At 43.4% G+C, this 120,847-nt stretch overlaps 2 protein-coding genes across 9 annotated transcripts; one reads left to right on the forward strand and one right to left on the reverse strand.

Annotated features, from left to right (window-relative positions):
• The first annotated feature begins 18,359 nt into the window (after positions 1–18,359).
• Positions 18,360–62,410, forward strand: FBLN7 (fibulin 7). Of its 2 annotated transcripts, XM_014852724.3 has the most exons (9): positions 18,360–19,178; positions 32,659–32,739; positions 38,425–38,584; positions 42,906–43,076; positions 52,114–52,239; positions 54,402–54,542; positions 55,563–55,700; positions 56,414–56,552; positions 57,971–62,410. In XM_014852724.3, exons 1-9 carry the CDS (start codon positions 19,104–19,106, stop codon positions 58,341–58,343), a joined length of 1,404 nt encoding a protein of 467 aa, XP_014708210.1. In that variant the 5' UTR covers positions 18,360–19,103; the 3' UTR covers positions 58,344–62,410. The 2 variants fall into 2 exon arrangements, with proteins under 2 accessions (XP_014708210.1, XP_014708211.1); XM_014852725.3 differs by lacking the exon at positions 32,659–32,739 and having other exon boundaries at positions 18,754–19,178.
• Positions 62,411–67,802: 5,392 nt separating this feature from the next.
• Positions 67,803–109,543, reverse strand: ZC3H8 (zinc finger CCCH-type containing 8). 7 transcript variants are annotated; one of them, XR_011503883.1, is made up of 11 exons: positions 109,352–109,540; positions 105,353–105,449; positions 95,388–95,622; positions 94,296–94,429; positions 92,535–92,657; positions 92,024–92,137; positions 90,905–91,012; positions 89,968–90,017; positions 69,848–69,961; positions 68,225–68,347; positions 67,803–68,142 (listed from the first exon to the last, which is right to left on the reverse strand). XR_011503883.1 is itself a non-coding variant. In XM_044772857.2 (9 exons), exons 1-8 carry the CDS (start codon positions 109,429–109,431, stop codon positions 89,988–89,990), a joined length of 921 nt encoding a protein of 306 aa, XP_044628792.1. In that variant the 5' UTR covers positions 109,432–109,542; the 3' UTR covers positions 72,561–77,083; positions 89,968–89,987. The 7 variants fall into 7 exon arrangements, 3 of the variants coding, with proteins under 3 accessions (XP_044628792.1, XP_044628794.1, XP_070367866.1); XR_011503884.1 differs by lacking the exon at positions 69,848–69,961 and having other exon boundaries at positions 68,008–68,142; XR_011503882.1 differs by lacking the exons at positions 67,803–68,142; positions 68,225–68,347; positions 69,848–69,961 and adding exons at positions 76,496–77,083; positions 77,600–77,638 and having other exon boundaries at positions 90,905–91,014; positions 92,026–92,137; positions 109,352–109,541.
• Between the last annotated feature and the right edge of the window lie 11,304 nt (positions 109,544–120,847).

Here is a 120,847-nt window from a genome sequence, read left to right on the forward strand (position 1 = left end):
CCAGTAGGAGCTGCAGATCTAGTGCAGTGGGAGTGGGGAGTTGATGTAAGCGTGATAATAAGCGAAATGGCCTCTCACATGACCTCCCGAGTGTTTCTAGAAACACTTTTTTCTGCTGATGGAAGGATACATGATGCTCCCTATAGAGCATCAGGTACAGGCTGAAATGCACACTTTTCTCTCCATCCAGAAAAAGCAAGATTCCCTCCTGATAGCCTTGTCAGAAATGTTGTTTTTTAAAGGGCATGTATTGTATCTGTCACTTGCAGTGAAAATTGTGTCATCTGTTGATGCCTTATGACCTGGATTGAATAATCCTGTGGAGGGCCTTCTCAGCCCCGGCTGTGAGCAGGAGGAGGTGCCCTGGGACCGTAGCTGTAGCTCGTGTGAAGGACAGTGGGGGGAAGTTAACGCCCAGGACCACTAGGACTCATCATCCTTGCTGCTGCCCCTTTCCAGAACCTGGTCAGCAGGCCCCTGAGGCCATCAGATCCATTATTCTTAGGAAGCCATCAAGATGGGTCTTCCTGTTAATGAAGGGATCTGAAGATAGGAATCCAGTTGTATGTGTTTCTAGGTAAAATGCTGAAGTGTCCCTATGCAAATCATGTTAGATTTATATGATGTGTGAAATTTGCATAAAAGGGAATTTTCATGATTTGAGTTAGATTAATGTTTAAATATTTTTTAAATGATAGTTGATTTAGTTTATTTCAAAAATAAGGAAAAATAGGTGAATATATGAATTTTTTAAGCCTAAGAGATGATGTTCCCATACTTTCCCCAGCTCTCCCCCACCGTACGCGCATGGTGTTTGCACTACTAGAACGTCAAGACTGAAAGTATAAGAATGGGCATCTAGGAATGGCTTTTATATCCCTTTTTTTTAAAAAGGGGTTTGAGTCTATTGCACTAGGCTATACAGGACTAGATCAACGCTGAGAGATGTTAGGCTAGATTTATAAGTCACTGGTTTTGGTACTTGTTTCTTTGTATGATCGACAGCAGGCAATGAGCAATACAAAACTCCAAGCCTATCGCTTACAGGAAAGACGTTCAACGTGTTGGTGAAAGTTCTGAATATATTGGGTGTCTGTAAGTGACAAAGCTAGATTTTTAAGGAAATCTACATTCTAATACAGGAGCTCAATAGTGCATTAAGAAACGTCTTTAGAACTAGGAAAACATTCATTTATTTGGGGAGAAGGTTTAGGGTTTTAAGAAGTTATATTTTTCTATTTAAAAGATTAAATTATTGTATAATTTGGAAGAAATTGCTTTGAATGTAGGACAAAACTATTTCAGAGATTTTTCTTTGAAAAAATTGATGTATTTTTGTGCTTTAATATTTGTTCTGACTTTTAATAAAATGGTTTCTGAAATTCTGGATGGTTGATTCTTGGTGATATCTGTTAGTACTAGATTATGTAAAACCTCAGGAAATGTAGGCTCTGGTAGATGGCAGGCATCAGCAGATCCTTAAAAGAGGAGGTACGACGAACATGGAAAAGTGTTCAAGCTCAGTAATGACCAAAAAATGCAAAATAAGGGAAACTTTAAAATCAAATTAACATAAGTTTATACTACTATGTATTTATAAAGTTTCTTTGCTTTCAAAGTCTGATGAATGAACACACTCGATGGTAATGTAATTGAATCAAGTTTTGTGAAAAGAAGTTCAACAATGTGTTTATAATCTTTGAAAAATGCCAATTCTGGTGATGTTTTAAAAAAGTGATTTAAAATACGCAATAAGGCTTCTGCACAAAAATGCTTATTACAGCATTATTTAAAGTAGAGACAAAATTAGAAACAAACTAAATGTCAACAATAGAATGGTTAAGTGAATTATGGTCTAACCAGCTACTTGATGGAAAACTGTGCAACCATTAAATTATTATGAAGCATTTATAACAACAAATACTTTTAAGAAATGTGATACAGGGTCACATATGTGAACTCACATCTGTGTAAGCACAAAGTAGAGAAAGGATTGAGTGGAAACGCACCCCAGCGGCGCTCATCGTTAGTGTTGTAATGGGTTCAGCTAGCCTGTGGTCAAAACTGGATTCCAGCGTTTCAGCGGGTTAAGATGCAAGGTTTATTTCTTGGTCATGGAACAGTTCTGGGGTGGCTGTAGAGGTGGGCAGGGCAACCCCACACACACAGCCCCTCAGGGACTGGAGGTTTATTTCCATCTGTGGGCCCGCCACCTCCCAGGGCCTGCCATCTGCATCTAGACAGCAGAAGGGGAAGGGACTGCCTGGGGAGTTTTGTGGGGCTAGACCTGGCAGGGGTGTCTGTCTTCTGAGCATATTCCATTGGGCAAAACTTAGTCACAAGGCCACACCAAACTGCCAGCTAGAAGGGAAATGTCAAGAGTCGTATGCCTGCCATCTATTCTATGAAAGGAGAGGATGGATTTGGGTGGACGGCTAACAGCTTCTGCTGCTGATTATTTTGGGGCAGTGGACTAGGGGAGAAAGCTTTTCTTCCTTTCTGTGTTTTCCTAATTGTCTAAGGTAAACATTGAGAAAGAAATATGTGAAAAATGATAGTGCCATAACTAGGCTTTATGATATCAGAAAGTCTAGAAAAGAATGTGGTCTCAGATCACAGCTTAGTCCATTAATAAATAGAATGCATCCTGCCCCGAGTAGGTGGAACAGGAGAATTTTCTTCATGGGAATTCTCCCAGCCTTGGGGGCAGCCAAGATGGGTAGTCCCAGGGGAAAAGTGGGGGCTATTGTAATAACAGAGATGACGATTTAGGGAGTACTTAGCGCCAGGCCTTGTTAACCATTGTAGTCTCATAGTAGCCAATGAGGTAGGTATAGCCAAGGTATTTATAGATAAGAAAAGCTGAGGGGGCCCACCGGTGGCACAGCAGTTAAGTGCACACATTCCGCTTTGGCAGCCCAGGGTTCGCTGGTTCGGATCCTGGGTGCAGACATGACACCACTTGACAAGCCTTGCTGTGGTAGGCGTCCCACATATAAAGCAGAGGAAGATGGGCATGGATGTTAGCTCAGGGCCAGTCTTCCTCGGCAAAAAAAGGAGGATTGGCAGCAGATGTTAGCTCAGGGCTAATCTTCCTCAAAAAAAAAAAAAAAAAAGAGAGAAAAAAAAAAAGAAAAGCTGAGGCTCGGAGTGGCTAAGTAACTTGCCAAAAGTCACCCTCCTGACAAGTGACAAAGCTGGTATAAAACTCCTGGGAAACATCCTTAAAGGATTGTCCTCAAGTCCCAGAAAGAGAGGAAGTTTCAGTTAATATGCGTTTGCTTGTTAGAGGATCAGTCAGATCATGTAGGTACAGTGCCTGGTGCACGGGCCTTCCAGGGACAGCGGGGGCTGTGATGAATGCAGGAGAGATCGTCCTCGGTGCTCCTGAGACTCAGCTGAAACACTCCTCCACGTAAATTCAAATCCAGTAAATCTACGATTTGCTTACATGTGTTAAAATGAAGGACCCAGGGCAAGTTCCGTGCCCCGTAAGAGATGGTGGATTTATAGCCAAATTCCTCCTTACAAAAGCTGGTATGGAACTGAATTCAAATGGGACTAATTTTGGCAGTATTCCTTTAAGTCACTTTGGGAATATAGTAAGAAACTGCAGTGAAAGACTATGTACGGGAAAACTTTAAAAGCCATCCAGCAGATGGCGCCAAAGTAATGTCTCTGAAGAGGTCTAAGCAACATTTTCGGTCTCATTCTTTCCTTTAAAAATAATATAAATTTACTTTTACTTACCAAATGCCATTAAACAAATTTAGAGATGAAATGAAAACTTAAAAAAAAATGTACACAGAGAGTACCAGCATCCTGGCAAAACAGGTACCATTTTGGTATGTTTCCAGTCTCCCTCAGCATTAGAACCTGAAAGCCGGAAGGGGCCTCTGAGATCATTTTACAGATGAGAAAATGGGGCGGTCGGAAGGCTCCGTTGGCCCCAGATCGCTCAGGCCAGAGTTGGAGCCCATCTCCTACTTTACTTTTCCTTCCTCTGGATCCTGGGGGTCAGAGGGAGAGGGGTACCCCAGGAGGGTTGAACTGTGCAGCAGAACCTGAAATACACTCTACAGTCGTCCCTCCTTTTCTACAGGAGAGACGTCCCAAGACCCCATGCCTGACGCTGCAGCTATTACGGAACCCTGAATATACTACGTTTTTTCCTATACGTACATACCTATGATTAAGCTTAATTCATAAATTAGGCACAGTAAGAGGTTAACAATAATTCGTTATAGAACAATTATAACAATATACTGTAATAAAAGTTATGTGAAGGTTGTCTCTTTCTCAAAATATCTTATGGGACTGTACTCCCCCTTCTTGTGATGATGTGAGACGATAAAACGCCCACATGATGAGATGAAGTGAGGGGAATGACATAGGCGTTATGACGCAGTGTTAGGCTACTATTGGTCTTCTGACGATAGGTCAGAAGGAGGATCCTCTGTTTCCGGCCTGCACTTGACTGCAGGTAACTAAACACGGAAAGCAAAGCCCGCAGGTAAGGGGGCTGCAGTATGTGCCTTGGTTATCCCTTGCTATGTCATTTTATATGACTTTGTTGTCTTTCATTCTAGCCTCCAAATTCTGTCTCTACATAAATAGTCATAATTCTGATTCTCTGCTTCTTAGTTTGATAAGTAGAGATTTTCCTGGGGCACAGTAGAGTCTAGAGAGTTAGAGACAGTGTCTATTTTATTTTTAGCACTACTGAAAATATTCTATTCCATAAATTTTATCTTCCTTTTTTTTTTTTTTTTTTTTGCTGAGGAAGATTAGCCCTGAGCTAACATCTGTGCCAGTCTTACTGTACTTTGTGGGTTGCCACCACAGCATGGCTGATGAGTGGTGTAGGTGCACGTCCAGCATCCAAACCTGCGAACCCAGGTCGCTGAAGTGGAGGGTGCTGAACTTAATCACTATGCCGCGGGGCTGACCCCTATCTTCCTTTTGTTAAAAAAGAAAGTTTGGGTATTAATGTATCTGCTTCCAAAGAATTATTATTAGACATTTCTAATAATAAAAGAGGAGATGAGCAAGCTGGCATTTTCACTAGGAAATTGCTTTTTAAATAATGAATTTATTATTATAAACTGCATTTGTGGATTTCAAGTTCTGATAATGGAGAAATACTTCTGTTGGACCAATCTTCCCCACAATAACTATTCTAGACAAAATTAAAACAACTACAAAGACACTGGAGAGAAACACAGCTGGGAGACCCTGGAAGAGACTCAACGTCTGGAGGAAGGGAGCTGCGCTGGGTGAATTTCCTATTTTTATGGCTTTTACAGTGATAGCAGGCCACAGTTGGTGCCAACTGGGGAGGTTAAACCCAGAAACAAAACCTGCCATTTCACTTATTGAACTGGAAGACGGAGATTAGAAGAGTTACAGAAGCTAGAAAGTAAAAGGAGCATTACTGAGAGAACCAGAGGAAGGAAGCACCACGTTCTGTGTAAACTCGCCAGATGACTGGCTCACGCTGAACTGTGCACGTATGGAGCAGACTCCATGCACCCCATCTAAGGCTGGAGATGTGGAACTGAGATTTCTGTTGGAGAGTATAACAACTTAAATGAAAAATGTGCTAGAGAGGCTCACCAGCAGTTTTAAGCAGGCAGAATAAAGAATCAGTGAACTCAAATATAGGTCAATTGAGATTATTCAGTCTCGGGAATAGAAAGTAAATAGAATGAAGAAAAACGAACAGAACCTCAGAGATCTGTGGAACATCACCAAACGTAATTATGTAGGTAAATATAAAAAACAGTATAAATGTATTGTTTGTTTGTAACCCCTTTTTTTGTCTTAGAAAATTTAAAAGAAAGCTTCATTAAAGAAATAATTATAAATCTAAGTTGATTGGCACAAAATGTACAAGGATGTAATTTGTAACAATAACATCATGAAGGATAGGTGGAGAGGAGATATATAGGAGCAAAGGTTTTGCATATTATCAAAATTGAGTTGGTATTAATCAGAACTAAAGCATAAATTAAGCTGTTAATGGTAAACCCCAGGGCAACCATAAGAAAATAACTCAAAAATATGTGGTACAACAATGGTAAGGAAATTAAAAGGGTAAACTACTGAATTTTATTGAACACAAGAGAAGGCAGTAATGGAGGAATTAAGGGACAAAACAGACGAGACATATAGAAAAAAATACAAAGGAGCAGGGAATATGATGAACAACATTATGTCAATAAATTAGACAAGAGATGAAATGAAAAATTTTTAGAAAGACACAAACTACCAAAATTGACTCAAGAATAGACCATCTGAATAAATGCATAATAAATAAAGAGATTGAATTAGTAATTTAAAGAAAAAACTACCCACACACACAAAAATCCAGGCCCAGATGGCTTCACCATTGATTTCTGTCAAACATTTAAAGAAGAATTAGTAACAATTCTTCACAAACTCTTCAAAAAATATTTATGAGATCAGCATTACTCTGACACCAAAATCAGCCAAAGACAACCCAAGAAAAAAAATTACAGACCAATATTTCTCATGAATATGGAAGCAAAGCCCTCAACAAAATACTAGCAAACCAAATCCAGCAGCATATAAAAAGAATTCTACACCACAAGCAAGAGGGATGTATCCCAGGAATGCATGGATCATTTCATAACTGAAAATCAATATAATACATCATGTCGATAGGACAAACTAACAAAAATACCATGATCATCTCAATAGATGGCAGAAAAAGCATTTGCCAAAAAATCTTTTCATGATAAAAAAACACTCAACAAACTAGGAATAGAAGGGAAGTGTCTCACGACAATAAAGGGCATCTACAAAGACCCCACAACTAACATCATACTCAAAGGCAAAAAACTGGATGCTTCCCCTATAAGATCAGGAACAAAACGAACATGTCTGCTCTCACCACTTCTATTCAACGTTGTGCTGGAGCTTCTAGTCAGGGCAATCAGAGAAGAAATTGGAAAGGAAGAGTAAAAGTATCTCTATTCACACATTACATGATCTTGTATACAGAAAATTCTAAGGAATACACTAAAAAACTATTAGAACTAATAATGAGTTTATCAAGGTTGCAGAACACAAGATCAATATACAAAAATCAATCATATCTCTGTACACTTACAATGAACAATCCAAAAATGAAATTAAGAAAAAAATTTCATTTACAGTAGCATCAAAAAGAATAAAATAGAGGCTGGCCCTGTGGCCGAGTGGTTAAGTTCATGCACTCTGCTTCAGCGGCCCAGGGTTTCGCCACCTTGAATTCTGGGCACAGACATGGCACCACTCATCAAGCCATGCTGAGGTGGCATGCTACATGCCACAACTAGAAGGACCCACAACTAAAACTACACAACTGTGTACTGGGTGGCTTTGGGAGAAAAAGGAGAAATAAAATCTTTAAAAAAAAAAAAGAATAAAATATTTAGGAATAAGTCTGACAAAAGAAATACAAAACTTGTACACTGAAAACTGAAAAATATTGCTGAAAGAAATTAGATATAAATTGAAAAAAAATCCCATGTTCATGGATCAGAAGACAACATTGTTAAAATGGCAGCATTTCCAAAATTAACTACAGATTCCAATGCAATCTCATTCAGAATCCCAGATGACTCCTTTGTAGAAATTGAAAATTTGATCCTAAAATTAATATAAAACTTCAGGAGACCCAGAATAGCCAAAATAATCTTGAAAAAGAAGAAAAGAAGTAGGAGGACTCACACTTCTCAATATCAAAATTTAATGTAAAGCAACTTAATCAAGACAGTGTGGTACTGGCACAAAGACAGACGTAGATCAGTGGGATAAAATTGACAATCCGGAAATAAACCCATATAGCTGTGGTTAATTCATTTTCAACAAGCGTGCCAAGAACATTCAAAGGGGAAAGAATAGTCTCTTCAACAAATGGTGCTGGGACAACTGGAGCACCATATGCAAAAGAATGAAGCTGGACTCCTACCTCACAACGTATACAAAAATTAAAATGGATCAGAGACCTAAATGTAAGAGCAAAAGCTATAAAACTATTGGAAGAAAACATACAGGTAAATCTTCACAAACTTGGGTTGGGCAAAGGATTCTTAGATATGACAACAAAAGTGTGAAGAATAAAAAATAAAATAAATTGGGCTTCATCAAAATTGAAAACTTTCACCATCAAGAAAGTGAAAATTTAAACCACAGAATGGGAGAAAATATTTGCAAATCATATATCTGATAAGAGGCTTGTATCTCAACTATATAAAGAACTCAACTATATAAAGAGGCTTTGCCAAACCATAGCTGAAGTAACTAAGTCTAAAAATATCAAATAGATTTTATGTTAAAAAAAATAATAAAGAATTCCTTCAACTCAATAATGAAAAGACAACCCAACCTAAATGTGGCAAAAGATCTGAATAGATATTTCTCCAAGGAAGATCTACAACAGGCCAATAAGGATACGGAAAGTGCTCTCCCTCATTAGTCATCAGGGAAACGCAAACCACAATTACAATGAAATACTACTTCAGACCCATTAAAATGGTTATAATGATAATATTCCTGGGCCAGCCCCGTGGCTGAGTGGTTAAGTTCGTGTGCTCCACCTTGGCAGCCCAGGGTTTCGCTGGTTCAGGTTCTGGGCATGAACATGGCACCACTCATCAGGCCATGTTGAGGCAGCATCCCACATGCCACAACTAGAAGGTCCCACAACTAAAAATATACAACTGTATGCTGGGGGAATTGGGGGAGGAAAAAAAAAAGCAGAAAAAAAAAGATTGGCAACAGTTGTTAGCTCAGGTGCCAATCTTTAAAAAAAAAAAAATAATAATAATAATATTCCTTTCTATTCACTATGAAAAAGGAAAATAACTAATATTGGTTAGGATGTGGATAAATTGGAACCCTCATAAACTGCTGGCAGGAATGTAAAATGGTACAGTAACTTTGCAAAACAGTCTAGCAGTTCATCAAATGATTAAACAGTTACCATATGACTCAACAATTCCACTCCCAGGTATATACTCAAGAGATAAGAAAATATGTGTTCACACAAAAACTTGTACACAAGTACTTACAGTGGAACAATTCATAATAGCCACAAATTGGAAACAACCTATCCTTCAACTGATGAACGGATAAATGTAATATGGTATATACACACAATGGAATATTATTCAACTGTAAAAAGTAATGAAGCAGTGATACAAGCTACAACATGGACAAGCCTTGGAAACATTATGCTAAGTGAAGGAAGCCAGTCACAAGAAGCCAAAAATTGTATGATTTTATTTTTAGAAATGTGCAGAATAGACAAATCCATAAAGGCAGAAAGTAGGTTAGCTCTTGCCAGGTATTGAGGTGATGAAGGGATGGGGAATGACTGCTAATGGGTATAGGGTTTCTTTCTGGGGTGATGAAAATGTTCTGGAATTAGATAGTGGTGATGTTTGCACAATTTTGTGACTATACTAAAAAACTCACTGTATTGTACCCTTTAATATGGTAAATTTTATGGTATGTGAATTATATCTCAATTTTATCTCAATTTTAAAATGATATTCAGCGTAACAGAATAAGGAGTAGCTACAAGATATCATTCACAATCTTTGGATACCAGGTACAATCCAAATATAACTAGGCATACCAGTAAACCAGAAAAAAATGATCCATACTGAGAAGACAATGGTTACTGACCAGAGGACACCAGATGGTGAATTAACAGACAAGGATTTTAGAGCAGTAATTATAACTATAGTCAAGAACCCTAAAGAAAAACATCTATAATAAATGAGCAAATAAGAAATCTCAACAGAAAAAAAAATTTAAACAGAAACTACAACAAAGAAATAAAAGGAAATTATAGAAGATAAACATAAACTAGGTGATTTTAAAAAATCACTGAAGGGTTTTAATAGCATATTGAGGTAACAGAAGAGTCAGTGAACTTGAAGCTAGATAAATAGAAAATATCCAATCTTAACTACACAAAGAAGAAATAAAAAGCAAAGAACAGTGCCTCAGGGACCTATCAGACAACAGTGAAAGCCCTGAAATGAAATTGGAGTCCCAAAGGGAGAGAAGAGAGAGAATGGAGAAGAAAAATGTTTTGATTAAATAATGGCCCAAACTCTCCAAATTTGATGAAAGAGACAAATTTATAGCTTCAAGAGCCTATTTGAACACCAATCAGAATAGAATCAGAGAAAACCACACCTAGGCATGTTTTACCTGCAGAAATACAAAGATAAAAATAAAATATTGAAACCATCCAAAGAGAAAAAACCCACTACATACAGATATAATGATAGATACAATGATAGAAATGAATCTGGTCAGTCATCAGAAAGAATGGATGCCAGAGAACAGGCCAATGACATCTTCAAAGTGCTGAATGTAGGAAAAAAAAATGTCAATCCAGAATTTTATACCTAGCAAAAATATCCTTCAAGAAAAAAGTCAAAATAAAGACATTTTTAGATGAATGATATTTAAGAGAATTTGTTGCCATAAACCTACAATACAAAACATGCTACTGGAAGTTCTTCATTCTGAGAGAACTTGAATCTTCAAGAAGGAACGAAGGGCACCAGAAGTTGTAAATACATCTATAAATATAAAAGTATTTTTCTACAAATTTCTTTAAAACACATATGACTAAAGCAAAAATTATAATATCACATTATGCTATTTATAACCTATGTAGTTGTAATACATATGACAACTATAGCATAAGGACAACTATAGGAGTTGATAATTGGCTCATTTGATTGCAAACTTCTTACATTTTATATGATGTGTACAATATTAACTCTAAGGACACTGTGATAAATTGAGGATGCATACTATGGTCCAAGACAAGCACTAAAAAATTATTATAATAATTGAAAGAGGTATAGCTAAAAAGCCAATAGATAAATCAAAATGGAATTTTTGCTATTTAATCAATTAATCTAAAAGAAAGCAGGAGAAGAAGAACAGAGGAATAAAAAACAGAGGGGGATAAATATAAAACAAACAATAAAATGGTAGGCCTAAATTCAGCAATATCAATAATTATATTAAATCTAAATGGACTAGACGCTTGAATTAAAAGGTAGGGATTTTTCACAACGGATCAAACGGCAAGATTCAACTATATGCTGTCTAAAAAAGGCACACTTTAAATACAAAGACAGGTTGAAGGCTTATAGTTTGAAAAAGACATGCTATGCAAACAGTTAAGTAAGAAGACTGAAGTTATTATATTAACATCAGATACAGTAGACTTCAAAGCAAAGAGGTAAAGAGGGAAGTTTCATGATACAAAGGTGAATTCATCAGGAAATTATAACCATCATAAATGCGTATGCATCTGAGTTTCAAAATACAGTCATATGGCACATAATGATGTTTCAGTCAACAATTGACTGCACATACGATGGTGGTCCCATATAGCCTAGGTGTTTAGCAGGCTGTACCATCTAGGTGTGTAAGTGCACTCTATGATGTTTGCACAATGACAAAATCACCTAACGATACATTTCTCAGAACATGATCCCCTTGTTAAGTGACACATAATTGTACATGAAACAAAAATTGAACAAATTAAAGGGAGAAATGAATCCACAATTTTAGTTGGAGATATTAACATTATTCTCTCAGCAACTGATAGAACTAGGCAAAAGAATCAGTAAAGGGGCCGGCTCCGTGGCCGAGTGGTTAAGTTTGTGGGCTGTGCTGTGGCGGCCCAGGGTTTGGATCCTGGGCACGGACATGACACCGCTCGTCAGGCCACATTGAGGCGGCGTCCCACAACCCCCAACTAGAAGGACATGCAACTAAGATATACAGCTGTGTACATGGGGGGTTTGGGGAGATAAAGCAGAAAAAAAAAAAAAGATTGGCAACAGTTGTTAGCCCAGGTGCCAATCTTTAAAAAAAAAAAAAAAAAGAATCAGTAAAGATATAGAATACATGAATGATTCTGTCAATCACCTTGACCTAACTGGCATTTATAGAATACTGCATCCAACAGAATGTACATTCTTTTCCAGTACACATTGCATGTTCACCTGAGTAGATCATATGTTGAACCATAAAATAAGTCTAAATAAATTTAAAAGGATGGAGAATATACTGAGTGTCTTCTCTGACCACTGTTGAATCAAATTATAAATAGATAATAAGCTATCTAGGAAAAAACCAAATAGGTGGAAATTAACCCAGTTAAGTAACCCATGGTTCAAAGAAAAAAATATGAGGGAAATTAGAAAGCATCTTGAACTGGATGAAAGTGAAAACACTACATATTAAAGCTTGTGGGATGAAGCAGAAGCAGTGCTTAGAGGGAATTTTATAACTTTACTTATATTAAGAAAGAAGAAAGGCATAAAATCAATGATCCACACTTCCACCTTAAGAAGCTAGAAAAAGAAGAGCAGAGTAAATCTAAAGAAATTGAAAGCAAGAAAATAATAATGTATTAACTCTATTTTCTGTATTCTGGTTTTTTTTCAATTATTTTACTGAGGTCATATTGGTTTATAACATTGTGTAATTTCAAGTGTACATTATTATGTATCAGTTTCTGTATAGACTGCATCATGCTCACCACCAAGTCTAAGTTTTATCCATCACCACATATATGTGCTCCTTTACCCCTTTCACTCACCACCCCCCAACTCCCTTCCTCTCTGGTAACTGCTAATCTGTTTTCTTTATCCATGTGTTTGTTTATCTTCCACTTATGAGCAAAATCATGAAATCTTTGTCTTTCTCTGTCTGGCTTATTTTGCTTAGCATAATACCCTCAAGCCCCATTCATGTTCTTGCAAACAGGATGATTTTGTCTTTTTTATGGCTGAGTAGTATTCCATTGTGTATATGTACCATAGCTTCTTTATCCATTCATCAATTGATGGGTTGCTTCCACATCTTGGCTGTTGTGAATAGTGCTGCAATGAACATAGGGGTGCATAAATCTCTTTGAATTATTGATTTCATGTTCTCTGGATAAATACCCAATAGTTGGATAGGTGGGTTGTATGGTATTCCTATTTTTAATTTTTTTTTATTAAGGTTATGAAAGTTAACATCCTTGTGAAATTACAGTTGTACATCATTATTAGTCATGTTGTAGGTACACCACTTCACCCCTAGTGCCCTCCCCCAACCCCCCTTTCCCCTGGCAACCACCAATCAGTTCTCTTTGTCCATATGTTAACTACGACCTATTTTTCATTTTTTGAGAAATCTCCATACTGTTTTCCATAGTGGCTGCACCAGTTTGCATTCCCACCAGCAGTGTATGAGGGTTCCCTTTTCTCCACATCTTGTCCAACATTTGTTATTTTTTGTCTTGGTAATTATAGCCATTCTGATGGGTGGAAGGTGGTATCTCACTTGGTTTCGATTTGCATTTCCCTAATGATTAGTGATGTTGAACATCTTTTCATGCGCCTGTTGGTCATCTGTATAATATCTGCTTTGGAAAAATATATTCTTGATGATCTGACATCAGGGGCCTTGTTGATTAGGGAGGGACTACCCCACCCAGGGTTTCCAATTCATAGAGATAGTAAACGACTTGCCTTTGATAGGCATACCAACCAATTTGAAGTCCATGTGACCCGCCTCTTTTTATCCTGCAGTCTGGGACACTATCCCCCTGACAGTCTCTCCAGGGCTAAGTACCAACTGGCTAGGGACCATCCCTCTAGGCCAGAGCCTATTATTACTATAGTGTTCTAATGGTGATTTTTCTATTTTTTACATTTTTCTACATTTATTGATTGTAATTTTTCTGTAAGGAAGAGTTGTTGATTTCCCCCCTTTTATTTACTTGTTCAGTTATTTATTCATATCAGCATGAGCTCAGAGATTTGGATTCCACTGCATGAAACAGAAATCCAACCAGCAACTTAGCAAACAGGACATCTGGAGGTAAAATGGCACAGGGCTGGCAAAGCTCAAGGAAATCATCAAGGCAGTGAGCTCCCTCTACCTTTTCTCTTCTAAAACCTCCATCCTAAGCACTTGACTCTGGTCCTCGTGGTCATAGAATGGCTGCCACACCTCCAGGCATTGGGTCCAATGCTCCAGGCAGAGGGAAGGAGGACAGACACCAGTTGAATCTGTTTCTTTTAATCAAGAAAACAGTGGCTTTCCTGGAAATATCACCCAGTGGACTTCACTTACATCTCATTAGCCAGAACTAGGTCATACAGCCAAGGGAGTCTGAACTAAGGGAGTCTAATTGCAATGGAGTCTGAAGAGGTGGTAGTCAGGGGTATTTTTCTTTTTAAAGATTGGCACCTGAGCTAACAACTGTTGCCAATCTCCTTTTTTTCCCCCTGCTTTTTTCCCAAAATCCCCCAAGTAGATAGTTGTATATTTTAGTTTTAGTTGTGGGTCCTTCTAGTTGTGACATGTGGGACACCGCCTGAATGCGGCCTAATGAGCGATGCCATGTCCGCGCCCAGGATCTGAACCAGCGAAACCCTGGGCTGCCAAAGCGGAGTGAGCAAACTTAACCACTCAGCCACGGGGCCGGCCCCATCAGGGATGTTTTCAACTGGGTACATTAGAGCTCTGAACAAAAATCAGATTGTGTTGGTCAGGGAGAAGACTGGATATTGGGTATTCAATATCCTCTCAGTGCCTTCCACCAGAGATTGTGTGCACAGGCTCAATCATGTGTATTTCACCTCATGTCCTGTTAGAGCCACAATTCTAGAGGCAAAAATATTTTTAACTTATTGCCAATGGTCACTCTATCAGTCAAAAGCTAAGAGATGGTTTGCTAAAGTTAGGATAACTTGAAGAGGATTTATTTACAAAGATGTGGACGGGATGCAGAAGTACCAACCAGGAGAGAGCCCTATCTCAGGACTACTAATGCGGGGCTGTTACTATCTCTAGGCGAGGTGGATGAGAGGGAGAGAGGCTGCTGGAATTTCCAAGGAGAGAGCTGAGGAGAACAGGTCATCTTGAAAAGAGCAGTGATCTTCTATTAAGGGCCACAGCCAGCTTGACTCAATCTCATGACTTCACTCTTCTCCATTTCGTCTCCCACTGGGCATCCCCACTGGCCAAACCCAACCAGAGGACAGAGAGCAGGCAAGCCTGTCGATGCAGCCCCTGTGGTTGGCCTCTGAGACAGAGTGCAGGGAGGGAAAGGGGGCAGGGGGCATCTGGAAGGGCAGGTAGAGTCACCTGGCAAAGTCATCCTATTGTGAACAGTACTGAGCATGAAATTCTAGACCCAGGAACTAACTTTGACAATTCCTTGGAGGTTATTACAATTCAGCCTAACTTGTATAGTTATGATCTCAGTTTGTAGTCAAAATATATCCTTGAAAAATTACTCCTGAAGCTAATTTTGATATATCTGCCTTAGAAAATATCAGACGTTGTTCTAGGGGGAGAACGAGCCACTTCTCGTGTTTGGTTTCTCCTGCAGCGCAATGCAGCAGAAGTATGCTCTTCGGGATCAGACATACCCAAGCGTAAATCCTGTTCCTCCCAATTACTAACCTGATGTTTGATCTTGGGCAATTTACTGAAACATTCTAAGCCTCCATTTCCCAATCTGCAAAATGGGGATAATAATGGGACCTATTGCCCTGGGCTGTTGAAGGAGAATAAATGAGAACACTCATGAAGTGCTTAACAGAGGGCCTGGCCCGTGGTAGGTGCTCAAGAAGCATTGGTTCCCTTCATATGTTGTCCCAGGATGAGGGACCATCCGAGGCAATTTAAGCAACTTCCCTGTAACTAAGCACCTACTATGTGCCAGCCACTGTTAGGCACTTTATTTTCATTATTTTGAAACTTCATAATAAGTCTTCAGATAAATACCATTTCCACTACATAGGGAAGAAACTGAGGCTTGCAAAGCTTAGAAGAGTTCAAGGCCACACTGGCAGCAGAAAGGGGGTAAGATTGGACCCAGGCATGTCTGATGTCAAGGGCAGTGTGTCCTTGGCTGCATCCGCCACTCTGCACCTTCCAGAGGCATTTGGAAGTCACCGTGAATGGCAGTCACGGATTTGCAACGTTTTCTTCCTCTGGCAGATGTTAACTGGTGTTGGTCTTTAATCATGGCACAATTAAATGTTTTCCTACAGGTTTTCATTTTATGAAATTGGAAACAGTTTCCTAGGGGGAAACGTGTCTTCTAGTGGTCATGACATCATACTCAAGCAGACAATCTCTTCAGAGTTCCGCACAGGGCTGCACAGTGTGGCTGGCTAGGGCTCTCAAGGGAGTGGGAAAGGATGACGTAGCGCCTTACACGGGCCGTGCCTGCAGCTGGCACTGGATAAATATTTGCATGATGAATGAATTGGACTGTCACGCACTCGTGCTAGAACACCTCCCCTCCCCGTTCCTACCCTGTTATCCTTTGTTCCTGAGACCCTTTGTAGGTGCTTAGTGGCGGCTGATGACATTAGGAATCACAGATGATGTGGGGTGAAGGAGAGAAAGGCAGAGAAGCACTCCGAATGAGCGGTCAGCAAGATTCAGCCCTAGAGAAGCCCATGAAACCTCGAAGGGTGAGCAATGTGGTGTGGGCACCAGGAGGGACTCTGAGGCCCCTAGAGGACAGCTCTGGTGTGACTGCTTCAGACTGGGTGCTGCTTCGGGTCGAGTCTTAAACAGATTTCTACAGCGGATCTTCCAGTCTCACTTTGCATTCCGACATCACACAGGCAACACGAGTGTATCAGAGCACTCATGCCAGGAGACGGCGATCGATTCTGCCGGAAAACTTTAAAAATATTTTCTTTACATGTATGACCCTCCCCAATCCCCCAACACTCCAGAATATTCTCTTGAAAGCTAAATATTAGAAGAAACAGTATAACCAATAGGCCTATCTTATTAAGCAAAGGTTAAATTTTGGAGCCCTGAATATAGGGCGCTTGGCTTATTTTCACGGTCTGTCCTCTTTTACACAGCCGTGACGCGTCCTGGGCTGCGCAGGGCCTGCCTTGATGACTGCAGGTCAGGGCAGCTGAGGACAGAGAGAAGGGACAGTACTGCTGGGGCGGTGGGACCTTAGAAGGTTAATTCAGACCAGACACCAGAACACTCAACGGAAGGCAGCCGCAGGACAAGAGTAACAAATGGAAATTAGTAAATAAGGAAAAATAAAAAACCTTGTTGAAACTTAGAAACGCTTGAAAAGTAAAAAAAAAAAAAAAAAAAAAAAAAAGTCTATCTTGTAAATAAAATTCCTGAAAGCCCATGATCGTGTACTTGAGAGAAAGGTGGGAGAAGGTCAAAGGCAGGTTGTCCTGGAAACAGCCCAGCTGCACTCCAGACACCCCAAGACCTGAGTTTGCTTCCCTTGGGCAAGAGGCCACCCCCACCCCCACACCCACCCCTTCTGTTTCAGCTCCGTCCTCCGTGAAATCAGGAGTGCCCTCCAGCTTTGTGAACCCATGCAGAGGGCATGAGGAGACAGCAGAAGGCTCGCCTCCATCTGCCGATGTCTGGCTCCCAGCGCACAGCCAGGACAGGCCTGAGAAGGCCTCCAGGGAGGTGGCCATGTAGACACGGGGCGGGGGGGGGAATACAAAATAAACAAGGCCACGTTGACCAGAACGAATCCTTTCGTGGGACAGGGAGTACAAAGAGAGAGGGGGACACTGGGCTTCAGCATAGACGGCAAACACATGAGAGACCTGAGGCAGAAAACCACAGCTCCCACAGGCTGCCCGGACTGGGCCACTGCTGCCCGCTCCCTCCCCCTGGCCAGGGAAAAGCAGCGTTCTGCCCAGGTGTCTCCTCAAGGTGCTGAAGCAGGAATGCAACGCGAGATCCCATAGGCCTGCTCTCCCTCCGCCGGCAGGCAGGGGGCGGGAGAGCACGGGAGGATTTCCCGGGTAATGATGCTCAGGTGGCCAGCTAGCACCATGCCCCATGCTTTTCAGGGGACTCCAACTTTCCTTCCCGCTTTCCGATGGAAGACAGCGCCTGCTCAGAGGCTGCGGTCTTCTGAGCTTCCTTCCTTGAGCTCTGAGTGGGCTCTGCTAAGTGAAATGCGGAAAAGGAAAAACAGATTTGAGGCTTGGCCAGACTTGGTGTGCACCATGACATCTGCTGTGTTGCCTTCTGAAAACATTCTTCCAGTAAGAACTTAACGCTTTCCAGGAGCTTGAGGTTGAGACCGTCTGGTTCCTCCCACGGCCCCTGGATGCAGGGGACTTCAGTCTGCTGCTGTCTGCCCCTCCCAGGGGCATTTCCCACATGACTTCAGCAAAGCATCCAACGTTCCGATAAGCCGGCCTCCATTTTAAGCTGAGTTTCTCCTTCTGTCTGGGGAGTGGGGGACTGTAGATTCTCAGTCACCGTGCACGTGTGTCCTTGGACCCCAAGAGCATTATTTAAAAGGTCCCCAGTCTACTCGGATGGAGAACTTAGTCTAACTCGTGTGAAGTTTGCGAAGCCCATCTCCTGGCCAGCTGGTCGTGTTTTCTGAATGCCGCGGAGGAAGGTGTCCGTGCGCCGGCTTTGAAGTAGGACACACCCGGATTCGAATCGCCACTCTGCCACTCGTTGCCGGGTGATGTCAGCCTCAGTCTCCCCAGTTGGGAAAGGGGACGGTCAGCAGCGGCCCCGCCCAGGGGGGGCCCCAGTCTCCCGCACGCGTGCGGGGCACCGGCCGCGCTGCCTCGGCCGCCCTTCCCGGCCGGGGCCCTAAGGATGCCCGCGCTCGTCCTCGGCGTCGCGCCCGGCCTCCTCCGGGAGCCGCGCGGGTTGGGCGCGCTCCCAGGCGCATTCCTGGCCGGGCAGCCCCTCCTCCTCGGCCTTGGCCAAGGGGCTGGCGCCTCCCCGCCTCGCCGGGACTGTCTCGTGCGGGCGGCTGCGGACGCTCGTGGCCGCGGGTGCTCCAGGGTCGGCGCGCGGCGCACCTGGACCCGAGACTGCGCCTCCGGAGCCCGGCGGCCGGGCTGCGCGCCGGGGCTCCCTCTCCCTCCCCGCCGGAGCCGCTCGGGACCGCGCGGCGCCCTGCGCCCTGCCGGGGCGGCTGCGGCATCGGCTGCGACAAACTGGGCAGCGAAGGCAAGGTTATTTCCCCTTTCCCAAGCAGAAAGGTTCCGATTGGCAAGATGGTGCCCAGCTGTCCCCGCGCGCTCTTCCTTCTGCTGCTGCTCCTCGCCTGCCCCGAGTCGCGGGCTTCCCAGGTCAGTGTCCCTCCCGCCTCTCCCCTGTCCCGCTTGCAGGGGAGGCAACGCCAAGGCCGGAGGACCTGGGCTTGCCCCATTCCACGGGCATGCTCGGGTTGGGGGTTTGGAGCGAGCCTTGGGCTGGGGTTCAGTTCTCAGAGAGAGAGGTGTAGGGTCCCCCGTCTGTCACCTCAGCTGCATCGCGGGCCCGGCGTCTGGGAGAACCCGGCTGGTCTAGCCGAGCAGTTGGTGCCAAAGCCTCGGTCCGCTGCGGACCGGGCTCCGCGTGAGAACCGCGGTTTGGAGGACGATCTCCCTAGGATCTGTGAGACGTCCCTCTTTCCTGGGTCTCCCCACGAGATCCGGGTCGCCCCATTGGGGTAGAGAATGTCCCCTCCCTCCAACCTCCAACATTTAAATTTCGAACTGAAATACCGTTCTTACCACTACCAACTGTTAAACACGCACAGGACTTTCTTAGCAGTTCTCGACGTTTCCAGGCAGGGGAGGCTGGGGTTGTGCAGCGGTCTCCTCTGGAGTCCGCGGGGCCTCAGGTTTGGGACTGCGTTTCTTCCCACACATACGCGCAGCTTGCTGTTTGGTTTTTCTCCCCTTGCCGTTTGTGTTTGTTGGAGTGGCACTGGATTTACTTACCAGACCGGATTCACTTTTATGTTAACCAGTAAGAACTGATGGTTAAAATTAAGGTAAGAATGCAGAGAAAAACACGTCTTCCGAAGGTGAACCTGGAATTGCGGAATTCACAGGCACCCACCACCAGACTCTCTCTGGAAGCCGGAGACGCCGCCCTCTGTGATGGGCGTGGCCTGTGGGCTGCGGCTGCTACCCCAACAATACCGACCGCAGCAGTAACAGTACCTGAAGGCGGAGGGAAGGAAAGCCTGAGCGCCTGATGACTGCCAGGTTCTTGCTAAGCAACTTCCAGCCTCTTAGTTCTCGGGGTGGCCCTGTGAGGTGGGGACTGTTGTCATCCCATTTTGTGGATGCGAGATCTGAGGCCCAGGGAGATTGTCACTTACTCAAGGTCACGCAGCCAGGAAGGATGGGAGTAAATTTAGTCTCTCTCCAAGTCTTTCGCCTTCCCCACAGACACTCGTCTGCAGACTAAATTCCTCAACCAGACAGGCATGTCCATGACCACCCACAAGCCCCTGGGGTGCAGGAAGATTCCAGGCGGGGAGAGCTCAGTTCCAAGCAGACATGGTGGGCGTTAGTGCAGAAGTGGTGAGCGGTCAGCGAAGGAAGCCGCTCAGCCGCCAGGCTGCAGAGGCCTGGTCTGGGGCCACAATGAACCCACCCAGCAGAGCGAGGGGTCTCCCACCCACTTTGCAGATTACAAAACAAAGCAAAACATCAGGCCCAGAGCCCAAGGCCAGAAACACGGGTAGGTGTATCCTGAAACCAGCTCCCCAGCCAGGGTGAGCGGAGGGGCGGGGGGCAGGACGTGGGATGAGCTGCTGGGGAGCCCTGCCCTGCCCTGCCCTTACCTGATTTTGTGGCGCTAGTGCTGTCTCTGGAGCTTACCTGGAAGACAGGGGACACTGTGGCAGTTTTCAGATGCTTGCGGCTGCTGCAGAAGCAGAGAAGTGAGCTGTCGCAGCCTCTGTACCTGGGAGATCCGGGTCAAATCCTGCCACATCCAGGCTTTCTCAAATTCCTGTCTTCTAAATCTGCAAAAGCACCTGCCTCCTGGGGCTTGGTGGTGGAGGGGCGGGCAGAGGGAAGGCCGCAAAAGGGATTGTCCACAGAAATTGGTTTGAACCTGTCCTTCATCCAGAGTCCTGTGTGGTGGAGGTGGGGGGTGGGTGGCTCTCCCTCAGCCCATCTCGGGGAGCCTCAGGAGCTCTCTTTACCTCATTCCCTCTCATCTTTTGGGTCTCTGCTCAAATAAGTGCCCCTTTGCAGAGGCCTCCCCAACCCTCTCTAAACAGGTCCCCTCTCGTCCCTTGGGTTTTCTGAAGGGCTCTGGCATAGCACTGATGATGTTCACAATGGTTTATTTGGGTAAGTTTCGAGTTTATTGTCTGTCTTCCCCACTACAAGGGCCCAGGGCAGGGACCACGCCTGGGGTTCTTGTCCAGGGACCAGCACATGGTAGGGGCCCAGCGGAATCAATGGGGCCTGGTCATGGTGGTACTGGTCCAAGCAGGACGGGGCTGGGCAGTCTCTGAGTGGACCTGGCTGCACATCAGGTCACCTAGGGAGCTTCTAGAAATCCTGATGCCAGCCTCACCCCAGAGATTCTGCCTCAGTTGCTCTGGGTGGGGGCTCAGGGTGATGCTGATGTGTTTTTTAGAGTTGTCCCTAGTGATTCTAATGAAGCAGGAGCCTGAGACCCGGGGGAACCTTCAGAGCTGAAAGCCGTGGACCGACCTAGGAGAGGGCCGAGGGCAGGGGAGTCAGGGTGAATCCCCCGGGGTTTACCTGATCGGAGTGTAGTGTGAGCCCGGGGCTCTTGGATCCACTGGTAAGACCTGTGGAGACTCGGCAAGAGTCAGAGAATGAAGTGTACCCGTGAGACCGTCTCCCACCACAGAGGAGTTGGACCCAGGGACCCCCAATAGAGGCGCCGGGCCTCCTCGTGGCAGCAGCCCACAGCCCTGTGCAGGGTTTGCCTGTTTGCCTGTGAATGTGCTCACTGCGTTGTGTTAGGTGACAGCCCAAGGCAACCATGATGGGTGTGTATCTGTGTGTGTGCCTGTGCCTGTCTTTATGTGCCTGTGCCTGTGACTGTGTGAATGTTTGAGTGACTGTGTGTGTGAGGGTGTGTGTAGGGGCGTGCATGTCTTCGTGTGTGTGTGTGTGTGTGTGTGTTACAGGTGGTAGAAGCTGCTTTTGCCAAGGGTCTGGAGTAGTGAACTTGGGGTGACCGACAGTCTCGTTCTCCCTCCTGCGGTCCTCCATGGCTTTTCACATGTGTCCCTCTTGTCAGCACGTCTGTCCTGAGTCACCGTACAGGTTTTTTGTGACCAGCTGATGGAGAGCAGGTGGTCATGGGGAAGGAGGCAGGTGGAGCGGTGTGGGGATCCCACGAGTGGAGCCCTTTCTCAACACCACTGCCCACTCTGTGGCCTTCCCGCTGGAAGAGAAACAGCCTTGCTGGGGAGACAGGAAAGAGAGAATGTTTAGCACCCCCCCACGCCTCATCCTCTTCCCCCAACAACAGCTCTCAGCCTCCTCCTCGCCTGTGGGGTGGGGGTGCTACGGTGTTTCAGGAGGTTTCCCCTTCTCCAGAACCTCTCCTGTGACCAGATGTCACAGGGGTCCAGATTCCACCGTGAGAGGTTCATTCTTTTGGTTGCCTGCTCCCATTTGATACATTGCTTTTTACAGTTGAAAGGAAAAAAATGTTTTTGGTGTACATTTCCATGACTTTAACCATAGGACTATATTCTGTATGTGATCACCACCAGCACAGTCAGGAGAAAACAGGCCCACCACCCCAAAACTACGTCACGCTGCCCTCTGTAGTCACACCGTCTACCCACCCCAGCCCCTGGCAACACTGATCTGGTCTTCATTAGAGAGTTGTCTTCTCCACAATGTCATATAAACAGAATCAGAAAGTGCATAGCCTTTTGAGTCTGGCTTCTTTAACTTAGCACAAAGCATTTAAGACTCTTCCGTGTGGTTCTGGGTGTGCATCGTTCATTTTTATTGCTGAGTAGTATTCCATCGTGTGGACTTAGTACAATCATCAGTTCACCCATTGAGCTGGATGGTACCCACGGTGTCATTTCCAGTTATTAGCCGTTATAGATAGAGCTGCTAGAAACATCCCCATACAGCTTTTTATGTGAATGTAAATACTCACTTCTCTTGGGTAAACATCTAGGTGTGGGATTCCTGGGTCATACCGTGAATGTTTCTTTACCTTTGTAAGAAACAGCCAAATTATATTCCATATCTGTTGTATCATTCTATGATCCCACCAGCAATGTATGAAAGACCGGTTACCCTGCATCCTCACCAGCACTTAGTATTGTCAGGTGTGTCCGTTTGTTTCCAAGTCTTTCTAATAGGTATGTAGTGGTATCTCTTTGTGGTTTAAATTTCCATTTCCCTAATAACTAATAATATTGGGCATCTTTTCATGTGCTTATTTGCCATTTGAATGGTCTATTGGGCAAAGTGTCTGTTTAAGCCTTCTGCCCATTTTTAAATGGTTGTCTGTTTTCTTATTGTTAAATTTTGAGTATTCTTTATATATTCTAAATACAGCTACTTTTTGGATGTGTAAGTTGCAAATATTTTCTCCTAGTCTGTAGCTTGTCTTAACAGTGTCTTTCCCAGAGCAAAGGTTTTAAGTTTTAATGGAGTCCAATTGATCAATTTTTTATTTTTATGGGTGGTGCTTTTAGTGTCAGGGCTAAGAACTCTCTGCCTAATCCCAGGTCATGAAAATTTTCTTCTAAAACTTTAGTAGTTTGCATTTGCACATTTAGAGCTATGATCCATTTTGAGTTGATTTTTGTATAAAGTATGAGGTTTACGTTGAGGATCACTTTTTGCAAATAGACATCCAATTGTTCCAACCCCATCTGTTGAAAAGACTGTTGAATTGCCATTGAATTGTCTTAGCAACTTTGTAAAAAGTCAATACTTCATACATGTATGGGTCTATTTCTGCCCATAACACACTATCTTCATCACTGCAACTTTGTAGTAAGACGTAAAATCAGGTAGATTATAACATTTTATTATTGAAAATTGTTTTGGCAGTTCTAGCTTATTTGTCTTTCCATTAAAATTTTAGAATCAGCTTGTCTATCTCTTTGAAAAATCCTGCTGGAATTTTGATTGGCATTGCGTTAAATCTATTGATCTGTTAGGGGTAAATTGGCCTCTTAACAATACTGAGTCTTCCAATCTGTGAACATAATATGTCTTTCCATTTATTTAGATCTTTGATTTCTTTCATCAGCATTTTTTAGTTTTTAACATATACATGCTCTGTTAGATTTATATCTAAGTATTTCATTTTTGGATCTAATTTAAGTGGTATTGTTGTTCTGAATTTTCATTTCCAATGGTGTGTTCCTAGTATATGGAAATCCATTGGACTTTTTTATGTTGATCTTTCTAATCTATGTGCCATTTATTTAGCCTTATTTCACTGACTACAACTTCCAGTACTATGTTGAGTAAAAGAGTGGACATCCTTGCCTTGTTCTAGAACTTAGGAAGAACACTTTTTTTTAACATTAAGTGTGATGCTAGCTGTTGGTTTTTGTAGATGCCATTTGTCAGACTAGGGTTTCCTTCTAGTCATAGTTTGATAGAGTATTTATTATGAATGGCCGTTGAATGTTGTCACATGCTTTTTCTGCCTCAATGGATATGACGTTATGGTTTGTCTTTAGTCTATTAATAAGGCAGATGACCTTGATTGACTTTCTAATTTTGAAACCAGCCTTACATTCCCAGATAAACCCTAATTGATTGTGGTGTCTTATACATCTATATTTCTAGATTCCATTTACTAATATTTTGTGAAAATTCTTGTATCTATGTTCATGAGGGATATTGGTGTATAGCAGGGTCAGCAAACTGTGGACCATGAACCACATCCAGCCCACTACTGGTCAAGTCTGGCCACACCAATCCATTGACGCGTCATCTCTACCTATCATCTCATTGCTTTTTGCATTGCAATCAGGGAGTTGAGTGGTTGCAACAGAGACCATATGGGATGCAAAGATGAACATTGTTCCTCTCTGGCCCTCTCTCTACACATCCCTTTGTTTGATTCCTGGTCTGTAGTTTCCTTCTCCTGTCTTTGCCTGGTTTCGTTACCAGGGTAATGCTGGTTTCATAAAATGACTTGTGAAGTGTTCCCTTTTCTTCTGTTTTCTGGAAGAGACTGTGTAGAATTGCTGTCAGTTCCTCTTAAAATGTTTGGTAGAATTTACCAATGAAACCATTTGGACCTGGAGATTTCTTTTCTGGAAGGTTTTTAACTGAATTCAATTTCTTTGACAGATACAGAACTATTTTATTTAGCTTTTTTTTGCTTTGGGCGATTTTTGGTAGTTTGTGGCTTTCAAGAAATTGCTCCATAGTCCTCTCTCTCGAGGCAACTGCTTTTAAATACCCTGGAGGTGACTCCACATTTCTGAACAATTGATCTCCTGTAATGACAGATGAATGCTTTGTTCCACTGTTCACTGCAGGGCCAAATAGTCTACTATGATTAACTTCCTTTCTTGTGTAACTCTTTGGTTTTCCTGAACTTTTTTTCTCTTCTGCCCCGTCCATCATCTGCATGAGCACAATTGTTTCCAAAAGCTCTTTGCTCTTTGACGTTCCATCAGGCTGCCTGTCCCTGGAGCCCGTCCTCCCTGGGCCAGCTGACCCTCTCTGGGCTCCTGGCCCTGCGGCTACCCAGAGACTTTGGCCTGAGCTGGAGTTTACGTTTTCTAGATCATATGTCTTCCTCTTTCTTGGCTTACTCCCTTGGTTTTTTGAACACATCCTCGGGAAAATGATTTTTTAATCCACTGTCGTTAGGCCTTCCCAAATCACTTTCCTGCTGTAGAAATTCCCCTTTTTCTACAGAAAAACTTGAAAGCAGTCAACGGTAGCACCATTGTCCCCATGCTGTAGATGGGGATCCTGATGTGGCCAAGGGAGTGGCAGCTGAGTCCTAATGTTGGGAGTGAGAGGAGGAAAGGTGACCCTGTCCCCTGTCCCCCCGACTGAGTTGGGGGAGGGAGGTGGGGAGGGTTTGAGACCTCTTCCTTAGTCTGAGAACGAATGAGATGAAGAAGGGTGGGAAAATGACAAGCCAAGCGTATCCCTTCCCCAGGTGGTGTGGTCGGCTCATCAGTGTCACCGTAACTGCTGGTGTGGATCGATTGCTTGGGGCTGCTGGGCATCTAGGTCGAGGTGGGTTATTGGTCACTGTAGAGCTCAGCGTGAAAGGCCAGCATGATTGATTAGTGGAGTCTGCATGGTCACAGCACCAGGAGTATTTGCCACCCCTACAGTAGGGATTTTTATACACCAGCCCTTGTATTATATGAACACATGAAGACAAACTGAAGTGAGGGATGCGTGAACCATTCCGATCTAAAAAGAGGTATTTCATAAAACAGATATTTGGTGCCTACAATGGCCCAGGCACTGGGAACAAAACAGACAAGGACCCTGCTTTTGGTTTTGAAAGAGCAGCTCTGGATCCGGAGTTGGCAGACCAGGGTGGCAGTCTGAACTGGGCTCAGCTGGGCTGTTCTGCTAATCACCTCCAGACCCAGCTTGTCTGGACTGGACTCGCTCACTCCTCTCTGGACAGCTGCCCAGTTAGCTGGGGCTGGCTGGGGCAGGGTGGCTCACCTGGTGCATCTGGGCTCCGCTCCACGTGGCCTCTCAGCTCCAGCCGGCTAGCCCGGGCTTTTCACATGGTGGTAGCAGTGGGAGAGGGCTGAGACTGAGCAGAATACACCAGACTTCTTGAGACACAGCCTTGGAACTGGTGCCAAGCTTCCACTGCATTCTGTTGGCCAAAGCAAGTCACAAGACCAGCCCACCCATATCCAGAGATGGGAAAACAGACTTTTCTCTTGATGGGAAGAACAGCAAAGCTTCCTTGCAAGTGGTATGGATGTGGTGGGGGACAAGGACTGTGCCATTTCTGCAAACCTTCCATCATAGTGACCCCGAGATTTACTCCCCACAGGCACCTGTGTTTAGATGAATGGGGGGAGTCAGGGCGAGGATGGGTGACAGGGAGCCCTCCCTGCCATCTTCTGCTTTCTGCAGCAGCTGACATCTTTCCCTGGCACCTTCGGGAATGGGACTCAAGTCCTGTCAAGGAAAGCTTTGATTACAGAGAAGAATGGAGGCCCCTTTGCTCCCTTGGGGCACTTTCTGGCCCCAGGTGCTCTGGGCAGTAAGGGTTGAGAATGTGGCCTGAGACGTGACCAGCTGGTGCAGGAGATGTGCCCGGGCAGTGCAGTGGTTTCTCAGGTCGGCCTGGAGTCCTTCAGTCAGGCCCTGATGCCCTCGTGGGCCAGCTCATCCTGGAGGATCCTGTTTGACATCGGACTTGATCCCCTCACCATCTGAGCACCAGCCCTCCCTGCACATGCCACCCTGAGCTGCATCCCAGCCAACCCCATGCCCGGGCTGCCCCAGGAGAAGCATCTATGTCCTGACTGTTGACAGGAGCCTGACTGTGCCAGTCACTCCCCTGATCCTGATCCATAGGGACGATGGTGGGGCTGCTGGACCAACCTTCCCAAGGCTCGTGCAGCCCCAGGGCCCTGGGGACAACAGGGCAGACTCCCTGGGTGGCTAGAACTTTCTGTGTCCTTTCAAACCCTCCACCAGAGGCTTCCATGCTTCTCAGTAACTGCCTGGGACCTAAAATAAGGGCCATTACACATGTTTACTAAAGAAAAAATAAGCACCTATAATTTGACAGGATCCAAACCTACCCCTTTCAGTAAGTAAAATCTCTGCCTCCTGGAAGTAATCATTTATTTCCCCTGTGTGTAGGAAACTGGGGTCACTCTGGCAGTCTGGGGACCAGCATCTCCCTAGGGAGGCAGCCTAGATGGGAGATGAGGCCCAAGGAACCCAACCTGGGGCTGGGTCTCCACATAAGACTAGAAGGTGCCCATTGTTCACATTAAAGACTGAAGGGATCAGGGGAGGGAGGTGGCAGCTGGGAGGGGATTCGAAAGTCCCCAAGCTGCTCCATGGCCTCACTGTTGCCATCTGGTTGGCCACTGCCTCAGACACTTCTCTTTATGCTGGAGACTAAGTTATCTCTAGACCCTCAACAGAAGGGGAGGCCGCACTGCAAGCCCAGGAGGAGCCCTTCCCTCTCCTCACCCGGGCTGCGTTTCCCATCTCTGCAGGAAGGGCTGGGGTGGGAGAGAGTGGCCCGTACCTGGGTGTGCTGCCCAGGCTGTTGAGAGAAGCAGGTGATTCCCCACTGATTGGAAGAAAGAGAAAGCGCCACAGAGCTCCAAGGCAGGGGTGTCTGTGTATCAGAGGCAAAAAAGAAAAAAAAAAGGAAAAACTGCATCCGGAGAGGCATCAGATACCTGTCAATCATTTACACTGTAGTGCGAAAACATACAAATATGTTAGTATCACCTGAACATGTCAGTATCACCCTGGGGCTCCTGCAATTTAAGCCTTTTCTCTGATTACATAATTAAAGATTTTATCCTCCCAGAAGGAATCTAGCTAGTAAGATAATGTGCTCATTCAACAACTATGTCTTGAGAGCCTGTCCTGCTGCTGAGCCAGATGCTGTTCTGGGCCTGGGGAGGAAGTGAAGACATGCAGCGCCTGGTCCATGTCCTGGCTCCCACTCTTCCAGGCTGGGTGACCTGGGGCCAGGTCCTGGGGCATACTGTGGGGATAATAGACATACCCATTTCATGGGATCCTAGTAAGGAGAAAAATGAATGACATTCAAAGAACAGGCCCACAGTAAGAGCTCAGTATGTGTCAGGGAGAGAAAGACGAGGCAGACACAGGCCCTGCTCTCACACAGCCTACCAAGCAGGGAGAGAAAAACAGGACGAACTTGCAGAGTATCAGAAGGTGGACAACTGAAATGGGGTGCTGTGTTGGAGGGTGGCCAAGAGGCTGCTCCACATCGAGTAGGCAGGTAAGAGCTCTTGGAGGAGGGGACTGCTAAGTGAAAGTGGAAAGAAAGGAGCCTGACTTTCGAGGACCAGGGACAGATTTTCTGGGCAGAGGAAACAGCCAGTGCAAAGGCCCTGAGCTAGAAATGAGCTTACTGAGGTGTGCGGAGAAACACAGAGGCGGTCCAAATATTGGAGCTCCGTGGACAGAAGGTACCTGACCTGGGCACAGTTGGAGGTGACAGGGCTTGAACATATGGCTCTGCAGGCAGAATAATGGCCCTCCAAAGATGTCTGTGTTCTTATCCCCAAAACCTGTGAATCTTACCCTGATTTCAGCCCAGTGAGACCCATGTTGGACTTCTGACCTACAGAACTGTAAGGTAATAAATCTGTGTTGTTTTCAGCAGCCAAGTCGATGTTGATTTGTTACAGCAGCAGGAAGCGAATGCACTGTGTCAGCTGCACGATGAGGAGCCTGCCTTTGTTGTCCTGGGCGGGGAGCCGGCGGCAGGGTTTAAGTGAGGAAGTGCTGCCGTCTGGCCTCTGACCTCTGTCCTTGGGAAGCACAGATTGTGGGAGGGCACGTGAGGACACGGGGAGAACAGGTGGGACACAGGCGCCGTGGTCCAGGGCAGGGTCGTTTCAGTTGTGCTGTGGCCTACCCACCCAGAAACACTTGGGATTTCTCACTAGAGAGAGCAGAAGATGTGAAAGCCCCCACACCTTGTACTGAGCCTTCACAACCATCCAGGTTAGCTACTCTAAGAACAAGGGCTCCCGGGCTCCAAATCTCATGTCCTGCCCCAGCTCACAGTGGTCATTTTGTCCCTCCCATTCGATTTGCCCCTGCTGCCTGCCAGAACCAGGCCCTCTCCCCGCCCTGCCCTCTCTCCCCAGAGTCACGGGCAGGAGACCTGGCTTTCCAGTAAAATCCAGATGTCGATTTTCACAAGCCACATAAATCTTGGATCACGTGTGAATGTGCATACACACATGTGCCACACACTAAAACAACCAGCAACCCAGTGCGAATGTTCCTGGAAGGGTCTGTGTGTGTGTGTGTGTGTGTGCGCGCGTGTCAGGGGGACTGAAAGGCGCCGCTCACAAACTCTGGGCCTTCTCTGATGCCCTCGTCCTGGTTCCCTCAGGCTGAAAAAAGAAGGCAGACCCTGCTTTCCGAATGGATGGATAGATGCACTGTAGTGCATGGTAGTCCCACCATCTCCCAGCCAGGTGCCCTCAGCCTCAGTTTCTCTAGCTGTAAAATGGAGATAATAACGCCTGCCTCATAGGGCTGCAAGGAGGACTAAACAAGATAAGGATGGTTCTGTTTTCTACATCAGTGCCTGGCCCGTAGTGGGGTCCTTGGTGAATATTTGTGGAATGATGAATAAATGAATGAATGATCAAATCATCGTGTTGTACACTTGAAACTAATACAATGTTGTATGTCACTTATGCCTCAATAAAAAAACATAATATAAAAAATAATAAAAACCAACCAAACAAAAAATAAATGAACGAGAAGATGCAATATATTAAATTTCTTTTCCTCTTTTATTCCCGCTTTATTCTCTAAACTTTCTCTCTCCCATTATATCATATTGGGTTAAATCTCAAAAGGAAAAAAGGACCACGTGCCCCATTTCTGCAGCTGGGAGGTCCTCAGGTTGTGGAGAGAGGGGTGGGGAGAGCCGCAGGGCCAGGTGGAAGAATAAGGTGGGTTTGGGTAGTAAGATGAGTGACATTGTCCTGGGCTCCCACTTACTTCATCCCTTCACTCTTCATTCATTCATTTGCTTGTTGGTTCATTCAGATGAGCATCCGGTGTGTATGCAGAGCCTGTCCCCAGTGACGAGGACTCCAAGTTGTCTGTAACTTGTTTTCTGCCCGCAAGCTTGCAAAGGGGTCAGAGGAGAGGTGACCAGAGGTGACTGTCAAGGCCAGCAAGGGGGTGCTGTAAGACGAGAGGAGTCAGGAAATGGGCAGAGGCAGGACTTCTGGGGGTTCTCTGCGGACTCCTCTCTAAAGTGGGTCCACCATCCCATCACATCAGGGTCTGGAGAAGGCGCGCTGGGGTTTGAATCCTGCATGTGTCACTGTGGCCAAGCGACTGCTTGGCTTCCTCGCCCGGGAAGTGGTTGTAATCATGGCGCTCACATCCCAGCATTGTCATGAGCATCTGACGGGCTACTTGTGTGAAGTGTGGTCGCGGTGCTGGCTCTCGGCTCCCACTGTTGTTGTTATCGCTGCCGTGGCCGTTATAAAAACTAGACAGGAAGGGGGCTTGCTGTGTAAACATACAAGAATGGGCAGCCAGCATGGTGAGAGCCCAGATGCCCTGAGCACGCCGGGTGCAGAGCCCTGAAGGGAGGCTCCGGCTGGAAGGCTGTGCTGGTTACTTTTATCTGTCCACCTGGCTGGACACTCAGATATTTGGGCAAACACCAGTTTCGATGTTGCTGTGAAGGTATTTTTTACGTATGATTAGCATTAAATTAGTAGATTTTGGGTCAAGCAGATTCCCCTCCGTAATCGGGGCGGGCTGCATCCAGAAGACTGAGGTCCCCCGAGAAGGAGAAAATTGTGCCTCCTCGGGCTTTGGACTCGACCTACAACACCAGCTTTTCCGGGGCCCTAGCCGACCGCATGCCCTGCAGATTTCGACTTGCCAGTCCCCGCAACCGCATGAGCCAATTCCTGAAAATAAATCTGTCGCTCGCTCTCTCTCTCTCTCCAGGATGTGTACATATACACCATACAAGCTCTCGGGTCTGTTTCTCCGGAGAACTCTGACTAATACAAGGGCCTTGGGCAGCTCCCCAAGCGAGATTCCCTCACTTTCCCCGGAAGCGTCCACGTTCTCTCCTCTTCTGTGTGGGTGCTCCTCTTCTATGTTGAGGTCACTGGGATGAGAGAAGTCCGAGTTATAACCTGCCTGTGACTTGGTCTAAAACAAAAATAACTTCTGGAGAAAAAACATGCACGAATTCGACATGACTCAGAGCCGAGGGCTTCAAGCCTTGGCTAGCAGGCACACATTTGGCAAGTGTGCTCATCCTCTCATAGACCTAAAGGCATCAAAACATCTGTGTTCCCGTTAACAAAACGCTGACGTGACGCATAGCTGTGGCTTAGGAGAAACCGGCGCGAGAGATGGCGCCTCTGAGGTCCGAGGGGTCATCTGTGGCCACCTGAATTGGTCTCGGGGTTCTACCGTCACAGAGGTGGCTCTAGGAAATAGTCACTGTGCCAAGACTGTCACTGTAGGGAAGACCCTTGAGCCAGGTCACATAAGAACAAAAGCCCTGCGGATCCCCTCCTGTGTCCCCACACGCCCCTGGAGCGTCACCTGTGCCCTCAGTGCCTTGAGAGCAGGCTCTGGGTCATGAACTTCATTTATAAATTGAGCCCAAACAGCAAGGAAGCCTGGATGGAGTGGGAAGGGTCAGGCCTACATGTTCTGGCGTGGCGACAGGATGAGCTGGGAGGGACACACATGGTCCTTGTCTGTATCTAGACCTGGGCAAGTAAGTGGGGTCTTGGGGTACAAAATGGCTCTGGAGGCCCACCTCTACTGGAGCGTGGGTCAGTCTCAGAGAAAGGAGCGTTGTTAGCTCTGAGGAGTCACCAGAGTGAATGTTGTGAGAGAATGGGTTAGGGAGAAGATGCACGAGATTTTCCCTGAGGGTGGGGTGGGGTGGATGGAGTATGGTTCTGTGGCCTCCTTCCTCCCAGGAGCCGTAGGACCAGCCCTTCCCACCTCCCAGGTCTCAACTCAGTGTTCTAGAACTATCTCTGCCACCTCCACCGCAGCTTGGGAAGAGCTGGGGGGGTGACCTCTGTTGCTACTTCTCTCACTGCTTCAGGTCTTCTCTGCAAACACTGCCGTTGGTGTGGAGTTAGATGAAGCGCCCGCCCCTCTGAAGAAGAGTTTGATAACAGAAACGGTAAATCTTGATCTTTTTCTCCTCAGAGATGGAAGAGTTTCCCTGAATGTCTTTTCTTGGTTCCATTTCAAATAAGTTAATAACTCAAAGAAATGGAAACTATTTTTCATTATTTATTGTCAATGGCCTAAGCCAGGCATGAAGCCAGGTTTTGAAGGGATGGAAACTTATGCCATTTGAGGGGATCTCTTTGAGAAAAATATTAAGAATGAGGGCCCCTTGAGGGCCCTGGAAGAGGCCTGTGAAAGTGGGGGGCCCTGACTCTGCAGCTTCCTCAGCCTCTGGGACCCTGAGGTGGGAAGGGACTGCCCAAAGCCAGCCCTTCACTGTGGCAGGGCCGGACTGAAGTGCAGGTGGCTGCCACCCAAGGTCCGGCCTGCTTCCTGTCCCCCAGCCTTGGAGGCCCTAGAAGCCCCTCACAGTCCCCTCGGGCTGACCTCATCAGGGACAAAGAAGGAGATGCTTCTGTTGGCCCAGAGCGGGAGACAGTGGGGAGTATGGGAGGGGAAGTGGGGAGACAAATGGAAGGGGGCAAGGTGCCCCCTCCCCAGACTGAAAAGAGCACAGAGGAACAGAAGCGAAATCGAGGCCCAGGGTCCGAGGAGTTGCTCTGCTTGTTGACGTGAGAACGATGCCAGGACCCAGTGTGGAGAATAAAGAGCTGACGCAGAACCTGTGTCCTACGGTCCAGCCTGTGCAAGATGATACTTGTGCTGTGGGCACGTGTATGTCATCCAACAGCTAAAACTGAACCAACAGTTAACAGTGGTTGTCGCTAGTCATGGGATTTGTTCTTTGATGTGTTTTTCTGTATTTTGAATCGTTTTGCAGCGAGTATGTTTTATTTTTATGATCAAGCAAAATGATAAAGCTTCCTTGGTTTGAAAAGGGGAAGCAGTTAGGTCCTCAGGCCCTCCCGTGGCCTCATTTGTCCCCGTAATGCAGACCTCTTGAGCACCTGACTTGGTCTGAGGCTTCCAGCCTCATCACCCCACTCTGCGGGTAAACTCAGTTATGCCTGTGCCGAAGTCCGACTCCAGGTGACAGATTCTGAGCATGGCTCCCATGGGCTCCATTCCGAGCACTTTGGGATCAAGGAACTGCCCTGTTACCAGCAGCTGCCACACAGACCCATCAAACCGCAGGTCCGAGGCAAGAATTCTTCCCATTTCCCTGGCCCCCGGCCCTGCCCCCGGCATGCTGGCTTGCCAAGAGCACAAGGATCTTCCCTTTTTTCTCCTCTTGGGAACTTTCTTTTTTCCACCCCAGTTTTACTGAGATATAATTGACACATGATACTGCATTGGTCCAAAGCAGACAACATAATGATTTGGTGTCTGTATATATTGCGAAATGATCACCACAATAAGTCTAGTTAACATCCATCCCCTCACACAGTTACAAATTGTTTTTTCCTTATGAAATGTCTTTTTTTCTTATGATGAGAACTTTTAAGACGTACTCTCTTAGCAACTTTTAAATATACATTCGGCATTATTAACCATAATCGCCATGCTATGCGTTCCACCCCCAGGACTTATTTATTTTATAACTGGAAGTTTGTGCGTTTTGACCCCCTTCACTGGTTCCCCCCACCACCACCACCACTGGCAGCCACCAATCTACTCTTTTCCTATGAGTTTGGTTTTTTTAGACTTCACATATAAGTGAGATCGTACAGTATTTGTCTTTCTCTGTCTGACTTATTTCACTCAGCATAATGCCTTCACGCTCCATCTATCTTGTTGCAAATGGCAGGATTTCCACCTTTTTTATGGCTGAATTATATATGTGTACATAAATAATGCTTTATATGTTATATATAATATATAAATATGTTAGATAGATAGATAGATATAACATTTTCTTAATCCACTCACCCATCAATGGACACTTAGGTTGTTTCCATGTCTTGGCTACTGAAAATAATGCTGCAATGAACATGGGGATGCAGATATCTTTTCGAGATGGTGATTTTATCTCCTTTGGATGTGTACCCAGAAGTGGAATTGCAGGATCATGTGGTACTTCTATCTTTAATTTTTTGAGGAACTTCCGTACTGTTTTCCACAGTGGCTGCCCCCATGTATTTTCCCACCAACAGTGCACAAGGGTTCCCTTTTCTCCACATCCTCGCCAATGCTTATTATCTCTTGTCTTTTTGGTGATGGCCATTCTAACAGACGTGAGGTGATATTTCATTGTGTTTTTTTAAATTGAGGTATATTTAACTTATTATATTAGTTCCAGGCATACAGCATGATGATTGAATATTTGTATATATTGTGAAATGCTCACAGTAAGTCTCGTTAACATCCATCACCACACGTAGTTACAAATGTTTTTTCCTCGTGATGAGAACTTTTAAGATCTACTCATTGTGGTTTTGATTTGCTTTTCCCTGATGATTGTGATGTTGAGCACCTTTTCATGTATGTCCATCTATTGGCCATCTGTATGTATTCTTTGGAAAAATATTTATTTCCTCTGCCCACTTTTTAATTGGATTTTTTTTGCTCTTGAGTTGTATGAGTTCCTTATATATTTTGGAGATTAACCCCTTATTAGATAAATGATTTGCAAATATTTTCACCCGTTCAGTAGGCTGCCTTTTTATTTTGTCGACAGTTTCCTTTGCTGTGCAGAAACATTTTAGTTTGATTTTAAAAAAAAAGTAGCCCCACTTGTTTACTTTTGTTTTTGCTGCCTTTGCTTTTGGTGTCAAATCCAAAAAATAGTCACCAAGACCCATGTCAAGGAGTTTACTGCCTATGTTTTCTTATAGGAGTTTTATGGTTTCAGGTCTTTTGTTCGAGTCTTTAATACAATGTGAATTGACTTTTGTGTGTGGTGTAAGACAGTGGCCCAGTTTCATTCTTTTGCATGTAGCTCTCCAGTTTTCCCAACACTCTTTTTTGAAGAGACTGTCCCTTCCTCATTGTGTATTCTTGGCTCCTTTATCGTAAATTAATTGACCACATATGCATGGGTTTATTTCTGGGCTCACAAGGCTCTTCCTTGCACTACACTTCGTTCTGTTAACATCACCCCAGCAAGACTGGAGGTAGGGATGGGCCCGGCTTCTGGACCTTTCCTCAGCAAGTCTGCTTGAAACCCGCCATCTCCCTCCCAACCTGGGAGGCGGCCTCAGTGCGCTTTGTCTTGAAGTTCTTCCAGCGAGATGAGCACATCTCACCTGTAATGAGCACTTAGAGGGAGAGCAGCTGGTGCCTGGTGTCCACGGGGCAGGTGCGAGGACTCTGGGAAGTGCCCCTAGAAGCAGAGGCCAGTTGTGCCTGGACCTAGAGCACTGAGGTTAGACACACCGGGCTGCCCAGCGGCCACGTGGAACCTGGCCCCCTTTCCCTTCACACACACTGCCCGTCTTTCTTTACTTCCCAGAACCCCATGTCGCCACTCCCAGGTTCCTGGCAGAGGTCTTGGCACTGATCTCTCCCCACTTCAAAACGTAGCCCTTCTGTGCCCCCTGAGCAGCTGCGGCCCAGCCAGCCCTTGCCCAGCTGTCAGGGCCCTGGCCGGCTGGTAGAAAAGGGAGGCAGCTGCTTGCCTGGCTCCATGTGGGGAGGGATGTTTTCTCCACACTCCTTCCCGTCTTCCTGCCCCCACTGCCCAAGCTCCCCAACCTGAAATTTGCACAGGGGTTAGAAATGCACTCCTGTAGGATATTTCGCTTGGGTCCTAGAGTTATCAATCCCTAGTGACAATGAATCACTAAGACCATTTGTCACACGGGGGCATGCAAGGAACAAATGAGACAGGATGAGACAGTCCGCTGGGGCATGGCTGCCTTACAGTGATGGTGGGCGCTGGGATGGGAGTCAGCAGAGTTCCCAGTTCAGCTCTTCTGCACCTAAACCGCATGATTTGGGGCAAGTCGCTTGACTTTCAGCCTCTATATCTTCATCTGTGAAATAGAGACAATCTCAGGCCTTCTTTACAGAGTTGCTGCCAGCCAGTAGTGATCTTTGAAGTAGCAAATACCTCTGTAAACTGTGAAGAAGTTCACAAATGTAAGTCACACATAAGCTATGAAGCCCTCTCTAAAAGCAGCTGTTTTTTAAAGGGAGGGGATGTGGGTGTGGGAAATCAGGTCTGGGTGGGATGGCTGTGCAGTGCTGGGCAGGTGAGGGATTGCAGGAGGTCACTGCCCAGCTGCCCCCGAACCTGCGTGAGAAAGACCATGATGGGGGAGGAGGAAGGAAAACAAACAAAACTTGGCTTCCCAGCAATTGCCTTTGGGGCCAGGCCCAGTCAGGCCCTGGTTAGGGTGGAGGCCAAGGAGCCCCCATGGATTAATGAGGTCCAGGGGCAAGTGGGGATTCAGCTCCATCAAAAGCGTCCATTGAATCAGGCCAGTGAGTCATCTGTTTGGTGAAATCTCCGAGGTGCAGCGGCCTGGCAGCCTCCCTGGGAGTGCGCTGGTGGCTCTGTTTCCACCGTGGTGGCAGCGCACCACTGGTGAGGCCACATGCCTCCAGCCACCCTGCTGGCTTTTAGAAAAAAATTTAAATTACAAAACTAATACTCATTGTAGGAAAAAATTAAGTATAAAATTAAAAATAATCCACAAGTCTACCTCTCAAGATCACCATCAATATCTTCTTGACATTCTTCTTCTGTAGAGGTCATATGAGCCAGGTTAGACGAGGTGATGCTGAGCTAGCACGCAACCCCCACGTGACCCCCCCGAAGGCCAAGGTGCTATTACTGAATTCACCCCTCCTTTACTCCTTTTCATGTCCTGGCTCTTATAGACAACTGAGATTGGAAACATTGACATTTTTATCACTAAGTATAATGCTGGGTGTTGCTTTAAGTTAGTCTTCATCATAATAAGCACGAGCTTCCTTTTTGTCTTTGCTGAGGAAGACTGGCCCTGAGCTAACATCCGTGCCCATCTTCCTCTACTTTATATGTGCGACGCCTGCCACAGCATGGCTTGACAAGCGGTGCCATGTCCACTCCCGGGATCTGAACCAGTGAACCCTGTGCTGCTGAAGCAGAACGTGCAAACTTAACCGCTGTGCCACTGTGCCAGCCCCAACTTTTTGTTTTTTAAGCTTTTTAAAAATCATCAGAACTAGGTGCTGACTTTGATCGGATGCTTCTTTCACTCTATTGAGTTTTCTTCTCATTTGCCCCGTTACACTTTCAAAAGTATAGAAACCACTGGGCATTCTTGTTTTGCTTGTTTTATAGGCTTTATCATCCATCTGCTTTTAAAATGTCCAAGGGAGAAAGAAAGAAAAAAATCACCAAGGCCCAGATTTCAGAGCACTAATTTAGAGAGAAGAATTAGGAAGTAACAGACTGTTCATTATAAGGCACTTTGTTTTCAAATCATTGTTCAGCTACCCAATCATTTAGAATCATCAATTCTGCCCTTTGCTCTGAAAATGGGAGTTTCGTTTTTGATGGGGGTGAAGTGGGGCTACCATGTGTGTGCTTGGTGCCATTGTTTGGGGACCTAACTCGACAAATGGTGCCGTCCAGCTGGAACACTGGGCAGGGAAGGACGCCCGGTGAGGCCACCTTCACATTGTGCTTAGTGACCCACAGGGCTGTTTGGGCCCCGGGGCGCGGGTGACTTCTGGAAGCCCCCGGTGAGCGTGTGGGACTGAAGCAGCCCCAATGGCGGATGATAGTGACTTTTTCTCTCCCCAGAACTGTCTCAACAAACAGCAGCTCCTGACAGCCATCCGCCAGCTGCAGCAGCTCCTGAAGGGCCAGGAGACGCGCTTCGCTGAGGGCATCCGCCACATGAAGAGCCGGCTGGCCGCGCTGCAGAACTCTGTGAACAGAGTGGGCCCCGACGCCCCCCACGGTGGGTCCCCAAGTCGGCACCCTGACTGCAGCCACAGGACACTCAGGCCCTTCACCTGTGGGTCCTCTCCCCATCCGACCTGCCCACTCCCCACCACCCGCCACCGTATGTCGCAGTGGATTCCCAGGCCTTTCCCTGCTTCTCCCTCAATCTGGGGCCCATTTTTAAACTCTGGTTGGTAGGGGGTGCGAGGTGAGTGTGTTGAAAAAGCATCTGCCAGCTGTCCTGTCCCCCTGTCTGAATGTCACCCATTTCCTCTTAGACCTTTTCATCCCAGGCTTAACAGTTCGCATGTCTACATATTGTCTTTAGAGAACTGCTGAAAGGAACCACTTTTACAGCATGAGCTGCTTCCCCCTGCCCCGTCCCCTTCCAGCCAGACTCCAGTTGGCTCCATTTTAAAAAAATGTAATAGGCTATTTTTTTGAGCAGTTCTCAGTTCACAGCAAAATTGAGCAGGAAGCACAGAAGGCTCCCACATACACGTTCCCTGAACATACACGCAACCTCCCCCCATCAATGCCCCGCCCCAGGGTGGCACGCCTGGGACGGTCAGTGAACCAACACTGGCTTCAGTTTTTCAGGCCTGAAAATTAGTCCTGTGACATGAGTCCCCCATTAGAGCCAGTGGGATGGGAGGGAGGGGCTGCTAATGGCAAGGCCCCCTTGTCTGGTGAGGTTACAGTGGGCCCCCCAGACTCCCTCCTGTGAGGGAGGACTCTCACAGACACTGAGGCCTTTTCCTGGTTGTTCCGGTAACGGCTGTCACACTGTCGAGGCCCAGAAATGGGCGGCTGGATTTCCTTTGGCTTCTCCTCAGGGTGATGAGGGTCTCAGGTGGGAGGTCCTCCTGTCGTTCTCAAGTCATGTGCCTCTGGAACATCTGAGGTCATTTCCTCACTTAAGACACATTCCTCAAGGGCCTTCTTTGCTGTGTGAGATGAAGTTTCCTGGGGAAGGCGTTGGATTTCCTACCTGAAAAGGAGATTCTGGAGGCAAATCCAGAGCCTCCACAGCCCTGAGTCGACTCCTGTTTTCCTTGGCTCGTCCAGTGCAGAACGAGGCCTACCCGCCAGATTTCCTCACGCTTTCCGGGCGCTGTAAGGCCCCAGCCCTCAGTGGGGATCCTTACAGCCAGACTCCGAGAAGCGAGCAGGACATCCTTCCTTTCTGCTACAGGTGGGGAAACTGAGTCCAAGAGAAGTGAGTTAGCAGTTGTAGGGCCTAGATCTGGTGATTTTCTTCTCTTTTTTTTGCTGCTAGAGGCTCAACTCCACAGATCCTTTCTGTTTTCTGGCATCGGAGCTGCGTGCAGTCCCTGGGAGTTTCAAAGAAGAACCTACAGGAGATAATGTATAAAACTTCCCTGCCCACGTTAGGGGCCTCTGTCCACTAGTACAGACAGAAAGGTAGTTGTCGTTAAACTACTAATCCTCGCATCCCCAGATTCAGGGTCTTTCTTCCATGCACCATGCAAGATTTTCTAAAGTGGCCAATTCTCTATTTGAAAAATTGCCACGGTGCGGTGTCTCTCCCCTGTGTGGGACACAGGGTTGGGGTAGGGGGCAGGCAGCTGTCAGCATCCTGCCTGTGCCTGGGGGAAGCCAGCGCTGCCCCCAGATCAAATTGCAGACAGTGGGAAAATTATCTTTTGCTTTTCTTTTGCAAGGGCATTTGCGGGGAGTCCGGAAGAATAATGTCTAGTCCTGCAGAATTCTGGAGCTTCCTCTTTCTGGCTTCTGATCGGAGTATCTCCCTCTATTTTCCCGGCCTTTCTTTCCTGGGAATGTCACGACTGATCAGCTTCAGGCTTCTCCAGGCAGCCTCATCCCATTCCTGTTCCCAAACCGCCAGGCTTGCTCCACTGCTGATCTCATTCCTTACACATTAACCTCATTCTGGAAGGTGCAGGAAGCTTCCCTGTGACTGTGTAGACTCACCAGGATGTGCTCACAGTGGAATGAACCAGCCAAGGGGCACATCCTTCCACCACTGGACAGAAGCCTTTGGCTCCCATTTGGGAAGTGACTGCCAACTGATTTTTATTTAACCCGTATCTATTCCTTAGTCCCACTACCCTTCATGGAGTGCCTGCTCTCTGCCAGTTACTGCTTAATCTGTTCAGGTGCGACTTACCTGTGAGTTGCCCTAGCAGGTGATTTTTCTTTTTTGAGAGTTGGAAAGATTTCTTATGCCCAAATAGACACTACTCCTTTCCCTCAAAGCATTTGAATCCTATTCAGTACAATAAAGTAGTAAATTTTTAGAGAGCTATAAAGCTGGCTATGGGCAGGGAGCGAGGCTGCAGCCTGGGAGCGCCCCACCTTCGGGGTGGGAGCTGACCCTCACTTCCTCCTCACAAGCTTCTCACCACTGGGGCTGAGCCAGATGTTTGTGAGGCAGCAAGGGTCACATGTTCCCAACAACCCGAGGGCACTGAGATCCCGGAGGGGCCCGCCCCTCTCTCCAGGCCAGGCCGCGTGGCTGCTGCAGGCAGGACACGGGTGGGACGCGTGGGCAGGGCCCCAGTGGCCGCCTGCTTCCCTGAGCCGCGTGTGGGCAGATGTTCCCCGCGTGGTGGACACCGCGTGAGTCTGTCCCTCGCTGCAGCCTATACGGTTGAAGCAACAGCTTTGCTTTCATGTCTAAAACCCTAAAAGTATCTTTACAAAGGACACTTGGAACTTACTTTAAAGCGTTTCAGAAGTAGCTCTGAGGTTCCGACCAAAGGAAATCCAGTCCGGAGTGTGGGCGCGCTCTGGTCAAACAAGCGCCCGGCCCGTGTGGCCCTGGGCTGCAGGTAGAGGAGGCACAGGGCTCCTCGGGCTCTCTGCAGCCCACGAGGGCCCTCAGGAAACCTGGTGGGTTCTGCCTGCACCGCCCAGCCAGGGCTCAAGCCATCTCCCTCCACTCCCGGCTGGCCCCGATCTGAGCCGCCTTCCTCATGTCCCCCCTGTTGTGTCCCTTCCCTTCCCCTCTTGCACCTGACGCTGCACAGTCAAGCTGCAGCCAGAGTGCAGCTGTTAACGTGCGAGTCGGTCACTTCATGCCTCAGCTCAGACACTCCACTGGCTCCATCTCACGCAGAGAGCAAGCTGCTTGGCCTTTTGTTTCCTTTCCGATGCCCTGTGCAGCTGTGCTCTCTTGCCCCGTGGTGCCTCTCTGACTTCATCCCCAACTACCTTCCAGCTTGTCCGCTCACCGCAGCCACCGCGGTCTCCTTTATGTTCCTCACACCTGCCAGGCACTCTCCCATCTCAGGGCCTTTGCTCTGGCTTGTTGCCTCGGTGACCCTCAGCTAACTGCCTGGTGATGCCATTGCCTTCTTCGGCTCTGCTGCTGTGAGGCCCACTCTGACCACCTGTTCACAGTGGCGGCCCTCCTCTGGCACCCCCAGCACTATTCCCTACTTTCATTTTCTACATGACACTTGTCACACTCTGCCACTTGCTTATGGATCTTGGTTATCGATTGTCTCCCCTGCTAGAAGGGGCTTCCTGAGAGCTGGGTTTTGTCTGTTTTGTTCATTGATTATCCCAAGTGGCTAACAGAGTGCCTGGCAGATAGTAAGGACTCAATAAATAATTTTTCATTCATTTGTTTGGTCAAGAATTACTTATTGAGCACTCACCATATGCCAGGCATGGGGCAGGTGCCGGGGATGCAGCAGGGACACAAGGCAGGCGTCATCCTTGCCTTCTCGAACTGCATTCTCAGGGAGAAGACTGACGCCAATAAGCTATCTCCAATGGTTACAAAGGCGAGGAAGAACGCAAAGTGAGCTCACAGGATAGAGAGGGTCTAGGCGGGTGTTAGCCAGGCACGTGGTCAGAGAACACTCTGGGAGGTGGTGGCATTCAAGTTGAGACCTGAAGAGCGAGGAGGAGCCAGAGATGAGAAGTTCCTGAAGAGAACATTCCAGCAGAGAGAACAAGAGCCGAGGCCTGGAGGTGGAGCCGAGGCGGGCCTGTTCTGGAGGCCTGGGAAGCCCAGAGTGGCTGGAGCTGGGAGAAAGCAGACCTGTTGGGTGGGTCAGCCACCCCTGCGGGGAGTCCCAGCTCTGACCCTCCCTCGCTGCAAGGCCCCGGGGACAACGCTCGGTGTCTCTGAGCTGCGGTCTCCTCGTCTTTCAGTAAGAGGGCGTGTATTGTATTACCCATGCCCAAGAGTGCTTTGAGGATTCCACCAGACATCGCATTTAAGATGTCTGGCCCAGTGCACAGCCTTGAGTAGGCACTTAACAGAGGGCACTTAAAGATGAGCAGCCTTGTAATCAAGACTGACGTCTAAATGGCTGTGATCCTTTCTTTTCTCGTTACAGTTTCCTGCCCTGCTCTGAATGCCCCTCTGGATGGCAGGAAGTTTGGAAGCAAGTATTTAGTGGATCACGAAGTCCATTTTACCTGCAACCCCGGGTTCCGGCTGGTTGGGCCCAGCAGCGTGGTGTGTCTTCCCAATGGCACCTGGACGGGGGAGCAGCCCCGCTGTAAAGGTACAGTCCCTCCTCCCCAGCCCCCTGGGCTGGACCCATCGAAGCCCAGCAGGGGTCCACTGGGTAGAAAGGGTCATTTCGTGGGACACTTTCTGCCTGATTCCTCCACCATTCGTCAACTGAGGCCAATGTGTCTGATGACTCATCTCCACACCAGGCCTGGGCTGGCCTCTATCTGCATGAGCTCACTAAACCTTCCCAACAATTTAGTCTTGTTGTGCATATGGGGAAATTGAGACACAGAGAGGTGAAGGAACTTGCCCAAGGTCACACAGCAGGGGACAGGCTGAGCTGATGCACACTCTGACCCCAGAGTCTATGTTCCTTAACGCCTCACTCTGCTCTTACCGACATCGGGGTACTTCTGTGGGTTGGGGGGAAAGACAAGAGGGAGGGATGCAGGGAAATATTCCTCATGGCTGCTCTGTCCTGGGGCCGCAGTTTGTTTGTGAGGCTGCTGGTGACCTGTAGAGTTGAGGAAATTCCTCAGGTGTCCTTTGTGTCTGTTCTGCCACTTGGTGTAGATAGGCACCGGGAGAGACCACTGATATGAGAGGGAGGCATGGAAAGGCTTCTCTTCTGTCTGTAGTAGGCTTGAAAACAGTACCTTCTTGATGTAGAGGAAAATTGGACTTGGCACGCATAATGTGTTGGCTTTCCAAAAATCTATGGTCAAAAAATCTTGCATACCAGTCATTTTTAGAACAGGGTTCATGGGATGTCTGCTGGGGCAGAATGTCCACGATTTTAACCCAAGAGTTGAAGGAGAAATGTAAATATTACGTAAGTAAGTAGGTTGTGAAGAGCAGCATGAGAGGACTTTGAATGAATAAATAACTTGAAAACATAAAGGAACATGGACAATATGCCATCTCTAGAGATGAGTGTGGATTGACATGAGAAGCACAGGGCAACCAGAACCACAGTCATGGAGCTCGACTTCCGTTTCCCATTTCCTGGGAAGAACAATGGTTCTAAGATCTAATGGTTCTAATGGTTCCAGCTCTCAGACCCAGCTGGGAACCAACCAGGAAATATGAGCCATGTCACGTGCAAACACACCAGGGAAATGCCAGTGTCTGGATTTACCCTTGACCTTGAAAGATCTCCATCCAGGTTAAGCACCTTGTGGGTGATAAACTATGGCAGCAAAGGGGGGACCACAACGACATTGTATTTTCATTGCTTTGGCTCTCTGTATTTTTAACTTACACATTGCATTACAGACCCCAGTTGATTTCGTTCTTGGAGTGCTCAGGTGCCTCTGATGGCCACATCATCCTCCACCACAAACAGTACTGGCAAGGTCTTCTGACCTCCCCTTGCCTCTGGGCCACCTCTCTGGGGTTGGAGTTGGGGGCAGTTGGCTGTATGCTCACTTCCTTTGAACCGAGTGCTGCTCTTCAAAAGGGCTGCAGCAGCCCACACTCCCTGGCAGTCTGCAGGCAGAAACACATTTTACCCATGTGTGGAGCTCAGGGATTGGCCACACATTCTGTCCTCAGTGGTGAGATACATGTAGAGTGAGCACCATGAGGTTTAAATGCAAAGATGAGTCCGTCAGAGAAGAGAGCTGAAAGAATGCAGTTTTAGGCAGATAGGTAGGAAACATCAGAGGCTCAGGAACAGTCTTAAGAAATGACTTGAGCAAAGGAACACGCCATTGGTTGACAATGGTAGGGACCCAAAGCACTCTCCACGGCCCAGCTCCATCTTAGCAGCTTGAATAGGATGCCTTCCCAGAGGATGCTGGGTGTGTCTGCCCACTTCCCTCTTGAACGTGCATGCATCAGTTATGTATTAGCACCTGGCCCCCCAGCAGCAGGATCCTCTCAATGGGAAAGAGGGTCCTACTGAACCAGGACTTGTGTGGGGGGTTCTCAAACTTTCAGGTGCTCCAGAGTCACCCAGAAAGCTTGTCAAAGGCAGGCTCTGAAGCCTCAAAACATCTACTGAGTTGGGTGAGATTTTTATAGATGAGACTCGGGAAATCTGCAATTAGATTCCGATGATATCTTAATTTTGAGAAACACCATTTTATAGGTTCTTGCCACTGCCAGAAACAGAAAGGAAACTGAACATTTGGAAGTGCTGATGTATTTTGGGTCCTGACCAATCTGAATGGCTGCCTGCCATAAGCCAACAGTAGGCCACGTGCTGACTAAGCGTGTGTCAGCCCTGGCCAGGTGAGACATACCTGTGCATGCTCTCTTACACCTGCACTGACATTTTGGGCAGGGAAGGCCAAGCTAGCCCTTACAAGGATCAGGGCACCCGTCCCCCTGAGCAGTCCCCTTTCCTGGGTTGTGGAGGCCAGACTTTCCCTGGAGGACCTCTGCCAAGTGTGGCCAGCAAGTCTCCTGACCTTTCCCATTGTCCGAGCCAGTGTTCCTCCTGTTCTCGCCCTGGAACTTACCAGCTCATTCCAGATTTGCTGTGTGTTCTTTGTCTCCCCTTCCCCCCAGCCTCCTTCCTGGCCATTTTTCTTTCTTTCCTGACCTCCACCCCAGAGGCCTACTTGGTGCAGCCCACCCTGGACTTCTACTAGCGCCATATTTACTATCGAAAATCTGGGAAGGATTGGCTCAAGGAACAAGGTGGTGGCCAGTCCACACTGAGATCTTAGATGGATATTTTTCATCTTTAAGTGTAAACAGGGCAGGGGAGTTCACCCCTTGGTGGTGATGGAACAAAAACACTGTGTGTCACAGCCACGGGGCTCAACTGGCTGCTGGACATGATCTCTCCCCAGGTTAGTAGATGGTGTCTGCATTGACGCTTCTGTTCTCAGCAGGAATTTATTTGATGAATGGATGTTCTCTCCAGTAAGGTGCCACCCAAGCCTGCCAAGAGGGAGAGAGAAAAAGAGCTTCTGTCTGCTGTTTGGTGACCAGTGGTGACAGCGTTAGCGGTGCAGGCAGGACAGGGGCTGGAGTTCAACAATCTGGTGGACCCTCCCACCCCCAGGGTGGTTCTAGAATCTTATCAGCAGCTACCGTGTGCATCCCCTTCGTTTTCCATATCAGCAGTCTTAGTCACTGTGTTTTGTGAACACAGGGGGGACAATAATCTTTTTAATCACGGGAGTCATGTCAAGATCCAAAATGTCAGTGTCAATGAAAAATGTGGCAGCTTCTTAATAGCTGCCCCTCCCCCCCCATCCCTAGTCAACTGCTTCGGAAGAAGGCGATGAACCCAACTTGGCATAATAGGAAATTACACATGATTATGCCATTAAAAAACCCAGTGGGCAGAGGTAGGCTCTAGAACTCCAGAATGGAAAGCAGCCACTTGGCTTCCCAGATTACTTCTATTTTATTGCCTTCTTTCTCAGAAGGGCGTGTTTTTAAGATCTGAAGTTTTCTGAATTGGGGAGGACCATAGCCACAGGCCTTGTCCCTTTGACAACATGGGTAACCCAAAGAGAAAACTTGAGAGAAATAAATGGTTTTGTCCCTTACCACCATGCTGGGAAAAAAGAACTGTTTTTATCGGTCATCCCCGCCCCCCCCCTTTATTAACCTTCATTCATTCATTTAGCTAATTTTTATTGAGCACCATCTATGCACAAAGCATTGTTCCAAGTACCAGAGATTCAACACTGAATCTCAAGACACTGCCCAACCTCGTGTGGCTCACATTCTAAGGCGGAAGCAAACAGGTAGGCGAACACAAAGGTCAGCGAATAGACATTTGTGGTCATTGCTTTGAAGGGATCGAAGAAGGGACTGGGGACAAACACCATGGGGGTGAGGAACAGCTGAGGGCCTCTCTGAGGCCAGGACAAGGATGCTGAGACTGAAGGCATGAGTGGGATCTAGTCATGTGGCCATCAGGTGGGTGGGTGGCAGATGGAAGACACCATTCCAGGCAGAGGGAATAACATGTGCAAAGGCCCTGATGAAGGGAAGAATTTGACATGCTTGAAGAAATGAACAAATAAAATAGAGAACCCTGTTGCTGGAACAACGTGTGAGTTGAGAGTGAGCCAGGAGAGGCGGAGAGACACCAGGCCAGTTTGTGAAGTCATGGAGGCCATGCAGCTGGTAGGATTTTAGTTCCAAGCACAATAAACAGGTTTAATAAGGAGGTTTAAGAGGTGGTGATTGGATGTGCATGCTGCCGCCATGTAGGGAATGTACTGGCAGTGACAAGAATGGGAGCCGGGAAGCCACTTAGGTGGCTGTTGGAGAAGTCCAGGGGAGAGATATGGCAGGGGAGATTGAAAGAAAAGTTAGAGACAGAACTTGCTGCTATCCCAGGCGGGCTGTGAGCACAGAAGAGAAGTCAAGGCTCCCAGACTCCGCTGTGGGTGACAGGGTGCATGATGTCACTTGCAGAGATAATGACGACTGAGCAACAGATGCAGGTTTCTGTCTAAACAACCTGTGTGTGAGTCTTTGTTCAGAATTCCATTCTGGACACGTTAAGTTAAAATGTCTGTGCGACATCCTAGTGGAGATCCGTTAATTCAGCCTGTGGAGGTCCTTGAGCAGAACACTGTGCACCGGTTATCTGTCCCAAGGGAGCAGACAGTGCACTGGTTACCAATCCCAGCGAGGACTCCAGACACTTCTGCCCACTGCATCTTGGCATCGGAGTCACCAAGGAAAACACAATGCAGTTGGGCCCTGGATGGAACAACGCTTCACTCACATAGAAAAGAGACAGAGCAAGATCTGCTCCAGTGATGTGTGTTGGACCCATGGCCAGTGGGTCTCTCTCTGCAGCCAACACAGGGCAAATCGCCTGTGTATACGCTTCTCATGCTGCAGGGGAAGGACCCAACCCCTTCCCCATGGAGTCTGAAATACCGAAAGCTGAGGGTGTGCCTGAGGGCCACTGACATACACACTAAAGCAGAACAAAAGAGCGCTCATTGAACTTGAAACAGGGAAAGAACTTCCTACACAAGGTGTAAGCCCGGCCCAGGCTGTGTGGCTCTTCATCTCACGTTAAGGAAGTGCTCCAGGCCCAGGGCCCATTCTTATTTGGCCAAGTGAGGGTGGGAGGACCACATGCATGAGGCTGCCTTTCCCAACAGAGATGTCCGGTGGATAGAAAGTCTGGAGCTTAAGGGCGAAGGAGGGTCAGTTGAGAGTTATTAGCATATTAGTATTTGAATCCACGGACAGTGAAGAGCACCTGAGAGGAGAGGGTAGAGATAGAAAAGAAGTGGTTAAGGATCGACACCTGAGCGGCCCTGAGAGGTCAGCTGGAGGAGGATATGGGAGACGGAAGAGCCGGCAGAGGCAATCCACAAGGAGACTGTGGAAAAGCTGGGTCGTAGCACTGGACTGGGTGTCTGAAGGTTATTTTGTGTCAGAAGAGAGCACAGCTCCAGTTCACTCACCTTCTGTATCATGAGGCCTTTCCTCAGAGACCTTTAAGAAAGGATTTGAGTAGGAAGAGCTGCCTTTGGTATGGCAGCCGCTTAATAAATAGTTACTGAGTGACTCACTGGCAGGCTGATTTACCAAATGATTGAATGAGTGAATAAGAGACTACATTTGAAAACTATGAACTTTTATGCAGGCATATATATGCAAGTTTTACCTATTCAATATCATCTGTGTATAGATATTTACACGAGCAAATCTCCATTAACTCTCCTTTCGAAACAAAACTTTTCATGATTATGAAGCACTTCCTCATGAGGGCTATTCTATACTTCACTATTCCTCTATTGTTTCCAAGTTTGCATAATCATAAATTGTGCCAAGACAGGCAATCTAAAATATTTTTCATTATGGAAAATTTCCATCACGCGAAAGTAGAAAGAATAGTATAATGACCCCCATGTACCCACAGCCCAGTAATCATCAACACAGCAAATTCCTTGATATCATTAAATAGCTGGTCAGCGTAAACATTTCTCCAATTGTCACACATATTTTTAACACTTTGTTTGGACCAGGGTCCAAATAAGTTGCATATATTACAATTGGTTGATGTGTCTCTTACATCATTATAAATTGATAGTCTTCTTCCCCTTGCCACCTCATTCCTTTGCAGTCTATTTGTTGAAGAAAATGCGTTGTTTCTCACAGCCGAGATTTTGCTAATAACCGCATCCCTATGGGGTCATTTAACGTGATCTTCTGGTCTCTGTTTTACCTATATCTCTGGTAGCTAACTCCAGCGGCTTGATCACATTCAGGTGAGACTCTTGTTTTGGGGGCAAGACATTTGTATATATTTCCACTAGGAAGTCCCTGCTGTCAGTCGTCTCTCTGCTTGTGACGCTGCACCTTAGTGAGCAACACTGCCATCCTCATGAGGACACTCTCCAGTCGATTCCTGAGGAGGGACTCAGAGGGGCAGTTCCCTGAGCTCTTGCACTTTCAAGCAGTGTGCAGCATTACCACTGGGTGTCAGTTTGATTGGACATCAAATCCCTGTCTCCCATTTTCTTTCCTTGAGTATCTTGCATGTGCTCCTCTACGTCTTCTGTTTTAACTGATACCATTGTTGCCATCATAAGTATCTTGGTCTTTTTGCCTGAATGCCCAAAGGATTTTTCCTTTTCCTTTAAAATCCAATAATTTTATTGGGATCTGTCTCAGTACTGGCCTTCCTGGGCCAATTTTCCCAGGCGTGGGGTTCATCTTTCCAATAGGAAGTTTCAGTTGCTGGAGTAGTCTGGCCCCGAGGAACTCTCGAACTTTCCAGGACAAAACCCGAATATTGAGGAGACTTTACTGGGAGGAGAATCCAAATTGAGCCCAATGAGGAAAATCGGTGTAAATGAAAGAGACGGTCCAGAGAAAAGTGGGAGAGGAGAGTAAAAAGTCAGAGCTTGAAATTGTGAGAGCTGCATCGAAAACCACAGAAGTGGGAGACTGAGAGTCAGGAAGCTAGAAAAGCTATATGCAAAAACTTGCTTCACTTAAATATGAGTAACAGAAAAGGACACTAGTCAAATCCCACACAAACTACTATAAGAAAAAAAAAAATAGAGTCTCTATAGACAATGAAGAAATGCCAGAAAGACATGCCCATAAAACAGATGAAAACTGTAAACCTAGTATTTCCAAACAAGCTGAAAGAAATTTTAAAAAGATAAAAAAATTAGAAAACCTCAGAAACGAGGTAATTGGAGAAACGGAGAATTGAAACGAGATGACAGAACACAGGAAAGAATTACAAATAAAAAACACTATCAGATCACGAATGTAAAACACAGTTCAGTTCCCGGGAGGTAGTAAGTGCCCATGAAACAGGAGATTAAAAGAGAATTATCACCCACGCTTTTGGCCGCCAGCCTCTCCTGCAGCCTCTGCCAGTGCCATCTCTACAGCTCATGGGTTGCATTAACTAAATGCCACAGCCTGGACAGGTGTGGATGTGATGACAACTGTACTTGACTCAGGACACAGATGCGACGGCAGAACTGGGCCTCAGGCCACCGAATGCCCCTGACAGCATATCAAGATAAGAAACAACGAGGTCTGTTTGGAGCCTGTCTAGAAATGAAAATCCTGGGTAACAAGATCCAGAGAGGGGAGACAGCGCACAGCATCCTGGGGCACCTGTGCATTTCTCTGTCGAGCCGATGACGCCCCCAGTCCACCCCTGACCCCCACCGGCCAGGTGCCTTCCACTGGAGGCCCAGCAGGGGAGAGACAGTGGCGCCGGTCCCACTGGGGTCAAACTGAAAGATACCAATGTTCACACTCTCTGGCTCTCTGCCCAGCACTTCACGGCCTAGTGGTCTGCCCACTTTCAGACTCCGCTGGTGAGCAATGATGGGGCTGGACAATGGGTTGAAATGGGAATTTCAAGCTCTGTGGCATTTGTGTACACGGGGTCATTCCAGACACATTCTTGGAAACCAGTCATCTGAAAGCAGAACGTATAGGAGAGAGCATAACCGGGCGGAGGTTACTGAGAGACTGAGATGGTTCCTTCCCCCTCATAAGCAGCATTTGGATGGTCTGGGTCCTTTCATGATGAATAGAAACCATGTAACAGTCTACATAACATCCCAATCACGAGGAGGCTGAAGGGAGCCAAAGTCCCTGCCAACCCACCCACGGCAAAGCTGTTGTTCTCATCAGGAGCAAAGCACCTTTTTCTTCCTCTTGACGGACACAGCAGGAAAGGATGCTCTATGCCAACAGGAGATGTTTCCAATTTTCTTTCCCAAGATGCTATGGTCCAGTCAGTGAACTGACAAACCTTCTCTCTCTGCTGGAAATGGCCTGTGTTCTGTGCATTAAAACTGGGCTTAAGGAATTCATAACAAGCGGATGTGGCCCAAAGTTTTGAAAAATTCATTTTTTTCTCATTAGAAAATTTATAAATGTTCATTTAGGAAAAATGGAAGAGTACGAAAAAAATGTAAATCAATGAAGAAAAATTACCTGTAATCCTACCACAAAGAGAAAAACCTATTAAACTTTTAAATATGCATCTCTCTCTATGTATAGCTTTTCCACAGGACTGTTGTGTCTATGAGCACGGAACATTTCTCTTTCCAACATTAAGAAAGAGAAACTTCCTCGATCGCACGGGAAGGCTTCTGCATGGGAATTGGCGAGAGTTGATTTTCTCCATCTCTGGACATTCCAATGGGCCATCCCTCCCTCCTGTAACCCCCTTGAATTGAGTTCTTGTTTAAAAGATGATCTACCTGCATGCTGGCTGATACAGGCAGCGTTGGGGGGCAGTAGGGCTTGAGTCAAAGGCAATATGGGCAGATTCCTACAGGCAGCTGCCTCTGCCTGGCTACAGCTGTCTACACTTGCAAATGCTGCCTCTGGGTGGAACGTGGCGGGGTGATGGACCAGCTCCTGCAGGCAGAGCTCCAGGTGGGCACAGTGTGTGCCCGGGTATGTGGTTTGCTGAATGGAGGGTGGACTACATCTCAGCCCCTTGGCCCCCGCCCAGCTCTTGCTGGTGGGCACGGTGGCAAGGGCAGAGTAAGGAGGTGGAAAGCTGGAGTCATCCTGTGATGTAAAGAAAGTTAACCTTTGTTTTTTGTTTTAGAATTGGAACTTACATACTTGTATTTGAAAATTATTTATTTTTCTAGATATCAGCGAATGCTCCAGCCAGCCTTGTCAGAATGGTGGGACATGTGTAGAAGGAGTCAACCAGTACAAATGCATTTGCCCTCCAGGAAGGACTGGGAGCCGCTGTCAGCATCAGGCCCAGACTGGTACGTAGCTGCTGTGGGGCTGAGGGAGGACGTCCCACCGCAGAGAGAGGAGGACCTGGTCATGGGTCACTAAATGCAGACAGGTCAGGAGCTCAGTTCCCCACTCAGGAACACGGGCTTTTCATCCATTGAGCCCACCGGCTCCCCGAGATGGCTATTTGGGATGGAGTTTAGCTCTTTTGTGTGACCAGAGTTTTGATCCTTCCTATGGAAGAAAATGCAAGTGGAAGGACTGACTGCCAACCTGAAAACTCCCCAAACTGGGAATTTGGCCAAGAAATTTCCTTGCTGCCACCCTCACTTGGTCATCATTTCCTCTGGAGATCAGCAGAACAGCTTCTCCTTTCAAAGGCTCCCATCGCATCCAGCAAAGTTATTGTTACTGATTACAGGCCAAAGTGTTTTCAGAGCTGGATAACTGGACATTTGACTGGGATGAGGTTATTATCCACATTTTGAGTCCCAACATATCCCCAGCCAGAAGGTCTAGAAGTTACACACTGGCTGTTTTTGCAGATGGCAAGAAAATCCAATGTAAAGGAATTTATGGGGGCTGGATGGGGGTTCCCACACTATGCTGCAACCTAAGTTTCTTATATAAAAGTCAAATCCAAAAGATGCTCTGTTCCTTGGCCAGAAAAGCCTGGAGTGTCCTGTCTGGCTGTCTTGATTCCTGTGTGGAATCTCAGTGTGGGGAGGAAGGATTGGTGGTTAGCATAGTGTCCAGGGAGTTGAAGTTTTGTCGATACTTGATATCCTTGCCTTGGACCGAGCCCAAGGTCAGTTTTAAATATTGCCCTCAGAGATTTGCTGCTTAATGTCTCTTGACTCTTCAGCTGAGTCAGCCTGCTGAGCGCTTTCTCAGAGTGAGGCAGTCCTCCCCAGGGGGCCCAGAGGCCCCCCTCACAGCTCCTGTCCCTGAGGCTGTGGAAACAGAGGCCGGGGACCAGCCCCACTGCCTCTCCTCCTCCCTACAAACAAGAAGGAAAAAGAAATGGGCCCCCTTTCAACCCCAGATTTCTGGTCCTGGACACTGAGGGTGCCAAATCCCACATCTCAGGGCTTCTGCTGTTAGAACCTGCAGGCAATTGTTCCTCAGGTCCAGGGGGCACTTTATACCTAAAGTATCCCCATGACAGGAATCTCCACCAGGAAGGAGAAGGAGGGAGTGAGCAGGCACACCCAAAGCCAGTGCACGTGCTCACAGTATCTATGAACAGCCCAGCCTAGGTTCTTGCTCACCTGGTCCCTCAGCCTGGAGCCTGCCTTCCCGTCAGCTCTGCCTGTGTCTTTCCAGCTCCCCGAGGGGAGCCTCTCTCCGATTACTTTTTTTTTTAATCCAGTCACCTTTTTTTCAATCTTGGTAAGATACATATAACAAAATTTACCATTTAAACTATTTTAAGTATACGGTTCAGTGGCATTAAGTACATTCACATTGCTATGCAATCACCACTACCATCCATCTCCAGAACTTTTTTCATCTTGCAAAACTGAAACTCTATGCCTGTGACACACTGACTTCCCTCCCCTCAGCCTCTCCCAACCACCACCCTGCTTTCTGTCTCTAAGAATCTGACATAAGTGGAATCATGCAGTATGTGTCCCCTTGTGTGACCCATTCCTTTTATCACCGGTTTCTCTACCGTCTCCCCAAACCCTATGAGAGCTGTAAAGCCTCTGATAACTTCCAAAAACTAATACTTTTTTCTGATTAGAAAATTGATTTATGTTCTTGGTTAAAAAACAAAAAGTTTAGACACTTTAGAAAGGTATAAAAAATACAACAAAGGAAAACAATGTTTTACACTCTATAGTTTTAAACTTCAGTGATCATCGTTAGCATTTTGGTGTTTGTTAAGCCTTTTTAAGTGCAAACGTGGATTTAGCATCACTGCGGTCCTTCGCTGCGTGCAGCTGCGTTGCCTGCTTTGTCGTGCCACGTTGCATTCGGGTGCGCTCCCTGCCCTCCGCCCCTTTGGGTGGGCCCTGGACCGTCTGCGGGGTTTCTGGTTAATTGCTTGTCTTTCCTTTCCCTACTCCAGAGTAAGCTCGGAGAAGGGGCCGCGCCCCCGGCTTGCTTCTCCTCCCGGCCCCTCCCCAAGGCTGGGCCCACGGCAGGTGCGCCAGGGCCCTGCACTGAGGGTGTCTTCTCCCCGCAGTCGCCGCCGAGGGCAGTGTGGCCGGCGACCCCGCCTTCAGCCGCGCGCCGCGCTGTGCGCAGGTGGAGCGGGCGCAGCACTGCAGCTGCGAGGCCGGTTTCCACCTGAGCGGCGCCGCGGCCGGCGACAGCGTGTGCCAGGGTAGGCGCGGGCCCCGCCGGGATGGGGGAAGAGCGGGGGGGGAAGGACACGGGAGGGCAAGGGGCTCCCCCCGCCAGCCTCCTGCCGCGGGTGCACGCAGCTCGCGCCCAGGATCCAGGGGACCTGCGGGGCGGCTTCCTGGGCGCAGTCTCAGAAAACCCGGCCCACGCTGCGTTTTAGGTAAGTGTTGACCTAATGGTTGCTAAGACATCAGCAGACATCAGCGGTCCTTAGAAAGCAAGACTGTGGAGAAAGCAGCCCAGCCTCGCCCCCATGTCAGTATCTGACAGGGCCTCCCCACAAGCTCACTCGCCTGAAAGAGCCTTGAGCCCCCTTATCCCCTCCATCCTGGCTGGAATCACAAGCGCGGGTGGCGGCGAGGAGCTTGAGCCGCTGAGCTAGGAGACAGGCCCCGGAGCTGTGCAGGGACCTGGGACTCATTCCCGGGTCCCCTCTCGGTTTAGCTTACCGACTGGCCCACTTTTGCTAACCTCTCCTGATTACCCAAGTTCCTTCTGAAAACAACTCAAACCAGCGGGTTCAAGCCTGAGAATTGATCAGTTGGTGCTAACAGCCTCATTGTACAGCAGCAGAAACAAGACCCTGTTAGGCCATTCCCAAAAATGAGGCCAAAGGGGAGGAGAGTTAAGATGGGGCTGCAAACCCAGCTGGGAGTGTGGGTCTGCAGCCCCGAGCGTTGCTCCCTAGGCTGCCCAGCCTGACTTGCAGCCTCTGTAGGGTCTCCCCAGTTAGTCTTCAGCCAGAGACAGAGGAGCCCACCTAGGGTCTGCCGCATCAGCTCCTTCATGCCTCCCTTCAGCCTTCTGGGCCCTTGGCTGGGGAGAAAGGGGAGCACGCCTGCTCCTCTTCTGAGTGCTCTGCGGGCATAGGGCTTAGTGGCCGCACCAGATCCAACCACTTAGCCACTGCTGCCATGCCTCCAGGAATCGAGGCACAGCTGTTCTGGGGGTACACCCACTGCATGGTTCCTGGAGTCATATTGGGCACGTCTATCCCCAGATGTGAATGAATGCGAGCTCTATGGGCAGGAGGGGCGCCCCCGGCTCTGCATGCATGCCTGCGTGAACACCCCGGGCTCCTACCGCTGTGCCTGCCCCAGCGGATACCGGACGCTGGCCGACGGGAAGAGCTGTGAGGGTGAGTGAGACTGCAGCAGAGGCAGGCGTCTGTGGGGCTGGACAGAGCCCAGCTGGTCTCAGCAGACAATGGCTCTGAACTACAGGGAAGAGGGCTCCTCTATGGGCTGACATGGAATGAGAGAAAAGATGGTTCCCCAGTGACATCCTAGTGGGGCTCCAGTGCAGGGTTCAGAGTAGTGGGTAACCTGGGGAAAAGCCATCCAGGTAGCCATCCATCCATCCGTCCATCCATCCCACAAGTATTCATGAAGGCCCAGGTAGGATTGTGCAGCGCTGGGAAGAAACAGTTTCTAGCCGGGGAACCCACACTGGAAGGGAGCAGAGAACTCATACCAAGAAGGAGGAGGATGTAAAGGGCGTCACAGTAGCCATGGAGGGGAGACTCTAGGGCACTTTGGCTAAGGAGGAGCAGGTCTGAGAGAAGTGCTGTGACCGGTAACACTCATTCATGCTCTGGGCACCTCTGTAACCTGTCATACCCGGGGGAAGGAGGACAGGATCCCGGGGAGGGGAGTTCCCCAGCATGGTTCTGCAGCACTTCCACAAGACCTGGATTTCAAATGGTTAAGGAAGACAGGGTTTCCTGTTTTAAGAAGCGTGGGGTATTTGGAACGCTCACCACGTGTGGAGCACCACATTCTGGTGCAGCTGTGTCAGTGATGGAGGGGACATCGGAGGATCTTCACCCTTACTGGGTGTCCCGTATTTCAGATATCGATGAGTGTGCGAGCCCACAGCACGTGTGCCCCCGGGGAACCCTGTGCATCAACACGGGTGGAGGCTTCCAGTGCGTCAGCCCGGAGTGCCCCGAGGGCAGCGGCAACGTGAGCTACGTGAAGACATCTCCCTTGTGAGTATAGCCAGGGCCACCCACGGCTGGGCATGTACATCCCTCACCCAGGCCTCCCGGGGTGGCTGGGCCAGATTCTTCCCGGAGGTTCTTGGGAGAAGGTACAGTTATGTCCAAGGAAAGATGAAGGCAGGGAGCTGGGAGTCTGGCTTCTCCGAGCTTCCATGAGTGGTTGCATTTAATGCACTGCTGCTCTGTGCAGTAAGAAGCCAGTTTGCCCTGATAGGAGTGATGTTCCAAGTACTCCCCTGCTGACATGGGGGATGATGGCACTGTTGGGGAGGGCAACTGGAGGGAAGATGGCTGTGGTGACGTTAGCAGGAGGCAGGTGGATATCAGACAGATTTGGGAGAGGACCGTTTTCTCACGTTCACAGAGCTGGTCACTAGTAGAGCCCGGTCAGACTGTGTATCCTGTACACTTTGCTTTGTATCACTCTACTTTTCCACTGGTGCTAGGAGGTTTGACTTCTAGTAACCTTAGCACCTAAGAGAGGTTTTTTTTCAAAAGATGGAAGACAGGCCTTTAGGAGAATAACAACAACTGTCGCAAAGTACATGTATTTTCTTCTGAAAAAGAGATCACAAGAGCCTTACCTTGTCTTATTGTCATAAGAATGAATGACTTCACAAGCTCAGATACGTGAATGGCTGTTGGGGCTAGAGCAGATTAGAAGCAGCAAGGAAGTCAGTGGCACTGAAGAGTGGCAGTTATTCACTGAGAGTGAAGACACTGGGACCTTCCTCAAGAGTCAATGAGTGAAGGGACAGAGGGACCTGTATGTCATAGCCTTTGGGGACATCGCTGATTAACAGCTGGATGTGATATTCGACCTGCATAACCATGATGACACAAGTCACCAAATATGCTAAATGGCATCTGACTTTTATGCTGGGTAAGGTAGAGAACTATCAAAGCACTTCCACAAGACCCCGACCCCACAGGGAAGGAAGACGGGTTCCTGCTTTAAGAATGAACATTGGGTGTTTGGAAAGTTCACCCGGGGTGGAGCACATTCCAGGATGTTGGCAGCTAACTGCTGGGGTCCCACTCTTACTGAGAGAGGTCTCAGCACTTGTACAAGGGGCACCTGGTTAGAATACCAGCACCATCATTATTTAGTCTTCCCCAGCTTTATTTTTCTGGAAAAACTACAGTACTAGCATACATATAGGCGCACACACACACATGCATACCTATACAGGTGGGTCAGGGGAGCCGCTCTGCCCTGGCCACATCTGACAGAGCCACGCTCAGTTGCCTGTAGCTCCAGAGCACCTGTGGTGAGGGACCTGTGGCTGGGAAAGGTCACTCAGCAGCCTGTGCAAGAGGGCAGGGGGGGCAGACAAGGCAGGTCAGAGCAGCCCCTCCTGAGTTTCCCCAAGGCTGACTCCCTACATTTTGCCTCTCTGCTCCAGCCAGTGTGAGCGAAACCCCTGCCCCATGGACAGCAGACCCTGCCGCCACTTGCCCAAGACCATCTCCTTCCATTACCTTTCTCTGCCCTCCAACCTGAAGACGCCCATCACGCTCTTCCGCATGGCCACCGCCTCAGCCCCCGGTCGACCTGGACCCAACAGCCTGCGGTTTGGGATCGTGGGTGGGAACAGCCGGGGCCACTTTGTGATGCAGCGCTCAGACCGGCAGACGGGGGAACTGATCCTGGTCCAGACCCTGGAGGGGCCTCAGACACTAGAGGTGGACGTTGACATGTCAGAATACCTGGACCGCTCCTTCCAGGCCAACCACGTGTCCAAGGTTACCATCTTTGTGTCCCCTTATGACTTCTAAGAGTGCCGGGGGGCACAGGGGTGCGGAGATGCGGGCTCGTTTCTCTTCCCCAAAGACACAGCTGTGGGCACTGACTGCAACAGACATCTCCCCCCAACCTTGCCCCTGCCCACCAGCCTGTGCACCCGGGTTTCCAGGGCAGTGCCACAGGCTGTCCCATGGAGCGGCACAGAAGGGCAGCCACAAAACCCAAACTGCTGCCATCACAGTTTTTCCTGCTTTAAGGCCCTTCCCTTAGATTATGCACTAACTTTCTCAACTCTTTTTCACAGGGGAATGGGCATCCTTCCAAAATGCTGTGTGAATGGCACTGTGAGTTTGAACTGGCTGGGAGGGAAAAGCTCACAGTATGTGTCTGAGATGATTGTCAGTCCTCCTGTATTGATACAGTGAAGCCTTGTTGTGAAGCCATGCTGAGGGCCCAGTGATGCCCCTGCACCTGTGGCCCAGGCGGTGGGTCTCCTGCCACCACCCAGCATGGTGTTCTTGTCTGCATTCTCCTCTGTGACATGCCTGCCAGCCTTCTCATCAGAGAGTCATGGCAGGGCCTGGGACTCCCACACAGATTCTTCTAGACCAAGGAACCAGTGTTAAAGCATAGTTTCTGCCTGAATTAATTCCTTTTTGCGAAGTCACATCTCAAAACATAACCTCATGTTATAGCTGAAGAAACAAAGTCTGTTGCTTCCCCCTGCCCACCTGGCTTGTCCCTGAACGTGAGCTAGTCCAGTTCCTTCTAGGAGAGGATACCTGGCTCTCTTCCTGTCTAGGCTGGACCCACTGGGATAGATGAATAAGAAAAAAACACAATGATGCTGGGATTGCTCCCACCAATAGAAATGTGGCTTGGCCAAACGGGAGCTTGGTAAGGTGTCATCTGGCCACGGAGAGTTTAAGAAAGTGCTTGAATTGCCTTGATTCTAGGGCATTCTACTTCTGATGGAAGAGCCAAGGGGTGACGCCCTCCAGGTGACTGAAAAAAAGGAAACCCTCGCTGGGACTGAGAGCGGGATGGAGTCGGGTGGGGGGGACCATTCAAATTAAAACTTAGAAGCCAGCTGAGCTCTGAGGAAGTTTTAGTATCCAAATACATGTTAATCTACTGATGAGATTTCATCACACACATTTTATTTAAAAATTCTTTGTATTTGCCTTGGTAAGAGAGGGAAACAGAGGAAGAATGTTGCCAGTTTAGTGACCAAACAGTACATCAAGATGGTTTCTAGGACACCTATTCTTGTCTTATTTTATCAGACAAAGAGTGAGACAGTCGAGAGTTGCTTTCGAAATTTTTCTTCTCTTGACATCGGGCTCAGCTGTGATGTCTCCAACAACGGAACAATGGGCCCGCAAATCTGCTTTTCTGGGTTGTTACAAGACTTTATTAAAACTATCATTCAGAGCCTTGTGTTTCCAGATCGTGCTGTTAACAGGTCAGAAGCATGCCTGCATGCCAGCCTGTGCAGAACACCAAGTGGGAGAGTCCAAGGGCCTGGCCCATGTTCCTGAAAGTAAGATGTCATAGTGGTGTGCTCTTCCTTCCTGCTGGGGGCAGGGCTGGTTCAGAGGGACAAGCCTCTTACCTCCCAGCAGGTGAGGAGTGATTTGGGGGTCTACAGAACAGGTGCCCCACCTAACCTGGTGTATAATGATGACTTGGATGCCAACCAGGCCCAGTCTAAAGCAATGGATTGCATCACTGAGATCTGCCATCATCAAACCTGACTCCTGTTTATGAAATCCCACACTGAGCCCCAATCCCAACAGCACCAACATATGACTGTCTGCTTGGGATTATGGATTGAGGATTATGTCTGGGCCCTTCCTCCCTGGGGAATGTCTTGTTCTCTATACCTTCTCAACTCACCTTCCTCTGTGGAAACCAACTCTTCCTTTGTCCTTACATAGCTCCAATCTCTGCTAGGTCAGAGTGCTAGTAGTATTAATTTGTACCCCTTTTAAGGTAACATAGTTTTATATTATTTGGCAGGGGCTTTTAAAATTTTTATGATGCACAGTTGCAAACATATACAAAAATAGAATTGTATGACAAACCCCTTGTTGGATTCACCAGCTTCAACAATTAACACAATCTTTTTTTCATCTCTACTCTCCACTCTACCCTATGATGATTTTGAAGCAGATCCTGGACATCATATCATTTCATCTGTAAATATTTCAGCATGTATCTCTAGACAATAAGGACTTTAAAAAAAGCATAACCTCAATACCAATCACACCTTAATAATTAGCAATAATTCCATAATACCTTCAAATAGTCATTGTTCAAATTTCTGAGCGGCTCATGATTTGTTTGTTTGAATTAGGTCCACTCTCTGTAATCTGCTGATATGCCTCTTAAGTCTCCTTTAATCTGTAGCAGTGGTTCTCACATTTCAGCCTGTATGGGAATAACCTGGAGGCTTGTTAGAGTACTGTGTCCTTTGTCCTGTAGAATTTCTCAGAGTCTGGGTTTTCCTAAGTGCATCTCTGTGGTGTCTTTTAACATGTTCCTCTGTCCTGTTTCTTAAGTATCAGTAGTGCTATCTAGAGATTTAATCAGAGACCAGTCAGGCTTCTTTTTGCAAGACTACTTTATTGGTGGTGATAGGTACTTCCAGTGGGAGCCACATGGTCTCTAGTTGCCTCTTTTCTGATGTTAGCAGTCATTGATGATGATTGCATAGATCCAATACTTCTTTAGAGGTTGCAGATAATATTCTTAGTGCTGTGGTTTCTTCTTAGTTTATTAGCTGGCATACTTTATAAAGAGAAACTTCCTTTCATCAGTTATGTGGTTACCCTGAGGTTTGGTTTGTATAGGAAAGGCAGGATAAATTCTTGACTTTCTCGCCTTTGTCAGTTCCCAAGGTGCTTGCTGGGCATCTTTCCAAGCTGTTCAGGGAGAGCTGTTTGCTTCTTTGAGTACAGTATGGACTCGGTTTAAACAGACTTGATGTGTGTTTCAATGCACTGCAGTTATTATTCTCACTGTTGCTCAGACTGTCCTGTCCTTGGCCCTTGGGAACTGCTTCATGTTGGCTGAGTCCATTGACATGACCCTGGTGGTCTTTGATAGTTTCGTAGTTATCTTGTATGACAAGATGTTTCAAGTTCATCTTGCATATTTTATGCCCCAGCCCTTAAGTCATCCAGTTTTCCCCAAGGACCCCTGCTTCCTTTTAGTGGGGAATGATTAGAGATCAAAATCTGGGTACTAAGAGTGCTTGTTGGTAGTGGTTTGGTCATTGTTTCTTGTTTTTAGTGCACAGAGCTAGGAAATATGTGTTTTTTTTTTTAACAAAAAAACACTATATGAGTTTATATTGATGCTTCCAGTTCAACTCAGGACTACCAGGTTTTTCATGTAACCTCATTGATCTTATATCTGCTCTTCTTTCTCTCATTCTGAAAACCTCCTTCTCAAAAATCACCAAAATAATTACACATTATTTTAAATCCTCAGAATAACAATGCCAAAATTATCACAAAAAATAATTACTGAAAAGAGTTAAAACTTTTATTTTGCAATTCTTTTTGTCCTTAGGGTTTATGCCTTTAGGGATGTGCAGTCAAATTACTGTTTTAAAATAACTTGGAATAGTTCCCCTCTCAGTGGTTGTGCCCCAAACTTGAATTAGGGTTATGGTTATTCACTTTGTTTTGCTTAAATTTTTAGAGATTGCTTTTTAATTTTAATTTTGTTTTAAAATTATGTAAACTATTTACGTGGTTCCAAAGTCAAATCCACGAAATAAGCTGTATTCAGAGAAGTCTGTATTCTAACCCAGTCTCGTCCACCCTATTCTCTCCTTCTGCCATAATCAATTTTTTTCCATTTTACCCTTCCATTTTAAAAAATATAAACAAACGATAAATGATAACATCCTATTTCACACTTTTCCTGATCTTGCTCTTTTTCCCCTTAACAATATATTGGATATCATTCCATAGAACCATATAGAATGGTTTTCTACAAAATGCTCCATTCTGAGTACATACGATACTCCTGATGGACATTTGGGTTGTTTCCAGTCCTTTGCTATTAAAAATATTGCAGCAACACGCATATGTCTTTTTGTATTTTTGCCTTATTATCTCTGGGGCCAGTTTTTCCTGCATAGGGATTATGCTACTTTCCATCCCCAACAACAATGTATGAGAGTTTCTGTTTCTCAGTCATAGAAGGCCCCAGTGGGGTCCCAGGTTCTCACATCTGCGTACCCACAGGACCCTCCTTTGGAAGGACGGAGAGGCCTGAATGGAGGGCTGCTCCACAGCTAGCCCACTTGCCTGTCCTGGACTTCTGAGTGGCAGTCAACAGCCACCAGGAAGACATGAGAGGCAAGCCAACTGGATCACTAGCTCCTGAGCGATGCAAAATTAGCTAGGTTTTTGGATGACTTTTTAAAATCATCTTATTTCTAAAGTGTAACACCTCCAACACTAGTAAACAAAAAGGAAAATAAGCCAAAACCAAAATATCACTGCACAGTTACAGTAAACTTGGTGGGATGATGGGGAATCTGAGCATACGTCCCAAGGAGAGACACGAAGAAGTCAGACCTTCAAGTCACTTTCCACCAGCCACCGCCTCAGCTGTTACCAAGCTCAGCTGCAGAGATGGAAAGGTGGACTTTTAGAACTTTTGCCTCATACATATGAAAATCTGCAGGTGTTTATAAGCTGGATGAATATTCCTAAATGTCTGCTGTATTCCAGGCACTGTTCTAGTTGTTGAGGATGCAGTAGATGATAAGACTGACAGAGACCATCACCTGATAGAGCTTACATTTTACCAAGCGAGAAGATAATGCACATGTAAACAAGAAAAGTATGTAATTTCAAAGAGGGATGAGTGCTACAAAAATAAAAGCAGCAACAGAGATTGGTCAGTATATAGTAAGTGTATGCATAAATATACGTAGATATACCATCCATGCCGCCTAGATGTTGCAGACACTGTAATGGTGTGGTGATGCTTGGATCGCATTTCCTGGATGTTTGGAATTATGACTCAGAATCTCAAGTGTACAAATGAAGTAGTGATACAAGGCCTGGGATGACCACACTGGGCTCGTGTGCCCAAAGGAAAGGCATCTACACAGAAAGAGAACGATGATGCTGACACGGAAAGAGAGGAAACAAGACCACGGGGACTTGCCGAGATAGAGCCTAATTTTGTGTTTTGGTTATTATTGCTGTATAAAATAGCCCAAAACTTAGCAGCTTAAAATAATGATTTTATTATGCTCATGGATTCTGTGGGTCAGGAATTCAGATAGAGTGCACGGGGATGGTTTATGTTTGCTCCACAATGTCTGCACCTCCCTCAGCTGGGAAGACTCCATGGCTGGGGGCTGTGTTTACCTGGAGGGCCATTCACTCACTTGCATGCCTGACCTGGACCAGGAAACCCTGAAGACTAGGACTGACAACTGGAACAGCTATCCTTCATGTGGCTTAGCTTTCTCAGAGCTTGGTGGCCTCAGAGTAGTCAGACTTCTGGCATGGTGGCTCAGGATTCCTAGTGTGAGTATTCCAGAAGACAAGGCAGAAGCTGCATGGCCGTTATGACCTAGCCTTGGAAGTCACTTAGGGTCACCTCTGCCATACTCTGTTGGTTGAAGCAGTCACAAGCAGCCACTGAGTAAAGAGAAGTGGACATAGACCAGTGAGTCCTCAGAGTTGAGTTGAACTGAGATGTTTCCAAGGATTTGAGGACCATGTTTTAAAACTGCCACCCCTGGTTTCCTGTTTAGGGTTCCAGTGCCTCATGAAATCTGGCTTCAGGCCTGTGGTTTTTTTTCAGATGTGTCCTTTCAGTCCTTCTTTGCTCAAGCTCTTTTGGGTGTTCTTTTCAAACAGATGATCCTTGCCTAAGACAGGGTTTATATTCAAGTTGGGAGATAAGATCTTTACTTATATCACAAGAGGGTACTTTTGACAATGGTAGAAATAGAGTTAAAGTCCAGTGTGCATGAGCTGCAAGCTCAAGGTCAGAGCTTGGGGGAAAGACACCACTGGAAGGGTCAGGACCAGTTCATGGACAAGTTGGCACTGAAAATGGTTCCTATTAGAGGAACCCTAGTGGGAAATGCAGGCCACATCCTCATGAGGAGCATTCCCAACAAAATCCAGCATTGGCAAAGCCACAGAAATGTCAGCTGACTTGCGAACAAGAGTTTGACTTGGTGAAAACTTGGGTTTGGGCTGACAGAATTTTCTGAATCTGACCACCTTCAAATGAAAAATTAGATTTTAGCAATCTCTTTATCTCCAGGAAGCTCTTTAGATATACTTTTTAAGGGAAAAACAGGCTCTATGGTATGTATACATTGCTTGCTTACACCAGGATTCACAACAGTCACACAGTGGCACTTATACAAGAACTAGCCTTCCTTTTGTAGTTGACGACTGGGCAGACACGTTTCTGTAGATAAAGAAGCTTTTGCTGCTTCTTAGACAGACTCATGTATCTTCCCTACCCAAGCCATCAAGTTCCCTCATAGGAAGAGTTTGTTCCTCACCTCTTGCTGGATGGAGTCCTGTGGGTTAAGAGAAGTTGTCGTACCAGTTCCTTCATTCCTGCCTTCTGCCACACTTGTGCCTAGTGCCACACTTGGTTGGGGGCTGGGCCTTGAAAGCGGGAGACAAGAACACAACCTCTAGGTCTTTCTCCCTCCAATGCTGGTTTTAGGTGGTTTGGAGTCTGCCCATGTGACAGTATCTCTGCAGTAGTTAACTTGGCTATATGGAAGTTCAACACACTCCACGTCCAATCATAATTGTTGTGGTTCCCCGAAGGCAGCTGGATCCTAGGGTGCAACCCCAAATCCCTACGGCCCCGAATGCTCTGCCCACCTCCTGGCCCCCTGCTCATGATGCTCCCAAAGACACAGGCTTCCTTTCTGCCCCTTGACCCTGCTAAGCCCACTCCCACCTCGGGGCCTGCTGCTTCCCCCTTGCAGTGCTCCTAGCTCAGCTCTCCACGTGCTGTGAGCTCAAACGTCCCCTCCTCAGAGGCCACCTCAGCCACCCTTGCCAATGCTGCTCATCCCTCTGCAGTCCCTCTTGATTACCTACCCTGTTTCATTTTCTCTAAAAGCACTTTTTACCATCTCAAATTATCTGTTTACTTGCTTTTTTTTCTGTCTCTCTCTGTACATGGACTCTGTTGGTTGCCCACCCAGTATCTATTTCCCTTTTCTACCTTCTGAAAAGAAACCTGTTTTGCTCAGACCCCCTTCCCTCCTTGTTTTGGGCTGTGCCACCCCCCCCCCCCCACCCCCCCGCGCCAGTTCCTATGTTGAAGTCCTAACCCCTGGTACCTCAGAAGGTGACTGTATTTGCAGATAGGGTCTTTAAAGAGAAAATTAAGTTAAAATGAGGTCGTTAGGGGGGGCTCTAATCCAATATGCCTGGTGTCTTTATAAAAGGAGATTAGGAATCAGACACGAGGCAAGACCATGTGAAGACAGAGGGAGAAGATGCCATCTCAAGCCAAGCAGAGAGGCCTCGGGAGAAATCAACCTTGCTGACACCTTGCTCTCAGATTTCTAGCCTCCAGAATTGTGAGAAAATAAAGTTGCTGTTTATGCCACCCAGTCCTTGGTGCCTGGTTATGGTAGCCCTAGCATCTAACATACTCCCAATTCCAGCCTGTACCCTGGGGGAAGGTGACCCCCACCCTCCAGGCTCCAAGGCAGCCACAGTGAATCATCCTTGGCAATGAGTGTCAGAGACCCAGACGGGAGCCAGCCATACATGGCATTCCCCGGGTGACTGCTGTGCGTGCAGGGATTGTCCCAGGGAGAGTGAAAAGAAAGGTTGGAAAGGTCTCTTTCTTTCCCACTGAATCAGAGTTGCTGCTGGAAGCCATTGTTTGACAATGAAGCTAATATAATACAATAATATAATATATATTACATATAATATAATAATATAAGGAAAAAGCCTCCTGGCAAAAGGCAGAGCCAAAGGAAATGGAGCTGGGGCCCCAGTCGAAATGCACCTGGAAACTCTCCAGCCTCTGGTCTTCCTGTTATATGAGATAACGTGGTTGTGGTTTCAGTGTTTGAGAGGGACTTGTTGTTTGTAGCCCAAGACATCCTGGATGTAATGGGCTAGAATCCCAGCTCCATGAGAGCAGACATCCTGTCTCATGCTCCCTGATACAGTCCCAGCACCTGCCCACCCAGGTGCTCAATACTTGTCTACTGACTGATGACTCAAGAACCTTCAATCAAGAGAAGCAATGTGAATACGTTATCTAAGAGGGGCCACCCATCGCTGCCACAAACAACTTGGCTTTAGTTTAGTTTGTAAAGAGGAGGCCCTCAGACAGTGGAGTCGGGGAGGGAATATTAGAAAGGCAAGTGGGAAGGAAACAGGAGAGTGAGGGCCTCCTAAAGATGGAAATTTTTTTTTTTTTTGAGGAAGATCAGCCCTGAGCTAGCATCTGCTGCCAATCCTCCTCTTTTTGCTGAGGAAGACTGGCCCTGAGCTCACATCTGTGCCCATCTTCCTCTACTTCATATGTGGGACGCCTACCACAGCATGGCTTGACAAGCAGTGCATAGGTCCGCACCCGAAATCCAAACCGGCAAACCCTAGGCCTCCGAAGCAGAACGTGCGAACTTAACCGCTGCGCCACCTGGCCGGCCCCAAGATGGAAATTCTTAATGGAAACCCATGGACAAGGTGACGGACAAGCCACAAAATAAAAGACACGGTGTTCGTAGCAGACATCAGTGAATTTGGCCAAATCTTTCCCATTCTCTCACCTCTGGGCCCATGGTTCACTGGCATTTCTGCCCCCTCGTGCTTGGACGTAGCTGTGGGACTGGTCCTGGCTAAGATATGGTCCAAGTCTCCCTGGGCCAAGTATCTAGCTGCAGACATTGGAACTCCCCGAGTTCTCCTCACTCTAGTACGGGAACTGGCCCCACTCAGGTGCCTGAGTGATACAGTGGACTGCTGACCCACGATGTGAGCAGCATGAACAAAATATCGTCCTTTGCTGTTTTAAGCCATGGAGATTTTAGGGTTGTTTGTTCCTCCAGCATAACTATCTTGACTGATTCAGGGCAGAAAGGGAAAAAATAAGAGAGAATCCCTCCATCATTGATGATGTGATCATGCTATGGACTGAGGGGTGGAATAAACTCCTTACACCTGCTTTATAAAAAACAAACAAACAAAACCCCCACACACATTGATAAATTGCAAAACTAGGCTAGATTGGGATGTCTCAAAGGTGGAGGGAGGCTGCTCAGCAACATGGAGGGCTTTTAGGAGATCTTAAAGGCCAGACCCCAGCTCTATCCCAACCTCTTGCCTTGGGAACAGATTAGGCCTTGTGTTATAGGTTGAATTATGTCCTCCAAAAAGATATGTTTATGTCCTAAAGCCTGAGGCACCTGTGAATGTGACCTTGCTTGGAAAGAGCATTTTTTTGCAGATGTATTTAGTTAAATCAAAATGAGGTCATACTGGATTAGGGTGGGCCCGAATCCAATGACTGGTATCCTTACAAGAAAACAGACACAGACACACGTACAGGGAGAGAAAACGGAGGCAGAGGTGGAGTTATGCTGTCCCAGCCAAGAATTGCCGAGGATTGCCCCATAACCACCAGCAGCTAGGAAGAGGCACGGAGGGATCATCACTTGGAGGCTTCAGAGGGAGTGCGGCCCTGCCCACACCTTGATTTCAGACTTCCGGCCTCCAGAACTGTGAGAGAACCAACTTCTGTTGTTTTAAGGCACCCAGTTTGTGGTCCTCTGGTACAGCAGCCCTAGGAAACAGATATGAATACACCATACACCTTGTATCGAAGTCTCCCATCCAGAACATCTGCTGAGGGTCCATCACCTCACCTTGCTGAGGAAGAGCTCCTCTCCATCTGGGGAACATGGACAGCCACCAGCTGCCAAGCACACCTCTTCAGAAGTCCACATCTCAGCCCAGCCATCCTTTCCTTTGTCAATAATCTTGGATCACTTAAAAGCGACAAAGATGATCACTTTATTAGCGTAACTGCCACTAAATTTAGAGTCAGAGAAGAAGGTTATTTTGCACTGAGTGCAGAGTCACACTGGGGACATTCAGGAGGCTGATTTTCAAACATTGTGGCTTTTTTTCTTTTTTTGAGAGAGAAGTTGGCTAATTTTGTAACTAGTAATGACAACTCTCCTTATACAGCAGTAAACGCTATAACAAAGGATTCGATCAGCATATTTCATAAAGAGAGTCACTGACTCCGGGGATGAGGAAGGAATTCAGACTCGTAATTCCAACCCTGGATTAGCCTCAAGGACTGCAAACAAAACCAAAACCCTTCTCCCCTCAGGGTCCACAGGATCAAAAGCTCCCTTTCCACCCCTCCTCCGTCCCCCACCGCTCCCACCCCACCTTCTCCTCTCTTCCCCTCCCCTCCTCTCCCTCCTCTCCCACAATATTCCTGCAATAGCAGGTGAGGCAGCTTCCACTCCCAAAGTACAGCGACGGAAGCCCCTCCTCTCTGGTGAACGAGCTGGGCTGACTGAAACTCCCCTGGTAACCCCTGCTTTCATTAACATCAGCTGACCTTACAGAGCAGGTGAATCAACCTGCTAGATTAGAGTCAGGTTCTGCCCTAAGAACCAGAACACGCAGCCCCCATTTCCTCTTCCTCTTACACAAATGGAAGGGGAACACACTTATAAGCTAGCTCAGAAGTGAGTCCAAAGAGGAACACACGGGAATTCCACAGAAGTTCTCTCGAGGTCAGGGCCTTGCTCGCATCTGAGAAATCGTCACACTTTCCCCTCGAGAGAGTGAAAAACTGCCCTGCTGCCAGCTAGGCTGTGGGGGAGAACTGAGCGTTGAAAACAGAAACCACAACTTTTCAAAATGGGCTGCTCTAGGACTCACACCCCATAACTGCACCCATTCAGACCATGAATGTCACAAATCATTTCAGCGTAAACTCCTAACACTTGTTCATTCACAAAGACAAGACCACTGACTCTTCCAGTAACTCTAGTTTACAAAATCTGACCCACCCCTGCCATGACTTACTCTAGTCTCAAAAACTCTGTCATTTTCTTTCCCCAACTCCCTCCTGTTGAGATGTCCCCCAAGCTCCTGATATGCATTCTCTTTTGCTCCAGCAAATAAACCTGACTTTGTTGACTCTTAAGTGGGTTCTGGTGGTCTTTGACTGATGGGCAGCAACTCCCAAGTAACCACCAGTGGTCTCCACCATGGTGTCTGGATCCACTGGTGTGTGGTGATGTGAGGCGCGTACTAGGTAGTTGGTGACTGGTACTAGTTACGAGTCCCAAGTTAGGAAATGAGACGAGAGGATGGCTTGCTCAGGAGGAACTGTGCAAAGCCTTAGAGAGCACCTCACATGTGCATGTGAGCGTCACACACAGGGAGGCATGGCTGTACCAGGCGTACGCACAGGGAAACCACTGGCTGTGCTTGATGGCACATGTTCTCTGTCAGCCACCCACCTTCATTTCTCCCTTTGTCTGGGGAATTCTTGAATTTCTTGAGCAGAAGGACACATCATCTCCAGCTGCGTTGTTTCATGGTTTGGCTTCTACCACTTCAAGGTGGTAAAAACCCTTAAAAAACAAAACCCTTTTAATTCGTTCACCTAATGCACCACTGTATTTTTTTCTGCTGAGGAAGAGGCATGCTGAGCTAACATCTGTTGCCAATCTTCCTCTTTTTGCTTAAAGAAGATTCACCCTGAGCTAACATCTGTGCCAATCTTCCTCTATTTTGTAGGTGGGCCGCCACCACAGCATAGCATTGTAGGTCCACAGCTGGGAACCGAACCCAGGCCACTGAAGTGAAGCGCACTGAACTTAACCACTAGGCCATGGGGCTGGCCCTCTAACAGTCCACCATTTTTCATATTGTTGGGGGAAAAAAAACAGTGCCCCTTTAATATTTTAATGATTTAATAAATATGGAGTGAGGGCCTTCTATGTGCCTGATCTTTTCAGGGAATACAGCCTTGAACAAGACAGATACTGAAGGCCCTTGTGCTGCTTCCAGAATATCAGGGACGTCAATTGAAGACAAGAGGTGTGAGGGTTGCTGAGCCCAAAATAGGGTACAGGGTGACTGGTGCCCTTGCCTGATGTACACTAATGCTGCTCCTTGACAACAGAGGAAGTGAGGGTGACGTCTCAGAAGCAAGAGGGAGACCACTGAGGAGATTCAGGTTTAACAGAACAAAGGCCGTGGGCACCAGAAGTATCTTCCCAGCTGAGTATTTCCCAGGCCTCCCCATTTGCTACAGGGCACCCCTGCTCCCTGTCCTGCCTTTTGGCCCCTCAGACAGCAGGGCCTACACATCCTATCTAAAATTAAGGTCATTTTTCCCCTTCTTTCCTCTTCCTGGTACAGATTTAGCTGTAGGGCGCATCCCAAAGAACACAGCCCTGCAGAAATGCTGGCAGACTAGAGCAGCAGGGCCCAGGGGAGGCTGGGCAGGTTTCTGTTTCCTGAGAGGCCGCTCACATCATCTTCCCAGCTTGGGGAGAACATAGAACCCTTCACAGCTGCACAAGGACAGGCATTCAGCCTCTGAGACAATCAGGAATTCACCGGGTCCAGGTTTTCCTTCTTCATGGACTGAAATGACTGTTTTATGTGCATTTGGCTGAAAAAAGGAGCATTTCTGTTGATTCCGGGTTCACCTAACTGAGTTGAGCTACACAAGGAAGTTTAAATTGGCTTGCAGTCTGCAGGCATACAGAAAGCTGAAAAGAGCTGGTGTGTCAGCAGATATGGGGCTGAATCACAAATTTGTTCAGGAAGTCCAAGATTAATTTTCAGTTTACATTATTATGTAACAAATATACCTGCCAAACAACACATCTCGGCAAATAAATTTGAAATATTTTTGTCCAGGATACAGCTGTGATACAAAATTCATATTTATTTAAGACATATGAATGGTAAATAAGGCTACTTCTGTGGAACTTCTAAAAAAGGTAGTTTAAAAATTTGGAGCAGGAGTAAAGGTCCTAAATACTCAGGAATGAGGAGCATCCAGCCAGGAAGATGAGTCCCTGGAGAGCAGGCAGGAAAGGGGGATTCTGAAATAAAATGACTAGAAGATGGCACACACTCAGTCTTCATATCAGTCATAAAGAAATATTTCTAAAGAGAAGATATGAAATAAAGAAGGTATTATGTCAAACAGTAGTTAAAAGTGAACCAGTTTCTACTTTTGGGAGAACACTGGCAAAAACAGTCAAAATCAATTTTATCAGAATTCTGAAAATTAAAGGCTTACAACAATTCAAAGAGAATTTACTCAAGAGAATCGGCTGAATCTTGGTAAAATGCCTTGTGGCAATGGCTTGCCCTAACCTCATTCCCCCTCCCCAGCTCACGGTAGCCTTGCAGATCAACAGCCCCGCAACAGCAGTAACTGTGAGAACCAGTGCCCTGGCCGCCACCAGAGAGGGCAGAACAGATCTGGGACTGCTCGAAAGCCCCCTTCCCCCGAAACTCTCACTTTTTGATCTGTATGACAGCTCACACTACATCCTCAGGGCCTGTCTTCATCTGACCAGACTCAAAAGCAATGAGCACATCTAGCATCTAGATCTTGGATTATAAAGGAATCTGGGCTCCTTAGAGAAATGGCCAATTGAGGGCTGGGTCAGAACATACAAAATAAGCCTGGAGCACCTCTTCCAAGTTCATTCAGGTTGTTGGCATAATTCAGTAACTTGTGGGTGTAAGACAGACCAAAGTTCCCATTTCTTCCAAGTCATGTGAGGGTTGCTCTCTAGCTCTGGACACATGGCCCTCTCACAACATGGCAGCCTACTTCTTCAAGGCCAGTAGGAGAACCTCTCTAATGCTTCTTCTAATCTTTGACTTCAGGAAGGGCCTAGTTTCTTTTAAGTGTTCATTTGATTAGTTGAGGCCCACCTAGATCTGCCTTTTGATGAATTCAAAACCAACTGATTTGAGACTTTGACTATATTAAAGGTAAAGCTGCTTCTTCTGACATACAATCTAAGTTAACCATGGGAGTGAAATGAAGTGCACTCACAGTAATGCCCACACTTCAAGGGAGAAGTTTATACAGGTCACGTGCACCAGAGGCAAGTAATCCTGGGAGCCATCTTAGAATTCTGCCTACCACAAAGAGGGTGGGGGAGGCAGGGAATGACTCTTTTTCATTAAAAAACCTTTTTATGTTTTCATAATTTATTAATCCAAAATAAATTTCATAACAAATTTTATTTCACAGTAAGCTTTTGACTATATACATATATTATTTCAGTTAAAAATTACATTCAATCAAATCTAAATATATCACTAACTTAAGATCCACCATTTTTTATGTACCAACAAGAAAAAAATAACCTGGCAACTAAAATGTGATATTCTAACAACTGTAAAATACATTCCAATTTCAGAGATGTTAACTATGAAAATAAATGTGTATCTCAAAATTAATGACATATATTAACCAAAAAAGTGCCATTTTTTAAACTTTATTTTAAAATAATGTGAACAGTCTTACACATTTCACAGGAATCAACACCACTTTGAGGTGAGTTGGGCATCTTATCCCTCCCTACCCACAAATACATTCCCTCCTTTCCTCTTCAGCCTTGTAAACATATCTGCTCCTTCCCAGTTTCTGCTCGGTGTCGTGAAAACTGCCCTCCCTGTTGTCAAGTCTCCTCCTTTCTTACACCTGTTTCTTACTGTGTCCCGTCTGCAGGGGCTGAGACAGTGAACGCAGTCAGTGAAGAGGGGGGTGGAGACCCTGGGAGAAATATGGACTTTGGATAAATGCATGTAAGTTTGATTCTTGGCTCACATTTATTAGCTTGCCTTTGGATGCAGGTAACAGAGAACTCAAACCAAAACGGCTTAAATGTAAAGAAAATATGTTATTTCATGTGGTATAACATGCAATCTGAAGGTTGGATGTCTCCTTTCTAAGGTTCATGAATTCCATAGCTCAGTTGTTATCCAGGACCCAGCTTCTCCCCACCTTTCCTCTCTATCATCTTCAGCTGGCTAGCTAGCTCCCCTTGAGGTCATCGATAGCTCCATCAGTTCTGGGTGTCATATTTAGACACAGCAATGTCTGGCCTCTTCTTTGTGTATCTCAAGAGATGTTAACTTTTCCAGAAGTGCACCAGACGACATGTATTCATATTTTAAGTCTAAACCAACGACTGGCCAGAAGAATGGCATTTCCATTAGTTGTTGAGATGAATGGTTTTCACCCTTGGCTTTGCCTTAGAATCATCTGGGAGCTACTGAAAATCTCATGTCCACACCCCAGGGCTCCCACTCCAACCCAGAAAAAATCGTAATTTCTGAGAGTCAGTCTCAGGCATCAGTATTTTTTTTTTTAGGTTTCCCAAATGATTCCAATGTGAAGCCAAGGTTGAGAACCACAACTTTAGACCCTTGATGGTACAACCCTAAGGGTTGGGGACAGGGCCCATCATCCACAAAGCACAGATGATGTCATGGAGGAGGGAAGGACACCTAAACAAAACTGAGATTCTGCTAGGAAGAGGAGCAAACATACATGACGGTATACAACTAAGAATACAAACTATGGAGACTCGGGGAAGGTAATGCCTTCTTACAGACTTGGTTTCCTCATCTGTAAATAGTAATAACAACTACTATTACTATAATAATCCCTATAATAGAATTCTAATAGGTATTAAAAAGGATTTCACATATATGACCCTAGCATTCAGCAGGTGCTGAACCTGAACCTGAGACATTCTGATCTCACTACAGCCCAAATGTGGTGTTTGAGCTTCTAACTGGCAATATGAACCCCATATTCTTTAGGCCAGATCACCAAACCAAATAGTATTTTGATCTCAACAAACAACAGCTCAGAAGAAATCCTTGAATGTAACCCCTCAATGGTTATGCTTATCAGAACTAGTCAGTGAACTAAGAAGCTTGTACGGAGGTCAGGAAACCTATTAAGACAGGGGACAAGTCATTTAACATCTGTGCATCTGAATTCCTTAAGTTCTACAATAGGATCAAGTCAAAACACCAAAAGACCACATATGTGAATATCTTACCAGCTGACAAAAATTGGGTTTTACTGTCATGTGGCTTTTGGTAAGTGACCACAAAAAAGTTCTATGAAATCTGTCACAGAGAATCTTAGAAATAAGAATTCTGTCCATTCTACTCAGTGATTTCCACAATGAAGACCTACATAAGAATTGTTTTTATGAAATCATTACCAGGAGAGGTTAGGTTTTTGCATCCTACCTTCTTTCTGATAATGAGAGGTAAGTAGATAACCACTTCATCGCTTTTGATATGGCTCCAAAACAGATCAAAGATAAATTTAATACAGTCATGACAACCATGCTGGCCAAGTGACATGTAAATCCATATACAGCTCTTCCCATTACAACTTTCTTACTTATATTTCCTTTGGTCCAGATTTTTCTAACCGCCAATGGTTTTATTATATGTGTACTTGCTTGGAGCTGCATCAAGAAAGCACTGAGATTTACTTCACAGGAGGAAAAAAGGGGAGCAGAGGGCAGCAGGAACTAAAGCTTGGTATGACTGAGATGGCCAGACTACACAGCACTTAAAACCAGGTGGACAAATGGATCTTGCTTCAGGGTACTACACAGTGGAGGCATGGCTGAAGCAGTACATTGGGAAATCTGTTCTAACTGAGGAAAAGAGTGAACTGTAGAGAAGAAAGAAGAAAACGGAGGCAAGAGGTCAATCAGAAGGCTCTATAATAACCTAGACATAAGACATCCACAGCTGCTTTAGGTGCAATGGGCACATCCAAAAGAATATGTCTCTCCCTCCACTTGATTTAACAGAACAAGTTCAGAGAGTTCACTGACACAGACATGCTCGCCTTTGTAAAATAAGAGCTTCTTTAACTTCTCTGACTTCTCAGTCCCTCAAACCTCTGGTTGGTCTGTTAAGTTTACAGGTGAGACGAGTATTGCTTCTTGGAATATAAGAATTATTTTTTCTTACATATAAACCTTATATATAAACATTTATACCTCATAATTACTAAACTATACATGAGGTAATATCATAAGGAAATAAACTGTTAAATTGTCATAAGATTAAATGCAAGTATTTTTCAAGGCTCATGAAAATAGAAAAACTGTAACTGTTCCTATTTATTCCTTTTCTATGCGATGGATCCCATTATTCACCTCATAGGGTTATGAGGCTTAAATAAGAAAGTTAAACATTATTAAATAAAACAGTACAGTGCCTGCACATGGTAAGTGTACATTCATGTTAGCTTACTGACGTGTTGGCCAATGTGAGCCTACATACATGTTGCCATAAAAATTACCTTCTACACTTCTGAGCTATGACAAGCTCTTGAATTTCTTTAAATTGTATGTGATCTTTAAAGAAGATACAAAGTATTGATTCTTCAGATAATATAAGCACTCCCTTGCACAATTTCATTGAATTATTGAAGGTTTTTGTAATGGACCCGTTCAAAGTGTCAACTCAGCCTCTCTCTTCTGTGACTTCCTCTGGCAGCTTCTAGTGCCTTGTCTTGCCCTCCTCCCCAGCCACAGCCAGGGAGTGAACCAGTCAACCCAGCAGACGGCAATGGGGCACTGAGAGATGACTCACACCCAGCTCACAGACGCCTGACACTAAGGGTCCAGGATCCATCCTGGTTTCATCCTTCCTAGGTCTGCTTGGAGTAAACACAACTCCCTTTCTTACTTTAGAGCGATTAAGTTACAACTAAAACAACTTTGAGTCCTAGTTTCAAATAGGACTTTGCTAAAAAGTGTCACTAACTCCGGTGTGCTTTATGTATACTGCAAGTCGATGCTATTACTTTCCCCAGTAATAAAACAATATGATGATGACAGTTTCAGTTTCACGGTATTTTTCTAACAATACTCAGCATCAGCATATAAAAGTGCATATTTAGAATCTTATTATTTGTACTTGGCAAATTTCATATTTGAATATTATGTTAAAGACATCATCATACTCCTAACATTTACATTTTACACAAGTGTATAATCTGTCTACAGTTTATGAACCAATGAGAAAGAACAATTCTTATATCTTAACAACAAAAACGTTAAGAACTCCAAGTTTATGAATGGTATAACAAGAGACATTGTTCCACTTTATTTATAATAGTAAATGTCCAATGACAGGAAATTGGTTAAAAAATCACTGAATGATAATTTAAGCCATAAAACAGAACTGTGAGCAATTATTAAAAATATGTCGTGAATGTATTGAATGACACGAGAAGATCTAACTGTATATTCATCGTCTATTATTCCAACATCTTCCTAAAGAAATCTAACAGTTTTCTGCCTTCAAATCCCCTACACCTCTTCATCCATGCTCACTCAGCCTAACCTTCCTTCCTATTTTATTGAGAAAACTCAATCAAAAGAGACTTCCACAATTTACTACCAAAACATTTACCCACCAGCCAGCTTCTCTGCCATTTATGCTCCTCTCCTGTTCCAATGGCTGGGACATCTTGGTGAAGACCAACCCCTTGACTTATACACTAGACTCTGTCCCTCCGCACCATCCATTAAAGAAGCTGCACATCATCACAATGACACAGGTGGGCACTTTAAATGAGAATTCTTATAAACTACTCCAAATCAACAGTCTTGAACAGTCTTGAACAGCCATAGACATAAGCACTCTTCAACTATACAAAGCTATAGAAGAAAACAGAAAAAAAAACACATCAGCTGTTGAAAATGATCAACTTAGCCCCAACTCCCTCTCCCCAAAAAAACATGCAGAAGAAAACTGTAACACAAAAAACCCAAACTGAATTAAAAATCCCTGTTTAGGAATATGAAAAAACAACTTGAACTGAAATTCAAAAACTAAGATGAAAACTGAACAAAAAAATGGAAGTAATGAAACAAGAGTTGACTGATCTCAGAAATGATACAAGAAAAAAATCATATCAAAATGAAGACTATATTACAAGACAGAACAGATTTAAATGGAAACTTAATAAAGGTATATTGGACATAAGTGGGAAAAGAACAAAAAGAATAAAAATCAGATGAAGAGGGGCCAGCCCTGTGGACGAGTGGTTAAGTTTGCATGCTCTGCTTAAGGGGCCCAGGGTTTTGCTGGTTCGGATCCTGGGTGCAGCCATGGCACTGCTCATCAAGCCATGCTGAGGCAGCATCCCACAAAGCACAACCAGAGGTACTCACAACTAGAGTATACAACTACGTGCTTATGTGCTGGGGGAGCTTTGGAGAGACGAAGAAGAAGAAGAAGAAAAAAAAATCAGTTAAAAATAAAATGCGATGAAGAAAGTAAAATTTATTAAAGAGCAAAAACGAAAATGCATCATAGAGAGGAAAACACAAATGTAACATAATATAAACATTAATGATAATATAAAATGGCAGAAGCTAAACCACATCTTCAGTCATCTCAATAAATGTGAATAGGCTTAATTCACTTTTCAAAAGAAGAAAAGGACTTTTGGCTTTGGCTCACAGAGCAAAACCCAACTGTATCCTCCACATAAGAAACAAACCTAAGACTTACTCAGAAAAGCTAAAAATAAAATGATGGGCAAATGAACATTAAAAGCAAAGGCAAGCAAATTTCCAGTTACAATGTAGAATCTGAAACCATATCAAGGAACTTTTTGTACTGTCACATTAAAACACATTAGTCTATATTATAGGTTGGATGGATGTTTTACCCATGCATAACTTTGTAACATCATGCATTGTTTATTTGGAAAATATTAGCTTACTAATTTATGCAGATCTTTCAAACGTTTCATTATACAGTATTTTAAAAAAATCACATTCCTTTTTTTTTTTTAAAGGTATGCATTTTGGTAAGGAAGACTGACCCTGAGCTAACATCTGTTGCCAATCTTCCTCTTTTTTCTTTTTCTCCTCAAAGCCCCAGTACACAGTTGTATATGCTAGTTGTAAGTCACTCTAGTTCTTCTACGTGGGATTCCGCCACAGCATGGCTTGATGAGCAGTGTGTAGGTCTGCACCCAGGATCCAAACCAGCAAACACTGGGCCACCAAAGCAGAGTGTACGAACTTAACCTTTCAGCCAAGGGGCCAGCCCCCAAAACCACATTCTTCAATAATATCACCATTCTTTAATATCACCAACCCACCTCACCAAAAACTCTTTAAGTATAGGAAAGCTCACAGGTAGAAAGCTCAGAGGTAGATCAAATGTCCCCAAATTATAATTTTTTGTCAAAGCCAGAATTTTATCATTGATAATGAATATTTTCAGTTGTTTTCCTTGAAGTGACAGGGCACTCTGTTCCTTTATGAAAAAGTGCCTGCCAAACAGTCTCATCTGAAAAAACCAGTCTTCCCCTCAGTTGTTCAGGTAAGAGTATTCATGAAAAAATGCAGCTAATTCAGCTTGCAACTGAGATAACAGCACAAGTGCTTTTCCTAGAGAACACCACTTCAGTATATAGAAATACTTATACATCTTGCCATTTTGCTATATGTAACATTGAAAAGAGATCTACTCAAGAATTGAGGTTTAATAACATTAATAATTTTTACTGCTTCACCAAGGACATTCTTAAATGAAACTGGGACCAGATGCAGATGTTTTCAGAGGGAAATTCTATTCAACTTTAGAAACTAGACAGTCCCATTGGAACATAAACTCTTCTAGTGGAAATGCCTCTGTTTCCCCATTAAGTATGATGCTGACTTTCTTACTAAGGTATAACATATTTTTTCATTTTAAGAAAACATCCATCCAATGATCTTATCTGTAGAAAACGTTAAAGATTCCACAAAAAAACCCTGTTAGAACTAATAAATAAGTTCAGCAAAGTAGTAGGGTCAACACACAAAAATCTGTTGCATTTCTATATACTAGGAATAAACAATCTGAAAAGGAAATTAAGAAAGTTCCATTTACTATACCTCAAAAAGAATAAAAGTCTTAGGAATTAACCAAGAAGGGGAAAGACTTGTACAATGAAAACTATAAAACATTACTAAAAGAGATTAAAGAAGACATAAATAAATGGAAAGACATCCTATGTTCATGAATTGGAAGACTTAATATTCTTGTCAACACGACCCAAAGCAATCTACAGTTTCTTTGCAATCTCTATCAAAATCACAATGACATTTTTTGTAGAAATAGAAAAATCCACCCTAAAATTCATATGGAATCTCAAGGGGCCCCAAATAGCCAAAACAATCTTGAAAAAGAACAAAGTTAGGGCTCATGCTTCTTGACTTCAAAATTTACTACAAAGCTACAGTAATCAAAACAAGGTAGTATTGGCATAAAGACAGACATACAGACCAATGGAAGAGAAAAGAGAGCCCAGAAATAAACCTCCACACATATGGTCAAATAATTTTGACAAGGGTGCTAAAACCATTCAATGGGTAATCTACAGACTTTTCAACAAATGGTGCTGGGAAAACTGGATGTCCACATGCATAAGAATGAAGTTGGAGCCTTACCTAACATCATATACAAAAATTAACTCAAAATGAATCAAGGACCCAAATGCCAGAGCTAAAACTATAAAACTCTTAGAAGAAAACAGAGGATAAAAGCTTCCCAACACTGGATTTGGCAAGGATTTCTTAACTATGACACCAAAGGCATAGGCAGCAAAAGAAAAAATAGACAAATCAGACTTCATGAAAATTAAAAAATGTCATGCATCAAAGGACACTATCAACAGAGTGAAAAAGCAACCTACAGAATGGCAGGGAATAGTTGCAAATCGTATAAATTGTAAGAGATTAATATCCAGAATACACACAGAACTCTTAAAAGTCAACAATATAAAAACCAAATAACCCAATTCAAAAACGGGCAAAGGGCTTGAACAGTTCTTTGTATTTCTCCAAAGATATACAAATGGTCAATAAGCACATGAAAAGATGCTCAACATCATTAATCATTAGGGAAATGCAAATCAAAACTTAATGAGATACCACCTCACACCCATTAGGATGGCTACTATCAAAAAAACAAAAAATAACAAGTGTCGGTGAAAACGTGGAGAAACTGGAACCCTGTGCACTATTGGTGGGAATGTATAATGGTACAGCTGCTGTGGAAAACAGTATGGTGGTTCCTCAAAAAATTAAAAATAGAATTGCCACATGATCCAGAAATCCACTTCTGGGTATACACTCAGAATTGAAAGCAGGGTTTCAAAAAGGTATTTGTACACCCATGTTCATAAGAGCATTATTCACAACAGTTAAAACATGGAAGCAACCCAAGTAACCATCAGCAGATGAACGGATAAGCAAAACGTGGTAGATACACACAATGGAATATGATTCAGCCTTAAAAAGGATGGAAATTCTGACATATGCTACAACATGGATGAACCTGGAGGACATTATGTTAAGTGAAATACGCCAGTGACAAAAAGACAAATACCATATGATTCCACTCATCTGAGGTACCCACACTTGTCGAAATCAGAGAGACAGAAAGTAGAATGGTGGCTGCCAAGGGCTTGGGGGAAGGGTGTAATGAGTAGTTGTTGTTTAATGGGTATAGAGTTTCAGTTTTGCAAGATGAAGAGTGCTGTAGATGGATGGTGGTGAGGCTTGCACAACAATATGAATATACTTACTACTACTGAATCGTACACTTAAAAATAGTTAAGATGGTAAATATGTTATCTGTATTTTACCACAGTAAAAAAATGACCAAAAACAGTATCCATCCACTCCTATTTCCTTTAGTGTTGATTTTTAAATAAGGAATGAGTGCTGAATTTTGCAGGAAGCCTTTTTAGCATCTACAGAAACAATCAAGGACTACTGCTTTGCTGTTTTTACAAGTTGCTAATTCTTGTAAAATCACATGGCTTTTAAAACTATCTGCATATATTACCATGATAAAAAGTATTTAATGAAAGAAAGAAACTTCTGGATATAAGTAAAATGGTAGATTGAGAGAAATTTATAGGTTTAGACATGTCTTAGAAAGGAAAAAAGCTAACAATCAATCCCTGGGCACAATAAGCCCAAAGAATACAAAAGGAATGATATAACAAAGAACAGAAATGAATGAAATGGAAAACTAATATAAAATAGAATTAACAAAAGTAAACTTGGTTCTTTATAAAGGATAATAGAATGGTCAAACTTCCAGACGAACTGACCAGGAAGAACAAAAGGCATAAATAATTAATAAAAAGACAGATATAACTTCAGATGCTACAGACATCAAGAAGAAAAGAGAATATCATGAACATTATGCCAAAACATTTGAAAAATTTTAATTTAAATTGGAAAATTTAGTTATCTCAGGAACACAATGGCAGCTTAACACCTTTAAACCCAAAGATAAAATTCATCATATTAGCAGAGTAATTAGAAAAACTCTATGATTATCTAAAAAGAATTCTAAATCTAGCCTCTACATCTATCCACAACTATAAAACAAATAGCCCAATAACTTTTATCAAACTACAATTTGAAGAGAATTTCCTTAACCTGATAGAGTATCTACCAGAAATTACAGCACACATTGTAATCAGTCAGGAAATATTAATAGCAGTCCCTTTAAAATCTAGGATAAAGCGCACTATTATTTTTACTTAAAATTGTATTGCTGGGGGCTGGCCCCGTGGCCGAGTGGTTAAGTTCACACGCTCTGCTGCAGGCGGTCCAGTGTTTCATTGGTTCGAATCCTGGGCGCGTACATGGCACTGCTCATCAAGCCACGCTGAGGCAGCATCCCACATGCCATAACTAGAAGGACCCACAACGAAGAATATACAACTACGTACTGGAGGACTTTGGAGAGAAAAAGGAAAAAAAAATTGTACTGCCACTTGAGCATAACTGTGCACTGAAGCTTTATTTATAATAGTCAATGTCCATTAACAGATGAGTACATAAATATTAAACTGAAGTATATCCATATAAAGGAATACAATTCAGCAATAAAAAGAAATGCACTACTGATAGCTGCAAAATCTGAAACTTGAAAGAAACCACTATGCTGTGCAAAAGACATAAAACAAAATGATGCATGTTATAGGATTCTACTTACATGAAATTCTAGAACTGGCAAAATGAATCTATCCTTACTGAAAGAATACCAGTGGTTGCCTGGGACCTGAAGGAGGGGAAGAATGGATCGTGAAGTGTCATGAGGGGACATTTCAGAGTGATGAATATGCTTACTGTGGTGGTGATTACATGGGTGTATCTATGTGTCAAAACTCACTGAACTGTACACTTAAAATAGATGCAATTTATTGAATGTAATGTTAATTCAATATAGTTGATTTTTAAAAAATTGTACTACAAGTTCTAGTCAGCAGTACAAGACAAGAAAAACAAAAAGAAATAAGAATTGTAAAAGGAATAAAAATCCTTATTTGCAGATGACAACTGTCTACAGAAAAAATTTAAAATCATCAGAGTTAATAGAAAGATGAGCAAGGTTACGAATTCAGAAAAATCAACTTTAAAAATATGAATTAGTGTATAAAACAATACTATGAACAAATTTATGCCAACAAAGTAGATAACTTAGAGGAAACAGCAAACTTAATAGAAAATAAAGATATAAATTACCAAAACTGATTCAAGAAAAAAGAAAATCTGAATAAACTATAAAAAGGAAAGAAATTGAATCAGTTGTAAAATCTTCTGTTAAAGAAAAGCTTACGCTCAGTTCTCTTCACTGGTGAATTCTATCAAAAAGTTAAAAAAGAAAGAATAGCAATTTTTGAAAAACTCTTCCAGAGAAGAGCAAAAGAAGGAAAACCTCCCAATTTACTCTAGGAGGCCAGTATTACCCTGATTCTGAAGCTAGAAAATGACATCACAAGAAAAGAAAGCTACACATGAATATACACAATGAATAGAGATAAAAATCCTTAAAATAAAACATTAGCAAACCAAATGCAAATATTATGTACCATACAGATTATATACCATGACCAACTGGGATTCATCTCAAGAATGCAAGACTAGTTTAAGCAATATGTTGTATTAAGGTAGTTTGTCATATTAATAGGATAAGGGGGAAAATGATATAAGCATCTCAATGCAGAAAAAGCATTTGACAAAATCCAATACTCATCCATGACAAAAGTTCTCAATAAACTAGGAACAGAAGGGAACTTGTTCAAACTTACAAAGTATCTTTGAAAAATGTACAGCTAAAATCATACACAACAGTGAAGAACTGAATGCTTTTTGCCTGATATCAGGAAACAGGCAATGATGTCTGCTCTCACTTCTATTACAAACTGTATAGGAAGCTCCAGCCAGTGAAATCAGGCCAAGAAAAAGAAATAAAAGTCATCCAGATTAGAAAGGAAGAAGTGAAACTGTCTTTATTCTCAGATAACAGGATCCTATACGTAGAAATTCCTCAGGAACAGACACACACACATATGTATAACCAAAGAAACCCACTAGAGCTAATGAATGAGTTCAGCAAAGTCTCAGGAAACAAGATCAATATACAAAATTCTATTTTTATATACTATTATCCAAAAATAAAGTTTAAAAAACAATTCCATTCAACAACAGCATCAAACAGAATAAAATATGTAGGAAGAAATTTAACAAAAGAAGTGTAAACAGTATACTTGCACACTGAGAACTATAAAACTCTTTGAGAGAACTTACAGATCTAAATAAATGGAGATAACATTCCATGTGTGTACATCAGAAGACTCCATATTAACATGCCACTTCTCCACAGATTCAATGCAATCTCTATCAAAATCCCAGAAAAGGTCTTTTGCAGAAATTTACAAGCTGATCCTAAAGTTTATATGGAAAAGCAAAAGACACAAAACAGCCAAAATAATCTTTGAAAATAAGAACAAAACTGGATAGCTTATACCTCCTTACTTCAAAAGTTAGTATAAAGTTATAGTCATCAAAACAATGTGATAGTATATAAGAACAGACAGACAGATCAATAGAACACAGCTGAAAGTCCAGCAAGGAATCCTTAGATTTATAGTCAACTGATTTTTGACAAAGGTGCCAATGCAACAACTGGAGAGTGGGAAAAGGGTAGTCTTTTTAAAAAACGCTATTGGAACAAATGGATATCTATACACAAAAAGAAAATTTAGGACAGCGACATCAGCAACACAGCAGAGTGAGCAGTTCCTTTTGTCTTTCCCCCTTTAAATTACAACTAAAGGGACATTCATTGATCAGCAGAGGATACCCAGACAGCACATCAGGACACCTGAGAGAACCATGCAGCTATACATCTGAGGTGGATGGACTACCCTCTGGGGAGGTGGTGGAAACAGGTGAGCACTCTCCAGCCCCGTGGCAGCCCTGTACACACGTGTGACTGCACTCCTGGCTGGAGCACCCACAGCACCGCTGCAGCCCCAAGGGTGGGAACACGCCTCGGCACGAGTGCAGGAACAGGTGACAGCAGCCCTGAGCCCCAACGTGACTGCTTTCTTGTCTGGTGGGAGAGCCCACAGTGCCACTGCAGTCCCCAGGGAGTGGCACAGGTTCAAACCCAGTGAGGAGGCCCTGCCCACCAAGCACAATGACACAGGAGGAGACAGCGGTGGATCTGTGCACCCAGGTGAAAGAGTTCCCACCCACCACGAATAGTACCACTGCAGCCCTCAAACAGGGAATGCATCTTGTCGGGACTGTAGAAGCAAGCGGCAGCAGCCCTGAGCCCCTGTGTGATCACTTTCTTGTCTAGTGGAAGAGCCCACAGTACTGCCGCAGTCCCAGGGAGTGGCTCTGGCTCTGACCCAGTAGGGAGGTCCCACCCACCAAGCACAACAGCTGGTGCCACCCAGGTGGAGACGGACCCGGATCTGCACCCCCAGGCAAACGAGTTACTGGCTGCCATGAATGCCTATAGTACCGCTGAGGCCCCGAAGGGTGGAGCATATCTCGGGAGGACCAGGAGAGCAGGCAGCAGCAGACGTGAGCCCCCATGTGATCGCTTGTCCATTCGGTTGGAGAGCCTGCAGGGCCACTGTGGTCTCAAGGAGTGGCCCAGGCTTGGACAGGCACAGCTGACAAGGATCACAGCAGGCTCAGAATACACGGCTCCTGCCTGACCCCACCCAGTGGCAGCAGGTGGAATCTGCAACTAGACAGTATCACCATGTGAAGATATAAATCCACCCCATCAAATAGTATGAAGAAGTATATTAATAATCCAGACCAGGAGAAAGAAGACAAACACCCAGAAATCAATCCTGAAGGCACAGAAATCTAGAAACTAAATGACAGAGAATTCAAAGTAGCTATCATAAAAAAAAACACTCAATGAGTTACAAGAGAACTCAGAAAGACAGTTAAATGAAATCAGGAACAAAATTAATGAACAGAGGTAATTCTTCACAAAAGAGATTGAAACTATAAAGAAAAACCAATCAGAAATGGTGGAGATGAAAAACACAATGAATGAGATAAAGAAAAATCTGAAGTCCTTAAATAACAGAGCTGATATTATAAAGGACAGAACTACCAATTTAAAGGTTGGAAATATAGAAATGCTTCAGATGGTGGAGGAGAGAGAACTAAGACTAAACAGAAATGAACAAATTCTCCAATAAATCTCTGACTCAATTAGGAAATGCAACATACGGATTATAGGTATTCTAGAGGGAGAAGAGAGGGAGAAAGGATTTTCTACAAAGAAATAATAATGATAATGAGGTGGTACAAAGAAAGAATAGCTGAGAACTTCCCAAACCAGGATAAGGAGCTGGAATTACAAGTGAGAGAAACTAATAGAACTCTTAATTACATCAATGTAAAAAGTTTCTCCAAGGCATATATTAGTAAAACTGGCAAAAGTCAATGACAAAGAAAAAATATTACGGGAAGCAAGACAGAAGAACATAACCTAGAAAGGAACCCCTATAAGGCTTTCAGCAGATTTCTCAGCAGAAACCTTACAGGCTAGGAGAGAGTGGAATGATATATTCAAAATTCTGAAAGACAAAAACCTTCAGCCAATAATACTCTATCCAGTGAAAATAGCTTTCAGAAATGATGGAGAAATAAAAATTTTCCCAGATGAACAAAAGCTGAGGGAGTTTATCACCGCAAGAACCCCCTACAAGATATAATCAATAAGACTCTCATACCTGAAAAAAAAAGAATGGTTTTTACAAAGCCTTGAGCAAGGAGAAAAAGAGACAGACAACATCATTGCAAGTCTCTATCAGAACAGATTGGCAAACACTTAATTATACCATTAAAGATAAAGGAAAGGAAGATATCAAGAATAAATATAATCACTTCATTTTAACAACAAACACAGACGAAACAGATTAAGTTGCGACAACAATAGCTTAGACAGGGCAGAGGAAAGATAGCTTAGACACTAGGAGACAAGAGGCTATGAGAAAATGGACTAACAGGGCCGACCAGGTGGTGCAGCAGTTAAGTTTGTGAGCTTTGCTTCGGTGGCCAGGGGTTCGCCAGTTTGGATTCTGTGCAGACTTAGCACCTCTTATCAAGCCATGTTGTGGCAGGTGTCCCACATATAAAATAGAGGAATAAGGGCACAGATGTTAGCTCAGGGCCAATCTTCCTCAGCAAAAAGAGGACTGGCGGCAGATGATAGCTGAGGGCTCATCTTCCTCATAAAAAAAGATAAGAAAATGAGGTATCTCATCTACAAGATCTTTTATACAAACCTCATGGTAACCACTAAAGAAAAAATCAGAACAGAGACACAAATGATACATAAAGAGAAAACCATCATAGAGAGCCATCAAACTGAATTGGCAGTCTGAAATACATGGGATGAGAAACAAGAGAAATATAGAATAACCAGAAAACAAGTGACAAAAGGGCAGCATTAAGCTCTCATATATCAATGATCACTCTAAATGTAAATGGATTGAATTCTCCCATCAAAAGATACAGAGTGGCTAGATGGATTAAAAAACAAGACCCAATAACATGCTGCCTCCAGGAAACACATCTCAGCTCTAGAGACAAACACAGGCTTAAAGTGAAGAGATGGAAGATGATACTCCAAGCTAACGGCAAATAAAGAAAGCAGGTGTTGCCATACTTATATTAGATAAAGTAGACTACAAGATAAAAAAGGCAATGAGAGACAAAGAGGGACAATATATAATGATAAAGGGAGATTCCATCAAAAGGACATAAAACTTAATAAATATATATGTACCTAATACAGGAGCACCAGAGTACACAAAGCAACTATTAATTGAGCTAAAAGGAGATATTAACAGCAACACAGTAACAGTAGGGGACCTTAACATCCCACTTTCATCAACAGATAAATCAACCAGACAGAAAGTCAACAAGGAAATAGTGGAACTAAATTAAAAAACTAGACCACATGGACTTAATCAATATATATAGAAAACTCCATCCAAAATCAGCAGAATACACATTCTTCTCAAGTACACATGGAACATTCTCAAAGGTAGACCATATGTTGGGAAACAAGGCAAGACTCAAAAAATTTAAGACTGAAATCATATCAAGCATCTTTTCTCATCATAATCCTATGAAATTGGAAATCAACTATAAGAAAAAAGCTGGGAAAGTGACAAATGCGTAGACTAAACATGCTACTGAACAACCAATGGACCATTGAAGAAATTAAAGGAGAAATCAAAAAATATCTGGAGACAATGAAAATGAATATACACCATACCAACTCATATAGGATACAGCAAAAGCAGTCCTAAGAGGGAAATTCACAGCAATTCAAGCCCACCTTAACAAACAAGAAAAATCTCAAAGAAGCAACCTAAAACTAAACCTAACAGAACTAGAAAAAGATAAAGGCCAAAGTCAGCAGGAGGAGGAAAATAATAAAGATAAGAGCAGAAATAAATGAAATTGAAACCAAAAAGCATTAGAAAGGATCAATGAAACTAAGAGCTGTTTTTTTGGGAAGATAAACGAAACTGACAAACCCTTAGCCAGACTCACTAAGATAAAGAGAAGGCTCAAATAAATAAAATCAGAGATGAAAAGAGGAGACATTACAACAGATACCACAGAAATACAAAGGATTATAAAAGAATACTATGAAAAACTATATGCCAACAAACTGGACAATCTAGAAGAAATGCATAAATTCTTAGACTCATATAACCTCCCAAAACTGAACCAAGAAGAAATAATCTGAAGAGACCATCACAAGTAAAGAGATTGAAACAGTACTCAAAAACCTCCCCAAAATAAAAGTCCAGGTCCAGATGGCTTCTCTGGAAAATTCTACCAAACATTCAAGGAAGATTTAATGCCTCTCCTTCTCAAACTATTCCAAAAAAATTGAAGATGACAGAACATTTCCTAACACTTTTTATGAGGCTAACATCACCCTGATCCCAAAGCCAGACAATAACATCACAAAGAGGGAAAATTATAGACCAATATTGCTGCTGAACATAGATGCGAAAATCCTCAACAAAATATTGGCAAACTGAATACCCCAATACATCAAAAGGATCATACACCATGATCAAATGGGATTTATACCAGGGACACAGGAGTGGTTCAACATCTGCAAATCAATCAATGTGATACACCACAGTAACAAAATGAGGAATAAAAGCCACATGATCATCTCAACAGATGCTGAGAAAGAATTTGACAAGAACCAACATCCATTTATGATAAAAACTCAATAAAATGGGTATAGAAGGAAAGTACCTCAACAGAATAAAGGCCATATATGACAAACCCACAGCCAACATCATACTCAATGGGGTAAAACTAAAAGCAATCCCTCTGAGAACAGGAGCAAGACAAGGGTGTCCACTCTTACTCAACACAGTACTGGAAGTTTTGGCCAGAGCAATTAGGCAAGAAAAAGAAATAAAAGGAATCCAAATAGGCAATGAAGAAGTGAAACTCTCACTGTTCACAGACAACATTATTTTATATATAGAAAACCCTAAAAAATCCATCAGAAAACTATTAGAAATAATCAACAACTACAGCAAAGTTGCAGGGTACAAAATCAACTTACAAAAATCAGTTGCATTTCTATACTCTAATAACAAACTAACAGAAAGAGAACTCACGAATACAATCCCATTTACAGTCACAACAAAAAGAATAAAATATCTAGGAATAAATTTAACCAAGGAGGTGAAAGACCTGTAGAATGAACACTATAAGACACCATGAAAGAAATCGATGATGACATAAAGAAATGGAAAGATATTCCATACACATGGATTTTTTTCAGTAGGGGGGAAGAGAGAAAAAGACTTCTGTTGAAGAAAATAGAAAAAGCCCTATGTTTCCATGCCAACTTCTAGAGACGTTTCAGGGAAAAAAAATGTGCTAGGGGCTGGCCCAGTGGCGCAGCAGTTAAGTGCGCATGTTCCACTTCAGCGGCCTGGGGTTCGCCAGTTTGCATCCCGGGTGCGGACATGGCACCACTTGGCATGCCATGCTGTGGTAGGCATCCCACATATAAAGTAGAGGAAGATGGGCATGGATGTTAGCTCAGGGCCAGTCTTCCTCAGCAAAAAGAAGAGGATTGGAAGTAGTTAGCTCAGGGCTAGTCTTCCTCAAAAAAAAAAAGTGCTAAATTCTAATTTTACCTTTTTTATGTATTTTATTTTCATGATGACTTCTTTTCAGTATCCAAAACCTAATATGAAAAAGAAATCACATAATCATTTTTATGCATTAAAATCTAAGGCAGGTACATCAGCATACTCTTGTAACTTTTCAATAATTCCAATAATATTCATTCTAGTAATCATCTAACAATATTTACTATAAAAGGAACTGAAAACCACTTTTACATATATCATTTTTTCCATATATATTTCATACTACTAAACAGCCAAATATTTGGTATGGCTTCTAATTCCAGGGTAACCCTTCATATTTTACAACCTAAAAATATAGAAATAAGCACCTCTGACCTCATATTTGCAGCACATGGTCAAGGGAACTTCTGCAATAAGATGGTATAGTTTGGTTTTAAAAGAAATCTTTTATTTTCACTTATATTTCAATTTAATTTTGAAGAGACTAGCTCCAACTAACATATGGGAAAATAAAAAACATAAACAACTATTATTTTTCAATTATCTTTTCTCACAGACTGAAAGAATATTTAAAGAAAACTTTGAAATAACTATTTGAGTAAACTTTGATGTAACTCTAAAATATTTATCAACCAATGATCCTTAACTTTGCCTCTAAAGGTATAACAGGAGCAGTTTTTCCTATTTGCTTTGTTTTCCTTTGGTTAGCTTAGCTACTAAGGTTGCTAACTACACTGAAGGTTTTAAGACCATTCCAATTTATACTAGCAATAAGTACAAATTTTCCGTTAAGCTACAAGGAAAAATATACATATGAATAATAATCTTCTAAACTGAAGTAAATTCTTACATTATTAGCCCTGATATATCCTATATGCTAAGCTATGAGGCATTCTCCTTAAAGAACCGTTATCTTTTCAAACACTCATCCTTTGTTCACACATACTCTTTAAAAAAAGAAAAAAATTAAAATGATACTTACTTTAGCCAACAGTTCTTGTGTTTCAGCAGTCAGTGGAGCATGTGAAAACTTGCAATATTCTCCCTGATAACACTTTGCTCCTGTATGGTAAAACTTGCAGGGATATTCATGTAACCCAAATGTTAAGGAAAAGAACAATTTTAAATCCAACTAAAATAATCTGTTCTTGATTTAATGACTTCCTTTTCCTATGTAAAGGCCTTTCCTACCAGTAGAAACATGGACTTTTTTACTTAAAATATGATAATTATTAATTGGGTAACATGAAAAATCTAATTTTAGGATGATTACATACATCAAGTGTATTGGCTATCACAGGATGCCTTTTCCTTTATATCCATTCTTATAATAGACTACATGTATGTTTCACTGATACAAGAAAGGGATGTGTTTTAAATACTTTGAAGTGTGATTATTTTTAAAGCATTCTTTTGGGGTAGAGGAATTAAAGCCAATGACAATGATATGTCTTACAAATCTGGATCCTTCATATTTAGGCTTGTTTAAAACAGAATCAATTTATACAACTTCAATATTGTTTTTTAGAAATAAATTCTCAAGTTAGAATTTGAGATTCCTTGTACTGAATGACTGAAGGAAAACAACTTTTGTGATGACATGCTATTACCCTAAAATGTTTATGTTCCATGTTTTTACAACATATCTGTGCTGTTTGCACTGAAGAGTTTGAGTTGTTCTTCAAATTAAGTAACAACCTTTATACGGCACAGAATACACAGAAAACAAGTATTCCCAAATTATGCAATTCTTGCCTCTTTTTATGAAGTAGCTTATATAAATACAGATTCAATTATCAAATGTCACAGCAGAAATTCTGACAAAGTTGTTCTGAGACTTGACTAGGCCTCTTGAACCTGCTATGCTACTACCCAGGTTGAGTAGAAAGGATCTTCAACTGAGAGAATTTCTAAAGAATCCCTCTTCTCTTTCTTGGGAAAAAGTTCTGTGTACAATTTAATCACTTTGAGGCTGAGTCAGGCTTGAATAACATAATTTTGCCATAGCTAAAACTCTGGTTTCATTCAAAATTTTACATATTTAAAATTTTTATGTAAATATTTATGAAAAGTAAAGTTACTATATCTTGTGATAAAGGATATTATGCAAATACAGACAGTTTTCACCTCTGGTACAATATCCTTGTACATAAAACTTACACATTTCCTTTTTCTTCTCTATTTCTGCATCATGATCAAATTTACATTGGTCTCCCTGGGCCAAAAGAAAGAAGGAAAAGCCATTATTTCTCATAGTTAAGTCATTACAATTCCTAAAAAACTTTCCATAAGCAAATGACTCCAGAGAAAAACAAAGCCTTAGAACCAGCACAATTTAATTCTTAATGAGCTATCTTATAATTATATCTGCTTAACATTTTGTTGAGTCCTAAACATCTTTAACAAAAAGCATTTCAAAGAAATTATCCACTTTCTTAAACATAAAAGAATATTTCAGTAAAACTTTTTAATTGGACCTTTCCCAGAAGGAAGCAGTTTTAAAAACACACAGGTATGCTTTTAGAGTATCTAATGGAAACAGGAGCTCATTTTAGTACATTTTTGCCACACCTTACATTTTAGTACATTTTTGCTTACACATGTTTTTATACCTTAATACATTTCCTTTCAAGAAAATATTTACAAATTTGTTTTCCCTTGCGTTCCACTGTGTGTTGGTTGATGAACGCCTGGCTCATTCTCACTTGCTGCTGCTTCTCTTTAGGTTTACCATCCTTTGAAAACAAAAACAAAAAACTAGATATAAGAAACAGAAAATTAAATATTTTATTCCACTGCACAAAATTATTTTAAACCACCTTGAAAACATTAAAAAGTGGCTCTTCTAAATTGGCCTTCGTGTGTAAGATTCGGACTTTTCTATCAGTTGAAAAACAAATGCTTTGTCAGTTTCAATAGCATTCCATCATTGAACATTAGTGTTGGTGCAATGTGAATATTTTATTGTACTTTGCCCTTCAAAAATCAATAAAAATTTAAAAAATGAAAGTGCTACTACTTGTGATAAAAAGCAAAGTCTAAGAACAAGCCTCTTTAGAACAATGGAGACAACACTGGAAATCATAAGGTGAATGCAAAGCAGTGTAATCTTTAATTTCAATGAGATGGTCACTGGTGTGAGCTAAGTATACTGACCAGCTCAAATCAACAAACCAAACTGGAAATACACCCTCAAAGTTGGTAGTAAAAGTATAAAAACAAAGGGAACTTTTATACAAAAACAAAAGGGGAATTTCATAATACATTTAGCTCTTTAGAAACATAAATCACTTTTGGTGCGTTAACTTGTGGTACAACTTACAACTTCTGCATACCAGATTTCTGAATATAGATTTAGGAATTCAGTACATGCCAAGATGTACATTTAGGTGATCCGCTTTGCAATGTCAAATTTCTACTTAGTACCATCAAAATTATGTCATATAAATATGTGTCGGTCTATATCTTTGGTTTTATTTGATTATGTTATTAAATTCTAACATATAAGTTTACAATTTGTTCCTCATGTAAAAGGGCTGTCAGTTGAATAATCATTTGAGCCAACATAAACCAAATGAAAGGGAATACTGACCAGTGATCAGGAAACAAAGTTCTAGCCCTGGCCTGGCCTGTGTAACCATGGGCAGTTACCTGAACCCTAGGGCTTCAGATTCCTCATTTGTTAAATATGGAGGCAGGGCAACATTTTATATAAATATGTTTCAGTCTATAATATTTGGTACTTCTAATATTTTACCACCCTTAACCCTTGCCTCCTGGACCAAGCCTAACAAAAAACGTTGCCATCCAGTTTGGAAGCCCTCAGAAAAGCAGAGTCCAGAGTAGTCACTTTTTGTTGTATCCTTATTACATGTGCAGACCAAGAAAGAACAACTTCTACAAAGCAAAATCAAAATACCAGGAGGGTAGGTGGTGTTCGGTAAGGCCAATATTCAGAAATACTCATTTTTAATTTCAAGAGGGAGTCAAAAAGCAATAAATCAGGGACCATAACAGTAGAAACTTTGTGAGATTCTGTGGCCTTTGAAATGTCCTCATGGCTATTAATCTTCTCCTGCTTCCTCTGTTTTTCCATAGTCATTGACAATACAACACTCAAAAATCAAGGGGCTGTATGCATGTATTCAGGGGCAACAGGCACAACACTAAGGCTTAAAATGGGTGCTGGCAGCTGGCGAGTGAGAGGGAAGGCAGCTGCAACAGGGAGAAGGAAGAACATGGAGAGCCCACTGCTGGGAAGAAGAGATTTCCACCATCGGATAACCCTCATCTTGTACAAGGCTTGTCACTGAGGTGTAACACAAAATTCCAACAGCACGCAGGTGTCCTCCTCCATGCATACAGTCTTGTACCTGTTCTTGTGAGCCACTGTTCTTCAATGAAGCATTTGGTCCTTTGTCTCCAGTGCCAGGCCATTTTCGCTTCATTTTCTTCTGTTTACCATTCTTGCGAACAGCTTTAAGGTTTTTATTCTTTTGTTTAACAGCTAAAACCAGGAAAGTTAACTTTAAAGATGACATACAAGTACAATGGCAGTTCTTAAGAAGTATATTCTATAATAATCCAAGAAAAGTTCTCTTTCGCTTGGTGAGTGAAAACCGGTATGATGCTGACCTGTCTTTCTAGAAACTCTGTGATTAAGAGACCAAAAAAAGAATCAATATTTTCTGGATCCCCAATTCATTCTTTGTGAAAATATATAAGCTACTATCAGAACAAAAGCAAGATAATTAACGAAATCCATCTTGCTAGCCACAAGCCAAATCCTTTGGAAGTGTTCAAGTATGATGGATCTAATTAGGAATGGCCACAGCACTATCATAGTAAGAGCTTCACATGTTCAAAATGACCTCATATATTACTGTCAGGTTCTTCACTGAAAACATTTAATATAGATTAAATTCATCCACAGACCCATTTTAAACAGAAAAACATTTAAAGAGGGGGAGAAAAGTATAAAAAATGAGAGGATGAAGAATTTTATTTACAATTGTCATTTGTCCTCATATCTATGGCTAAATTTCATTTTACTAATCTAAAAGCATGTATTTCTGAGTTTAGTCTGACACACTAACAACCTTGACATAAAGTCAATTCCTCTTTAGACAACAGCAATACAAACAGGCATATTGGGTCCTCCGTACAGGCAGAGGCCAGGGATTTAGCATTCTCCCTTTCAAAGCAGTCATGGTCTTTGATACCCACCCTGCTTTCTTGGCTCCTCCTGCAAACTGAGCACCTATACACTGAGTATCCAGGTCTCAGCAGGGGGATGCGGGGTGTCTCAGGCCATGCAAGCTCACATCTGGTGTAAACATCCATGAAAACCATGATGTTATCATGAGATACAATGCAGGAAAAAATCTCCCCCCCAAGTCCCTGTGTGGGCACCTGTGATTGCTTCTCTAGATAAACCTTCAATGATAAAATAGTTTGACCCTTACCTTTTTGGGAATCCTTCACTCCCTCTTTCTTCGTAGATTCTTCAGGAAATGGTAAGGATTGAGCAGCATTTGCCATTTCTTTAGCTTGTATATACTGTTGAAGCTCTTTAGCAAAATTATCTTCTGATTCCTGACTGCAGATATCATTATCACTGTACACATCATAGTCTTTACTTCTTGATTTTCTATGTGGCAAATTCTTCGATGATGCTGTAGAGTTTCCTGAGTGCCTAGACTAAGTAAAAATTAAATTTTCAATTTTAAAAACCTAGTATGAGTCAAAACAATAAAACAATCTCATATAAAGAAGAAACAAAGACTGGCCATGAATTAATCATTGTTAAGGTTGGGTGATGGGCACATGGGGTTCATATACTGTTCTTTCCAATCTCATGTATTTGAAATTTCCCAGAATTAAAAAAAAAAGAGCCAGCATGACATATTCATCCGTAAACATAATTTGAGGGAAGATTCTGATTTGTATACTATGTACTTTACTGAATTAAGACTAAACCTCCAAATCTTAATTATTTGATACAAAGGAATTACAGTATTATAGTTCACATTTTATTTCTCCCTTTGCATCGACTATACTATACTTTTAAACGGTTTAATACAATAACTCATCATCTGATAAAAGAGCAAATAAACTGTAATTGTCCAGCGGAAAATCTACTATACTAAGATATATCACAGCTAGCAAAGCCTATTCGTTTTCCTATAACTCACAGCACTGGTGGCAGAGGAGGTGGCAGCAATGACAAGGAAGAAAGAATTGCCCTGTTCTCTGTAAACAAGTTAACTTCACTTTCAGAAACTGTTTTCTAACTCTGTTGTTGGAGCTGCTCCAGGGTGACAGCTGCAAACACAGGCACCCACTGGAACAGAACCCAGGTATGGCAGCTGACCCTGGAGCCACGTGAGGTGATCATAGCAGACAACTTAAAGCACTCTGTGTATAAAAATGTCCAAGTATTGGTTACATAGGTGTCTATACTTGGTGATACAGGTGTATCAAGGTCCATAATTAATATGTATGCTACATTTCAATTAAAAAGTTTATTTAAAAAAAAATGTCCAACTGTCAAAGGGCTCCTATTTTGATGTCAGGAAGAGATGACATATCTATGATTAAATTGGCCAGTGATCCTGCTCCAGAGCATGCTTTCGGGCCTGGTCTCTTATCTACTTTCACATAACTGATAAAGGCAGCAAACTCAAAACAAACAAAAAACAAAACAGACGAAACCCTACTATAAAATATAGGTGGTCCAATTCAATGGTTTACCTCTGATGGTTAACATCAAAGCTAGGAGTCGTACCACCAGAGGATTGGTCGTAGGCCTGGAAAATGAATGTGCTCCCTGCTTGAAGAATCCAAACAAGCCAAGAAAGTTTCCTAACCTGATAATGGTCTCACTGTACACCTTACCTGCATGACACCAGACAAGACCACCAACCAATCCCACAATCTTCAGGCCACCAAGTTCCTCAAGAAAGGGCACATTTTCCCCAACTAATATCATAGAGCAAACTTGTAAACATAACTTCTGGTCGGGGTGGCAAATGTCATCCTGGCCTCCTGTTTTTGTAAATAAAGTTTTGCTAGAACACGGTCATACCCATTCATTCATGTATTATCTACGGCTGCTTAGTGTGACAAAGACTATATGGCTCACAAAGTCAAAAAGAGCACTACCTTGTCCTTTATGAAATGTTGGCAGATTCCTGTGATCATTATTTTGTTTACCTTGGTTTTGGCCTTTAACTTTATTTAGTCGGCACAGGCAGAACCAAAAAAATCATTCAATACAAAATAGCTCCCCCACAGTTTAACTTAGCTAAACACACAGAGATGAGATCCTACTCAGCGTATCTGAATGAAAATATTACAAGAGTCCAAATGAGTGATTAAGTGCCCCCCTTGTACAAAACATGTAGGCCTACAGTACTGAAGCAGATCCCTTTTATTCTAAGTAATAACATGTTTGATTTATTTGTATTAAATGAAGAGCTAACTTGGGGCCGGCCCCATGACCAAGTGGTTAAGTTAGTGCACTCCACTTCAGCGGCCCAGGGTTTCGCCAGTTCAGATCCTGGGCACGGACATGGCACTGCTCATCAAGCCACGCTGAGGCAGCGTCCCACATGCCACAACTAGAAGGACCCACAACTAAAATACATATCTATGTACTGGGAGGCTTTGGGGAGAAGGAAAAGTTAAAAAAATAAAATCTTAAAAAAAAGAAGAGATAACTTGGTAACATTAATAAAACCAGGACAATCATCAACTAGGTCGTTTTATTATACACTGGAGATGATTCTAATTGATATTCTTTTCAGAGGGCACCAAAATACACAAAATACAAACGATTGTTTAAATACTTTCCTTCGTGCAGCTAGCGATAAACTCATTGCTTTGATGTTTGTTTTGGTGTCTATATAATTTAGAAAGTATACAAACATGATATTACAACTTTTTTTCCCTTTTATAAAAGAGTCTAATTAAAGTTTTTTGTTTTTTAAGTAAAAGATTTTCTTGCTTTTGATTCAGAGTGGTTTATTGAACTAGTATGGCCTCCTGAGATTCCACAGAGATAAAAGTACAGAAATTAATAGATCCACAATAGTGTATGGGGGGATATGAAGTACATTCATCAGTAACTGACAAGAGTTCAACAAATTCTTGGTAAATTTTTGATAAACAAAAAGCAAGTTATAATCTGGAAGTTGGGCTTAGGTTAAAGTGTGGGAAATGGGGCTATAAATGGGGATGCATTAAACTTCTACATAAAAACAGACAAAACTATTACAACAAATTCTCTCTGCCCCATCCCTCACCAGAACACCAACAGAAAGTTACTCTGGTAAAAACAGAGGGCTGTTCTCCAAAGGAAGTGAAGAAAATGTCTGATAAAAGCCAAGTCTTCTTGTGTGAGTGCTAAGACCCCAGAGTGAAATCCTCCACCTTCTAGCATCTGGGAGCAGCCCCCACCAGGAAAACACTCCATCCACTCACCCTACAACAGAGGTTCTGACCTTGCTGTCCAGAGACCCTTCCCCAAGGGTCTATGGAAAGAATTCAATGAACTTGGATGGGAATAAAAATCACATAATATTTTCATCAACCTCTAAATTGACATTTAGCATTTTCTTCTGTTTTGAACACAGGCAACAAACCACAGTAGTAGCAGCAGCACCTGCAACTGTCACCAACAGAAATCACAGCTACTTTCATATATGGCATTATAGTTGCTGCAGATCTCAAAATATCTTTTGTGTTCATCACTATGTCAAAATTACAATAATTTTGTACTGCTGGATCTTAGTGCTTTAATAAAGAACATATTACTCTTATCGCATTTGCTTTTTAATATTTTTTTTCTGCTTTTTGTCCCCAAATCCCCTAGGTACATAGTTCTATATTTTAGGTGTGAGTCCTTCTAGTTGTGGTATGTCAGACACCACCTCAACGTGGCCTAATGAGCGGTGCCATGTCCACACTCAGGATCTGAACCAGCGAAACCCTGGGCCGCCAAAGCAGAGCGCACAAACTTAACCACTCGGCCACGGGGCCGGCCCCAGCTTTTTAATATTTTGATAACTGTATTTCAATAAAATCAATTTCCTTTGTAATCCAACATATTTTATTTTATACAGTTAAAAATATTATTCTGAGAAGAGGCCAATGGGCTTCACCAGACTACCAAAGGGGATGCATAGCACAAAGGTTAAGAATTACTATGCTGCTGTAAACCTACCTATCCACACACACGAAAATTATATAAAATCCACATTTCAGCATCCATAAATAAAGTTTTATTGGAATACAGCCATGCTCATTTATTTACATATTATACGGGCTGCTTTCACACTACAACAGCAGAGTAACTGCAAAAGAGACCATATATGGCTATAGCTCTCTCATCACTTTACACTGATGCTGAGTGCACTATAAATTTCAATGACAGTTATAACTTGACAGCATTTTGAGTACCTCACATATCACCACACCATGTCATTTTTTTTCATTACCAGTGCATACCAACCATGTCAAAACATGAAAAGAAGGCTTTGAATGCCATGTATTTAGGGTACAGTGAAATGAAGATTATTTTATTGTCAAATTAGATGGAAAAGCATTATGGTTATTAGGTAATGATACTACAGTAGTGCTGAAAGAACATAATATATGTTGACATTACAGTATTAAGCATTCATCACAATAGTCCCAACTCACAGGAAAGCAGTGGTCAGAAAAATTTGAAAACATAAACAAAATATCTCACCACAGAATTATTTCTTTACAAAAATAAAAAATGAAAAAGAGGCTGCAAAGTAACTTTCTGAGTGGCTCACTTGTTTGCCAATCAAAGAAGCTGATGGTGAGTTAATTAAATCATGTCTGATTATAGCACTTGAAGAAACTTCCAGAGAAAATAAAGCTGTTTAAGACAATTGGCCTGTTGGCAAGAGCAGGTGCTCAAAGACAGGAGGCAATCTGGAGAAACTTAGATAATTAAAGAAAGAAGAAGAATTATATCAAGTTGTTTTCCTTGGCTCTTGATGAGTGGACAGATGTTACTGATTCTGCTCAGTATCACTATGCTGTCCAAAGTTAAAACTAGAAGCAAGACCTCCACTCCCACACAAATTTGCAGCAGATATAGTTTCCAGGCTCAAACTACAGTTCCTGCAGAGTTTTTCAGACTTTAAGGCAAGAGCAAAGGAAACTGCCATTCCAAAATCCATTTAACTGTGCAACTGCAGAGTTACTACCTAACCCTCAACTGGAGTGATTAATCTGCAACGTAATGACACGCTAAGAGAAGAATCTAATAAAATTCTAAAAATGCCTTCCAAGCAATGAATACATTCAATGAAAATCATGCTGGTGAACTAATAAGAGTATTTAGCTGGTGAACTATCTGTAGTGAAAAGACATCTTGAAAGCTGAAATGTATAGACTCTAATTACAGATGAGCATTAACAGATGAATCTTTGCAATCAATTTTGATAAGGAACACTAACTTTGAACGCCAATTAAATTATTATCCCCAAAAGAAGAATCCCATTCTTCTCATTAGTAAATCCATATTACAAAAACTCAATTATTATTATATGTTAAATTATGTCAATAAAAAAGTTGTGTAAATTTGTTTTCTCTCTCTCTCATTATATTATATTACATGATATCCTCAATTTTGCTTCTTGGCTTGCAAAGCCTAAAATATTTGCTATTTTGTCCTTTAAAGAAAATGTTTACTGACTCCTCATCTGGAGAATAAAACAAAAAAGCAGCGGGAAAAAAAAGAGAAAAACTGATCCAGAAGAAACAAATATGATTCAAGTGAAAGAAAAGAACTCAAAAATTAAAAAAAAAAAAAACCCAAAGATATTCAAGATGTTATTATATCTTAAAAAATCCTAGAAAGTTAAAACAACAAAACAGAGAACAAGAAAGAACGCTAATAGTAAAATTACGATTTACAAAATAAAGAAAAGTAGAAATAGAGGAACTTTCTTAAATATAAAGAAAAAAGACAAAGAAAATAAAAATAAGAAAAGATATGCCTCATATATGAAGAGTATGAGTGAAGAGTCTCACCAAATACTAAGCACAATGAATGAAGAAAGATTCACAATCTTTAAGAACACCAAGAATTAAAGAGAACCTAAAAGCTTCCAGAGAGAACAGGATACTTACAAAGGAACTAGAAGCAGATTGGTAAGACTTCACGTCAGCAACACTGGATAGGAGAAGAAAAGGGAGCAACAATCTCAAACTTAATTCTATTTCAGCCAAACTACCTATCAACTATGAGGAAAAATTCAAGATATTTTCAGAAACGTTAACAAGAACTCAAAAGTTTAATTCCATGCATTCCTGTATAACAGTGTACATCAGCCAAATAAGAAACCTACAGTTAGAAAACAATACTCAAAAAAAGATATAATTTACAGTAGCCTCATCAAACAGCTAGCAATAAATCTAACAAAAGGTATATAAGATGTAAGGCATCTACAAAGAAAATTATAAAATACCGTTGAGAGAAATTAAAGAGGACCTTAGATCGCACAATTCAATATTCTAAAGATCTCAGTTCTCCCCCAAATGATCTATAGATTCAATGCATTCCCAATGAAAATCCCACTAGGATGTCCTGTGGAATTTGGCAAGGAGATTCTAAAGTTTATATGGAAATGCTAAGAACAGACAAGACACTTAAAGAAGAAAAACAAGGTGAGAGGACTTGCTTACCTGATTTCCAAACTCATCATAACACTGTAGTAATTAACACAGTGGGGTCCTGGGGGAAGAGACAAATACCCCAGTGCCAGAGAACACAGTCCAGAAACAGACCCACCTGAACACAAACACTTGGTTTTTGACAACAGTGACACTGGACACCTGTGAGGGAAAAGACAGTTCTTTTCCCCTAATGAATGGTGCTGGAACAATGGTGTATGATAATGAAAAAAAAAAAGGTAAAATAAAATTTGGTCCCCCCCACCTGACTGTATACATATACACAAAAATCAATTTAAAGTGACTATAAAGTCAATTTAAGTGATTATAAACTTAAATGCAAAAGGCAAAATATTAAAGCTTTTAGAAGACACTGTAGGAAAATATTTTTATTATCTCAGGATATTTAAATAAAACACATAAAGCGCTAACTACAAAAGAAAAGATTAATAAACGAATATATTAAAATTAGAAACTTTTTATCAGAAAATCCACTGAGTAGAGGGGCCGGCCCAGTGGCACAGCAGTTAAGTTTGCACATTCTGCTTCTCAGCGGCTTGGGGTTCACCGGTTCGGATCCCAGGTGCGGACATGGCACTGCTTGGCAAAAGCCATGCTGTGGTAGGCGTCCCACATATAAAGTAGAGGAAGATGGGCATAGCTCAGGGCCAGTCTTCCTCAGCAAAAAGAGGAAGATTGGCAGTAGCTGGCTCAGGGCTAATCTTCCTCAAAAAAAAAAATCCATTGAGTGGAAAGAAAACTACAAAATAAGCAGATATTTACAACACGTAATCCACAATGAAAGGAAAAATCCCCTTATATCCAGAATAAAGAACTACAAGAGAAAAACAACCACAGACAAACAAACAAAAAGGGACAAAAAGACATGAACAGGCACAAAAAAAGAGAAATCCAAATGGACAAATATATGAAAAAATACTCCATCTCAATAGTAATCAAGAAAATGCAAACTAAATTACAATGACACCTCACCAGAAAGCAATAAATAACAAAGGTCACAATATCAAGTGTGGAGCAGGAGAAACAGTCTCTCATACACTGCCTCTGGGAATAAAAATCAGTAGAACCACTCTGGAATACAGTGCAGCATTACAGTAAAGGTAAAGATGCTTATTGTCTTGGACTCAGCAGTTCCTCCCCTAGGTAAATGCAGAGTACATGTGCAGCAGGATACAACTGAAAGAATGCAGCAGCATTACCCATAACCGCCAAATATGGGAATCAGACCAAATATCTACCAACAAGAGAATCCAGTACATTCAAATAATGAAATACCATGCAGCTAAGAAAACAAACAAGTATATACCACAATATCTATGTATCTTATAAATATAATGTTGAGAAAAAGACGAACAGAACACATACAGTGCAAAAAGCAGGCAAGAAAAAACTGTATTCTTAAGGATGACAGCATTAGTAGTAAACCTGTAGAGATCAAGGAAGTGATCAGTATATAAATTAGGATGGTAGTTATCTCTAGGAGAAAACAAGGGGATATGACTGAGAAAGGAGGCATAGAGGCTTTGTGGGTAATGCGATTTCTTGACTTACAAAGTGTTTACCTGGGTGTTCTCTTTTTAATTAGCTGTGACACTATCCATTGATGTTTTATGTACTTGTAAGCAAAGAGCCTCACCTGAAGCAAGCATACTTAGGAATCATGTAGGTGACTATCTTCTCACAGTACTGTTTCTTCAAAACTTCTTAAAATAATCACAGAATGTTGTATCTGTCTATCTCCTGTATGGGGTTATACGTGGACTGGGGGACTTTATATTGGGGGCATGAAGGACTGGGGCCCATGTGACTAAAACAGCATAAAAAAATTTGTGGGACATCTAAACTGCAATTTCAGCGTCAACCTCAGCTCTTGTCCACAGCAGCCATACATGCCCCAAAGGGCAAAAGAAGTTACATACTTGTCTAGCTGAGAGGCCTCCTGAGGACAGGAAGATGCTGTATGTGCCGTATTTTTCTGTCCTGTATCCTTTTATAAAGCAAAGTATAAGAGTGTCATATTACAGCCTACTTGCGTCTTGTGAGAGGCACTGCCAATTCAAACCCATTCTTTTGTAATGTGTTAAATTTCACAATTAAAAAAACAGAAAGGGCCAGCCCACGAGCCAAGTGGTTAAGTTCCCGCTCCGCTTCGGTTGCCCAGTGTTTCGCCAGTTGGGCTCCTGGTCGCGGACATGGCACCACTCATTAGGCCATGCTGAGGCAGTGTCCCACATGCCACAACTAGAAGGACTCACGATTAAAATATACAACTATGTACTAGGGGGATTTGGGGAGAAAAAGCAGAAAAAAAAAAAGATTGGCAACAGCTGTTGCTCAGGTGCCAATCTTTAAAAAAAAAAAAAAAAAAGGAAAAGTAAAAGAGGGTCTGGCCCCATGGCCAAGTGGTTAAGTTCACGCACTGTGTTTCGGCGGCCCAGGGTTTCACTGGTTCATATCCTGGGCACGGACATGGCACCACTCACCAATCCATGCTGAGGTGGCGTCCCACATAGCACAACTAGAAGGACCTACAACTAGAATATACAGCTATGTACTGGGGGGCTTTTGGGAGAAGCAGGAGAAAAAAAAAAGGGCAAAAAAGAGACAAGAGGAGCAGATAATGGCTTTGTCATAGATTTACTGTATCCTTCCAAAATTCTTATGTTGATGTCCTAACTCCCAGTACTTACAATGTGACTTTATTTGCAAATAGGGCCATTGCATGTGAAATTAATTAAGATGAGGTCATTGGGGTAGGCTCTAATCCAACATGAATAGTGTCTTTATAAAAAGAAGAAATTGTTGGGCCGGCCTGGTAGCCCAGCGGTTGGGTTCACATGTTCCGCTTTGGCAGCCCGGGCTTTGCCGGTTTGGATCCTGGGTGCGGACATGGCACCACTTGGTGGGCCATGCTGTGGCGGATGTCCCACATGTTGGGGGGAGGAGAATGGGCAGGATGTGGGCTCGGGGCCAATCTTTCTCAGCAGGGGGAGGAGGATTGGCAGTGGATGTTGGCTCAGGGCTAATCTTCCTCGAAATAAAAAAAATTTTTTTTAATTTTTAAAAAAGAGGAAATTGAGACCCAGACACATGCAGACAGGGAGAACGCCACTCAAACATGAAGTTAAAGATCAAGGTGATGCTTCTGGAAGCCAAGCCAAGGAAGACCAAAGATTGCCAGCAAACCACCAGAAGTTAGGGGAGAGGCATGGAACAGACTCTTCCTCACATCGCTCAGGAGGAACCAACCCTGCCAACACCTTGATCTTGGACTTCTAGCCTCCAGAACCATGAGACAATAAATTTCTGTTGAAGTCACCCAGTTTGTGGTACTTTGTTACGGCAGCCCTAGCAAACTAACACAAGCTTTAAACTATAAATCACTAAAGTTAGTTAAATTAGTAAATGAAAATCCTTAAAAATTTTGATCTAATTTGAACAGGAAGAAGTTTTTGAAACAGTTTACAACCCATTTCAGAAATAGGGAAAACCAAAAAAAAGCAATGCACTAAAAACAGTTCAAGTTAAATGACAACAAAGTTCTTGAATGATAAATTTTTTCAAAAATGTAACGAGGTTTCCTTGATAAGTAACTGGGTCTCAAGTGCTGACTAAAATGAGACAATATAGGATCCCTAATAAATCTCTCACATCCATTCCTGTCTGTTTTTTCAATATGCCAACTTAATCTTACTTTTTTGGGAATTTGCTCACACTCCAGTTTTACTTCCCATTTTATTTTCTCTTCTTGTGTTTCTTCAACTTCTGTATCATCTATTTCATCATCGATTCTGTAGCAAAAATATCAAATAACACAAGAGGGTTTTTTCAACCTGAAAAGGGTTCATACCACAGCATTAAAATTCACTGCTTTGGCTTATCTTCAACTTGCCCTCAAAGAAACTCCAAATTCAAATTCTACTCCAAATACTCCAGAGAAATAAGGTACAAAATTATGATGAGCAGTAAATGTCAAAATATGTTTATAAGTAAACAGTAAAGTTGAAATTTTAGATTACATAACCTTAATGTTAAAGTATTAGCAGCTATATAAATTGCCCATTCATTCATCATTCCATTCATTAACAAATACTGAATGTCCACCAGATACCAGGCCCTGGGCCTTAAATTCTGGGATACAGCAATGAAAAAGACAGACTTTGTCCCTGCCTTCTGAGAATTTTCTATCTGCTTGAGAGAAAGAAAGAAAACAATTTTGATACAGTGTGACAAGTACACATGCATATATGAGGAACACTTAACCAAGATTTGGGGGCCAGAGGTTTGCTGAACCTAAAAGATACGTAAGAGTTAGCAAACGAGAGGAACATGAGAGAGAAGAGCATTTCAGGTAGAACACAGGACGCCTTCCAAGGTCAAGAGAGAGCCAAACTTATATGCAAGTGGGAGATGAAAAAGAAAAGTTGTTTTCAGACTCACAAGGACTGAGAAGTTGAACATGCATAGACATTGTCTGAGACAACTACTTGGATATTCCAGCAAAACTAAAAATGAACCCAAAAAGATGAAGATGGGAAATAAGACAAGTGTGTCTCAGCAAGTAGTGACTGCTGAATAAAAGCTTAAGATACAAGTTATATGCCAGATTAAGGCAAGGACCAGGCAACATGTACATTCTCAAAAGAACATGTTACAAACAGAAAGCACTGCCAGCACAAGAACGTGAACAGTGGCTTTGTGCTTCTTTCAAAGTTAGAGAGGAACTCAGGCTTCACAGCTTCATCCAATGCAGCAGTTTACCAGTGATCTGTCCCTAGGCAGAGCTTCAGAGTTACATCCTTCAGATGAGGTACCAAGTTGTGAGCCTTCTACGGAAAGCCATCATTTCAAGAGCCAATAAAATAAACACTGTGCACCTTCATCACTCTAGTTTTCAGTAATGAATCATCTTACGGAATAAGAAGCAACCTCTCCTTAGAGCAATCATGACTACAACAATAACAGCAGCAGCTAACACTTGCGTTATGCTCACTCTGTGCCGGGTGCTGTTCCATGCACATTATACATATCACAACAACCCTACGACATACACACTATTGTTAAAAAGCCCATTTTACAGATGAGAAAATTGAATTATGGGAAGCTTATGTAACTTGTCACAGACAGTAAATGGTGGAACTGAGATTTGAGCCCAAGCAGGCAGTGCCAACTTCCTATTCAACATACCCACCCGAATATCTACTAGACATAATCTTAATATATCCAAAACTGAACTCTTGATCTAATCCTCCTGCTCTCTTAAACAGCAACTCCATCCTTCTAATGATACTGATCAAACACCTTGAAGTTGACCTTGACTGCTCTCTCATATCCTCCATCTAGTCTGCAAGGAAATCTAGTTTATCTTCAACATGTCCATATTTGACCACTTCTTGCCACTAATACTATGATCCAAGTGATTCTTGCCCCTCTACATTCTACTCTCAAGACAACCAGAATGACCCTGCTAAAATGTCACTCTCTGCTGAAAACTCTCCAACAGCCTCTCATCTCAATCAGGGTAAAGCTAAAGTCCTTATTATAGCACCTACAAGATGCCATAATCTACATGATCTGCCTCCCCTAACCCGTTCCCAAGCCTACTTCTCTTCAAGTCCTACCACTCTTACTCCACTCCAGTTGTCCTTCTGGCTACTTTGCTCCCACCACCCAATCACCCCAAGTCAGGACCTTTATATGGAACACTCTCCTCACTAGATGTCAACCTCCCTCATCTCCTTCAGGTCTCCACTCAAATGTTACTTATCAATGTTATTAGTGAGGCTTTAAGTACCTTCTTTAAAACAGCCATAGCCTCCCTACCATACCATCCTCCCTTCTTACCTCCCTACCAGGCTTTCATTTTCTCCATGGCATCTATCATCACCTAAATTACTATACATTTAGGCATTGTTTGTGCCCCAAGAATAAAAATCTCATGAGTATGGGAATTTTTATCTCTTTTGTTTATTTATTGCTACATCCCCAGGGCCTAGAATAATGTCTCATACATAGCAGATGCTCAATAAATGAGTAGTCCCATCATAAAATTACTAGGGAAAACCCCCCAGAAACTATAAAAGACTGATTCATTTGACTGCATGTAAAACAAAAAATCTTTATGCACTGAAAATAATGCCACAGGCAAAGTCAAAAGACAAATCACAAATTGGGGGTAAAATATCTGCAGACTAGAGATTCTAAAATTTTAACGAGAAAGACCAAGGAAGAGAAAATGGGCAAAGCATAAGAACAAGGCACAGTTCACAGATGCTCACCATACTTCAATACCACTCTTCACCTAACATTTGGACAAAAATCCAAAAGTGTCTTTTATGTAGTCCAGTAAAATTCTTGTGACTGTAATCTTCTGTCCAACACATTTTCAAACTGATAGCTGCTACTGTCTTCTTGATGATGATTCACTTTGCACTCAGAATTCATCTTTTATTGTATTGTAATAGTTTATTAATTGGTTCCTCTTGTTTTTCTTTGTAGATGGTATCATCTGTGAGTAATGAGTGTTTTTGTCTCTTTTCAATATTTATAGGTCTTATTTTATTTTAGTCATTTTGCCTTAGAAGCATGGTGATGAAATCATGGATCCTGGAGTAAGACTGTCTGGGTAACTGAATCCTATTTGTGCCACTTACACTGTGTAATCTTGGCAAGTTATCCTCCCTGCGCCTCAATTTTCTCAACTGCAAAAATGAGGATAATATCTTTTCTTAAAGGTTTGGTGAAGATTAAATAACACACTTCAGGCAAAGCACGTAGTAGTGGTGGTAGCCTAAATTAAGAGTTTCAATTCAGGTATTTAAGACGGAGAGAAGTGAACAGATTTAAGTAATATCGAGCGATAAAATCAACCAGAATAACATATACCGGGGATGAGAGAAATAAAGGATGTGTGTCACGGTTTCGGCTTAGGGAAATTGGGGCAAAGACCCAGGCTTAGAAGAAAAGATGGTTTTTAGCAATTCAAACTCAGAAAAAACAACAACAACAATGAATATCTGGCTATAAACAAACTACACTATACATGTCGCCAAGTATGAAATCAATAAATTGGCGCCATTAGGCCTAGTTCCATTTTCAAGCTGAAGGAGATATTAAATCCAAAACGTGCTGCTGCTTTATTATGGTCTTTACCGTCTTTTGATACAAATCAGTGGACTAAAGGCAGACTACTCGCTACTTATCCTTCACCATTTAATGAACTCAGGGTTTCGTCTTTTCTACATTAAAGTGCCCAGCACGTGTCAGCGAGAAATGACAAGTAACCTATGCCCTCTAGGAGCGTAGCGTCTGGTGGAAGGAAGCACAGGTGCTATGGGAACACGGAGGCGGACCCTACCCGGGCGCAGAGGGGCCGGAGCGCGAGGACTGGGGCATCCTGGAGCCTCCCTCGCCTCGCCCCGATCGCTGCCTGGACCCCGCCGCTCCCCTCGCCCAGGCTCCGGGCACCTCCGGCCGCGGCGGCCCCCGAACTGCACGCCAACTGCGGCTCCTATCCCCCCGCCCCCGAAGGACCTCTCCATGTCCGACTGTCGCGCTGGCCCTGACGGCCCCACGCGCTGCCCGCGGGACCTCGCGGCGTGGCCCAGACGTGGCCCGGCGGCCTCCAGACGGAACCAAGACGCGGAACCCAGCCGAGGCCCCTGCGACCAAGGCATGAAAAGACGGGGATCACCTTTCGTCACAGTCCGTGGCCAGTTTTCTGCCGAGGGCCGGGTTGGGGGGGTTGGAGAAAAGATTCTCAAAATCCATCATCCTCTGGAGAACCGGACAGCTACAGGGTAACCACCACAACGTGAGGAGGAGGGACCCAGCGCCGCGCACAGGGCCGCGGGCCGCTCCGCGCACGCGCCCCCCGCCCCGCGCACGCCCCGCCCCCTGCCCCTCTCTGCGCACGCCCGCTCTCTCCGGGTCCTCCGGAGCTCTGCGCAGGCGCCGTTGTAATTGCTTTCTTTGCGACGGGGTTTTTGATCAATTGTTTCAAATATTTGGTAGAGTTTTCAAGCTTAGTTCTTCGAATTATCCTTTCTTTCAATTCAGTGAAAACTGTTCGATCGAAATCACAATGCTTCTAAGGAATGGTAGCAGTAGCTAACATTGATTTGAGCACTGACTATGACAGGCCTCGTTTTACATTTTAGCTCACCTGATCCGCCTCATACTGGCCCTGGAAGGTTTGTGCTATTCCCTTCCACGTTTGTCAGATGAGTAAACAAAGGTGTGAGCAGGCCGTGTGACTTGTAGAGTCTCTACAATCTAACGAGCTTCAAATAAACACATAACTTTAAGGCAGAAAGTCCATTAAAAAGTACCAAGGGCTAAGAGGATTCGAAAAGAAAAAAGCACATTGGTTAGGAAGGGTTCTTGAAAGGGGTATGTTTGAGCTCAATCTTGACGTAATTTCCCTAGGAAGAGATGGAGTTAGGGGTAAATGGACATCCCAAGTGGAGAGAATTGTATCAAGGCGGGAAAATAGAGTACACATTTGGAAAACAGGGAACTGTTCAGTTTTGCTTAATATAATGCTAGTATAGAGGAATAACAGGGAGGAAGGCTCAGACGGTGGGTTAGGCCAATGACTGAGAACTTGACTTGCTTCTATAAATGAGGGACAGTTAGATTCCTGGCATGAATCAGGGTCCAAGTCGCAGACAAGTGAAAGGAAGTTCTTGATTTTTTTTTTTTAATGAAAATATAATGATGAGTTTGTAGATTCCACCATATCCAGAGCCACCTTTTGGCAACCAGCAGGGGGAACCCACTGTGAAGGGAAGTTCTTTGAAGCCAGACACCTTCCTGAGGGAAGTTGTGCTCTCCCCTGTTGTTTATATTATAGGCGATCACCTTCTTTTGTATGTGAATCATTACTAAAAACTGAGAGGAAAATTGAATTAAGGTAGTACCCCTTCTTTGAAGGAAAGTATTATATTACAGAACTCAAATTATTGTCATACATACGTTTTCATATAAAATATCCAGCATACAGCAAAAGGAAATTGTCCAGGCCACAATAGGAAATTAAATTGATGGGTAAAAAAACAGCCAACAAGAAAAATTGACCTGCAAAGGCATCAGACACTACTGTTTTCAGATAAAGACTATAAAAGGCTACATATGGTTGTGGTAGATTGATTCCAAAAATAGTCCCAATTCTCCACCCTTCCCTATATGCAAATCCTTCAAAACATGACTTTGAGGCTCCTCCCACCAAGAGGTGGAGTCTGTTTCACCTCCTCTTTAATCTGAGTTGAATTTGTGACTTGCTTCACTTAACAGAATGCAGCAGAAATAGCCTGAGGATTCCAAGCATAGGCCCCAAGAGGCTCTGTATGTGTCTGCTCTCTTTCTTGACCTTCGCCTCCTCCAGGACAAGCCCAGGCTACCTTGCTGAAGATAAGTGAGAGACATGTGGAGGATAAGACAAGTGGAGGAGAGCAAAAACATCCAGTCAACAGCCAGCAAAATCCTAAAGGCAGAGCCACCTAGCCAACACACAGCTGACCACAGACACATGATGGAGCCCAGTGGAAAACTGAAGAACCTCCCAGATTATCCCAGTCCAAACTGCTGACTCACAGCATTGTGGGCTGGATAAATGGTTATTGTTTTAAGCCACTAAGTATTAAAGTAGTTTATGGTACAGCAATATCTAGCTGATAAAAAGGGAACTGTAAAAAGTGACATAGAGGAATTGAAAAAAAAACCAAGCAGACCTTCTAGAAATAAAAAAATATGATACTGAAAATGAAAACCCAATGGATGGTGTGGTAGTTTTAAAATATGTTCAAAAATTCTTTAACATGTCTCCCTTCAAACGGGGGAGTCTTATTTATTCCCTTCTTCTTAAATGTGGACTGGACTTAGTGGTTCACTTCTAACAAATACAATGTGGCTAAAGTAATGGTGCCTGATTTCTGAGGCCAGGTCATAAAAGGCTTTGCAGTTTCTGCCTTATTCCCACACTATGAGATGCTCATGCAGCCTGAGGAGAGACAGCCATGTGAGTGAGCCACCTTGGAAGCAGATCTTTCAGTGCTAGTCAATCCAGAAGACATCTTGACTGCAACCTCATGAGAGACTCTGTGTGAGAACCACCCAGCTAAGTAGCTCCTGGATTCCTGACCCACAGAGAATATAAGAAGATAAATGTTTATGCTGTAAACCACAAAGTCTTGGGATAATTTGCTATGCAAAGTGATGTCCTTATCATTATAAAGCAGCTGGTTTAAACATAGAATTATCATAGGACCCAGCAATTCTACTCCCAGGTATATACCCAAAAGAATTGAAAACAAGGACTCAAACAGATATTTGCACACTTGTGTTCATTGCAGAATTATTCACAAGAGCCAAAACATGGAAACAATTCAAGTGTCCATCAACCGATAAATGAATAAACAAAATGTGATATATACATACGATGGACTATTATTCAGCTATAAAGAGGAATGCAGTTCTGACACATTCTACAACATGATGAACCTTGAAAACAGTACACTAAGTGAAATAAGCCAGATTCAAAAGAACAAATGCTGTATAATTCCACTTTATGAGATACCTAGAATGGGCAAATTCATAGAGACAGATAATAGATTAAAGGTTATTGGGGGCTAGGGGAGGGGGAATGGGGAGTTATTGCTTGATGATTACAGAGTTTCTGTTGGGGTGATGAAAAAGTTTGGAAACGGACAGTGATAGTTGCACGACAATGTGAATGTAATTAATGCCACTGAATTGTAACTTAAAAATGGTTAAAATGGCAAATTTTATGTCATATATATTTTACGACAATACAAGAAAGCAACTGGCATGATAAAATGGTGGAAAGGCCTCTTGAGGACCAAGTTACAGTATTAGTTAGTGCAAAGTACATACTTTGTGGACATATGCTGCAAATCAACAATCAATATATAGTGCTGATTCTCCTAATGCCAGGATTCGTGGGTCTGGGAATCAAGCCATGGAAATGGGAATAAATCTTCTCTTTGTCCCTAGTGATGCCCTAGCAAAAGTTTTCTTCCCATCCTCACAATTTTGGACTCTGCTTATCAAGAGCAGAGTTTTTCAACCTCAGTATTACTAACACATTGGGCTGGGTAATTCTTTGTTGTGGGGGACAGTCTTGTGCATCTTGGGATGTTTAGCAGCATCCATGCCTCTCCCCACTAGATGCCAGTAGCACTCCTTCCTCAGTTGTGAAACCAAAAATATCTCCAGACATTGCCAAATATCCTCTAGGAGGCAAAATCATCCCCAATTGAGAACCACTGGTCTAGAGTTATTAATTTCAAAAGTAGAAATGCTGCCATCAAGGGACAGGACATTAAACTTGAAGTTGAGACTGGCATTTGGCCACTTACGGCTCCTCAGGCCAATGAATCATCAGATAAAGAAGAGGCTTATTATACTGGCTGGGGTGAATAATCCTAACTATCAAGTTATTCTGGCTATGGGGATAAGGAAAAATATGTCTAGAATGCAGGAAATTTCCTGCAGGGATTCTAAGTAATCCTATGTCCTGTGACTAAAGTCAATAGAAACCAACAACCCCACAAGCAGCACTGCTGATGGCCCAAATCCTTCAGAAATGAAGGCTTGAGTTATCTACCAAGAAGGAGCTAAGACCGGCTGAGGGCAAAGTGAACATGGCAAAGCATAGAGGCAGATGGTAGTTATAAACCAATTACAGCCACATGGCCAGCAGCAAAAATGATTGTGATAGTTATGACTATTTCATCCTTAATTTGATATAAATATATATGTGTACACATATGTGCATGTGAAGTATATAGACAAATATAAATAATAATAATCTTCTCCCTCCCATTCCCCTAGCATCTAATGCATATGTTAATAGTAATTAACTTTACATCTTATTACGTAAGTTATCAGATATGAAAGTAGGAGTGTGACTGAGCTAAAAGAAAAATTAGAAGAAGAATGAACATTACCCAAAGATGGAAAAGAGATTTTTAATCCTTTTCTAGGGTAAAAGGTTAGCATGTTTTTGGTTGAATGTGGGGTAGTTGCATCATGATAGGCAGAGGCATGACTTTGCTATTGTCTTTTTTTCTGGTATGAATTAAAGTATGAGTTAAAGGTGTACCTATGGGTGCATCATTGAAAAGTGTATACTTGGTGGATTCATAATGTGCCATCTTGGTTAGCAGCCTGCACTATGTTTTCTAGGATTCCTATTCCTGCATGTTTCAGTTAGGGTGAGCTCTAAGAGAGATTTTCAACAATTTGGAAGGCGGAAGTGAAGAGCAGCCATATTGTTTTTATATGCAGGAGGTCAGTGAAGAGGCAACAAATGCTGTTGCAACTCATGCATGTTGCCATTTATCTGCTAGTTCACCTTGTTGATATGGGGCAACACCCAGACCTTCAGCTGACACACCTTCCCCCAGATCTTCCTTCAGCTTCTCCAAATTCTAGGCAAGGTATATGTTTAGCTCCAAGATAAAGGGCACAAGATTCTCCTGCAGAACACCTACATCATAAAAGTTGGATATAGTGAGAGACTACTGCAGATTCTAGTTTGTCTTTAGGGATCCCAGTTTATTTTCGCTCTCCTTCACTTTATATCCAACTTCCCTTCCTGAATACTTGCCTTGCAGATCTTAAGCTTCAGCCTCAGGCAAGAGCTTTACAGAGACTATTTTAAACAGCTCCCACAATTGCATAAGTCCAAGTCCCTGTAGATCTATCTCCTAGTGATTCTGCTTCTCTGATTGAATCTTCATTAATAATTTGGCTTTTCATAGAAAACTAGACGGGGTTGAAGAAAAAATTAGTGAACTGGAAGACAAGTCAAAAGAAATTATCCAGAATACATTGTAAAGAAACCTCCCCTTAAAAAAGTGAATCTACAAAGGAGAATACTATGTTAGAAACACAAATGATAGGTCAAAATGTCTAGTATATAATTAATTGTAAACATGAGAAGAGAAGAGAAAGAGAACAAGGTGGAGAAAATGTTTGAAGAGAAAAAGCTAAGACTTTTTCAGAACTGATGAAACACACCCATCCACAGATCAAGACCCTCAACAAATACCAAGCAAGATAATTAAAAGAAATTCACACCTAGATACATCATAGTGAAACTGCAGAAAAGCAGAGAAGAATATTAAAGCAGCCACAGAAAATATTTAAATGTGTCAAAAAATTAGATGGATTGATGGATGGATAGAGGGAAGAATCGATAACTGGTAGAGCACCAAATCAAGTAGAGTAAAATGTTAACAAAGTAACAAGAAACAGAGAAAACTGTGAGGAACCTCTGGGGATCCAAGAGTGATGGTGGAGTTTGTGGGACTAGGTGTTATTTTGAAATCATCTCCATGGGTTGGTGTCTTAGGCCTGGAACAGGAGGCACCTTGGAAGGGTTATGGGAAGAGAAAATAAAAAATAAGCTGTTCTACTGTGTTCTTGCTTCCTCCACCATTGCCTTAGACAAAGAGTAACTGCACCCACACTTGGCACAGGGGTCCTCCACATTAAAATCAGGGTAACACAGTGCCTTGAGCTTGTGAGATGCTGAGAAAACAATTTTAAAAAAGGCCAGTCAGGTAAAAACTAAAAGAAAGCTTCTGTAGCTATATAAATACAAAAAATGAAAAAAAAAAAAAAGAGATTTAGGACAAACAGCACAATTAGAAATAGAGAAAGTTACTAAATAATTCACTAAGAAGATAAACCAACTTTAAACATTTATGCACCTAATAAACATCTTTATAATATATAAAGTGAAATGTGAAACAACTATAGAAAAATTGATAAATCCAACATCATAGTGAGGGATTTCAATATACTTTACTTGATTGTTTTATCAAGCAGGCAGAGAAAAATCAGCAAGGATACAGAAGATAAGAACTTTGAAATAAATAGGCTTAACCTAATGGACAACTGCAAAGTTCTGCATTCAACAAGAGAATTTATGTTTTCTTATGCACACATGAAATATCTACAAAAATTAATCATGTACATAAAGCATCAGCAAATTTTAAAGAATAGGCATTATACAGACCATGATCTATGACCACATGATAGTTAAGCTAGAAGGTAAAAATGCTTCTAAGTAACTAAGGGGTTAAAGTATACAGAAAATTGTAAAATAACTGAAAATGAAAATACCACATATTGAAACTTACGGGATTCAATTCAAGCAGTTCTTCAAAGAGAGATTGATAGCATTAAAAACTTATAATAGTGAGGCTGGCCTGGTGGTGCAGCGGTTAAATTTGCACATTCCGTTTCAGCGGCCCGGGGTTCACCAGTTCAGATCCTGGCTGAGGACACAGTACCACTTGGCAAGCCATGCTGTGGCAGGCATCCCACATAGAAAGTAGAGGAAGATGGGCATGGATGTTGGCTCAGGGCCAGTCGTACTCAGCAAAAAGAGGAGGATTGGCCACAGATGTTAGCTCAGGGCTAATCTTCCTCAAAAAACAAAAACAAAATCTAAACAAAAAAAACTTAGAAAAACATGCATCAAAATTAATGAGCGAAGAAATCAGAAAAGAAAAAATAACCCCCCAAAAGGCAGGAGACATAATAAAAATAAGAGTTAAAATTAATGAAACAGAGACAATAAAAAATAAATGCAGGAAATAATAACATACAGAAATATAGAAAATAATAACAAACACAATAAATCTAAAGGTGAACTCTTAAAAAAAGAAATCAGGACCAGCCCCATGTCCTAGTGGTTAAGTTTGGTGCTCTCAACTTCAGTGGCCTGGGTTTGCGGGTTTGGATCACGGGCCTGGACCTATGCCACTTGTCAGCCATGCTATGGTGGGGACCCATATATAAAGTAGAGGAAGATTGGCACAGATGTTAGTTCAGGGCTAGTCTTCCTCAGCAAAAAACAAAACAAAACAAAACAAAAAACCAACTAACAAAACAGACAATCCCCTGATGATATTGATCAACACTACAACGAAAAAGGGACATAACTACAAATTAATAGAGGTTAAAAGACTAATAGTACAATACCATTAACAATTATATTTGAAACCTTTGCTGGCATGGGCAAATTCCTAGAAAATTTAGATAAAATGTATAAATCCACAGATAATATATAATTCCCAGAACTGACTGAAGAAAAAATAAAAGGCTTGAATAGTGCTATAAGAAATTGAAGCAGTGGTTTGAAAATTTTCCCACAGAGAAAATGCCATGTTCAGATAGTTTTGTAGGCAAATTCTTCTAAACTTTCAAGGAACAGAAAATTCTAGCTTTATACAGACTCTTTCAAGGGATTTAAAAAAACATGGAATACTCCCCAATTCATTCCACAAAGTCAACATAACCCTGATAATAAATCCAGGCAAAAATATTAAAAGAATGGAAAATTACAGATTATCCATCCATCTATCTATCTACATCTATATCTAGGTAGGAAGGTAGCTCGCTAGCTAGAGATATGTATGTTTATATGTATCTATTTCTCAGCTCGGCCCTGAGACAGAATCTAGAAGCAGTGACACTGCATTAGCACGAGCACATCTAGCACCAGATCTTTGAAGAAATGCCTGCTTCCAAGGCAGAAGATGGTAAAGGATAACATGAGCTTGTAGCATCTTACTGCACCAGGAAGTAATCAAAGAAAAACAGGGACATGTCAAAGGACACAGGAGCCAGCCTAAAGGGGCTCCCAGCTGGCCAAACCTGGACAATTTGAGCATCAAAATAAATAGAGATAGTGATGAATTATAATCCGTAGAATAAAGAATCCATGAGTACATACATACACAGAGAAGGAAAACCTTTCCTTACATTTTCAAACGAGGTATAAGTGTTAGAGAAGTGTAGGAGAAAGATATTTTATCCCTGATAAAAAAGAAATCTACTCAGCTGGCATTGCCTTTTCATCTTCCCCTTGTTATTGCTTAGAGCTTGGAAAGGATGCTTGGAGGTGAAGCAGCATTTTATCAGCTATAGAATGAAAGCTTCAGGCTACGGATGGCAGAGCAAGACGCTAGAAGCAGGCTGTGTTTTTAATGACTTCTGTGAGCAATTGTATCAGTCTTGGACTCCTACCCCCCAGATATCTTGTTGTTAGAGAAAATTAAAACCTGTATTTAGCTAAGCCATGTAGTTGGGTTCATTATTCGAAGTCAAGTTCAATTTTAACTAAGCATGCTTAACTGAAATTAGCATTTTGATAAATGCAAGCTTCACAAATACAAATTATTAGACTCTAAGCTCCATAAGGAAAACTATCCCAAGTTTTATATGAACAAACCTATGCTCAGAAAATAGCACAATATCTCGAACATAGTGACATGATCAGTAAATCCTTGCTGAATAAACAAATGAATGTATCAAGGCTTCCAACTTAAAGGGGATAGGGATGAGGGGAGTATAGATAGCTCAGCACATATCTCTCTTCGTACTGAAAAAAACCCACCTTTCTACTGCAGATGTACACAAGTGATATCCTAAAATAAAGACTATTGTATTTTTTGTATCAGAAAATGCTTTCACAACAGCTGAGAGCTGCCTCTGAGTTCATTATTTTTGGGGAAGAATAATAAAGTATTTAAGCAACAGGGTTAAGGAAGTGCTGATACGACACAACTGACCTCTAAATTCTGCCTTTGAGACAGCTACCTAAAGTGTACTATGGACCAATCCTGACCTTTTCCATCTAAGGTCACCAGGGAGCAAGAATAGAGAAAGGGCCACTGCGATCTTTCCTGAAGATGAAGACTACCAACTGTGCCAGTATCTTTATCTTGTTAGGAGGCAACTTTTTGAAAGTACTTTTGCAAAGAATAGACTAATATCCAGATCCAGAAGCTTTCCAATGAATGTGAATAAAGCAGGTATTCATTTGTAATCTCAAAGTGTACTGTATATGGATTTTTTTTTCCCAAATTAAATACAACTCTAAGTCCCTATCCTGGGAGACAGGCAGAAAACACAGTTGTGATAGGAGCTCCCTCCCCCTGCATAGGGCCCAAGAGCATTTAGGAAGTTTACAAGCTACCAGGAAGGGTAGGAAAAGGCCCGGAATCCTCCATCTAGGATGATCAACAAGGAGACCCTTTTTGTCCAAGGCTGACTGGTCTCTTTGAAAGTCTAATGGTATGCTCCTCCTGGGTCACATTAGGCCTCTGAAATTTTTGCCATAATTGGGAATCCAGGTATGCCAGGGCTTAATCATACTGGTTTGGGACAAAACAAGGAAAATGAAATGAATTTTTCTTAAAACTACATATATTCAATTAAAAAGAATTGGCTTTATGATACGCATACCCTTTCTACTTTCTTGGCGTTAAAATGTCCTTTCTTCTATGAAATAACCATGATATGGTTATTAAATGTCCTTATTTGGCAAAATAAAATGTTGGCACCTTTATATTGGTTACTATTTTTGTGTGCATGGGTGGGTGGGGATTGTCAAAGATAAACAAAGCCAGATATTAAATCAGTGAAAAGAGATTTTATTCAGTAACTACTGGCTGAGGGGAAAGAGCAGAGCTCTACTCCGGTTTGTGCAGAGGTAACCCGGTGCTTTAAAGGTTGAATGAGGGAGAAGGCGGCCTCATCCCACCGCCGCAAGTGCAAAATGGCAAAGGGCTGGGCAGTGTAAAGCGATTAGGTCCGCTGTGTCTGCTTAGTGGCAGTTAGTAAATTAGGATTCTACCCTCCCACGGAGACTGGGCGACAGACACCTATCCTTCCTGATGATTACATCTCAGAGCAAGGAATGGCTTTCAGGTCTTCAGGAAAGACACTCCTGAGTTGTAGGGGACACACGTACATCTCAAGGAGACAGAGGAAGGATTCACAGTTGTAAGCCCTTTTTAGTAAATGCTCTAAGAATGGGAGGTCTGGGGCCTCTGTCAGGTGTTGGCTAGGACTGCCAGTAATTCTCCTGGCAGCCCTTGAGCATTTTCAGGCAACTATTTTAATGAGGGGCTGGGGTCATCCTAGGGACACAGCCTAATGCTGCTAGAAGTCACGCTAGAGCATGGACATCTTTTAGTGCAGAGGTTTAGGTAGAGCTGTTCTGTGCTGAGAGTTTTGCAGTTCTTAGGGTCCATATTTCATTGTCAAGTAAAATCTATTAGGTTGAAAACTAATGATCTAGTCTAATCTCAGTGGTGGATGCACTCCTTCTTAACAGGGGCAATTAAAACAAGTTGAGAAATGCTGGGCTTAGCCTTTAACTTAAAAAAATATTTTGTCTAACAGATCTCTGAGCATGTCTAGAAGCACTGCCTCCTGCCCTGCATGCCAGCCACAGGCTCACTCGCTTTGTTATGGAAGGAAAAGGACGAGGGCCTAACGCCACATTTTAGCTGGTAAACTTGTTATAAGTGGTGCATACCCAGGGTTAGGAAAGGAGGCTTTTTGTCCAGGGAGAATTGCATTGTCCCACACTGTAACAAACCAAAGACCTTGAAGAAGGTTTGAAAGAGATCCTAAGGCCTCCAGATATAGGTGACAGGGAAAACCGAAATGCAAAGAAAGAAGGACAACTGCTTACCTCAAATGCCTTTGGAAACTCAAAGAAATGGGCTATCCAAATCAGCTACTAACACCTATATTAAGCAAAATGGTTACAGTAGAGACAAAGCCATGAGATGCTAATGTAACTCTAAATGCTAGTTACCGTTACTCCAGACAAAATAGATCTGTTTTTTGAAAGTTTCCTAGAAACATAATGTCCAAATGTTGCCAGTGCTGGCAGAATGACCTGTTTACGTACAGGTCCTGTCAATGGCTGCATTCAATTTAAAAAAAGAAAAAGAAAAAGAGAAAGTGCGATTTTTCAACGTACATATCCAAGACTTTTTATTTTTAAGCTACTCATTGCAGTTGCTTCTAAATGCACTGCATTTATGCATTAGCAAAACGCATTCACTAAGCAAAGACAGGAAATCAGACGTTTGGGAGAATTAATTACTATGTCCAGCATTTTAATAAAAAATATTCCTTCAAAACGAAGTAATATACTAGAGGCCACAACATTGACCAGCCATTAAAAATTTCTAAAGGTCACGCTCATAAACGTAAAGAAATGTAATGCGTAGCTTTTATTTATAAAACACTTGTATATATTTTTCATGTAAAATGCTAAATATTTTCACGAAATAATTTAAAGCTTATATAATTCTCTCAATAGCTATTTTTCTTTTATTATTAGTAATCG

Source organism: Equus asinus, chromosome 6 (assembly GCF_041296235.1).
Source record: "Equus asinus isolate D_3611 breed Donkey chromosome 6, EquAss-T2T_v2, whole genome shotgun sequence".
Lineage (NCBI taxonomy): Eukaryota > Metazoa > Chordata > Mammalia > Perissodactyla > Equidae > Equus > Equus asinus.

Excerpts from the sequence above, each read along its gene's own strand:
- FBLN7 (XM_014852724.3), top strand. The coding sequence starts at position 19,104 with ATGGTGCCCAGCTGTCCCCGCGCGCTCTTCCTTCTGCTGCTGCTCCTC. Across the intron at positions 38,585-42,905 it reads GGGCCCCGACGCCCCCCACG|TTTCCTGCCCTGCTCTGAAT; the intron begins GTGGGTCCCCAA and ends TTCTCGTTACAG. Across the intron at positions 56,553-57,970 it reads TACGTGAAGACATCTCCCTT|CCAGTGTGAGCGAAACCCCT; the intron begins GTGAGTATAGCC and ends TCTCTGCTCCAG.
- ZC3H8 (XM_044772857.2), bottom strand. The coding sequence starts at position 109,431 with ATGATGGATTTTGAGAATCTTTTCTCCAACCCCCCCAACCCGGCCCTC. Across the intron at positions 92,658-94,295 it reads ACAGTGGCTCACAAGAACAG|GATGGTAAACCTAAAGAGAA; the intron begins GTACAAGACTGT and ends TTGTTTTCAAAG. Across the intron at positions 90,018-90,904 it reads CACAAGAACTGTTGGCTAAA|GTTTTGGATACTGAAAAGAA; the intron begins GTAAGTATCATT and ends TTTTCATATTAG.